The sequence below is a fragment of the Rutilus rutilus genome, assembly GCF_951802725.1.
Source record: "Rutilus rutilus genome assembly, chromosome: 16".
NCBI classification, from domain to species: domain Eukaryota; kingdom Metazoa; phylum Chordata; class Actinopteri; order Cypriniformes; family Leuciscidae; genus Rutilus; species Rutilus rutilus.
This window is the reverse complement of record NC_140224.1, coordinates 19,808,125-19,930,020: the sequence shown is the minus strand read 5'-3', so window position 1 is coordinate 19,930,020 and position 121,896 is coordinate 19,808,125. Positions and strand designations below refer to the sequence as shown.

The following is a 121,896-nucleotide window of genomic DNA, read 5'->3' as shown; positions in this document are numbered from 1 at the left end:
GAACTAACCCTTTTTTTTAAACAAATTATTAAAAAATTACTAAATTATTTATTTTATACTGGTATTTGCTTTATTTCCAATACCACTCAAGAAGGTCTCTGTCTTGATAGTAACTTGTCCTGATTGTCAATTCATTTGTATCCGTATGAAACGAACACATTCTAACACACAGTAGGCTACTATTAATTGTGCAGTGTCCGTTTGTCAGTATGTTCTTACCACCGTTGGGGAGGTGTCAAAGTTCTGCCAGGCTCAGCAATACGCTTGGTTGGGCTGCTCCAGGCATCAGTTTTCTCTGCAGTGACTCTGGTGAAAAGCCAAGTTCTGATCATGATCCTGTTAAACCTCTGATCCAGTCCAACGGCACACCACGTTTAGTTACATAAAACAACATTATAGCCTAATATTTTTTCTTCTATTTATAGCTATATAATTATCGTATAATATAATTACAGTATTCTAGTTTTATTTCTTCTGTTTATATCATTATATTTGTAGGCTATACATTTGAAAATAATGAATAGTTTGACAATGATGACCATTGAGTAAACTGGCAAAAGCTAACACAAAAGCTATTGTCGCCTGCTTATAAGCTTTTAATGCAGCACTGGCTGTTTTGATTTCCATTTTACTGCAGATGGCACCTGACCCCTTACAGCGACCTATAAAACTAATCTTAATCTCATTTAACTTCATCTTGTCCACATCCGTAGTTAAAGAACATGTAAGCATAGGGGACACCGGAAAGTGTTCAGATTAAAATTAGTTGAACCTATTAGAAATGAGCAGAGGTGCAATCATACAAATTGTATAAGTAGGCTATCTATAAAATATATATATATATATAAAAAAAAACACTTACAGTCAAAAACTAATTTTTGTTAAAAACGAATGCGTTTATGGATTTTAAATAACAGAACAGGCATCAGCCATCCTCATTATTGTTTTAATTTGCAATATAATTTGTAATTTTATAATATAATATAATATAAAATATAATTTATTCTATCCCCTAACCCTAAATACAACCCACACAGAAAACTTTCTGCATTTTTACATTTTCTAAAAAAAACACATAATTTAGTATGATTTATAAGCTGGTTTCCACAGGGGGACAAAACTTTTTTTTTGTGGTTGTAACAATGCCACTTTTTGTAGCCCATATGAAAATTAATTACACAGTTTAAGGACAATTTTTTTAATTCACCTAGGCCTACTTTATACAAGCAATTTATGTGCACATATTATATCAACATGACAGATGTTAAAACTATAAATACAATTTATAACTTAAAGGTTATAGAGTAGTATATTAGGCTACACAAATCCCCAAGTAATAGGCTACTCAAATAATCCATGTTAAACAGACTTATAATCAAGGCCTTCATCTTTGCTACTGGCCACCGATTAAAGAGGACTTTTGGAGAGATATGTGCCCTTTGTTAAGAAACTCTCACGCTAACTTGTTGGATTAAAGCTGCTTGATTTTTTTTTTTTTTTAAGAAGGTTGTTTTATAGCTACACGGGCCAGTGACGTTAATACTACAGCCAATCCGATTCCTCCAATCGCTGAAGTTCATTTGTTGACTGTGTCGCTCTTCTTGTCAGCAGCACCAGCGCTTGAAGCGCGGAGTCAGTAGTTCAAAGGGCAGGGGATCATTAATAATATCCACCGATGGAAATCTTTTACTCGGTATGTGTAGTTTAAGGTAAGTTTTGCGATTCATCACAATACGTTCTTCTTATACAGATTATTAAACCTCTCCGCGCGCCTGTTACATCACTACAAAATGCTTCATCTGATCGCCGGACTCATATGCGTCTATGCACTGACGTGTGTAAAAAATGTCTATGGACAAAATGAAAAAGGCGAGCGTTTTCTATGCACTGCAGTCCCCATTGACAAGGATACAAGTTGCCCCGTGCAGTCTCTGCCTTTTCAAAGCTCATCGGTCCAAGAGGAGGAACTGAGAAACACGGTCATGCAACTTCGCGAGATCATTTTACAGCAGAAGGAGACAATTGTCAATCAGTTAGGAACAATTAAAGAGTTGACGTCTAAACTGTCACGATGCGAGTCTGACTCTGAAACATTTAGGAAAATTAATAAGGACACAATGGATGATGTGCCTAAAGATCCAAATGACACCATTGACGTTCTTGGAAAAACCATGCAGGGTCTGAAGGATCGACTGGAAAACCTAGAGGTAAGAGAGTCATATATAAGTTTAAGTAACATATTAAATTTGACGCTTTGCCGTGTTCTATATGTGTAAGCAACGAGATTAAATGACTTAAAGCAGTTGTGCTGGATGTTTCTCTGCCACGACTATTTTGGTAATTATGTGGAGGCGTTGAAGATTTACAGGGATTATCTCATTAGTTAGTACGCATCTATCCCTTAACCACAAACGGCAAAGTTACTTATGATGCCCCACGCGACAAAATGTCTGGAACGTGTCAATGCCACTTAAATGTTAGGTGTTAATCTGACTGTGTGAAATGATGGAGCTAACCCTAACTCGATATTTTTTTCCACATGAAGTGGTCTTATCTGGCACTGAATGAGTTTTTTGTCAACAAACTACAGTTTTGGGGGAAGTTAATTTAGTTAGTTTGTGTTTTAGGGTTAATTGCTTAATCAAATATTGTACCTATGAAGCCATTTTTGATAAAAGGCAGAAATGAGCAAAACTATGTATTCCATTTCCATTTACTTACACTGAAAAAATGGTAACCTACTTATGGTTACATCTCAGTTAACTGGTTTTATTCAAGTTATCAAGTTAAAACTATTATTTAAGATCACTGTACCAACATATAATTAAATGAACCAATATTAATTTATATAAATATCAACAAAACTAATTAAATCAGGTAGAAATAGCCTAGCGGTAACACTTTAGTTAGGGTCCAATTCTCACTATTAACCAGTTGCTTATTATTACTAGTGTATTGGCTGTTTAGTAATTATAAAGCACATATTAATGCCTTATTCTGCATGACCATATTCTACATCCCTATTCCTACCCAATACCTAAACTTAACAACTACCTTACTAACTATTAATAAGCAGTAATTAGAAGTTTATTGAGGCAAAAGTCGTAGTTAATAGTTAGTTATAGTGAGAATTTTACCCTAATCTGAAGTGTGACCGAAATAGCTCTTCAAAGTAACAATTGCAGGACAGGTTAGATCTTTTTACAGTGTCCCTGTGTCACTAAAAATATCCAAAACCATACAGATATATCCTCACGACACCTAGCAATTCATTTTTGTCCAATTTGTCTACGTGTTTTTATTGTTTTATTTATCCTACATGGTGTATCTTCAAGAAGGCATTTACAGAGATGCAAAAAATGTGATGGTTTGGCCATGAAAGCATCTTCTTTCTGTTTTTAAAAAATATGAAAAGAGGAATAATAGGTAAAAACATTTTTAATTATCATGAGCATTTAATTCATTTTAAGAAACAAAAAATTAGTGAGATTACAAAGCAGAGTATGACTTTTTTTCCAAGAATGACATTGATTTCTTTGACTTCCTCGAATCAGCATCATTTAAAGAAGATGCTTGAAACCTAAATTTGATTTGTGAATGGAAAAACATGATCATTTTTTCATTTTCTTCATAACTTGGTCCTGGACATAAAATATTATATTGATGTAAAAAAAAAAAAAGAAAAAAAAAGAAAGAATAATGCGTACAAAAAAAGAAAGAAAATGAACTGGATTATGTACAAAAGAGTTTTACTTCCTTGTATTGTTCTTAGTTCTGAATGGAATAGGTTCTATCAAGCAAAGAGAAAGCCTTTGTATAATTCTGTATAATTGTACAGAATACAGAAATAGAAATACAGAAATGTATAATAGGAATCCAATGCTTGTCGTTTTTTGTCTTTTCTTTCCAAAGCAACAGCAAATGCGAGCCAATATCTCTGGTGTCTCTTTCCCTAATGAGCTGAGAAATCTTCTGCAGCGTAGACTGGGGGACTTAGAGAATCAACTGCTGAAGAAGGTCAATGAGCTCGAGGATGAGAAGTCCCAGCTATACAATGAGACAGTCGCTCATCGCCAGCGCACGGACAATACCCTCAACTCTCTCATGAACAGGATCTCTGAACTGGAGAAAGGTTTGCACAAAACACTCCAACGTTCTCTACTCATTCTTATTTCCAAAGGATAAGAGACTGGAAAGTGTTGTAACATTTTATTTCAAATGTTATGCTTCAAAAATGTCTAAAATTCAAGCCTGATAGCCTTGTGGGCAGCGGTCCGACATATAGAGACATACAGTATATCCGGCGACCTGAGTTCTATCCAGGCTCGAGGTCCTTTGCCGATCGCGTTCCTCTTTCTCCACCCCATGCTTTTCTGCCTAATCTCTACACTGTTCTATCCTACAAAATATATATATCCGATATACAGTAGTCAACATTTGAAGTGGATCAAAACCTTTTATCAAAGTTATACATGAATTTTGAACAATACCCGTTCTTGTCTTATAGGAACTCCACTTCAAATGTTGGCTACTGTATATTACCATATTCATCTGGTATAGTGATACAGTTCGCTTCTTTATTTCCTCTATATTAAAATCATTTTTCTTAATGTTTGATTTGAAAGAGTTTGGGCCGAGGGGTAATCAGGTTGTTTTGTGGTCAGTCAGCATATTTCTGCATTATTCCAGAGATGATGCAATAGTAAATCACTCTTTTTGGCTTTTAGGAGGAGCTGGATTCAAATCACCCGAGAATTTCAAAATCTCTCTTCCTCTTCGCACAAATTACCTTTTTGGGCAAGTAAAGAAAAGCCTACCAGAAATGTACGCCTTCACTGTCTGCATGTGGCTCAAGTCCGGTTCGAGCCCGGGCATTGGAACCCCGTTTTCTTACGGAGTGCCTGGACAGGCAAATGAGATCGTATTGATCGAATGGGGCCATAATCCCATAGAACTGCTCATCAATGACAAGGTAAAGGAATGACGTATTAAGAAAAGAAAGCTTGGCATCGAATGTTATGAGGACACTGATGTTCAGTAATCTGTAATTGCAGATTATTAGTCATCATTTAATCATCAGCATAGATAAGTGCATAAGAAAATGTATATTTACTAAAAATAGAAATGTCTTTCTTACTTTTTTACAATCAGTTCACTGAAAAATGTATATCTTGTTATCATTTGCTCATTCATCTTTTTTTTCTTTTTTCTGTGACACACAAAAGATTTGGTGAAAGTGGATGGTGATTTATATCGCCAAGCTCCAAAAAAAGAAAAAAACATATAATAAAAGTTGTTATTCTGAAGCCATGTGAGCTTAGTTTGAAAAACAGATTAAATTAAAATAATTTTTCACTGTTATAATCTCTCAAATCCCATTCCCAATTGTGTAAAAAAAAAAGTACTGTCTAGATGTGTTGCATGAGGTGGAGCCACGTGACTTGGAAACAAGACAAGGAAAGTTTAAAAAACACTACTGCAAATGCGATTTGAGAGGAAGATTATCCGTGTACAATGACTTAAAGGGATAGTTCAGCTAAAAATGAAAATTCTGTCATCATTTACTTACTCTCTTGGCATTCCAACTCTATATGACTGACCTTCTTCTGTAAAACATAAAAGAAAAAATCTCTCTCTCTCTTTTTTTTTTACGTTTAAAAACCTTGGTCTGGTTACATGGCAACATGGTCTGGTTTTGCGTTCTACAGAAGAATGACTTAAGGGTAGTAAATGATGAAAGAACTATCCTTTTACATTTCAGTCTGTTTGTCTTAAAAAGCAATTGTACAGCTTCATATGACTACTTTTGTTGCTTGACAGTGTAAATCACCATCCATTTTCCTTGTGTGGAAAACAGAAACATAAGATCTCACTTTGTGCTTCACAAAAGATTTGATAATTGATACACTATTAATATTGATAACCTTTTTTTTAATACCTCCTGTTGTCAAATAGGTGGTGCAACTACCTCTATCACTGAGTGATGGGCGGTGGCACCATGTCTGCATCACTTGGACTACCAGGGATGGGCTTTGGGAAGCCTACCAGGATGGCCAAAGATTGGGTTCAGGAGACAATCTGGCCCCCTGGCACCCTATCAAGCCTGGAGGAGTCCTCATCCTGGGCCAAGAGCAGGTGAGAACATAAGCAGAGCTGATGCAGCAGTTCCCAGACCCAGCCGGGCTGTAGCTGTAATATTATGCCATCCCTGCACAATAGTGTTACTGACTCATGAACTTTACATTTTAAATAAAACTTGACCTCAGGCAGCAAACAATGTCATAGAGTTAGCATGCACATGCTCTAAGAGTGAATAAAAGGGGATATTGTTGTTGTCTTAACGAGGCCTGTCGTTTATGGCCTCAACAGGATGTAGTAGGGGGGCGTTTTGATGCCACCCAGGCCTTTGTGGGGGAGCTGAGCCACTTTAACATCTGGGATCGGGTCCTGCGCTCCACGGATATCATCGCCATGTCAAACTGCTCATCCTACACGCCTGGGAATGTGGTGGCCTGGACCGACAGTAACATCGAGGTGTTCGGAGGAGCCTCAAAGTGGCCGCTGGAGCTATGTGAAGACCGGCTGTTTGACAATTAAAAGTGTTTGTGGATATTTGTGAGCAATATGATATCCTTTTCATCCTCAAAAAGATTTTTCTTCATCACTCAAACAAAAAGGAGCTAATAGTTCTAAGAATAATCAACAATATATTCAAATATTTTTGGAGAGATTGCAACATACAGATAAAGATTCAGTTCATATATTCAGTTGACAAATTTGTCATTACAGAAAGTATTGTATCAGATGGTACTACCATGGCACTCTGATAAATACCATGTAAATGAATGATCATCATGTTTATGAACCATGTATTTACATGATACTCCATGGTACATTATCATGTCACCTTGTTGGTTTACAGAAAAGCAGACACACATGCTTATCCTGTTAGAATATAGCTGCGTTAAGCCGTTTCACGTTTCATCACTAAGTTTTGGATTTGAAGAACAAGGTCACGTATTAGAAGATCTTGTGCTTTACACACAAAGAAATTTAGACTTTGGTGAGGGAGACCACATTTGAGATTACTTTTACAATTAGCCTGTTTAGCATTAGCACACACCATCAGAGCAAATAATGTGGTTAAAGCACCATCAATCTTTTTTAAATCTGTGATAGGTTCTTATAAATACATATTTATTTAAAAATATTTAGAATCAACTCTTTTTAGAGTCTAAAGCCCATCTCCATTTTCGCTGAGTGAATTACCCATCGTCCAAAGAAGATTATAAATGCTTTAACACTGTCAGATATTTTGAAGACAATGAATGAACTGTGAATTATGTTGCAAGGTCTGTTTCTTTGAATGTATTATCATATTTTTATACCCTGCTTTTATATCAGATATGTCATTTAGTGTTGTTTTGTTTATGCAATGTCAAGATACACATATTTTGTTTAATGAAAAGCCTTTTTTGTTTACTGTGCCAATTATTCAAGGTTTGCTTGACACTGCTAACCTGTAATTGCCAATGAAAAATAAAATAGCGTTGAAATCTTTTTGTTCTTCTGCTATATTTTCTATTGTGGTTTAAACACCAATAAATACATATAATATTGTAATAGGCAGCAATTTTCTATACAACAGACATTGTTCATTAGCCCTGCTTGTTTGTGGCAGTGGTCAATTTGTTTTGACCAAATTTACCCAAATATACTGTAGAAATGTATGCAATGAGAATCAAACCTCTGCAGATATAGCTGTGGTTGAGGTCAAAAAGTGGAAGGAAAGCATGTAATCACACCGTTCTGATGGACAGGTGGCTCAGAGGGCATTAGCCTGTCTTAAGGGATAAGATCAGTCCCAAGCCAAAGCTTGTGTCACAGAGGGACATTTCACAAGACTGGACAAACAAAACTATTTAAAAAAAGAAAATGACCTTTAGAGAGGTGGACATAACATTAAAAGTTAATGGGTGGTGTAAGAGGTCAGCGCATACGGTTTTTATCCGGGGATATTGAGAAGGTCTCTGGGTTCTAGAAAGAAAACCGCTGCATCTCTGTGACCTTCACCTATAGGGAGAGAAAATCTCCAGCTTCCTCACAGCTCTCATCCCTGAGATGATTAACACTTTAAATAATTCTGTTTACTCATGCTCTGCCAAATGCATTTCAGTCACACATCAACATTATGAGCTTTGAAGGGAAGTAGATAACGGATTATACTACTGGCTGCGTGATTTATCATTTGCAAAACAGCATTAATCTGAATAAGGAAGAGTGACATATTTAGTATTTGTTTAGAATTATAAACACATAATTGGATCATTTAAAGCATTACCGCTAAAAGCATTATAATAATAATTTCAAAGGATTGTGATTGCTTTTTTTTTTTTTTCATGAGAGGCACAGTTTGTGGTTGTCACTATTAGATTTTTTAATAACATAAAGGTGGACACTGTGTTTATTGAATTTTCTAAATTTAATTATTGGGTTTTATGTGAAAATACTGATGAGGTCTCAAAGGCGTAGCTGTTTAAAATCTATTTAAAATGTAAAATTCGTAAAATGTCATCCATTTTTAATAATACAAAACATATATGTTAGAAGCACCTTGATTAAAAATAAATTCATTCTCTGAGTAAAAATAAAAAAAAGAAGTAAAATTATGACACATCAAAGGTTTGAATTAATTGATGACTTTATTATCTCCAATAGCTAGATCTAAAGCATTCCACAACGGTCTCATTTCCTAAAATACAGCACGCCTCAAGATAACTACACTCTTGTTCAGACATTTTTTTTAAAGAAATTAATACTTATTTTCAGAAAAGATGCATTCAATTTATCAAAAGTGAAAGACATTTATTAATGCGACAAATTTTTTAACATTTTAAATAAATAGTCTTCTTTGTAACTCTCTATTAATCAAACAATCCTGCAAAAATTCAACAAATTTGAACTCTTTTGAAAAAGAAAATGTTTCTTGATCACCACAGCAGAATCATGTCTGAAGGCTCACGTGACACTAAAGACTGAAGGAAGAATGGCTTCTGAAAACTGAGCTTTGCCATCACAGAAATAAATTACGTTTTAAAATATTGAAAGGTTATTTAAAATAGTAAATTACTTTTACTGTATTTTTGTATTCAAATAAATAAATGATTGCTTTCACTGTATTACTGTTTTTACGGTATTACAGTTTTCCAATAAATAAAGCCTTTGTGAACATAATAGACTTCTTTCAATATAAAAAAAAAAATCTTACTGACCCTAACATTTTGAACCGTAGAGCAAGTTATGATAAATCAGTGTGGTTGTACAGGTTGTACTAATTGGTCGATTGTGTCCCCGTGAAAAAAAAAAAAAAACCTAGTAAAGAAACATTTTCAAGTCCTTCCACATACATGACTCCCGTTACACTTCCAAGGGCAAGAATAATGCCTCGGCTACTTTTGAGCTGAAGGGCACAGTTATTACTAGACGTATGATGCATTGCTCATCTGTAGCCTTTAACCTACAGAGATATTGTGCAGTCCCTTGTGGAGCTGTAATTCTTGTCTTCCTGGTACCACACAGTGCAGATGGCAAATGTCATTGATCATCACAGCAGGAATATACAGGTCAGACTCATTCATTCCAGCAGAAAAAGCTCTAGGTCTTATACAAGGAAACTCTCACTCATAGAAATATGATGTACCTCTAACCTTATGTACTTTCCTACTTTAAAAGGTTCATCACCAATGTCAACATCCATTAGGATCTTGAGGAGTCTTGCATTAACAAATGGAACCTTCATGAAGTGCAACTTTGAAACCTACTCAAGCATGAACTAAAAGAGCAGAGAAAACAGGAAGGATAATTAGTGTGTTCACGTCGACACAGAAGAGTGATTCAGATGAGCAAAATGAAAAGCTTTCATGAGTTCTGTTTTGGGTTATTCATAGGATCTTAGCTTCAAATGTAAATAGATTGACAATGTAGCAAAATAATGAAATTCATACAATGAAAGATGGATCAAAAGGAAAGGTAATTTAGTTTGGGGCGGTCACAGTGAGACTAACAGGGTTGGGTGTTGTGGGAAGCCCCAGGCTGATGAAGAAGGGCAGGGCTTCATTTGTCTTAGAAGCAGGAGAATTGCCCTATAAAGGGATGGTTGCATCCTTGACACGCAGCTCGATGTCTGTGAAGGAGAGATAATTCCTATCTGCCACCTGAAGACAGACAAAAAGAAAAATGACAATTATTATATTTGCTAGCAACACCTAAATACATCTACTCTCAGATCATATATAATCTGATATAAAAATCGCATAATTACAAACTGTCACTCTGCTGTTTTGGCTGTGCTCACCTGTCACTTTTTATTTCCTGACCTGCATAACAAAAACCTTCATTGGAAAAGTATACTAAATGTAAATAAATTGAGGACAAAATATGATAATATTTTTTTAAATATGAAAATATGATTCTGAACAGTGTGAAATAGGTTTTTTTTTCCTGGCCAGTTGCATGAACTATGTGTCTTACATTCTTAAAAATATGGCAACAATGGTTCCACAAACAACCTTTAATATCCATGGAACCTTTCCATTGGATTCTATTATGGAAAGAGGTACTTTATTAAAATGGTCTTTACACTAAGAAAACAACAATTCTCTTAAAAACTGTTCACCGAAAGGTTCTTTGGGGAACCCAAAAAGGTTCTTGTATGGTATTTCTGGAAAAAAACAAAAACACTTTTGGAACTTTTATTTTTTAAGAGTGTGTAAGAACTAGTCTGAATAACTAGCAGTTAGTCAAGGGGTAATCAGTCTTAATTATTTCTTAACACTTATTTTAACCAATTAAGTAAATGATCTCTAACTAATAGAGAAATGATAATAAAAAAACAACAACTATTTCATCTAACTGTTAAAACTAAATTAATTTATAAATGTTTTAAAAAAAATTTTTTTCTAATTTAAAAATAATATTTTAACTCAAAGCTTATTTTTAAGAGAATACATTATACAACTTCACCCCCACAAAAGGAAGAAAGAAGCATGGACTAGTTACTTGAAGGATAATTTAGCATCCTCTAACAAAGGCTTAAATACTTTCTGGTGTATGTCAACCTCTAGTGGACAAACCTGACTCTACACAAAAAAGTGCAAAAAATATGAACATCTTCACATTATTCTCTGTTCTTGATCTCTTTCCTGATGTTATTCACTCACCAGTGCCTTAGACATGAGGGATTGCTGCCGTGGACGACACACTGACACAGAGATGAATATGAGGGTAGCAACAATCACTGCAGCGCAGGGCAAAATGAAGAGAAGACTCACAGCTGAGGGGAAAATAAATTTACATGTGAGATTGAATGTATAACAGAAAAATAGCAAACAATATATGCGGGAAATGGGACTGGACGGCCGAGTCACAGCCCATTCAGCCAACAGCAAAATCAAACGTGATAACACTTGAATACAGCGAATAGTCAAATAACCAAGAAGCTAATATTTTGTAACTTACATTTTAGACACAATATTGCCAGTTACGTTGTATGTGCTGTACTAAGTTCCAAACAAAGTTAAAGAATTTGACACAGTCAATATGTTTCCAACCAACAAAAGTGTTTCATTATTGAATAAACTGGGTTTTTTGAACAAATCAGTTGATTAATGATTCAATGATCCAATCACTACTGGAGGTTCATTCACTGACTTGTGACTACAATACCAGCTGACCTCTGCAGATCCATTGGCTACATCTGAAAACTTAAGCAGCTGACATTTTGGGCAAATTCCAAACGGAAGTGAGCATCCCCATGCCCTACTCCCTTTGAAGGGCAGAGCCCTTGAATTGGGGACTTTGGAGTGAGCACGGCACTTGCGTGCCATTATGTAGCCGTTTGGAACGCACTTGGGGAAGGAAGCAATGAAAGACAATAAAATGTTCTCATTATCCTAACCTGGGATGTTCCCATGACAACGCAACATGGCGTCCATCAGCTGTTCTCACGACAGAAATGTCTTATTATTGCTGCCGCACATATGTCCTGAACCGAAACGCCCTTAAATAATGCCCATGAGGTAGCCATACCTCTGGTAGAATGAGCCCATAGCCCTTCCGGAGGACAGAGACCCATGCCATTATAACCCAATATAATACAAAGACAGGGCACAAGCAATGAAGCCGCTCATCTTTTGATGAGGAAGAAGGCTGCGGATGGAAAGCCAGTAAATCCACCTGTTTACAGGGGAGAGCTGACTCGCTTACTTTAGGCACAAATGCTGGATTAGTTGTAAGAATCACCCTCGAATAATCCATAGCAAACCGCATGCAGGAGTTATGAACCGACAAAGCATAAATTTCACTAACCCGCTTTGTGGTCAAAAGAGCCAAAAATAAAGCAGTCTTTAGCAAAAGGAGCTTTAAATCAATACTATCTATAGGTTTAAAAGGGGGTTGAGATTGTGCATTAAGGACCCCAGACAGGTTCCATAGCGGAATCAATGGCTTTGAAACCCTGTGCAAACGGCGCGCACCTCTCATAAACCTGCATACGAGCGGGTGTTGACCTATGTTATTCCTGTCAATCCCCACATGACACGCAGAAATTGCGGCAAGATAAACCCTCATCCAAAAGTTCCAGATAACTTCCAGAGAACAGAGAAAAGGGACAATGTGCCTGTGGGCGCACCATTGCTCAAACACATTCCATTTCCGATCATATGCAGGGTACGCTCTCGTATTCTGAATAGTCTGAATCGCCCTCACAAGCAAACCCGTAACACTCAACTTTAACCTACCACGGGCCATTATCACCCCGCGCGCTGGAGAGAAGAGGTCAGTGCTGGTCGCATAGGAGTTGAATTCTCCGTACTATCTCCGTCAGCCACAACTTGCCAGTTCGGGGAGATTGGTATGACTGAGTGACCGCATTTCCTTTCTCTTTTTAGTGTTGGTACGATCAGACTTTGGAGGAAACAGTAGTCCATTTGGCTCCGTTTGGCCAGAGCATCCACACCCATTGGCGAACTGTCTCTCTCTCTGCCAGAGAGAAGAATAGAGGGCAATGAGCATTTTCGTGCAAGGCGAAGAGATCTACGGCAGCTCAGTCGAACCTCTCCCACAACTGGCTCACTACCTGAGGGTGGAGAGTCCACTCTCCATACAGGGGGTTTCCCCTGGACAGGAGATCCACCCCCACATTCATTATTCTCGGGACATGCGTTGCCCGTAATGAAAAAAAAATGCTTCATGCCCCACACAATCAGCTTTCGTGCCAGACTGAGAAGCTGAGAAGAACTTGTGCCTTCCTGGTGATTTATGTATGCCACCGCCGCTGTGTTCTGATCAAAATGTGGGGGTTCCTTCAGGAACTGCACAAAATGTTTCAATTCCAGAAACACTGTTAACAATTCTAGGAAGTTTATGTGTGCGAGACAGGCCATTTCTCTTTCGCTATTCTGCCCTTGCACACTGCACCTCAACCTGTGAGTGACGCATCCGTTGTAACCACCTTCCTCAGAGAAACTGACCCCAACAGAGTCCCTGAGTCACCTGTGATCCCTCCAGTGACAGAGAGCGGGCATGCAGAGTGGCGTCACTATCACTTTGCGGTTGAGCTGGAGTTTTGGACACAAGTGCTGCACCACTGTCCAGTGCTGAAACTCTCTCATTCGCAACAGTCCCAATGGAATAACCAAGACAGTGGAGGCCATCAGTCCTAGTAGACATAAACATAGTCTGAATGGGACCTTCTTCCCTTTCTGAAAAAGGGATAAACAGCTGCGAATTGTCCTGATGTGCTCCTCTGACAGAAACGCTTGAAACAGGTCTGAGTTCAGTCTGAGTCCCAGGTAGATTATCTCTTGAGTGGGCACCAAGAATCTCTTCGTCTCGTTTATTTTGAACCCTAAGTTCTCTAAAAGAGACACAAGCATTTCTGTGTCTATCTCTCCCTCTCTCTGCCTGCTGCCGTGACGGAGCGCACAGCAGTAGATTGTCCAAATATGCTGACACTTCTCAGGAGTGTGAGCGCTGCTTCCACACACTTGCTGAACACCCTCGGAGCTAATGACAGCTCGAAGGGAACTTTCAAAACTTCGTAGGCTGTGCCCTCATAGGCAAACCTGAGGAATTTTTTGTGTGCCAGGTAGATTGCCTATGTGAAAATATGCATCCTTCAGATCGACTGTCGTAAGCCAGTCTTTGGGACAAGTAAATTGTGATAACATCTTTAACGTCAACATTTTGAACTTGTATTTTCTGAGGTGTTTGTTGAGGTTCCGTGAATCCAGAATGGGACGGAGACCCCCTCCTCTTTTGGGAATGACAAAGTAACGGGAGTAAAATGATGGCTGTCCTCTGGCAGCACAATGCAAATTGCTCTTTTGCTCAATAAGAGGCCATTTCTTCCTCTAAAATCTGAACTGACTCCCCCTTCTGCTGCTGACACTAACACACTGTTGGGTTGAAAAGTAGTGGTTTTACAGCAACTGCAGACAATAACCCCATTTTATTGTGGATAAAGCCCAAGGGTGTATTGTACATGCACGCCAACTCTCCACGTGAGCAGTGAGCAGTTCGCTGCAGCTATCGCTCAATGATTTGTAAAAAATTTCCATTATAACATTTATTTAAATATCTTCTAACTGTTACTTTTAAATGGAGTGCAATGCTGAGTAATTGAGGTGTAATGCAGTTGTACTCCGGGCGACAAGTTCGAGTCCTGGCTTGAGGACCTTTTGTGATCCGATAAATAAATGTTTAATTATCTTCTAATTAAAACAATAATACTAAATAAACATTTAAATAGACATATCAAGTAGTAGAAAATGTATTGACATCTTAGTTGATTACAGGCTAGAGCTGGTTTGGTTTCTAAGAGACGGCAAAACTCTGTTTGATTTGCAATCGTGCTGTGCTTATTCCATTAATTCCTGTATCATATCGTAAAAGGTTTAAAACATTTAAATAGTCATATCAAGTAGCAGAGCGTGCACGACTCAGTATCTTAGAAGACATCACTCTTGATAGAGAGCTGGTTTGGTTTCTGAGAGACGGAGACTCGAGACGTTTGATTTGTGATCGTGGTGTGCTTATTCCAGTCATTTGTGTATCATATCGTACAAGGCTTAAATAATTTAAATCAAATAATAGAACATGTGTATAATGAAGTATTTGAGTTGATATTACTCTTGCCAAGCTCTGATTTCTGAGAGATGCATGTTTACACAGCAATGCGGCTTTGATTTGCACTCGTTTCATTCATTGTGTTAACTCTCACTCATTGACTTCACACTCATTACTGCATAGAGATTTTAGATGTTTATGTAGGCTATAATATTGAGCTACTGCTATCCCGTCTCACCCGTTATCCAGTAAACAAGAGCAGTGACTGTGTCAGCCTCAGCTAAAAAAACCTTACATTTACACACAAACTGACCAGCAACTGCAACTTTCAGATGCAATCTTTATTTTTTTAGCTCAATTGTCACATAATGGAAAACACAAGGTTGTGGGACATCAAAGGCAGCGAAGGATACATCTATGCTGCCTTCAAAAATGAAGGTATCTCAGGAGACAAGAAGTTAAGCTAACATTGGATACGGAATGCAATGCAGTCTCTGGACTTGGAATGCAATCTCCGAAAGCAGCATTTTTAAGTTTTCGGACACAGCCATTGTGGCATTAATAGTGTTGCACTTAGAAACACATAATTCTGAGTCCGAGGACGAAGCTCAGAGTAGAACATCAAGGGTTGTCATCTCCTAATAATGGTAATTATGACATGGCGTGAATGCAGCATGTCTTAACGATGCAATGTCACCATGAAATCAAAATTATTATTTTTTTTAGAATAGAATAGAATAGAATATTGCAGTGGTCACGTTCTACGAGGAAGTGACTGCGTTTTACAAGTCAGAATCTCGTAATTACGGTTATTCCGACATAGCGTGAACGCACCTAGATCCCCACAACTGATACATAACGTGACAGTCTGTCTGGAATATGCAAACACAGATAAGCTTAGTGACACAAACAGTAAAAAGTCCCAGTGCTGCTGGAATGCTGCTCGACCAATCAGATTCGATGTCTGGAACTAAGATGTTGTTTCTATGTTGTTTTAGAGATAATTAATGCTTGCCAATTTAAAAGGAGAGTTCACCCTAAAAATTATTTACTCTCCCTGGTGTTGTTCCATTACTGTATGCCCTTCTTTCTTTTATGGACCACAAAAATAAAAATATAACTGTCCATATAATGACAGTGAAAAGACAGTGAAAAGTATCACAGAATGATATGTGACGTGCCTTATATTTATATTTCGGGGCAGTTTTAGCCTAAAGGTTAGAGAGTCAGACTTGTAATCTTGTAACCTGTAAAGTCACAGGTTCGATTCGCAATACCATTAGGAAACAACTGTGGTATACCTTTGAGCAAGGCACCTAACCCCCCACTACTCACTGCTCCTAATATGTGTGGATGAACTTTGATAGGTTAAATTCAAATTCTGAGTATGGGTTATCATACTTGTCACTTCACTTCACTATTCCAAGTGTTCTGAGGGTATGCAATAGGGATTAGTGAAAAACAAACCGAAATATTGGACTATAAATATTGGATACTTTTTGTGGGTGGGATTTCTAGGCATTTACTAAACCTTATCGTATACCCCCAGAACACTTGGAATATAAGGCATGTGTCGCATGGGATCATTCTGTGATACTTTTGCTTCTTTTTTAAAAAAATCTTGGTGCTGGTCGCTATTCATCGCTAATCGCAAGCAAGACAAAAAAAATTCTCCTTTTGTGGTCGATAAAAGAAAGAAGAGCATACGGCATTAGAACAACACCAGGGAGAGTAAATGATTACTTAATATTCAGGCTATCATTTTAATTTTCAACATGTTAAAAAGTCATAAAGCTTTCTTGAAAACATGAATGTCATTGTGCTGTAATATTGGGTAATTCAGACTTCTCTATGCTGAAGATGAATGAATCATGAATGGACAATCAGTGGCCTAAAGGTATATGCTGGAGACCATGCTGTTGTGCGTCAAATGTGGTCAGACACCGTATCTGGATGCAAACTGATTTTCAACGGTCATGCTCATTCACGTGGCTAAGCTTTCCATTTATTAAAAGGGACAGGTCACCCAAAATTGTTTGATAGTGTCTCTGGTCCTCATTCACTTTCACTGAATGCAAAAGAAAAGCTTGGACATTATGCTTAATCATATTGTGTTCCACAAGTCACAGAGGTTTGGAATGACATAAGAATTTGGAATTTTCATTTGTGCCACAATATGTTCCACTTATGCCACTCTAAAAACAAGGATTTCCACTTATAGGAATTACTCACTACTTATAGTGACTCACTACTTATAGTTTCCAGTTGATTAAAAATTTGTTGTAGAGAATTGTACTATACTTACGGCTGCTCTGGACATAGATGTCGTAGGATGTCTGGAGGTTGCTGATATTATTCCTCACACTCAGGTCTAAGCAATATGTTCCTACTGATGTGAAGGTGTAGTTCAGATTGAATATGTTCCCGTAGAGCCTGACTAAATTGCAGGAAGCTGGACTAGGAGTTTGGCAATCAGACAAAACTCTCCAGCACATCCAAACAGGAGGACTATACACACATCACATGTGATGGAAAAAAATAATGGCATTTTTTAAAGGATGAATTTAGAATTAAAACACTATATGAAGAAATCAATTGACTTTCCAAATATTTTTTGTTAAACTTTGTTGAGGTACATTTTTACCTTCCTCCAACAAGAAAGGACAGACTGCTGCTTTCGTCCACGTTATAAATGAAAGGTCCTCTCAATTCAATGCTCCTTATGGCATCTGAAAAACAAAAGAATCTTCGACATGTTAACACCACTGGTAATATATAAATAGTCAAATCAGAACATTGATGATAAGCGATAATGACTACGCGCCCACCTAACACAGTCAAATCTACAGAGTACAGCCCAGTCATTCTGGAATGTTGGGGGTTATTGGTTCCAATGCTCAATTTAAACGTGTAGTTCCCTGGTAAGGTGTAGTAATACTTCAGAAAAGGCGCAGAGCCTTTACGCACTTCCCTAAAAAACAAAGACAACTGTAAAGAAAACCATTTTATAGTTTCAATAAATGGATGATCAAATAAAAATTACCCATTGCCCAAGTCCCATGTGTATATAAATGTGACAGAGTGCAGGTTATGTCTCGGGTCAGACAGCTCAAATGAAACCATGGTGGGTATGCAAGATGCCAGCTTCCCACTATCCCGCAAGTATGTTGAATTCCCTTCCATTTGATGAAAAATGATCTTTCCTTTGACATTTCCTATGGTGAAAAAGAAACTATGTATCATCAAAACCTACACCAGTGAAAACCAAGTCAAAATGGACAAGAGGACTAATCAGCTTACCAGATAACTGATGGGATAACTCTTCGGGTATCCCAAAAGCAAGAGAGGAAATCAGTGAGAGAAAAGTGTGAACCAGAACACTCCGGATCCTGATGGAAATCAGTTCACAGTTTGAAATAAACATTCAACATAAAAACTAAATGATTAGACAACAAACTTAGAGAAATATATGTTTATATCTATCATTTAAGAACTATAATATTTACCAGTTCATGTGGCCTCCAAATCTGTACAGCTTGTGACTTGTGAGAGTATGACTGAGACTTTCAAGCTTTTATGTCTTTCTGGCTGTTTGGCAAAGGCTTGAAATCATATTCGCGTGTTGAATCCTTATGCTTATTTGAATAAAGATGTGCGTTGTGCTGCCAAAGAGAACATAATTCATGCAGAAACGTGACGAATTCACAAGGCCATTCCTCTGGATGGATTTCTAGAGAACGTGCAAAAGTCTCTATATTATCCCAAATCTTTAAAATGATGTAGTAGTGACAAGGGCTAGTAGGCCGAGTCACACCTTTCACTATGTATTTCTCAGGTAGGCCAAATATAGTAGCCTACAACACAAACGTCCACAAAGCGGCGCTGTAAAAACTGAAATGTTTATCACAGATTCTATCTGTCACAGAAATTAGCTTAAATGACTCAAATATCAAGATTTTAAGAGTTTTTGGTTTTGTTCAATCCACAAACGAAAACGGACAGTCTGCATAATATAGGCTAGGCCAAAATAATATAGACCTAATGATAAAGACTTTCCATGTATTACACTATTTCGCCTTTGACTGAACAACTTTACTACTATTAATGTAGGCTATATTGTATATTTTTTCTTTTTAAAATCCGTACTTTGGAAATTAAGTGTGTAGGCTAATTGTAAAAGTGTTAATGTGTGTGTGTGTTAAAAAAAAAAAAAAGAAAGGTGAAAAGAATATACAAAAGCAACAAGCAACAACAATGAGAAACAAAAATAAAACCGAAAAAAAAAGGATAGATAATTAGACATTTCTGTTTGATCTTAGAAATATATGACGTCACGGATCCCACCTTTCCACGTGTGGCATGAGGTCGCGCGGAAAGGTTTCATCCTCCTTCGATACATCAGTGCAGTATCGTGTTCTCCTCAAGAGCGCCCGAGCGCTCTGTTCTCTTCTCTGCCGCTTCACACGCGTTAACAGGTGGGACGAAAACACAGATTTACGATTTGAACGGGGAAAGTTAAAACAAACACATTGTCACCAAGGACGTTTGAGGAATACCTGCTAAAATGTCTCGAGCCCCGGAGGAGGTGAACAAACTCACCGAGAGCACATATAAGGTAAAAGTCGGTTTAAATTGCGTGTATGTATCATATTTGTCACTGACCACCTGTTATTAAACCCAGTAGGCTACATTCAACCTTTTGAAAGTTGTGTTGCTAAGTTAAATAATGAAGTGCTATTTTATGGCACTCTTACATTTTTGTCATCAAGGTACGTCTAAGTTGTGCAATGAGTCATGAGTGCATTTAAAAGTGCTTCAGTTGGGTTTCTGGGTTGAGTTAAGAAACCTGTTTGTGCTGGACTGTTTCTGTTTTTGCATACTTTACTGTTCATTGTTTTGCCAAGGGTGTGTTCCTGGGAATGAGCAGAGGAACTGACTAGAATTACATTACAGAAGGGCATTTCAATAGAGACACAGAGATAGGCAGGACTTTGATCTCACAGGCAATATAATTATAATTATAAGTCAATGTTTAAACAATGCTATATTTAACTACAGTAGAGGTATTTTTAGAAGGTAAAGTTACTGTAAATCTCTTTTATTGCTTGGACAATAAAATGTGGTTAACATTGAATGGGAAAAATGTGTATTTTTGAAATGTGGAAAAAGGGATAGTTCACCCAAATATGAAAATGTTGTAATTTATATACCATCATTATGTTCCTAACCTGTAACCCCACTGACTTCTATCAAAAAAAACAAAAAAAAACCAGACATTTTTTTTATATTTTTGCCCAGTTGTAGGCACATTCATTTGAGTCAGTTTTTGAAGATCTTAAGTTTCATTCAGCAGCAAGCTGTTTTCCATGTAACTTTGAAACATGAGCTTTGTTCTGCTCTTCCAGAATGTGATGGAGCAGTTCAACCCAGGACTGCGGAATCTGGTCAACCTGGGAAAGAGCTATGAGAAATCAGTGACAGGTAATCACATCACTTAGTTTACATAATAATAAATATGCACCATACTTAGCCATTTTCTGCTCAACTGCTCAAATAAACTCAATATTTCTCCAAAAATTGTTGTGATACACGCAGCTTGGATTTCAGTTCCTTTTAATCAATATGAGTTATTCACTCTCCTGCAGCAATGACCTTTGCTGGAAAGGCATATTTCGATGCAGTCTCAAAGATTGGGGAAAATGCTGCCGTATCACCGGTTTCTAGGGAACTGGGTAAGTATTACTTTTTAAATCATCACCCAGAGGTCCTAATCTGGTCTTCGCCTAAATGGATGTGCTCTGTGCACAGAGCGGCTTAACATTTCCTTGTAGAATGTAGATGATTCATTGCACTCAACATGTCTTTGAATATCCAATGGCAGTTATTTCCTCATTTTGTCAAAAGGTAGTTCTACGTTTGCATCTGCTTTAAGCCGCAGACAGGTTTGGTTCTTGTTGACTTTTTGTGACTCAGCATCAGTTTAATTCATATTGTCTGGAAATAATGACAGAGCTTTACTGTGATTCATAAACTACCATCTGTTTCATGCCAAGTTTTCATACTCACCACCACTGCAGGTTTGGGTTTTTTTGTGCAAATTACAAAGATTAATGGCTTTGCCTTCACATTCATCTTTTAATTTGCTAAAAAAAATTGTACACAATGTCTTTATTGCAAATACATTTTTAGGGATGCACGATATATCGGCCACCATATCGGTATCTGCCGATATATGTTCGGTATGTTTTCATTTTATCGTTATCGGCTCACAGGTATATTAAAGCTGATAAATAATGGATTAGCCTATTTCCTTCAGCTGACAACCCTTCAGATGCTCACTGTTCACCATGGTGGTTTTGTATTGCTTGAAATATGATTGGAATCACAAGAAGTTGTGGTGTAGTGTTGGGTTGGCTGGGACCACAAGCAGCTCTGTCTTCGCAAGGTTAAGTTGAAGGTGGTGGTCCTTCGTCCAGCCAGAAATGTCTGTCAGGCAGGCTGAGATGTGAGCAGTTACCGTCGGATCATCAGGCTGGAATGAGAGGTAGAGTTGTGTGTCATCAGTGTAGCAGTGATAGGAAAAGCCAAGTTTCTGAATCACAGATCCTAGTGATGTCATGTAGATGGAGAAGAGAACTGGTCCAAGCACTGAGCCCTGTGGCACCCCAGTAGCTAGGTGTTGGGTCTTAGATACCTCACCCCTCCACGACACCCTAAAGGACCTACCTGAGAGGTAAGGCTTGAACCATTGGAGTGCGGTTCCCTAGATGCCCTTCGTCTTTAGGATTGACAGGAGGATCTGGTGGTTAACTGTGTCAAAGGTACTCTTTACACTCTTCGGGCTTTTTTAACTGTATAAGTACAGTTAACATGTGCAGTGTAAGTCTGTCATATAGGCTACATACAATTATAATGAGAACATCATTATAATTGTGTGCTTGGGACATTTTAACGGTGAGACTTTTGTTTTTGCAATCAGGCTCTCAAAAATTATATAAAAACTCGAGTTTACATTTATTGGCCAATATATCGGTTATCGGCTTTCAAAAATAAAGAAGTATCAGTATCGGCCCAAATTTTTATATCTGTGCATCCCTAACTTTTCTACTTACTGTAAATGAGGTTTTGCTCTTCAGTTATGTGTGCTTTTGTGAATGACTGAGCTCCTTTGGCTTTGTCGTTCCCTGTTCTGGCTGGAATCCCTTTCAAACGGCTCGGATGACCACCAGACAGTGTGAATTCTCTGCACATGCCGGCAGCAAACACACAAAGCAAACAGTTACTCTTTGAGACTTTGTCTGCAAACCTTTCCGCCCCCTAACCCCTTCCAAAAAGCATCATAGCTCAAATATTCCAAAGGAACATGCAAATTCAAAGTGCTTTCCATCTATATTAACATTTAGTGCAGACTGCACTAAATGTTAATATAGATGGAAAGCACTTTGAGTTTGCATGTTCAACATCTAATGCTGTAGTGATTACTGGTGCTGCCTTCTATGTCAACCTGTTGCGTATATGGAATGCATTGCTTGTGATTGCTTGTGGCACCTGATTGACACAGGGATTCGATTAAGTGAGCATTGTGTCAACATCAACACACCTGCAAGAAAGTTCCAGAATAGTTCCAAATAAATGTAGGTTAACACAATTGAATTAATGACTAATTAATTAAACTTAATTAGAACTCTAGACTGCATGTCTGGGCCACACGTGTCATCAAATGAAGCTATATAATGAATAACCATTGTAACTCTCCATTTAGTTCTTAAACAGTGATCTAGGGAATTTTAACATCCAATTGAGGCTGTATGACTGGAATGTAAGAAGTGCTCAGTTTAGTCACCCTCCCTTTTTCTCTTGCCATGAACGTTCAACTGCAAGAGTGCTTTTGTTTTAACAAAACAAGTTCCTTAGTGTCAAGATGTGTGTGACAGACATTATCTCACTGCACAAATACAAACCAGAATGTGGTTGGTAAGATCATAGTGAATTTCTAACTTGTCAAAAACTGTTTGGTTTAGGTGCTTGATGATGTGAACTTGAACATGTTTTGTTTTTGGCTGTATTTAGTGAGAATAGGTCTATTTATCAACACCTAGAGCATTGTACTAGCGATTTGAGATCTCTACAGTGGTTGGCAATAGAATACCGCTGTCGCACATTAATGCCTTTTAAACTCTTTCAGCCTTCTCAAAAAGCATTAAGGCATTAATCCATTGTCTGGATTTTTCCTCTAACTCTCCCTCTAATGTAGTTTAAATATTTATTTTTCTGTTAGTCACTTGCTTCTAGTAGTTTTCATATGAACTCTAGGAAAGCACTTAGACATTAGAGGACAACAAACACAACCAGTTGCCATAAATGAGATGATATTTAGGGTTGCGAAGTAACAGAAGTAGTGAGTGACAGATCTTTTTTTCTCCATATTAAATTCAAATTCAAAGAACTTTATTTATCCGTTAGGAACTTCATTCGTGTTGAGCATCAATGCATGTACGGTTCCACAAACATTGTGACGTACATTAGAGTGAAATGGATTATCGAAAGAAACAGGGGGCAGGGCCTTCAATCTACCGGTGATTGGATGGAGTCTGGCATACACCACCAGAGAGTGGTGTATATATTATATATTTCACAATAAGATGAATAACATGCTTAATAACATCTCTTTTTTTTAAAGAGAGAATTTGACATCTCATGCTACCTTTATAAAAACTAGATGAAAATGTTTGGTAGGGACAATTTGGGAAGAGATCCAGTCAGACCTGATATCCTGCGTTTGTGTTAGATGCGCACATTTGAATTGTAACGTTCTGATCTACCTGGCAGGACATACCTGTACATGAGTTGGCATGCACTTGATGCATGCAGATGGGCAGTAGCTTAAATTGCATGTATTTGAAATGCGTATTTAATTACTTTTGAGTATTATGTAATTTGTAATTAAATACACAAAAATGCAAGAAAATCACGTGACACATCATATTGACCCTGTTAACATTTCCGGGTTTCTCAGAAGTGGAAGTCGTCATAGTTGGGTAAACCTCTATAGCAGTGAATGAGATGCTACATTAAATATATTTTTTTGTGTTTACATTTGCTCAAATAGCAAAAGAAAAATGCACAAGTAGCTTCAACGCGCTCTGCAAATGATCGGAAATGGAATGTGTTTGAGCGATGACGCGCACACAGACACATCGTCCCTTTTCTCTGTTCTGTTGCGGATGTGTTATTCTTTCTGCAGGAGCTTTTAGACAAGGGCAGATTCTTTTCTACAATAAAGGGTTATCTTGCCGCGATTTCTGCGTGCCATGTGGGGATTGACAGAAATACTCTTGTATGCAGGTATATGAGAGGTATGCAGCGTTTGAACAGGGTTTCAAAGCCACTGATTCCACGCTGGGGTCTGTCTGTGGTCCTTAATGCACTATCTCAGTCGACTAAATAACTAGCTTCTGGCAGACGGTCATACGCAATTCGACTTGCGCCAAAAGAGTAACACTTGACGATGTATGAAGTAGGATGTAGGAGTAGCCTGAGCTTTGACGCCTCTCGCAGTTCAAACAAACAGGGCTGGTCAACCGTGTTCATCATTACGTTGTGCGTCAAGTTCAAGGGTTACTCTTTTGGCGTAAATCGATGCGTAGGTAGGAAGGTATAATTTTAGTCGATAAAGTTTTAAATATGGATATTTTTCTTACACAAACGTATCGCTTCACTTCATAAGGCCTTTATTAACCCCTGTAGACGCGTGGAGCACTTTAATCATGAATGGATATGCTTTCATGGACTTCCAAAGACATACACCCATTCACTCCCATTATAAAGCTTGGAAAAGCCAGGATATTTTTTAACGAACTCCGATTGTATTCGTCTGAAAGAAGAATGTCAAATACACCTAGGATGGCTTCAGAGTGAGTAAATCATGGGCTAATTAAAATTTTTGGGTGAACTATCCCTTTAAATCAATGTAAAGCCGCCTTTCCACTGCACATGACATTCGGACTCTCAGAATTTGCTACCTAGTGGCAGACTGGCAGTTGTAATGATCTTTTATTATGACAGTATGCGGCAACATGTACGTTAAAATCGCATCAACACTAAACGTTGATATTCCGATATTCTATACTCTTACATGTAAGGAATGGAACAGATGGAACTGGATAATATTCTGATTGTTCCAATCCAATCTGACTTCTGACCTATAATGCTGCCTGAATCACTATCATACACTGTTCGTTCGTTGGCCAGAGGAGAACTGGCCCCCCAACTGAGCCTGGTTTCTCCCCTTTCTGTCATCTGATGGAGTTTTGGTTTCTTTGCACTGCCGCCTTTGTCGCCTTTTTTCACCTTTGTTGCCATTGGCTTTTGGCTTGTTTAGTTTAATATTAAACAATATTATTGATCTGCATGCATTGACACCATTATATGAGAATGGATGGATGTGTCATAAAACGTTCAAAAACGTCTGGGAGAAAGATAAGAGCAGACATATGGATAGATGGATCTGAATAAGAGTGACGACGCAAAAGAGCGCTCTATTCGGTAAGGTTTTCTTTGCCCACACACCCAAAGCATGCAGCCATGGACATAAATCTGTACAGCACGCGAGTACTGAACTGAGCTCTCTTTCGCGTCTAAATGGACAAATACACACAATTATGTCTAAATGTCCTGTTTTGGAGAGTATTCACGTAAACACAGTCGGTTATGTCTCTACAGAACGTAAACGGTTGTGAGAAGAATATCACATGTGCATCAGTGCAATTGGATCCGCATGTCATTGGACATGATCTGGTGTCTTAAAGAGACATTGCGTAATAAACCTAATGCCGTCTCCCCTTAATATTAATAAAAAACAAAAGTAAAAGAGAAAAGGATTCACTGCTCTTTTATAGCTTTAATAAGGATTAATTATATTTAATTTATACAAATATGTCTGCCTGAAAGAATAAAGAATGATGTATGCAAGTTGTTATAAAGAATGCATATATCATTCATTGAAAAGAAGACCATGTTCTACTTTAGGAGAAGTGGTTTTATTTAATTTTAAGATATTTGTTTGTCACAGTAGTTAAATCTGTGTCTATATTGCATGTTCAAACTTTAAAATCATTCATATTAACAGGTTAAAAGATGTTTTCTCCTGGAGTATGGGTTTGGAAATTCTAAATTAATGTATTACAATTTAACCAAACCCATTCGATTTTAGTCGACTAAATCTACTGTAGATTAAGTCGACTAAAATCTTATGATATTTCGTCGATTAAAACTAGACTGAAACTAAAACAATTCAGATGACTAAAATATGACTAAAACTAAATGGCATTTTAGTCAAAAGACTATGACTAAAACTAAATCTAAATTTGCTGTCAAAATTAACAGCATCTTGACTGGCATCTATGCTTGTATTAGTCTCTCTGTTTATCCCAAGGTTTACTGTACTCAGCCGGATTCAGGCCGAATCCAGATCAGATGAAGGACCTGCTCCTAGACACGACCATAACACAGCCCTGAAATGTCAGCAGAGACCGTGTCAACTAGATTATCCCCTCTGAAGGCCTCATCGACACAACAAAAGTTTTTTTTTTTCTCTGTACAGATGAAAACGTTATCAAAATTATTCCCGTTCACACAGTTCTGCGTAAACGACTACATATTGATTCTGAAATATCTGAAACGCGTCCAATGTTCATTTTCCACAGAAAAGATACACGCTAGATACCAGCTGCGCTTTCTCTCTCTCTCATTTAATTTGGTCCTGATTAATATTTTCGTGTTACAGGGCTCAAAGTGGCATAATTTTAGTCATTCCCACAGATTTTGATCTCACACCTAAAGTGTGCGCACATAAAGCCTCCTCTCAGTACTAAACTGAGTTATTTTTGTTGTTTTGTTGAGTTCTCATTGCTTACTTCACTTAAACGGTCAAATACACACAAAATAATGTAAAAATGGTGAGTATTCATGTAAACACAGTCCTTTATGTTTTAAGTGAATCTAAAACATTCACTTCATCGACACGACAAAAGTTTTTTTTTTTCACGAGAAACGTTTTTTTCTCTGTACAGATGAAAACGTTATCAAAATGATTCCCGTTCACACAGTTCTGCGGAAACGACTAAAAACGCTGTATTATGCATGCCAGACAAGTAATTGCCTTGGCAATGTCACTTTGTAAAGAAAGACTACGCCCACAATGACATACACATTTAAACTCGCATGCCCATATGGACTAAACGCGTAATTCGCATGTGCATGCCATCAGCGTTTTAAAGTTTACATGGGTGTAACAGTTTATGACGTATCGCTTATAATGGTATCGCTTTTAAAACTCGTTTTCAAAAACTTGCACTTCAAAGTTTGCATTCTCAGGCCACCAAAACGCAGTTGTGGTGTAAATGAACAGCCAGAACACATTTAAAAGTTTTCCGTTTTCAGTTGAAAACAGTGTTGTGTAAGCGGCCCCTAAGTTACAAGTAATTTTTTACAACAGAAATTAATCATTTAAAGGGTTAGTTCACCCAAAAATGAAAATGATGTCATTAATGACTCACTCTCATGACGTTCCAAGCCCGTAAGACCTCCGTCCATCTTCGGAACACAGTTTAAGATATTTTAGATTCAGTCCGAGAGCTTTCAAGCTAGACAATGACTTTCTTCTAGACCTGGTGCACAGACAAAACAATCTTTCTATTATCCTATTATCCTATTATCACTGTAAAGCTGCTTTGAAACAATCTGTATTGTATAAAATGCTATATAAAGCTGACTTGACTTGACTTGTTGCCCAGATAGCTAGTGTGCAATCTCCTGGTGACATGATGGAAAATCCTTGAGATGGCCAGGTCCGGTCAATGGATCCAATCACATCACAGCATAAAATGGAGGAGGGAGCAGTTATCGGTTCGGAATACCAATATTTGATGCAATTATCCATTGTAGACAACCCACTATTGTACACAGGGCTTGACATTAACACCCGCCAAATGCGGGTGGATTTCACCAGTGGCGTGTAAATGTAGTCATTCCTACTAGCCACTTTGGCGGGTTGAATTTTATATATAATATTTACATTTTTCAATTGTCTTTTTAAAAGGCATCTAAAATAATAAACTAAATGCAATGTTGTACATTTACATTTATTCATTTAGCAGACTGTTTTATCCAAAGCGACTTTTGTAGTGTTAAAAATATAAATTTTCCGATACATATTGATTCTGAAATATCTGAAACGCGTCCAATACTCATTTTCCACAGAAAAGATACACGCTAGATACCAGCTGCGCTTTCTCTCTCTCTCTCATTTAATTTGCTCCTGATTCATATTTTCGTGTTACAGGGCTCAAAGTGGCATAATTTTACTCATTCCCACAGATTTTGATCTCACACCTAAAGTGTGCGCACATAAAGCCTCCTCTCAGTACTAAACTAAGTTATTTTTGTTGTTTTGTTGAGTTCTCATTGCTTACTTCACTTAAACGGTCAAATACACACAAAATAATGTACAAATGGTGAGTATTCATGTAAACACAGTCCTTTATGTTTTAAGTGAATCTAAACAGTTGAGAAAGAAAACACATGTGTAACTATAATGGATCAGTGCATCAGGTCTTAAAGTGACAGCAGCCTAATATACCTGCTGCCAAAATATGAGATGATATAAAAAATATCTATATGGCAATTTTTCCCCATGGTATCGATGTCAAAATTGTTGCCAGTGAAAATACTTAGTGGCTAACTTTGGAAAACCACTAGCCACAGTGGGTGATGAGCAAAAAAGTTCATGTCAAGCCCTTATTGTAAATAATCTGAAATCAACATGATGCGTCGTTCAAATCCCATTTTATCTGTAATATGACATATTTGTGAAATGGGATAATCATTGTAAAGAATTGCAGGATGGGAACTGATTTGATCAAGAAAAAAGCCGGGGAGGCAGAAATTACATTTAAAAGGGGTACATTTTGATTTCTGTTGCATTACAGATTTTCATTTAGCTTTAATACATTTAAAAGTTGATTATACTGATAATAATTCTCCATTTAGACTTTCCATTGGCAGGGATGCCCTGTAACCTCTGTAAGGTTGAGTACCTTTTTGCTACATCTCTGGGGTTGTGAAAACACAGAGCAGGTGCTGACACTCTCAGCACAAAGACTGCATTTACTGACTCACTCCACTGACCTTACCATGCTAATGATGCTTTTATAACTGCTAGATGAGTTATAATGATGCAGCTCACCTCAGTTTGTTTGTTCTGGGGTTTGTTTTATGAGCAACACTAATGGAGCCCTAGCAAGATGAAATGATACTGATCATACAGAGTAGGAGAGACGCATGCTAAAGGTGTAGTCATAAAATAATGTAATGTAAATGTAAAGAGAAGTTCAAGTCTAAAATACAACTTGATACCTCTCTGAAGGCAACTTTGAACTGTTTATCCAGTTGAAATGGAAACAAAACTCTGAAATGTAAAAAATCTGTAATGTAGCAATAATGTTTCATTTTTCTTCTCAGGCGTGGTGTTGATGGAGATTTCAGAAGTGCACAAGAAGGTCCAACTGGAGTTGGAGGAGTCTGTAAGTATGCATGTTTCTTCATGTGGTTTATGATCTTGATACATCACTTTTTTTCTCTTATTCCTCTCCAACTCCAGAAGCTGAAGAACACATGAAGAGTTCAGATGCAAAAGCCTCTAAGTGCCATCTGAAATTTTCTTCTAGAATGATCATTTTTATCAAGCTCGTATATTTAAGTTCAGAGTAATTTCACTTAAATGACAATTCATAGGTAATTGTCATTGCCATTTAAGTGAAATTAATGAACTTAAATATACGAGCTTGATAAAAATGATCATTCTAGAAGAAAATTTCAGATGGCACTTAGAGGCTTTTGCATCTGAACTCTTCACATATTCTGGATATTCCACTAGTTAAAATGATTTTTCTTTAAAAAAAATGTAGCATACCCATGATTCTTCATATTGTGTGTTGCCTTCATCAATGACTGCTTGGAGCCTTTTGTGGTTTTTCAACAGGATAATTTTTGTAAATTCAGAATTATTATTATATTGCCTTGTGGAATGTATACACTACTGTTCAAAAGTTTGGGGTCAATAAGATCTTATTAATACTTTTGTTCAACAAGGATTCATTAAATGAGTGTAAAGACATTTATAATGTCACAAAAGTTTTGTTTTTCTATTCATCAAAGAATCCTGAAAAAATTTATCACCTGTATAACACTGATGATAGTAAATGTTTCTTGAGCACTAAATCAGCATATTATAATGATTTCTAAAGGATTATGTGACACTGAAGACTGGAGTTATGGCTGCTGAAAATACAGCTTTGCCATCACAGGAATAAAATACATTATATAATATATTAAATAAAAACAGGAATTTAAAATCAATTAATTGTAGGGCTGTAATAAAAAAACGAAATACAATTTTTATGAAAGGCATCTTCAAGTGTTAAAACCTACGAGCAGAACTGTAGCAGGCAATGCTATTGGAGGAAACCTTTAGGGCATGATGAGCTTTGTGAATTTGTAACTTCAAACATTTTTGTAGTCACATGATTTGACATTATAAATCATACAGTCATATTTTGCCTTAGGGATAGTGTGTGCTGAACTTACCTGTGGTATGTGACTGTATTGAGGGCTGCTGACCCTTTGCTCTCCCTTTGCATTTCTTCCTCCAAAACCTTTTTTTATCAAATGATCTTAGGTATTCAAACTCACAGCGTTATGAATATTTAACCACTGAAGCTGATAAGATAACCCTTTTTGTTCGAATTCTCTACAGTCATGTTATCATAGTATTGGAATGATTTCATGCAATTTCACTGATATTGGTTTTTTTTTTTTTTTGCTGTGTGATGATGATTTATTGCCATTAACCTTGTTGTTACAGTTCATGAAGTTCCACAGAGAGCTCATTGCTGAACTTGAAAAGAAAACTGATATGGATATCAAGTACATGAACGTGAGTATTGTGTGTTTTTCTCCTCGTCATACTTCCCATATTGCACTTACCTGCACTTACCACAATATTGTGGTATTACATTCCCTCTAGGCCACATTCAAGAGATACCAGTCAGAACACAAATTTAAGCAAGACTTCTTGGACAAATCACAGGCTGACCTGAAGAAACTGCGCCGGAAAAGTCAAGGGAAGCATTTGTCCAAGTATGAGATCAAAGAAAATGAGGTAAGCATTTATTGTATTTTTGCTATGAAATCTATCTATCTGGCAGTCTTTTCTCTGTCTGATCATACAACAAAGCTGTTCCTTTTGTAGTCCTAATATATGGATGAGAATTAACATTTTTGAGCCATGGTTTCCCTCTGGGTTTTTAGGCTAGTGGCAACAATCTATGATTAATAATGTCTGTGATTTAATATTACCTGAATAGGCATGCTCTCGAAAAAAATCAATCATTAATTTTGCAGCTACTGTGCCATTACTGTGTAACGAAAAAGAAAAATGTTATGCGGGGACTTGGTTATGCATCGATTGTTGATTGGATTTTGAGATGTGGGCGTTGCACTCAAAAGTGGAGGCAGATGAATGTGAGTTTGCAGGGGCAGGGTTTAAGTGGACTAAATTATACTTAAAGTCCTACATACTTAAAGTCACCAGATAGAAGGTCCAGTTATGTCATTTTGAATAAACATTATTAGGTACAGTATTTTTTTTTTTTTTTTTTTATGAAAGGCATGCATGAATGATTTGTTCACAATATCTAAAATATGCATTTAGAAAAAAGATGCAATTTTACTTAAACCAGTCAACCATTTAGTCTTTATTGCAACATTTTAACAAAACAAAAGCAAACAAACAAAAAACAGTGGCTTCAAAAAATATATATATATTTTGGAGGGCAAAATGTAAAAATATTTTCAAGTAGTATTCATTTCAGACAATATTTTACTTATAAATCTAAAATCTAAAAGCCAAAAGGAAGTTCTCAAGGGAACCAATGACAAAGGGCTGGCTGTACATGACAAAGGGAACGGCTCTATTCAATTCAGTTTCTGACTCAATATCAGGAACATGATTTGACACTTAATACAATCTACTTGGGTGGGCTCTATTAATTAGCAGTTTTAATAGCTCACCATTGTGTTCCTCCTATCAAAGCCATACTGTTTCTTTGAACGGTTAGCAATGGAAACCTTTTTTTTTTTATGTAATGTGTTTGCTTCTAAGTGTCTTTTTTGACAGATGTCTGAAGGAAAATTGAACTGAGCTGCTGCTGAGTGTAACAAAGCATCACCCACAATCATGTAAATTGTTTTATCTGAGTTAAACATTAGCAGTAAAATGCTTTTTAGTCACAATAAATCTGAAACTTGAATTGCCATTGTTAATACAGTATCAAACTTAAAGCTCAGACATTTGGTGTGGTTGCACTTCGGGCAACCAGAGTTTGAGTCCTGACTTGAGGTCCTCTCCTGGTCCAATTCCACTCTCCCGTGATTTCCTTTCTGTCCTCCTACTGTCCTATATTACATAAAAGCAAAAAATCTTTTTGTGTGGGGGCAGTACATATTTAAAAACTTGTATCATGCAAGTCATGCAAGTATGTACATCATGAGTTGATGAAATGTCATTCACCTCAGTAGTGACTAGAATCTTATCCAAAAACATGTTAGATCATGTCCCTGACAAAAACCAACCGAATCATAATTTCAGATAGCGATGAAGTCATTATCATACATTCATATTGCACTCAGAGACAATACTTGTTGTGTGGGACTTGCGTGTCCAGGCATGATCTGCGAACGATTCTGAAAACAACTCCAAGGAAACAAGCAACGTTCACGGTCACTATGACAACTTGCACAGAACTACTGCATAATAGCGAGGGGATTCCTGTGAAGAAGAACAGAGCTCTGTTTCTAGTGTCATTTTCACAGGTCTGCTGGGTAACAGCTCTGTTCTATAAAAGCAGAGACCCATCAGTCTGGAAAAAGAGTTACTCACAAGAAAATGACAGCATTAGCATGAGGTGTTGACTGTGTGGACTTCTTAAATATGTTGATGTATCTCATTTTGTTAAATGTGGTGTTTTGTTTGTATTTCTCAATGCAATCTGTCCCAAAAAGGTGTATTTCAAGCAAGAAATCAAGTATATCTGTCCCACTCTAGCTGACTACTATGTGTGTATCATGGGATGCAGTCATATCGTATGATTGATTTCATCTCTAGTGTATGGAGACCATCTCATCCCGGCAGACAGACATGCAGAGCTTTATTGCTGAAGGATGTAAGGAGGCTCTGATGGAAGAGAAAAGGAGGTTCTGTTTCCTAGTGGACAAACACTGTGCCTTCTCCTATCAGCTAGCAGCCTTCCATGACAAGGTGACCCACTGAAAATATTCAGCTTTTTAGAGTCAAATTTTAAACTTGCTAATTTTCCAGTTAATATTGTTGTTAGACTTTGGGAACAACAAGAAATGAAAATGGTACAGAGTTTTGGTTTAGTACAATAGTTTTAATGCCTTTTAAAAAGACGATACATTTAAAAAAATTTATAAAATGTAATTCATTCTTGTGATGCAAAGCTGATTTTTCAGCAGCCATTACTCCAGTCTTCCGTGTCACATGATCCTTCAGAAATCATTCGAATATGCTGATTTGGAGAAAAAAAATCGAATCCATGACCCTTTTTTTTTCGGGATTATTTGATGAATAGAAAGTTGATGAAAAGAACAGAATTAATTTGAAATAGAAATCTTTTGTAACATTATAAATGCCTTACCTGTAAGTTTAAACAAAAACCCCCAAAAAACATACTGACCCTAACATTTTGAACGGTAGTGTACCTTGTTTGCATTTCTTTCTTCAAACTGTATGTGCACTTGCACCCACAGGCCAAGGAGATACTGACCGTCAAACTGCCCAGCTGGCAAGATAAGTGTAGCGATGTCACCGGGGTACCAGACACAGTGATATCCATGATTGAGGGTCTGCGGACTTCAATGTCAGTCATACCCGAGTCCTCGCCTACATTGGAACACAGTGAGAGGGTTAGTCTAATGTTAGAACATGGTGTACCACCATTAAATTTACTTATGACTGCTTAAGTGCTATTTTTTTGTTTGTTTGTTTGTTTGTTTGAGAGCCACATAGCATTCACGTTTAAGCCAGAACATCAACGCGTTGAGTTGTTAACTTTTATTGAAAAAAGGCATACTGAAATTTTTTTCCTCCTCAGACCAATTCCAGTTTGATTGTTCCGCCCCCAGCCCCTTCACTCAAAGCCCACACAAGCCCACTGGCCAGCATGTTCTCCCAGGACATTCCCAAAATCCCCATCTCATCAGAGCAGTACTCAGGCAAGCTGACGGCTCCCTCGCACTTCGATCTAATCAGACTTCATCACTTCTGCTCTCAACAATCAAGTGCAGTAGTCTTTGTGTTGATGAGGCAGTCCTTGAAACATCGCTGTGATTACTAATTTAGTTGATTACTGCCTCTAAATATCTTTAGTTAATGTCACTTAAGTTGTGCTTGCTTTGAAATCAACAGATCTAGACAGTCTAGATGGAAACAGCCTTTCTAGGTCTACGTCTGTGTCTAGCGGGATTGATGTGGCCAAGAAGAACAGGGTGCAAACTATCTTCCCCCACACAGCGGGAAATAACGAGACCCTGCTGAGCTTTGATGATGGAGACATCATCACGCTGCTTATCCAAGACGAGCGAGATGGATGGCTATATGGAGAACTAGAACATACTGGACAGTAAGTGCTAAAAAAGACATTCATTCAATTCAAAATTGCTTTTCATCCTTTAAAGGATACTACTCACCCTCATGATGTTCCAAACCTAAATGACTTGTGTAGAAAACAAAAAAAAGTTTCCATGGACTTTAAATAGGAACAAACAAGTTAAAACATTCTTTAAAATATCTTTTCTGTTCTGCTAAATAAGTAAGTCATATACAGTGTTTCCCCTAGGATTTTTAGGATTGGTAGACCCCCGAAACTACTAGTGTCGCAGAGCGGGCATGTTATAAACACGTGGTGTTGTTAGGCAGTTGTTTGTATCGGTGCATTTCTAGAGTGAGCTGAAATGAGCTGAAATTTGGTCAATAAATATAAACAACATTTTTTTACACAACGAAATGAAATGGGTTTTTTTTTCACACAAATTCTGTCGTGGTGTTTTTCTGGTAATCAAATGAAGACATAAAACATTAATTTAATTTCTTTTAATCATGAAATTAAACAAATGTTTTTCAAACAACTTGAGCACAATGAGCTTTACTGTTAAAATTAAAACATGGAAGAAAACTTGGGATTACTCCTTAAAGGGTTAGTTCACTCAAAAATGAAAATTATGTCATTAATGACTCACCCTCATGTCGTTCCAAGCCCGTAAGACCTCCGTTCATCTTCGGAACACAGTTTAAGATATTTTAGATTTAGTCCGAGAGCTTTCTGTCCCTCCATTGAAAATGTATGTACGGTATACTGTCCATGTCCAGAAAGGTAATAAAGACATCATCAAAGTAGTCCATGTGACATCAGTGGGTTAGTTCGAATTTTTTGAAGCATCGAAAATACATTTTGGTCCAAAAATAACAAAAACTACCACTTTATTCAGCATTGTATTCTCTTCAGGGTCTGTTGTCAATCCGCGTTCACGACTCCGCAGTGACGCTGCTGACGTAAGACGCTGCTGACGTAAGAGGCTGATGACATGCACACTTACGCACCATTTAAAAAAATATAGCAATACCAAAATACAAACAATGTAGAATAGCTTGAATACAGCATGCGTCTCCCTCAGACTGTAAACGAAGCTCGGGCGCACCAGATAACACGTCAGCAGCATCTTACGTCAGCAGCGTCACTTCTGAGTCGTGAACGCGGATTGACAACAGACCCGGAAGAGAATACAATGCTGAATAAAGTCGTAGTTTTTGTTATTTTTGGACCAAAATGTATTTTCGATGCTTCAAAAAATTCTAACTAACCCACTGATGTCACATAGACTACTTTGATGATGTCTTTATTACTTTTCTGGACATGGACAGTATACCGTACACACATTTTCAATGGAGGGACAGAAAGCTCTCGGACTAAATCTAAAATATCTTAAACTGTGTTCCGAAGATGAACGGAGGTCTTACGGGCTTGGAACGACATGAAGGTGAGTCATTAATGACATAATTTTCATTTTTGGGTGAACTAACCCTATAATTTTTATATTAGTGTTAGTATTATTATTACACTGAGACATATCTAAATTCTAATGTACAACAGTAATATATTTCTGTCAAGGTAAACCGAACTTTTATTTTGACAGGTTGCTGTGAAGACCTTTTGAGTTTCTGTGTGTTTATAGCATGACCATAGTCTTTCTCAAATGAAGCGGTTAAGTGCTCACAAAGTGACTTTCAGAGTGGATCTAGAGTCTGGAGATAAAGTTCAAGCATTCGTGTCCTCATATAGGCAAAAAACAGTGCGACGCGCTTCAGTGTGTGTGTGTGAATGAAACTGCGCGTTGTCCCCTCAAAATAATGGTAGGGGAAACACTGATATAGGTTTGGAACAATATGAGGCTCATTAAAGACACTGCAACTTTTCATTTATATTTCCTTTGTCCATGGTACCCCTTTGGCACTTGGATGATAGCAACATTAGCTTTTCTGAGCTGTAAATACTGGCTCCATGATTCTGTTTGTCAGATTTACTCTCCTAATTTGCACAATTTGCTAAGGCATGTCAAACATGTTCGAGATGCTTACATAAGTCATCACGAGGGATCAAGCATGCTGGTGTAAACCTTTGCAGTGCAGTAGGTTTATTGGCAAAAGTGGTTCCTTCAGTTAGACATGATGAGGGGCATTCATTCTCCTCTTATCACAGTCTTTTATTTCCAAATGAAAGTTTTCTTGACCTGGCAATGTGCTTCCAATTTGGCTGGTGTAACAAGGGGGCGAGCTGACATTTGACCTGACACGTTTAGAGCGAGTTTGAGTAAAGAATTTTTTGTAAATGAGAATGTAGATTCTCGCTTAGCGAGATATGGCACAGACAAGAGTTGATTTAAGCTTTTCAGTTTTGGCATGAAACTTCAAATGAATTGAGTTTTGTTTTCACATTTAGTAGTTTTTAAAGTCTGCATGAAATCAAAATGGACTCTATTTAGTTTGTCAGCGAATATTACTAGTCTTGAAGAATTATTTCATAGAAGTTAATCCACAGAAAAATGTGCCACACAGCTCTGCTTTATCATAAAAACTCAGCAAAAGAATATTGATTTCTTGATGCACATCATTTATAAAGTTCTAAATTTATGTTTAACTGTTCTTTAGGGTGAAGCTGATTTTTGATTAGATTAGTTAATCTGTCTGATTGTTTTTCTTTGCCTTTTTGAAAACGACAGTTGTTGCAATTTGATTGGGTGATGCTTGTGGCTTATTAAAAACATCATTTTAAAACTAACAGGTGAATCTGTTTGTTATATCAATATTTACATTCAATCATTTATTCATAGCGACATACAAACCAAAGCAAAATGATCCTACTGCAGTGAAAGCATCAGTGTCTGTGCTTTGTGTGGTCTTACACTTGTTTATTTTGTATAATTTAATGAGCAGCTCTGTTATCCCTGACCAGATCTGCCATTTCAGAGGTCTGAGGTCCACAGATTTTCTCTCACTACCCATTATGCTGTCACCACTATTTTGAGAGTTAAAAATGTCTTAATGCACTGATGCACTCTTGAAGGCTCAGTTCAAAGTTATCCACAGCTGGCGGTGTGACAGTTCCTAAGCAACCAAAACCAAATGAACTCTTCATACTACATGGTGTTCCGCTGTACATTTGTACCACTACAGTGGTTTCTGATTAGTCATACAACGGCAGAGAACAAAAAATTGTCTTAATGCATATGGAAATGGAGCTGGCACCCATTTTTGATAGAAAATCATGATGCACATTATGGATATTTTTTGCTTTCAATTGCAGGCGGGGCTGGTTTCCCTCATCTTATTGCCGAACGTACAACGAGCCAGTAATCGCAAACAGGTGAGTCTGCTCTTTCTTTCATTTGAGAGCAAAAATGATGGGATTTTCAACTGAAAATAATGCTTATCTAACCATTAACAAATGAACAAATCAATTTATGTACTTTGTTCAGCAGAGTCGACAGTGTGACTGATCTTCCAGAGCAGCCGGAGGAAGACGAGGAGGTGGAGGAACCCGTGCTGCTGCCCCCGCCTGACTACAGTGACTCATCTAGGGACAGACCCATCAAGCACTCCACCCCCTCTCCACAGAACACGGTAAACACAGTGCGGTGGCAAATAGGAATGCCGAGAGCAAAGTTAGTTTGAAAAGGAGCCATTTTCTGGAAAGAGAGACATATGAGCATCTTATCCTTTTGTGGATGAAATAAAGAAGGCAAAGTCATTCTGGGAGGTTGTCACCTGATTGAGTCAGGTTTTCTTCTAGGGCAAAAATGAAACATCTTTGTTGATTCTGGAACAACTTCCCAATCAACAAATAAGATTTAAGGGGCAAGTTTACAGTTTGTCAGGTTGAGGCTTATGGCTTATGGGGCTTCTAAATCAGTGTTATTCACCCTTTAGGGAAAGGTTATGGGTAGGGTTTGGTTTAGGGATAGGGTTAGGACAACATTTTCGGACAGGAATGTTGTTCCAGGATTAACAAAATATGTTGATCCAGGAACATGTCTGTTTTGGCAAAATCACGGTAACCGGTTTTTGTTCTCACAGTCATGTTTTTCAAGCAGAACAACTGTTTTTAACATTGATAAGAAAGGATCATGTGACACTGGCAAAATGGCTACTGAAAATTAAGCATTGCCATCACAGGAATAAATTACATTTTAAAATGAATTAAAAAACATTTATTTTTGTAAGTACTACTGTATTGAACTGTACAACATATGGGGCCTGTTTACACCTGTTCACTTTATGCATTTTTACTGATCGGATAACCATCAAATTTGTTAAAACTGTTCCATTTACAATTGGCTACATTAATGTGTCTCTGCAAAATGAATATAAATCCGATCTTCAAGACGAAAGCAACAGATATGCGCTGCATTTTATTTATCATCAGCTAATTTAAAGCTCAAAGACCGCAATAGGAGAGAGAGCAGCGCTAACACTAGTATGATAATTTAGTCTAAGTTAGTTTGATTTAGTCACACTATTAATGAAGATCACTGCGTGTTGAGTTTCAGGATGCAACGCCGAACTTAATTTTTTCGGCAATTTATTTGCGTTTAATTTTATTTTTTCATTTTGGGAGGAGTAAAACCAGATGCATTTACACTTGCCCAGTTTCATTTGGAATGCGTCTCAAACCACCTCCGTAAGTGGTTTGAATGATCGATTTAAATCACTCTCAAATACGTTTCGGAGGGCATTTACACCTGGTCTTTTCACGATTGGATAGCTGTGCAATCAGAGAAAACGCATGAAGTGACCAGGTGTAAACATGCCCATAAAAGTTTGTGACACTGACCATGTGAACTCTTCGTACAAACAGTCAGATGTTCTTCCATTGAAGCTCAAGATACTCTTTGGATCATCTCATCATGCTGAAGAACATGGTTATATATGGCAAAATTAAAGCAAAATTGCTTAAAACAAATTTTAAGATATTCAGAAATGCATGTACAATTTTCAAATTAAACTTTTCTATAAAAATTTTGCTGCTAATATAATTTGTAAAGAAAAAATCGATTCAATTTACAATGCAAATATATGCAAGTATTTTCTCTAGTAGTTTATTTTGGACCCCACTGTATTTGTTCAGTTATACAATAAGCTTTAAATTGTACAAATTAGATCTACATAAGTTACAAGTTACTTATAAGACCTGCAATAATGTAACCTTTGTTCTTTGCCAGGGGGCCTAGGGAGTGGTACATGAATGCTCTGCATTTCTACCATTATGAAAAATAAAAAGACATCTGAAAAATGCTCCCTACCTGGTTTTCTCATTGTGAGGGAGAGTGGAGACTATTGCACTATATTAACTGATGGCAAACTGTATGTGAGTATCTGGCTCATACAAAATGTGCAGAGCAGTGGGTCCCCAGGACCAGGATTGAAAACCACTCCTCTACTTCATTTTACTTTTTGCTGTGGAACACTATAGGATATTCTTTTTAAGGATTTTCGTTCAACTTTCCATAAAACAAAAATTCTGTCAATCTGTTCCCTAAAACCATGGTATGACTTCAAATTAAATGGGACTTTTTTTTCCTTTTTTTTTTTTTTTTTTTTTTTTTTTGAAGTTTGACAGCCTATAGACCCCTTCAATGTAAACATCGAAAGCCTAGGTTGGGTGCGCGCGCAGCATGGGGTCAGAAAACTGGCGCGGCTAATAGACCGGCATATTGTGTCAAGGTATGCACTGACTTTGCCACCACAGGAACGGGAACAGTACCATAATAAACTTGTTTTAGCTAATGGCGATTGTATTGCCTGATCCTGAGCTCCTAACAGGACTCTCTGTGTGAAAGGGGCATTAGATTAAACTTGAAAGTCTGGATTGCATGAACAGTTTTCTGCACACTAGCCTATAACGTTAAGCTATGCATGTTAATAGTTTTGTAAATGTCATGGACCTGTGTCATGTAGACTGATTTAATAGTTAGGTGAAGTTTGATGTGTTGATTGTGTCATTTAACAGAATTAGCAGATAGCAGTATCTATCTGAACAGATTTCGTGTATTTTTTTTTAAAACGGATGAGATCCTACAGGAATCCTGAAAAACTTGACTCCACAACTGGTGCGATTTTCAGAGTTCACCGCGCAACAAGTAGGCTTTTTTTTTTTTCCTTGACGAGAAATTCTCTGGTTAACACACAATTCACTTGGGTGGAATGAACTTTCTGACCCCGACCTGCGCACTTCGAACTGCGAATTTTCCTGTGACGTCAACCGTGAAGGGGTCTATAGTCACTGTAACTGTTGTTGTTGTTTGGAAAAATGAATCCTATGGACTGGAGTACTTTTATGGTGGGTTTTTTTTTGGTGGGGGCGGGGGGGGGTGGGTTGGTTAGGGGGGGTTGTTTAGCTTGACAGCCTGTTGTCGCTTTGTTGTTGTTCAGAAAAATGACATTGGAATGACATGAATGAGTAAATTGTGACATAATGTTCATTTTTGAGTGAACTACTCTGTTAATATGGAATAAGGCCTGCCTTGATCAAAACTCGTCAGTTATGTACTCGTTATGTGCATCTTCCCTGACTGTTTACAGTTCATTGTCTCTTAAAGTAGTTTTGATTAGATTGTCAACACCAAGGCAGAGAAAGGAAGCATTTCAAGATTATCAAGATTCCTGATATGATGAGGTCATAGGACACATTGATTGTTCCAGGTACTTAGTCGGCTGGTGAAACAACAGAATTACGTGTTGACGTCCTAATCGAACCAGTCTGACAGGGAACATCAACTCTGCTCTTGCATGTTCTAAAGAATGGAAGCACCGTTTACGCTAATCACTTTTTATTCTTATTTCTGTGTTTGCAACAGGTGTCTTTGCCAAATGGTAACTCGGTGCCTCCGTTCCTTGGGTGAGTGTCTTATAACAGAATTAATTCCCCATATTACTACAGTGCTCTAGAATTTAACGCATTCTCTGCAATCACAATGCTTGTTTTCCTCCTCAGGGGTGGGAATCCATTTAACACGGTCAGACTACGACCCACCATCACAAATGACAGATCTGCACCGATCATATGATAATAGTTCATTCAGCCCCTGCCCCGATGTGAAGTTGTGTCTATACTGATGCATTGCAGATATGGCAGAAGAACCAAATGAAAGGATTCTGTTACAGCATCAATTTTAATCCTTAAATTTTCTAAAAATACAAACCAGCATATTTACAGGAGGCATTATTTATAAGAATTTTAGACTTTGATTAAATTATTATTTTAAATTGTATCTGGATTCATACACTTGTGTTTCCAAGAAAACGCACAGCACCAAACAGACTCTTAAATAGATATTTTCTGACCATATTGGTCCTGTGTCTGGGGACTTGTGAAGGTAAACCGAAATCCCAAATGTATATTTTTTTAAGTATTGGAGCCCCTAATTAGAAACAGGACACATGCCCAAATCATATTTCATTTCAAAATCCAGTGAAGTAGTGTTAGATTTGCCAGAACTTGCCAAATTGTTCTGGTTGGAATTGATTAATTTTAGCCTGTTTTTGTTATACAATATCATGATTTCATTGTTTTAAAATTCTGATATGTTCCTTATCCTTCACACCTTTTCCACGTTCAAAAGAGAAAAATGTAAAGACACTTAGTTAAATAGTTTATTCCTCATGTTAAAGATTAGTGCAATGTGTGGTGATAACATTCCTACTAGCTGCACAGCTGATTGTTGGCTTATAGGCTCAAACTTGAGCATTTTTCACCATGGAATAGAAATGCTTTGGTCCTAACTAAATAAATACAGATTTTTTGTTTATTTATAAAAAAAATAAAAAATTATTGTAAGGTCATGTACCATGTTATGCCTTTGCAAGCATGTTTTTATGTAGGGGAAATAGTTTTTTTTCAGACCTTTTTCTTTTTTGTGTTGCGATTATTGATTCATTGCCCCATCTCCTGTCATACCATATTACTCAGAAATAAAGATATATGCATATATGTATGAAAATGCCTTGGATTTTTATTACAGCTCTACAGTATTGGCTACAGTGGCTACTTTCCAAAGCACTGTTCACCTTGTAAAACTTAGAGGTGTTTTTATGATGGTCTGAATCTGTCATAAATTGGTTTATATGAGGTGTGTGTATCCTGCAAGGATAAGGTGACCATATAACATGGCAGAACAGTAATTTAATTTTGCCCTTTTCCTTCAGTGCTGTAGTCAAGGCTGAGACTAAAGAGTACAGCCACATTTGTGTTGGATGTTTCTGTTAATCAGACCTTCACCTATATATACACACACACACACACACACACACACACACACACACACACAATAACAATATATATATATTTATTCAGATTTTAACTCTAGGATATATGTGTGTGTGTGTGTGTGTATATGTATGTATAATATATATATATATATATATATATATATATATATATATATATATATAATATTATATTTAAGGCCTAATATATCACTGCGCACCAACCTATAGTTACTTTTGTTGCCTCGCAACATTCTGTTGTGACAGGGACTATATATCTTCTAAGTACGTGTTTACATGTAGAGGTTTATTGGGTGGGAAAGCGAAACAATGTGAATGTTGTACGCTTTGAGGGAACCACAGTAACAACTTTAACCATCCCATCATCTTTGAACATGAGTTAATGGCATCCCCTGCCGGGCCAATAAGCCAGTGCAACACAACACAATTCTTACCACTTCCTGTTTGGGATCACTGAGTCTACACATCGGGCAAATCACAAACCGATTTTGCAAAGCAGAATGGTCTCAAAATGACAACATAAGCACAGTGCTTACACCCTGACACAGATAAGGTATGTAACGTTACGCTGGACAGCAGCTGATATACTGTCACTACACTGTGAATGCAAAACTAGTGTTAGGATATGTACATTTCCTATTCTAATGTATGAACCTGTCACTGCAGAAGACAGGCAGGTGCAGTCATTCTTTTTAATATGTTTCTCTTCTGACTGTATCCTAGTCGTATTCTTGTTTTTCCCCCATATAATATGTTGCTGTGAAGTAACGTTACTCTACATGTTTATCTCTTACGTGCTGTCATTGCTAGCTAGCGTGCTAGTAACCGGTATTACGTTAACGTTACCTGCATCAACAAACAAGCGCTCAACAACATGCGCTCTCAATATCTTATTGTTCCTTATTAGATAATTTGATAAAACCATTTTTTTAACATATTGAACTAAACTAACAAATAAAGTACAAAAATACAATGGTTTTACCATTTTTTACATGGTAACGTTACCATTATTAATTCAATTATTACTATAGGATCTGTCAAATTACTACTTGCTCAGTTACAGTTTTACAGAATGACTGTATTTTTTGAAGTACCTTGTAGTGCTATGTTGATGTAGTAATTGAATATGGCAATCATTCAGTTCCATGGTATTACAATATAATACTATAACATGCTTAACATGGTACCACCACATTGTCTTGTAAGATTGGTCTGTGATTTAATTCGAGATTTATGGAATTTATTGTGTATTTTGGGGATCTTGGGTTTCATTTATAGCTTAGGAGGCAACAAAATAACAGTGTTCAACAGGTCTCCTTCAGTGTTTTGGCAGCTTGCTGATCAGTAATGAGAATCAGCAGATTGCAGATCTGCTTTCAAAGCAGAGGAAAGAGTAGGGAGAAAATTCTGCTTAATTTGAGAGTAATTAACTTAGAGCCCTTGTTTCATTCTAAACACTTTTTGTAGCCACAAACTGATGCTGAGGCGTTTGTTTATCTGCAGATCTCTTTCTCTTGTCTGTTGCAGGGGGTGCATCATGCCGAGCTCCCTCCTGTGGGCTGTTGATGTGTACGGGAGGGTTTATTGCCTTTCCACAGCTGGACAGCAGTGGGAACATTGCCGCGATGCCCACTTGGAGTTCAAGCGCATCACAGCTGTGCAGCAGTGCTGCTGGAGCATCGCATGTGACAACAACATCTACCTGAATGTCCATGCCAGTGATGTGCCGACCCGCTACCAAGAGGAGACGTATGAAAACCAGGTGTGCTCAATAGCAATATACAGACTGACATGTAGGTCAATATATATATACATATACACACACATACTACCATTCAAAAGTTTGGGGTCAGTAAGAGTTTTAAAAATGTTTTATGAAAGAAGTCCCAAAGGCTGCATTTATTTGATCAGAAATACAGGAAAAATTGTAATATTGTGAAATTCCTCAGAAATTATTCTAATCATTCTGATTTGGTGCTCAAGAAACATTGAAAACAGTTGTGCTGCCTAATAATTTTGTAGAAACTTTAGGAAACTTTGATGACTAGAAAGTTCAAAAGAAAAGCATTTATTTGAAGTAGAAATCTTTTGTAACATTTCTAATGTTTTTGCTGTCACTTTTTTGACCAGTGTCCTTACTGAATAAAAGTATATGTTGAAAAAATATATACATATTTTGTAAATATTACGATTTGTTCACTCACATTTATTCAAGGTATGTGAAAATGTTGTTACTTTTTATTTGATGTTTACGCCACATTACAGTCGTTAAGTCATTCAATTGAAAAATGTTTCTCGAAACCAACATGAATACAAAGAGTATATTCTTTGAACTTTGGGTAACACTTTATTTTACGGTGTCCTTGTTACATATGTTACATGTACTTACCGTAGGTGTAGTAATAACAGTAAATTATGCATAATTACATGCAACTAACCCTCAACCAAATCCTAATCCTACCCTAACCCTATAGTAAGTACATGGAGTTACTTAATATTACTCAGTACTTAAATATATTAAGTGTAACCGAACTTTGCACGTTTTAAACTACACTTTTTATTTGTCATTGACCCTAGAGCACCTGATAGTGAATAAGACTCACTGTGTTTCCTGTTCCCTCTCAGAGGTGGAACCCTGTGGATGGCTTCTCGGACCGGCTGTTGCCCAGTGACCGCTGGCAGTGGAGTGATGTCACAGGGCTGAAGCACCAGCCTCTGGGTGACTTTCAGTTGCCCTCTGACAACTGGGAGTGGGAGGCGGACTGGTACGTGGATGAAAACTTTGGAGGAGAGACCACTGAAAAAGGGGTCAGTATTGATGCCTTTAAGAGGGTTTTGGGGTCAATATATATATATATATATATATATATATATATATAATATTATTATTATTATTATTATTCATTTAGTGCTATTATGTTCAGCAGAGTGACTAAACTTCTCACCACTGTCTTCCCCCTTGTCGATTTAATTTAATTTATGAAGAAAATGCATACATAAGTATATATATATATATATATTTTTTTTTTATTATTATTATTTTTTTTTTATTTTTTTATTACAAATGTGGTATTCTTACAAAGAGTATGCAAATCACACATACAGACAAACAAAATGATTTTTTGAAAATGGCTTGGAGTGTTTTAGGGTAGTCAGTCAGTTCTTGAAAATATTTTTTCTTTCTTTTCCTCCTTTTTCCCCTCCCTTTCTTTTTTCATCTTCCTTTTTTACTTTTTCTTTCTTTTCCTCTCCTTCCTTTTCCTATTGCTTCTCCTTTTTCTTTTCCCCGTCCTTTTTCCTTTTCTTTCTTTTCTTTTTTCTTCTTTATTGATGCTTTAAACATGATTGGATAGCCAATATATATATTATACAATATATAGTCAAAGCGATATCTAACATAAAAGGTTTTGTTTACATTATATATGTTTGTGTATATATATTGTTATATTTATATTATATATTATATATATGTGTGTGTGTGTGTGTGTGTGTGTGTGTGTGTGTGTATACTGCACACACACATATATATATACATATATATATATATATATATATATATATATATATATATATATATATATATATGAAGAGTTCAGATGCAAAAGCCTCTAAGTGCCATCTGAAATTTTCTTCTAGAATGATCATTTTTATCAAGCTCGTATATTTAAGTTCAGTAATTTCACTTAAATGACAATTAATAGGTCATTTTCATTGCTATTTAAGCGAAATTACTGAACTTAAATATACGAGCTTGATAAAAATGATCATTCAAGAAGAAAATTTCAGATGGCACTTAGAGGCTTTTGCATCTGAACTCTTCATATATACTTTTATATAATTTATTCAAACATAAAGTATATAAATATATATGTGTATATACAGAATATACACACACTCATATATATATATATATATACACATACACACACACACACACACATACATATATATATATATATATATATATACACACACACACATATATAATGTAAACAAAATCTTTTTTGTTAGATGTAATTAATCGCTTTGACAGCACTAAAATGAATGTATTAAAATTGTCTAAAAAACATGCACGTTATTTTACTTGCTGAACAACTTCAGGTAGTCTCAGGTTTGGTACCACGATGTGCATGACAGCTTTCACTGTGTTTCGAACTAAACTGGCAGTCTGAAAGAGAGCTCTCACTTGCTTAAACCATAACTGATCTTCTGTGTGTTTTCAGGGATGGACATATGCCATTGATTTTCCAGCCACTTATACAAAAGACAAAAAGTGGAACTCTTGCGTGCGTCGCCGCAGATGGATACGATACAGAAGGTACAAGGCACAGGAAACATGGGTCAAGGTGTGTACCAGTACAAAGAGCAATTATATATCTTATCTTCATTGGCTGTCTTTAACGTTGATGAAAAACTTGTCTCTATGTGTCTGTGAATTTTATATGTGAGAGCAGATCCCCTCGGTGCAGACGGAGTCTCTTCCTGACCCGTTTAATGACATCACTTGTGGTGGTTGGGAGATCACCGAGGAGCCCAGAGGGTGTTTGGCACTGTGGGCGGTCTCTCTGCAGGGAAAGGTCAGAACTCAGTTCATTCCAGGCTTACATACTGTGCCATGTCCAACAACACCCTGTGCACCTGTAATTTTTGTTTTGTACATTCGAGCAGGTGTGGTTCCGGTGTGACATCAACCACCATAATCCTGAGGGCTCCTTTTGGGAGGAGGTGCCCGTACCAGGGGAGGTGGTGCAGATCAGCTGTGGGCCGGGTGACCTGGTGTGGGCCGTCCAGTGGGAGGGTAATCTGATGGTCAGAGAGGGCATCGGCAGAGATTGTCTCAATGGTGAGTGCTGTGGTGCAGTATATTCACTTTTGCCAAGTTACTATTTGTAACCTTAATAAATGTTTTTGAGTAGATAAAGTATTTCTATCCCCTGTCTATATTTAATAATATTATAATCAAAGGGTCATCATGGGTCACAGTGGAGTCGCCAAGCCCTGAAGCGGGAGCCGTACACGTAGCTGTTGGTGTGAATGTAGTGTGGGCTGTCACTAAAGATCATAAAGTAAGTCCTATTTTAATTTATTATAGTTACACTTGCACATGGAGTTGGGTCCAAAATCTGAGACCACTAGTAAAACTGCTTCGTTTTTTCCTACTTAGTTATTTTTTTAGTATTATAAAAAGTATATTATTCATTCATATTGTGTTATCCATACTAGAAATTTAGCAAAATCTTAAATATTAGATATCAAGATTAAATATCTAGAGTGACAGTAAATACATTTATACGAAATGTTACGAAAGGTCAAATAAATGCTGTTCTTTTCAATTGTTTTATCCACCAAAGAATCCTGAAATAAAAATCACTGTTTCCACAGAAATATTTCAGCATTGATGATAATGAGGTTTCTCATGATTTCTGATGGATCATGTGACACTGAAGACTGCAGATATAGTTCCTGAAAAAATTGCTTTGCCATTACAGGAATAAATACATTTTTAAATGCATATAAAAATAGAAACATTTGTAATAATATTTCACTATATTAGTGTTTTTGCTGTATTTTTGATCAAATAAATGCAGCCGAGACTTCTCACCAACCCCAAATTTTGAACTGGTTTGGACATATTTTTTTGTTTTGATTATTTATTTTGTTGTTACTTAGCTTGTTTTTCCTCATCTTCTCATTTCTAATAGGTCTGGTTTAGACGGGGTGTGAATTCCCATAATCCTTGTGGCTCTGGTTGGATAGGTATGGTTGGAGAGATGGTCATGATCAACGTGGGTCTCAATGACCAGGTCAGAGATTAGTAATGTTCTGTCTATGGTTTACCTCATTAATTCCTGACTCTAATGTACTTTTTCCATTGAATAAGCATATGGGTGGTTCACCCTTAAAGGGGTCATGACATGGATTTTTTTTATTAGTGCCCATGCCCTCAGGGCAAACGGCTTAATTGTTTTCCTAAGGTAAAAAAAAAATATTTGCAAAATTTCAGGCACTTTTAGGGCCCTTAACATGCTCAACTCTTGAAACTTTGCACACACATTGGAATCATCTGTCATTATTTATCTGAAGTTTTTTATAAAAAAAATTTTTTATTAAACTAATTATATAAAAATATATTGTCAGTGCACTACAAATAATCTGGTTCAATGCCTTTATTTTTGTCATTAAAAGTGATAGAAACAGATCCTAGTTTAATAAAAATATTTTTTTTAAACTTAAAGATAAAATAAAGAGATAAATACTTATGAACTTACACAATTTTGAGCTGCAAAAGATAACTTCACACGCATTTGAAAGTGACCTGTATAACATCCTATGACATGAAATTCATCTAAACGTAAGTGATGTCATGGATGTGGCTGTTGTAGTTTATGGTCAAAGTGGCACCAGCTGCTGCAGTAAATGTGGCATATTCAAACAATTTTGAGGTAGTCCTTTTACCCGCTTTAGATGCACATTGCCCGTTGTCAGCTATATATATGTATATATTATGCAGAATTATTTTTGTATTATTTTCAACCCTCATTCTGAGCATCTGAAAAGATCCGTTTTTAAGGGGCGACTCCTTTTAAAGTCCCCCTGTAGCCCGTAATTGTATCCCTTAAAACTCATATTTGATCACCAAAATGACATATTTAACGTTGACGTGATTGGTTACAAGGTAGTTTGTGACTTCAGAAACACCAGTGATTTCAAACCTCTTTTTTGAGACTGTCTTTGGTTCACTGCAGTTTTAAGGAGAAAATACTCAGCATTCGTGTTGACTTGTGCATTTGTACATGGTTTGTCTTAAAACATATTAAAAACACCACATAGACATATAAACATCATTAAAAGCTTGATCCACAGAGGGACTTTAAGTCTTGTTATGATTGGTTAACGTCATTGCATAGGAAACAGTATCAATGCCCACTCGCTACTGCACATGAGTACGTTTTTATCCATATAAAACCATAATTTACACATAAACCATTATGAATAATTTACTTATGGTTTGTGATGCAGCTGCTGTCAGATCCAGTACAATTGGCTGCTTAATTTTTCAACAAATATTTCTATTTTGTCTCGTTTACTAAACAAAAATCTCTGAACAAACATATAATACTCCGATGCGATCCAGGACGCCATTAAAATCAAACATCCACTTGTTTTCAACGCTGGGATCCTTCTGAAGTCTATACAGAGACACAAACGGGCGGTTTAAACTGGACGTGTCAAAACGAACGTTCTTTCACTCATCCATTTGTCAGTGGGAGAGGCATACGGTGCATCAATGTCTTGCACTGGAGTTTTGAGCTATGAAACCTGCAGGATGTTTTAATGGTACAAAGACTAAGGCAAATTGGGTTCATGTCATGAAAAATCTTAGCCAGAAAATAACAGAATAAAAAACTTTCATATGGATCAATGTATTGAATATGTGTTTCTAGTGAGAATTATAAGTGTTGAACCCATTTCAGCAGTTATTACACTGAGATCTCTGAAGGCCGATGTGTCTCTGTGTTCAGGTGTGGGGTATTGGTTTTGAAGACCGGGCGGTGTATTTCCGTCAGGGTGTGACTGCCAGCGAGCTGAGCGGGAAGGCCTGGAAGGTTGTATCTGTACCCAGAGATAGTGACCGTTCCCATTCAAGCGCCAGCGCTAGCAGCCTTCAGAGGTTAGTTAGCTTCAGTCTTTTGCCTGTGTAGAATAGATATGTGTATAATGTGCAAAATGTGTTGCATTTAAAAAAAGTCACCACCAGGTGGTGTAAATCATTCAAGGAGGACTATTTGCAGTTAGTACACTTTGCAGTTTGCTTGCTTTCTTTAAAACAGTACTGCACACACTTAAGCACTGACCAGCCTTTATCTCTGAAAATAACAATGAACTGACACATTTCTTGAGAAAGATGTTTCTTTTTGGTCTTTTACCACCAAAAGTGGACTTCGGTAATGCAACTACAGTCCAATAATTCAGTAATTAAAAAAGACAATGCATTAAGTATGCATTGTCATACAGTATGTGACAGAAATGTTTCACTAAATGTTATGTATTCTTTTTTAAATAGCAATGTATTGTCATATGTGACAGAAATAATATTAATATTTCAGGTCAGGTATTCTTTTTTTAAATAGAAAATAATATTTATATTTTTTCATTAAATGATAGGTATTTTTAAAGCGGTATAATGACAGTTTTCCCATTGAGTTCTTATTAGAGGGGCTGGAAAGATTTATTTATTTATTTATTAAGAAGGATTCGATCATTTCATTAGATGTTCTCTGGACTCTAAACTGGATTGATGGATATTGAAAAGGGCTTTGGCATCACAGGTTAAAATGTACAATTATTTGAATGCTTTTGACTATTTTTGTATCAGTTATATAAACGTGTCTCAGTGATTCCAAACTTATGGTACTGTACATGTTAACATTCTGTGTCACTATACCTCGCAGCGCTGGTTGTTTCTTTGGTGGTGAGGTGCGTTTGGAGTCCCAGGCATCAGTGTTGAGTGATGCGGACCCTGAGACTGAAAAAGCTGTGGGTGGAGTTGTCCCAACTCCTGAAATGGGAGACAGCCCTAAACCACGCATCCCCAAAGTGACCAGTGACAGCTTCATCTCTGAGCTTGTGTCTGATCGTGAAGGCCAGATCAGTCGTCGTGACGTCCCCCCAGCTGGCCCATCTATTCCCGAGGAGGATCACCCAGAAAAAGAGGTGGAGGACAGGGCTTCCCCAGCCCAGGTTCTGTCTCCTAGCCAATCAGGTGGGCTGAACCCTCAATGGAGCAATGTGGACCTGGAGGAAGCCCAGACGCACCTCTCACCTGGACCTGGAGTAGACGCAGCTGATACCTGCAGCCTGTCCTCTGTAGCAACCTATAACTTGGCCCTAGAGGAGCCTTATGGGCCAGATGAGCATCCAAAATGGGCCTGGGTCAGTGGCGGGGGATGTTTGGTCGACTGTCACTTACAGCTCAACTGGTTCCACTCATCTACATCCACAGGTCAGCTTGGTCATTTGTGTATAATCTGTGTAATGGAATTGGATGATTCACTTTGTCCCTGACCGTGTCAAATGTGATTGTCTCCTCAGCCCTGAACTCCTCCATGCAGGCCATGTCTCTCTCCATCACACCTGCTCAAACTGCAGCATGGCGTAAACAGATATTCGAGCAGCTCAGCGAGCGCTCCAAGAGAGAAATGGAGAATTTCATGCATTATGAGCAGGCCATTGAACAGGTAGTGCTCACACACCAAACGGTTCACCTCATCTGATCTTTGCATCAATACTAACCAGTTTTGTCATGTACCTTTTCTTGATTATATCCAGACCGTCATTGATATAGCAAAAGTAAGTGCTCCGAGAGTTAGTCGGAAATCGGAATAGTAAAAATAGTTGATAGTCATAGCAGTCAGTTACTGTCACAGTGGCCCACAGCTAGGTAGAACTGAATAGTTACCCCTAGAAAATGTATCATTTGATAATTCACCCTGATTCCTGTCCTTTCTAGTCTGTGTGGGTGAAGAAAGGCACCATGCAGTGGTGGCGAGACTGGAAGCCTCATAAATGGGTGGATGTTCAGTTTGCATTGGAGCAGTTCTCTGGAGCAGAGGGCAACAAGGATGGAATTCTGTTTATCTACTACACCTTTAATGATGAGAAGAAGGTAATCTTACATACAGGAGAAGACACTTATGGAATAAAAATCCATGTTTATTCATTTTGATGGCATTTATTCTGACTAAAAGATCTATTTTAGCACATAGTTATTTAAAATGTACATATGCTTTTTCTCTTCTGAGAAAACATACTAAAAAAATATTAATGCCACAAAGGTACAAGCCCTTGATATGTCCCACCCATTTCCCGTTTCAATGGGAAATATACCACTGTTCAAAAATGTGGGGTTTTAGTTTGATATTTTATACTAAACACTTTTATTCAGTAAGGATGCATTAAACAAGTGGTTCTCAAGTTTTTTGGTCACACCCCCCTATAAACTTTTTAAAAACGACAAATTTCTAACTAACTTCACTAAAAATCATATGGAATATACCGGAAATATTTTTTATTATTAAAAAAAGCCTGCAATAGTTTCACTTTGTAATGTTGTTGGATCATTGAAAAATAGAACAGTAATAAAGAATAATAGATCAGAACATAACAAATCATTATTTCAGTGATGCTTTAGATCAGGGGTGTCCAAACTCAGTCCTGGAGGGCCACTGTCCTGCAGAGTTTAGCTCCAACCCCAATTAAACACACCGGTCTGATTATCTGGTTCAGGTGTGTTTAATTGGGGTTGGAGCTAAACTCTGCAGGACAGTGGCCCTCCAGGACTGAGTTTGGACACCCCTACTTTAGATGAACAATATATAATCAGTGGCTGCAGTGAGCTCTTCTGACGCCGCCTCATTCTTGTACGTCTTCCGTCCGCTGAAGAGGTGCTTATGGCGAGGAGCTTCTATGTCGAGCTTGCTCAGACGGTGACAAGTCAACGGTCTGAAGAAGAACAATTCAGTGGAATTTGCGTTCGTGCCGCTTTATAAAGCCAGAGTTCCAACCGCTATTCACGCACTTTTTCTGTTTATTTATTTATTCTGCTGATCTCCTGCAGTACTTCACTTCTTTCGAAAACATTAAAGAATCTTACCAACCTCAAACCTTTGAACAGTGGTGCATCTACACAGGAAAGATAGCTGTGCTTGTAAAGTGATTTCATGTAGTATAGATTGTCACATTTGATCAATTCAACCTCTATTTTGCTTTGATTCTTTGTCCAGTATCTCCACGTGTTCATAAACGAAGTGACAATCCTGGTGCCAGTATTGAATGACTCCAAACACACATTTGCTATCTATACAGCAGAGCGAACCAAACAGAGATGGCCCATCCGCCTGGCTGCTGCCACAGAGCTGGAGATGTATGACTGGGTGAGGAGAGAGCATGAATCATTGGAAAAATGTAATTCCAACAACTTGTGATTTCCTTGCTGTTTGACTGACAGTTTGTTCATCCTATCAGCTGGCTCTGCTCAGTGTGTCCTGCTGTGACTCTAGAGGTGTTCAGGGCCCTCCCTCGAAACAAGCCATGTGGTCAGTCACCTGTAAAGGTGACATCTTTGTGAGCGAACCAACGAAAGACCTAGAGGCATCTCCCTACCCTACACCATGTGATCAGATGTAAGAATCAAATGATGGATTGATTTTATGTGAAGAAGTGTATATGCGAGATTCTTCAAATAGGGGACCACATCTGTATGTTTTTTTGTTTTTTTTTTAACAAACTTCCTACTTTTAAGTATTATAATAGCTTTAAACTTAATTTAATAAAAGTCTTCAAATGTTCCATTGCCAGAATTGAATATTTTGGGCTTGTCTCCAATGTAAACTTTTAACTATTTATCTATCTAAGAAATGTTAAAATCAAGCAAATCTCTAATGCATTTTTTCCTAAGAATATTGTCACTAATACTGCTGTTATTACCAGCACACCAAGCCAAATTTATGACAAATGGAAAAAATAAATCGTAATAATTACCATCATACAACATCAGAAATCCACATCATCACCTTATACCAAAATGCACTTAGAGTTTGACAAAAAGCCATTTGCTAAATGTTGAACATAGATGAAACATATTTTGAAGATGTCAAAAGAGAATTAATCATACACTACCATTCAAAAGTTTGGGATCTGTGAGATGTTTTTAAAGTCTCTTATGCTCACCAGTTATGCATTTACAATTTAAAAGATTTTTATATTAATATATATATATCTTAAAACGTTATCTATTCCTGTGATGGCAAAGCTGAATTTTCAGCATCATTATTCCAGTCTTTAGTGTCACATGATCCTTCAGAAATCAATTTGTCTATTTGGTGCTCATGAAACGCTTCTTATCAGTTCATTCTTATCAAAAATATTTTTTTCAGTATTATTTGATGAATAGAAAGTTAAAAAGCATTTATTTTAAGTAGAAATCCTTTGTCACAATGTAAAAGTCTGACACTGAACTTAATTTAATGCATCCTTACCGAATAAAAGTGTTAATTGCTTTAAAAAAAAAAATCGTACTAACCCCAAACTTTTGAACAATAGTGTATATTCATCAACCTGATACGTTTGTCCATTGTCTCGCTGTTACCATATTACAGCAATGAATTCATGAATAGGCAAAAAAGACTGCTCTCAGAAAAAAAAGGAAATCAAAATCTTTGTTATCATGGACAGGTTCTGGCGTCAAGTCGGAGGACATTTGCGTGTTATTGAGTCCAACAGTCTTGGTGTGGTGTGGGGGATCGGCTATGACCACACCGCCTGGGTCCACACAGGAGGCTATGGAGGAGGCTTCTTTCAGGGTAAATGCATCACTTCTCTTTCTAAACCAATCATTTTTCGTGTATTTTAGTAATATTACATGTTTATCTCACACATACAGGTTTGACAAGCAGCACAGATAACATCTACACACAGACTGACATGAAGAGTGTTTACATCTATGAGAACCAGCGCTGGAATCCTGTCTCTGGTTACACTAACAGGTTAATATAGACTAGAGCATGTTTGTAATCCAGAAATGTTCAGTATGCTCACTGCTGTGCCTCACTGTTTCTCCTCCAGGGGTCTCCCTACTGACCGTTACATGTGGAGCGATGCCTCCGGTCTGAAGGAGTGCACTAAAAACAACACTAAACCACCCTCCCCCCACTGGACTTGGGTTTGTGCCATTATCCATTTTCTCCCAATACATAAATAAGTTGTCATTGAAATTGACAAGGAATGTTGTCTGGTTGCTTTATAGCAGCAAATGTTTGTATGTGTTGATACTTTTCAGGTGTCAGACTGGACTGTTGACTATGCTGTGGCAGGAGGGACAGACAGAGAGGGCTGGCAGTATGCAGCTGACTTTCCTGCGTAAGTTATGTTGGCCATAAGCATTGCTGGTCTCTTTTATTACCTAGGCTTGTAAACGCAGCAGGTTTAGTATTACCACGTGTGAGAGCGAGCTAACTCCTTTTGTTTTTTGTTTTTTTTGTGTGAATGTAACATTCGCCGTTCTAGGTCATACCACGGAAATAAAACGTTGAAGGACTTTGTTCGCCGCAGGCGTTGGGCAAGGTATGTAGCGCTGTTTAAGTGAATGTTTAAAATTGACCTAAAACAGAAGTCGCGATAGTCTTTTCTTCCCTACTGTGATGTACTGTATATCCGAGTGAAATGGCTTCACGAACAAGAAAAAATGTAGGGTGGAACTTGATTGGATTGTTTGAGCATTGTGATTTGCTATTGCTGTGACATCATGTGAGTGACAGGTTGTCCCGCCCTCATGCCAGTGAACGCATCATCAGAGAAGAGAAAAGATGTGATCGCAGGAAGTTATTTTGACTAAAGATTACGTGGGCACATGAATAAAAAATATATATATTATGTGCATGGATAAATCATTTATAATAAATATTGCAATATTCCATTAAAAAACAAGATTTGTCTATTTAGATTTTTTAGTCAGCTCTCTCCAGCTCTGTTTATCATGGTATCTATTGTCCTTAGTGTTGGGAATTTTATCTATTTATTTTTTTATGTATCGATTTAAATGTCTTACATAGTTTTTTGTTAATTGTGCAACTTTTGTTATTTACTTGAGTACTGTAAGTGAAGGATTTTTATGACATACGATTCTGTTAAAGGCTTTTGAACATCTGCGTTTTGCCTGTGCAGTACCAGCGTACTAAAATTTGGAAGAATTAATTTAGTTATTCTTTAGTAAAAATGTTATATAATAAGTGGTAAAAAAGAAACAGACAATAAAAACAAAAATCAAGAAAAGCAAATCAAAAATAGTGTTGTTTTAGTATTCTGTTTAGTAGAATTACATTTATTTGGGATTGGTGATTTTCCTCAAAATGACTCAAATAACTTTTTTAATCGTTAAATTTGATTCTCTTGTCTGTATACACAGTGGATGAATGGCTTTACACATCACTGATAAAAAGGTGGTGACTGGAACTTTTCAAAAGTGGGGAAGCTATAATCAATGGCAAAATATGTTCTCTGATTTATCTTGGTGTCTTCACTATTGCTTTAAAGCTCGAGTTTAGGTTAGGTAATAAATGGTAAAAAAAAAAAGGGAAAAAAAAGACCATGAAAACATTTAAAAATGTAACCAAAATTAGCATTGCTTTAGTATTTCAGTTTAGTAGCATATAATGAAACATTTATTCAGGCTTGGTGCACTTCCTCAAAATTACTAAAAGATCGTTTTTTTGTAATCGTAAGGGAACAATTTTTGTCTTGGTTAAATTCAATTCCCGTCTGCAAATTTCATAACTTCTTCTTTCACCTTAGAAAGTGTAAACTCACAACAACCGGCCCCTGGCAGGAAGTCCCGCCTATAGCGTTGAGTGACATAACAATCCTGCCTTGTGGGCCGAAGAGCACAGTGGAACAGGTGCCATTATGGGCCATCAGCAACAAAGGAGACGTCTTATGCCGCTTGGGTGTCACCTCACTGACACCTGGGGTAAGAGCCAAGTTCCTGATTTTCTAGACAACCGCTATTTGGTTTAGCATTTGGTTTAATGTTGTACAAATACTGGACAAACTTATTTAGCATTATCACTGTGAGAGGTTTCCTGGAATGATGTAATCCTGTCTCATGATGTGGCTTGCTCGCAGGGGTCCTCATGGTTGCATGTGGGAACTGACCAGCCTTTCAAGTCGATTTCCATAGGTGGCGTTCACCAGGTTTGGGCCATCGCTAAGGATGGCTCTGCGTTCTATAGGGGCTCTGTGTCCGCTCAGAACCTGGCAGGTGAGGGAATAACCTATCACAAACCCCATGAATATGCAGCAGTGTACAACATTTTAATGCAAGTCATTCCTGTCATGCTGATTTCACAGCATTGCCTGTGGTATTTCTGCAGCAGCATTAGAAAGGTTTGATCTGTTTACAGGAGATTGCTGGTACCACATCCCCTCTCCAACCGGACAGAAGCTTAAACAGGTGTCAGTGGGCAGGACGTCTGTATACACAGTGGATGAAAATGGTACACCTATACACATCATACTGATAAAAAGGTGTTAATACTATAGTGGCGACTGGAATATAGTGGTAACACTTTATCATAAAAGTATTTCTAATGTGTTAATTATGCCTTTTAATGCACCTTATAATGCATTGTATGGTCTATGAATATATCCCAATGTCTATCTTAAAATATTTCAGTGCCATTGTTTTGTTTCTAAGGCACGTTTATAAAAGCTACTTAAATGTCCTGGTTAAACTAAGGCCTAATCCTGGCTTAATCTAAGCCCTGTCTGTGAAGCCAGGCTTTTAATACTTATCTATTTACACCTTTAGAGAATATTATGCATTAAAACACGAACAATCAATGTAACAAGGAAACTTTGGTTAAGTTATATATATATATATATATATATATATAGATATATATGATAGATATACATAATGAATACCTTTATTATGCATTATACATAAAGGCTTTATATATGTATATGAATAGATTGATAGATATAAATGAGTCCTTGCCAAAAAAAAAAAAAATATATATATATATATATATATATACACACACTGTCAGGCTTCCTGGGTGGGATGAAGTAGGAGGCGAACTCGAAGATGAAGTATTCCAAGGTTTTAATTCTCAAGTATAACAGATACACAAAAAACAGGGAGCGTGTGCTCAGAACAGGAACCTAACATTAAACATTGACCGACAAGTGATGAGTGAACAGAAGGAACTTAAATACACAGACAGATGAACACAAGACAGGTGATGCAGATGATGATGATGACGAACAGGCGGGTAATGAAGGGAGTGAGAACAGGTGTGGAAACAAGGAGGATTCTGGGAACTGTAGTGCAGACAGGACGATGACAGACGGTGAATGTGACATTACTCCCCCCTCCCGGTAGGCGCGTCCTCGCGCCGTAGAAAGACCAAAGGGGTGGGAGGGTGGGCGCCCTGGAGGCTGACGGGGAAGACAAGGCAAGGGAGACAAGGCAGGAAGCCTCCAGGGCGGAGCAGACTGTGGGTGTGGTCACGGTGGAGCAGGCTGTGGGCGTGGCCAGGACAGAGACGACCCCTCGGGCGGCCACGGCGGTGAGGACCCTTCGGGTGGCCACGGCGGAGAGGACCCTTCGGGTGGCCAGGGCGGTGATGTCCCCTCAGGCGACCACGGCAGTGAGGACCCTTCGGGTGGCCATGGCGGTCCGGACCCTTCGGGTGGCCAAGGCGGTGCGGACCCTTCGGGTGGCCATGGCGGAGAAGACCCTTCGGGTGGCCATGGCGGAGAAGACCCTTCGGGTGGCCATGGCGGAGAAGACCCTTCGGGTGGCCATGGCGGAGAAGACCCTTCGGGTGGCCATGGCGGAGAAGACCCTTCAGGTGGCCACGGCGGTGAAGACCCTTCAGGTGGCCACGGCGGTGAAGACCCTTCAGGTGGCCACGGCGGAGAAGACCCTTCAGGTGGCCATGGCGGAGAAGACCCTTCAGGTGGCCACGGCGGTGAAGACCCTTCAGGTGGCCATGGTGGTGAAGACCCTTCAGGTGGCCATGGTGGTGAAGACCCTTCAGGTGGCCATGGCGGAGCCCTATGGCCCCCCCCCAAAAAATACTTGGGAAAAGTCCCGGGTACTAGAGAGGGCTCGGTGCTGGGCAGATCCAGCGACGAGGGCTCGGTGCTGGGCAGATCCAGCGACGAGGGCTCGGTGCTGGGCAGATCCAGCGACGAAGAGGGCTCTGAGCTGGGCGGAACCAGCGGCAAAGAGGGCTCTGAGCTGGGCGGGACCAGCGGCGAAGAGGGCTCTGAGCTGGGCGGGACCAGCGGCGAAGAGGGCTCTGAGCTGGGCGGGACCAGCGGCGAAGAAGGCTCTGAGCTGGGCGGAACCAGCGGCGAAGAGGGCTCTGAGCTGGGCGGGACCAGCGGCGAAGAGGGTTCTGAGCTGGGCGGGACCAGCGGCGAAGAGGGTTCTGAGCTGGGCGGGACCAGCGGCGAAGAGGGCTCTGAGCTGGGCGGGACCAGCGGCGAAGGGGGCTCTGAGCTGGGCGGGACCAGCGGCGAAGGGGGCTCTGAGCTGGGCGGGACCAGCGGCGAAGGGGGCTCTGAGCTGGGCAGGACCAGCGGCGAAGAGGGCTCTGAGCTGGGCGGGACCAGCGGCGAAGAGGGCTCTGAGCTGGGCGGAACCAGCGGCGAAGAGGGCTCTGAGCTGGGCGGAACCAGCGGCGAAGAGGGCTCTGAGCTGGGCGGAACCAGCTGCGAAGAGGGCTCTGAGCTGGGTGGAACCAGCGGCGAAGAGGGCTCTGAGCTGGGCGGAACCAGCGGCGAAGAGGGCTCTGAGCTGGGCGGAACCAGCGGCGAAGAGGGCTCTGAGCTGGGCGGAACCAGCGGCGAAGAGGGCTCTGAGCTGGGCGGAACCAGCGGCGAAGAGGGCTCTGAGCTGGGCGGAACCAGCGGCGAAGAGGGCTCTGAGCTGGGCGGAACCAGCGGCAAAGAGGGCTCTGAGCTGGGCGGAACCAGCGGTGAAGGCTTTGAGCTGGACGGAACCAGCGGTGAAGGGAGCTTCAGGGTCGACGGAATAAAAGAAAACAAAAGCTCTGCGGGCATGACGCTGTCTGTCACAGGCGCAGCAGGCATAACGCTCACAGTCTCAGGGGCGGCGGGCATGACGCATACTGCCTTGGCTTCGGCAGATCTGGCGTGAAGTGCAGGCTCGGCTGGACTGGCGTGAAGTGCAGGCTCGGCTGGACTGGCGTGAAGTGCAGGCTCGGCTGGACTGGCGTGAAGTGCAGGCTCGGCTGGACCGGCGTGTTCAATGGCTTTTCTGACTGACATGAAGGCTGGGTCGAACATCTTCAAAGCCAGGTCTGCACTGTTCGACACCAGCTTACGAGCTCGGGGCCAGAGGATCCCCGCAATCAATCTCCCCATATTCTCTTTATTTTTTAGGTCGGTCAATCTGTCAGGCTTCCTGGGTGGGATGAAGTAGGAGGCGAACTCGAAGATGAAGTATTCCAAGGTTTTAATTCTCAAGTATAACAGATACACAAAAAACAGGGAGCGTGTGCTCAGAACAGGAACCTAACATTAAACATTGATCGACAAGTGATGAGTGAACAGAAGGAACTTAAATACACAGACAGATGAACACAAGACAGGTGATGCAGATGATGATGATGACGAACAGGCGGGTAATGAAGGGAGTGAGAACAGGTGTGGAAACAAGGAGGATTCTGGGAACTGTAGTGCAGACAGGACGATGACAGACGGTGAATGTGACACACACACCTTTTTTTTTTTTTTTTTAGCAAGGACTCATTTATAATGTTACAAAAGATTTATATTTCAAATAAATGCTGTTCATTTGAATGTTCTATTCATCAAAGAATCTTGAAAGAATTGTATCATGGTTTCTATGAAAAAAATATTTTTTAATTAAATTAAATTAAATTTAAATTTAAATATATATTAATATAAATAGACTTCTTTAAATAAGTAATATTTCACATTATTACTGTTTTTACTGGGTTTTTTTCATCAAAATTAATGTAGCCTTTTTGAGCTTTTTTTTTTTTTAAATGGACTTTTAAATAGTAATGCATATAGTTATTATGATAATATAATATAATACTGAAAATAATAGGACATAGATACACATAAATAATCATCATTGCCAAAAATAAATAAAAAAAATAATAATAATCTAGAAGAATCCATGCTTACTGTGCAGTCTAAAGCAAATTGGCAGTGCTATACATGATCTTTATTTAAAACTGTCAAATAAAAATGGCAATAATTGCTATAGTAGTTATTATATGTGTGGTTTTGTATGAGCAGGTAACCTGTGGTACAGACATGGTGTGACCCCCAGTTACCCTCAGGGCTCATCATGGGAGCACATCTCCAATAACGTGCGCAAAGTGTCCGTTGGACCTCTGGACCAGGTCTAGACCATTTCCTTGTAACTAGTTGTTGCAGCCTAACTATTCTAGGTTTTCTGCTCTGCTAAATGCCAGATGTGTGTGTCTTTCCTAAGGTGTGGATTATTGCGGATAAAGTGCAGGGCAGTCACAGTTTGAGCTGTGGCACTGTGTGTCGCCGGCTGGGGGTGCTGCCGATGGAACCAAAGGGACACTCGTGGGATTATGGCATTGGGGTGAGCACTGCTGATGTCATGTTTATGTTCAGTACAGAACGGATAGAAAATAAGAAATGATCTGTTTCTATCAGGGTGGATGGGATCACATAACAGTCAGAGGAAATGCCATGGAGGCACCTCGTATCCTGATGCCATCCCTGACTGACAGTGGAAGCAACCGAACGGCAACACGCAGTCCACTGCAAACCAGTGACCGGCCAGAGATGAACGGAACCCCAGTGGGCTGTTAGTCAAACAGCTGAGCTCTTCATGCTAACCGTCTCTACTGTAGCCATAAATTGTTTCCTTACTGTAGCGCTTCTGTTGTATAGAGTGGAGTTAATCATTTGCACTCAAAAGAAAATCATTCGTCTCAAGTTCCCGCACATGTAGATGACTGTGTATTTTGAATTCACATTCCCCAGTTAGCTTGAGCAATTTGTTTTTCTTGTTTTGGGGGCTCTCTTGGATAATGAGGCCACTTCCAGTAATGCCCTCTCCTTTTTAAAACTCCCATCATTCGTCATTAGGTTTTATTACATGGCACTTTTGGTTAGATCACATCAAGAATGCCCATTAGCTTTTATTTTTTTAATTCTTTATTTGAAATACAAAAATGTCACAGTGTAAGCTGCTGAAGGTCATCTACAAGCATTTTATATTGAACATCACACACAAAACAGTTTTAAACAAACAGCTGCGTCTGGGATTTTGCAGCTCGGCTCCAGTGTCGTAAAAAATTCTGTAATACTTTCATCAGCTGCTTGTATCAGGTTATTGGTTATTTATGGTTCTTACTCAAAGCTGAGACAGCACAAGTGATACTGTACACATACACCACATTTCCAAAGTTCGGGGTCAGTAAGAATTATTTTGGGGGAAATAAATATATGCTTTTATTCAGCAGGGATGCATTAAATTGGCCAAAAGAGAGAGTAAAGATTTCTATTTCAAATAAATTAATTTCTATTTCTTTCTCTTCATCAAAGAATCCTGCAAGAAATATGTTTCAGGGTTTCTACAAAACATTAAAGCAGCACAACATTGATAATATGAAACCATGTCACTTGAGCACCAAATCAGCATATTAAGAATGATTTCTGAAAGATCTTGTGACACTGAAGACTGGATCTGAAGGCTGCTTCATTTTCACCATCACAGGAATAAATTACATTTGAAAATATATTAAAATAGAAAACAAATTCTACCCACCCCAAAGTTTTGAATGGTAGTGCAAGTTCGGACACTTTAGCTGTATTTAGTTTTGGCTTGGCAATGTGAAGTCCATTTTGTGAATCGTTTCTTTTCTCAGGATGTCTGCATATTTCATTTATGTGGTATAATTCTGTTAAAAAGGCAGCACAAATTTCAGAAAGTAACAGTATTTATACTAAATCTTTCCAAATGGTTTTTATCAGGATGAATAGTTAGTTTTATTCCAATTCTGCTGTTATGTTGTATATGTAGATGTATAAATTTTGATTATTTATGAGTAATAATGGTCCTAATGTGAAACTGCGTCAATTGTGTGACATCCTTTATGGGCATTATTTAAGGTTGCTTCTGTACATATAAAGAAATGATATGCAGACATGAGAGAAACTGCTGGAAAAAGAAAATGATAATATAGTTTTAAATGATTAAATGTAGACAAATAACAGGGTAAGGACAGTGGAGTCCTCTCGGTGTCATATGTGCATGGTTTGTGTCCTCTCAATAAATATGAAATCTGTTCCACAGCTTTGCATTTTTAATATGAAAAGCTTACCCTTTTAAAAGGATAGTTCACCCAAAAATGAAAATTATGTCATCTGTTTCAAAGCTATTTTGCAGAACACAAAAGAAGATATTTGTCCACACAATGAAAATCAGGGGGTCCGGTGTTGTTTTGGACCCCATTCAGTTTCACTATGGACATCTTTTGTGTCATTTTGGGTGAACTACATTAAGAACCAGTAGATTATGTGTCTTCATAATGACTCCAAAGAGTCACTAGCTAACAATAAAGCTAGATCACATTGTTTGTGGGTAACATGTTGTTATAAACTCTGCATATTGTATACATAAACGAGTCTATTTATGGGCCAGCTTTAGCTTGTAAACTCGAATGGACCTTTTCGTGAGTCTAAAGAGCTGGTATTCATCATCATTCATGTAGCGTGCACAAATTTACACCTGTCATTTAGTGCTCACTGAGTCTGTTCTGTGGCAAGTGTGTGTTAGCTGCCCTGACTGAAGCTGTGGATTTGGCTCAGATAGTTGGACAGGTCTTCCTCTCCCTCCTCTTGTAGATGCTGCTGATAGCACTGGAGGATCCGGGAGGCGTTAGTCTCCATGTGACTCTCGGCGTGAGGCATGCAGGCATTCGACATGCCCAAGATAATGGTGGTTAAGGCCTTGATGTAATTCTTGGCTAGCGTGAGAGTCTCGATCTTGGAAAGTTTCTTATCTGTTTTGACATGAGGAATGGTCTCCCGTAGGGCCTGAAAGGCGTTGTTGAGTTTGTGCATCCTCTGCCTCTCTCTCTCGTTACTCTCCAGTCTGCGGACGTTGCGTTCCTTAGCGTTGCTGTGCTGCCGCCTGCGGCGCGTGCCCACGCGGGTACGACCATGCCCCTCGTCCCTCAACGTTCTCCACGTCCCACCCAGCCTCACGGACGCCTCTGAACCCTCCTGCTCGCTGGAACCTGGCTCTGTTTCCAGCGTAAAGTCTGGGTCGTCCTGCTCTTCCCAAGACTGCCTGCCCCGCTTTGACCCCTTTCCTTTGGACTTCATGCTTGACTCCCCCACACCCTGGTGTAGGCCCTAGAATATTATAATTCACATTTGATTTGAGGAAATGAACATGCTAAAAAAATCAAATCATATATCAGAATAAATGGCTTTAATAATGTGGACACTGAAAATGATATGCTGCTGCTAGACTATATGAAGAATAATGTCTCGAGTGCTCTCTGTATACTTGATAAGCTTAAAATGGTTTTAGCATGAGATTTGAAGACATACTTTAGGATAATGTGTAATATTTATCCCTATTGGTAGCATATCATTCATACCAGCTCTGTTCAATAGTTAAAAAATATAAATTGAAAATGAAATTGATCATATTAAGCCATGCTGGTATACTAGATTCATCAAGTGTACAACATCATCGTCACTACACGTTGTCGCTGCTGTTATAAGCTGTCAATCATTCATCCCTGCTTTCGGGTGGAGGAAAAAAGTTTTGCTTACCTCAAAATAAATTTCCACCAAACTCGAGATGATGTTTGCGCGATAAGAGGCTTGCGAAGAGCGATAATACGTTGACGTGAAGCGCTGTTGTCGTCCTGGCAGCCGCAGTCAGAATGAAATGATAACGGTCACGCGCTCTACCTGTTGCTGCTCGATGTCCACGTAGCGCTTTTGTGGCCAATCAAAGGAGGGATCTGTTTCTTCTCGAGTCACCCATGAGCTGGCACAAGCATCGGAAGTAGCGATCTGAAACTGAGTTCACGCTTTCAGATGATGATAAAAGCGGTCTGTGATACTGCAGGTGCTATATGCACTGCATGCTTTTATTTTAAAGCCAATGCAAATCACATACTCTGGTGCATTGCATTAGGAGACTTTCTATTTATAAACATTAATCCGTTTATTTAGCTTATATTATGATATTATTTTGCAAGAAAGAAATATGCAGACATTGCAATGGTGTGTTTCCTGCACATGATTGAATTGATAGGTTTGACTATTTCCATGGCACTTTATCAAGTTAAAACACAGTATAATATTTGCCTAGACCTTTGCATGTCAAACGGGCCTTGCATAGCCTACATATCATTAGGCACTTTCAGAGCTTTATTTTACTGCAATGTCTTCTTGTGCTATTTGGAGACTATTAATATTATTATATCATTGTACTTTTCTTGTATTTATTTCCCTTTTTGACATCAGGATCTTCACATCCAGTATAGGTTTATGCATTATTTTATTCAATTCAATTATTCTAAACCAAGGGAACATATATTACAGGAGTTGCTTGTACTTTTCTTTTTTTTTTATTGGCAGAAAAATTATAGATTATAAATTGATTTGATTAATCTTACTTATCTCTCTCTCTCTCTCTCTCTCTCTCTCTCTCTCTCTCTCTGTATATATATATATATATATAATTGTTTTTTTTTTTTTTTTAGGATAATAACAAGAAATAAACTGGTGTAAAGCGCCAGAACCATGGTTGTTTAAAGAACTAAATGTTTGAAAATAAAAAGTCCTTTGTGAAACTTATAAACTCTTCTAATTGGAACCTTTATTTGTACAAGTGTAGATGTGTGCGGAGAACCACCCTTTTCACAAACTGTAGCATCAGACAGATCAAACACAGACTTGTTTATTTTGTACCTGAGTACAGCAAACCTGTTCTAAGTGCATCAGCATTAAGATCAGTCCATTTTGCTCTTATTCAAATCATAGATTGTGTTTTTAATTGTGTTTCCAGAGTTTCACGAAGCACAAATAGAAACCAGGCACCATTTTGATTATAGGATATGGACTTGTTGATCTTGTCACATAATATAAAGACATTCTAAACATATTACACGTGGTGTGGAGCAAACAGGACATTCTCACAGTTTCTGGGAACAAGTACATTTGACACCTGTTTAACTCACAGCAGCTATCAGCTCAAATGATCCCTCCCCCACATCACTGATGGCCTTGGTCAAGCAGCGTTTGGACACAGGCTGCAAGACTGACTCCCTGCTTCGCTCTAAGGGCTCAATGCCGAGGCTATGGAAACAGTTTCTATCCCAACCCTCAGTTTATTTAGTGTGGAACCTCCGGTATACACCACTTACACTGATAACAATCTGCCTGTAAGCGAAGAGCTTAGGAGACAGCCTCATACAAAACCATGCTCACAAAAAGGCATAAAAACTAGGCTATATAAACACAACTAAAGAACACCTGAACATTCACTCATGCAAATCCACCCAGGTATTCACTTCAGTAGTAGGTTGGTTTATCAGCACTTGGTAGTACTGATATATATACCGCAACTTGTATAGTTTACAACTGTACACCATTGTGTTATATTTCAAGATAACTCTTTGATTTGCATACTCCACACAGAGGTAACTTTAAAGTCCTGCTCACATTTCCCTTGAGTAAATAAGTCACTCATTAGCGACCACATGCTAAGCGCTACATTCTAGTCAGGGGAGCTTGTGAGATGTAAATGACAAATGAAAACATTGTCAAAAACCTAATGGGGTGTTTGATGAGAACTTAAGGTGATAAGGAACCATGTACACAAACTATTTTGATTAGTAAACAAATGTTTCATTGCTCAACCAAGGCCCAAAGCTTACAGCTGGCTGACTTCAAGGCTAAATGTAATAATAGCTGTTTAAACATGGAGGCTTTCTCTGCTGCTCTGCACACCTGATGTTTCTTCACACAGAACAGTGTTTAAATGAAGCCAAATGTACATTTTTCCTCTGAATGAATGCTGATTTGAAGGGTTAGATGATGTTAGATCTGAAAACTACTGATTAATTAAAGGGACCCTTCATCAAAATGAAAGCTCTGTCATTTACTCACCCTCATGTTGTTTTCTTCTACTCGTAGATCACAAAAGGAGATATTTAGCTGAATGTTCACATTGCTCTTTATCATATAACAAAAATGAATGGTAATTATTGAATGTAAAATGGCAAAACATAACATTAAAATAGGCTATATTACAAATAGATATCTGTGAGGAAAAAAAGACCAAAAGACTTGGTCACCATTCACATTCATTGTATTGAAAAGAGCAACGTGAACATTCATCCTATACCGTATCTACTGCATCACATGAGTTCGGAACAACACGAGGGTGAGCACATAAGACAGAATTTTAATTTTTGGTGTGAACTATTCCAAAAAAATATCTGGCGTGCTTCATCTAATTGTGCTAATAATGCTCTTTGTTTTGCTTCTTCACAATTCCCTTACTATTAAAAAAACAGACCAGCTAGTTTCAGTGCTTAAACACATTTTTGATACCCTAATCTCCTCTGAAATGTGAGCAAATAGATCGATTTTTTTTATCTATCACCCATTGATGTCATACTGCCACTTATGTCATCACACGTGATCTGACTGGCCAGAATAGCAGCCAGGAACCAACGCATTACAGCCTGACTCACGCAGCATCATAAAAGGGTAGATTGGGGGACAAGTCAGTTTTTCCATGACCCAAAAGCCGGTCAGACAAGAGAGGGGGAAAAGTACAGCCTGTTATGTCCGTTTTTGGCTTGAGCAGATGCTAAGGAAATGCTGCATCAGTCCACATCTTTATAATGCACATCTATCTATCTATCTATCTATCTATCTATCTATCTATCTATCTATCTATCTATCTATCTATCTATCTATCTATCTATCTATCTTAGTATATAATTAATAAATAATAAATCATATTAGTATATATTATTTCTTAAATAATTTAATAACAAAGCAAATAATGCTTTAATAAATTATTTTCACTTTTCCGATAAAAATAGTTTCAACTGTAATATGAACTATTTAGCTTATGACATTTTGCAGACCATGCAAACCATTAATAACCACTAATAATGAATCATAATAAACCATGCCTTTGAGAGAAAAGCTGGTAAACACTGACTAATCCTGCAGCTGTAAGGGGATGCCTCACAGCTTCAGAAGGCATGAATTTGTGCAGTAGGTGTCTCCACCTGCTTTGTAGAGTTGGTTGTTTTCTTGTTAACGTGGATGGTGTCAAAACAGGAAATATTGTCTTCAGCTGTACACGCGCTAGCCTCTGTGCATTACTTGGTAGCGGTAAATATTTGTATAGCAACACAAGATCTTCTGTTAAGACGCTTCTTTTCACAGGAAACCTGTAAAACCACTTCTTGATCTATCGTTCAACACACTGTTGGAACCAAACAGGCTTTACACAATTTTCCTAAAGTTCAGTTGTAAGTGGTGCTCAGTGGAAAATAATATTAACGTGTGTTGGTTTCCGCTTCGTCTTTGACATGAACGTCTGAATTCAAATGTATAGTGCATCTGATCTGAGGTTAATATGGGTAACTTGCTTCTTTGAGAGGAGAGGAGGTGTTGGTCTGTAGGAGGAGCATCAAGCCGTATGTCCTCCTGACACAGAGGGAAACTGAAAATGGCTAATGTTTTAGCTGGGATGCTACTAAATGATGCCTCAGTGTAGAGGGTGTAACAAATTCGAAACCGGATTTCTTCTCAATTTGAATTACTGAGAAGGAACAATGTTTTCAATTAGAGCAGTCATTAGCACACTCTGGTTTCAGAGACTTTAGATTTTGGATTTGCTTGTTAAACCTATAAAATAACTTATTATTAACTTACTTAATATTAGAACTATTAGGAAATATTAGGACTTAAAGGTCTGTCGAGAAAATATTTATAAAAATGACTATTAAAATGATTAGAGAACAAACTATGTGTGCATTTTGTGAATTTGTGAGTTTATTTGTATACAATACATCTCTTTTTCCTATTTTCGTGTCTCATGCCTCAGCCAATCAAACCAATATCAAACTAAATGAAGTTATAAAATAACAAATCTGAAGCGGTTTGGGATTAAGCTACTTAGCGAGTCTTATTTTTATTCATACTATCAATTAGGGATGCACGATATATCGGCCACCATATCGGTATTGGCCGATATATGTTCATTTTTAATGTTCTCTTAATTGGCCTGATAAGAAAATGAGGCCAATATCTTAAAGCCGATAAATAATTGATTATTTCCTTCAGCTGAGACACTTCAGATGCTCACTGTTCACCATGATGGTTTTGAATTGCTTGAAATATGATTAAAATCACTTCAAAAAGGAAAATACAGTTTAGTGAAAGTCTTTCATAAAGGCTACATACAATTATAATGAGAACATTATAATTGTGTGCTTGAGACATGGCTTTTAATGGTGAGACTTTTGTTTTTGTAATCAGGCTCTCAAAAATGTAATAAAAATTTGAATTTAGATTGGTCGGCCAATATATCGGTTATCGGCTTTCAAATATAAAGAATTATCGGTTATCGGTATCGGCCAAAGTTTTCATATCAGTGCATCCCTACTATCAATCGTTTTAGCTTGAACGTGAAAAAAATATAATCTCAAAAAAGGCCATTTTAATAATATCAATAAAATATGCTGAATTATATCCAGTTTAATATGAATCAAAAGCAGTACATTTATGGTTTGGTGTCTATACTTGAGCCTCACTGGGCTGTTGAGGTAAGTGACACAAGCTTTGGAAACACTGATTCCCACCATACATCAGTTTTATTAGGAAGTTGATTCGGTAAGCATGAAAAACAAGGGAAGATCAGAATCCTCAGGTAAACCTTTTTTACGGATGGCTGAACATCCATGCAATCATGTGAAATGCATCAATTATTTTCTCTTGGCTTCTTACTGCAGTGCTTGAATAAATATCGAAGCCATGCATCAGCGAATGCGCAATAGGAAACATTTCCCCGCCGCTGTCACTAGGCAACCTTGAAACGGATGACTCAGAGAGCTGACTCAATAGGTACTGTGACGAAGTCAATCAAGAAACACACACACTCATACACTCACCATCTGTATGCATAGAGGAAATCTCTCAGTTGAGGTAGAGAACTAATCCCTGCTTCTTTACCTACTGGCTAAACACCTCTGTGTTGATATCTTCTGACAGCCTCCACCTAGCCTTCTCCACACCCTGTAAATAAATACAAACATGCACTTACTCCAACACTTTGTTGAAACAATTACTTTGCAAATAAACATCCTACATTAATTAGGTAAGCATTTTAGCTCATTTAATAACGATGTATATCGCCTCATCATCAGCATGCAGTTAAAGAATTGCAGAAATGCATAGATCATTTTCATTGCAAGTTTTGTTTGTAAATGACTGAAATCAAACTATTATTTTCTATGTAGATGTTAAATAAAATGTATTTTCCCCAAAAAACTTTGAGGGTGGCTAACCCTGCAGACTAGCATTTCATGTTTTATTCTACGATATAAAATACATAAATTTCACCATGTCACCATGAAACCAAAATTAATATAATTATTTTTTAATGGAATATTGCAGTATTTAGGCCTATTATAAATTATTTATTTTATAATAATTCACGTGCCCTCTCAATATTTAATCAAAATAACTTCTCCTTTCACTTGCAGCAATATCTATTCTCTTCTCTGATGACGTGTTTACAGACGTGAGAGCTCTCTCACATGATGTCACAGCAATAGAGTGCAACAGTGCCCACTTTTTCAGCGCCATTGGTTCCGGGAGTATGTTTTGTTTTCCATTAATTTCTCCCATAGGGATTTCAAAAAAGTCTTCATTAAAGTGTAATAAGCCATGAAGCAAACCAATCAGCTATGAGGTGAATCATAACATAACAAACAAAAAAGTTATTTAAAAAAAAAAATCTGAACAAAAAATACAAGACTAGCTGTGTGGCTTTAGTGATGGAAACAGCATCGTGAACAGCATAATCGGATGAAAAATTGTTGATTATATATATATATACTGTATATAAAATAATATATTTGAGGTTTTATTGCAATAAATGCATATTCAAATGTTTAAGTATTTTGAGAGCGTAGGGAAACCAACTTGATTACGTCATTTACAGTGCTTCACGGGAGTGGGCGGAGCTAAAGAGTTCTTTTGCCTCGTTTTGCTTGTTTCGACTCTCTGATTGGTGGAATTTTCGATACAGGTAATGTTGTTTTTCACCATGAATTCCACTGTTATTAAGTTAACACTACAACTAAGTTTAAATAATGCAGGCTAAAGGCTTCAACAACCCCATAGCTCACAGTAAGGCTGTTTTTAAATGTTTATAAGTTATCGTTGAAAATCAATTTCCCTGTGAAGAAAATGAATAGACTTTTTACTTCCAGAACCCAATTGTTGCACTCTGTAGCAAACCACAACTATCCAAGCAATTCATGATTGACAAAATCAAGTCCCACCCTACATCTTTTCTTGTTTGAGAAGCCGTTTGGACATGCACACACAATAGGGAAGAAAAGACTAGGCTATTGCAACTTCTGTTTCATGTTTCTTTTATTTTGTCTTGAAAAAGGTGGTTTAGTAAGTGACTATACTGAGGTTGAAGGGGACAAATGTCAAGTTATATTTCTTTGTAAATATTATCATGATTAAGAATTACCAAAATGAATCATAAACTTCTGCAATAACCCAAAAGCTGTAGGAAAAATCTTGCAGGAATTTTGTCGAAGGAACAAAGGTGGTGCTAACTTCCCTGCTGAAGAGTTATTATGCAAATTATCTTCTTAACCTGTTTTTGAGACCCTGCTGAGTGTTATTAAAGGTACAATATGTAAGAATTTTGTAATAAAAGATCCAAAAATCACTTGCACAGTGTGATATATTTCCTGCAGTTGTGTACTTACAATATCCCAAAGAAGTTCCCAAAGATTTTTAATTTCAGAGAAATTCCAATTTTAGATAATGGCTCGTGCCTAGTCATTGTCGCCTGTCAATGACGTAATATCCGCGTTATCCCTGGTTTTTGCTCGTACTGCCAGTACTGCCAGAGAATGTCTAATAAGGCGAGAAGTTTCACTCTCAGTACACTTCCGGCTTCTGAACTGGTTGCAGTTCCACTCTGATTCCACATGAGGGCGCTCACAGGACGAGTGCAGAATGAATGGAGGTCAATGGCGCTATACCAACCAAAATCCACTTTTCTCAGGATATAATTTTTTGTCTAGTAATTTGAATGTTGTATTCGAAAGGAGATGCAAAGAAATTACACATTGCCGGGTGTTAGATTTTTTAGAGTCACTTATTTGCTTAAAAAAATGTTTTAAAGTGTCAATGACGTCATACACATCGTACGACCAGAGATACTGCTTTACGGCAATCCTTCAGTCACTCTGGTGCTTTCGCGCTCTGCACTTTCTTTTCTCTCAAGGCATCGACAACACAGCTGACACAGGTAAATACACGTGCTAGAAGAGTTTTTGTTTTGTTTGTTTCTGGTCCCGCTTCGGATGCCACGATGCCATCAAGCGGTATCTCTGGTCTTAATCAGTCCTTCACTGACCAATCAGCGTTCATTAGCAGAATGCTAGCGTGTTATGGTCAACAACAACTCAACCTGTAAGAAATCGAAAGGACATAAGTACTCGTTCATTCAACTTTCGACCTATAACCTATGTTGTACTTGCAAAATCTACACTCAAATCTGAGATTTCTCAACGGCAATCGGGTGAAAGAGACACATTTAGCCGTCTAGCCCTATAGACTCCCATTCATTTTGCACTCATGGTGATCGCCCCCAGTGGAACTCTGGTGGAACTACAACCAAAATTCGGTACAATTAGACTTAATAGGGAGTGGGCAGGCTCTCCGTAGACGGGCTCTGGTACTGCCATAATAACCATGGCGACAGACGTGGACAACTGCGTAACTTACGTCTAGCGGCACGCTCACAATGTTGTTGTTTCATTAAAACATAATGGACCATGGCAAACAGACTTTGCGACTAAAGGAGAACTAAAACGAGCATCAATATCAGCGTGGCATTTTTGAGATGCCGAGAGCTCCATGTCCGCGACCACGTTACCTCACAAGTTTCATTCGTCTAATAAACTGACCTGTATGAGTAGTAATACAGCACTTACAGGTAGTTCGGCAGAATGAAATGTCCTTATTCCTTTATATCCGCGGGACTTGCGTGTGTCGCTGATATCTGTCTCTCATTAGCAATCACGGCCTGCTTCATACCACAGTCATGTTAAAGGGATACTCCACTTTTTTTGGAAATAGGCTCATTTTACAACTCCCCCAGAGTTAAACAGTTGAGTTTTAGCATTTTGGAATCCATTCAGCCGATCTCCGGGTCTGGGGGTCCCACTTTTAGCATAGCTTAGCATAATGAATTGAACCAGACAAGACCATTAGTATCTCTCTCAAAAATATGAACAAAGAGTTTTACTCATTCCTGCATAATAATCAAGAAACTTTGCTGCAGTACCATGAGTCCAGCAGGCGTAATGATATGACGCAGCGCCTGATAATAGTCCCCAGCTCGGTAGCCTATTATCAGGCGGCATGCGCTGCGTCATATCATTCCGCCTGCTGGACTCATGGTACGGCAGCAAAGTTTCTTGATTATTACGCAGGAATGAGAGTATAGTTCCTAGCCATATCAGCCCAGAAAATTGCAACTTTACCTTTTCCGTCGGTCTTAGTACACGATGTAACTACAGAAGAGTAAAGTTTTAAATAGGAAAAATATCGAAACTCTTTGTTCATTTTTTTTGAGAGAGATGCTAATGGTCTTGTCCGGTTCAATTCATTATGCTAAGCTATGCTAAAAGTGGGACCCCCAGACCTGGAGATCGGCTGAATGGATTCGAAAACGGTAAAACTCAACTGTTTAACTCTGGGGGAGTTGTAAAATGAGCCTATTTCCAAAAAAAGTGGAGTATCCCTTTAAAAACATCAATGTATTCACTCATCCATAAACATTATTAGATAAATCCGCATGACGACAAGTTCCATAATTCCGCTCATCAACCTACGCCTTTGAGGTTAGCCTTAGAGGTTAGCGACCCCTAGTGGCGAATTTTTTTTACATATTGTAGCTTTAAAGGGTTCAACCCAAAATTAAAATGATGTCATTAATTACTCACCCTCATGTCGTTCCAAACTTTCGTTCATTTTCGGAATACGAATGATGAAATGTTGATGAAATCTGCGAGATTTCTGTCCCTCAATAGATAGCTACACAACTGACACTTTGACGCTTCAAAAAGTTCATAAAGTGATCGTAAAACTAATCCATATTAATTGAGCGGCTTAGTCCACATTTTCTGAAGAGACGCGATCGCCTTATATGATGACCAGATTGAATTTAGGCTTTTATTCACATGTAAACGGAAGCTCAATCATGTTTGCTTGACGTGCGAGAACCAATGAGATTCATTCTCGTGTTATGCAGCACGTTTGAGCTTCCGCAAGAACCAATGAGGTTTGTTCTCACGCGTCAAGCAGGTTCGGTTGAGCTTCTGTTAGCCTAATGTTTGCTGATTAATTCTTTTTTGAATAAAATAATAAAAAAATCTGTTCATCATATAAAGCGATCAAGTCTCTTCAGAAATTTTTGACTAAACTAATTAAACTAAATTATATGGATTCGTTTTACGATCTCTTTATGAACTCTTTGAAACATCAAAGTGTCAGTGTCAGATGTCAAAGATGTCAAAACATCTTCTCAGTTCTCGCGCATGCTTTGTGGCGCTCTCATGAACTCACTTCAGAGGCCCACACAGAAGAAAATAAATAGTTGAATAAAGTCGTTATTTTATTTTATTTGTTGCGCACAAAAAGTATTCTAGTCGCTTGAAAAGCTTAAGGTTGAGCCACTGTAGTCACTTGGACTATTTTAACGATGTTTTTACTAACTATTCTTGGCCGTCAGATGCAATTACCTAACAGCCTATGAAGGAGTGAGCCAGCTCTCAGATTTCATCAAAAAAAGATTTAATTGTGTTCCGAAGATGAACGAAAGTCTTATAGGGTTGGAACAACATGAGGGTGAGTAGCCTAATTACTGACAGAATATTCATTTTTAGGTGAACTAACCCTTTAATTAGAGTAGTGTATCCTTATCATGGGCATTTTATAATTTTTGACTTTTCATTGACAGTAAAATCTCTCTTTTTTTGACCAATTTTACCTGTAGAAAAAAAATGTCTAATACATCTGAATAGCCTATAAGGCGTTTTTCACTTTCCCTCATTAACAGTTACAATCCTAATAGTAATTGTTAAGACTGATGCGGTTTGGAATTGGTAAATTGTGTTTGGAAAATATATATGATCAGAATATGGACTTGCCTAATAATTAATAGTAGTGTAGAAGTTTTTTGGTCCACCTCCAGTAAGCAGGAAACACTAAACAGCAATCAGTGGCTAAACAAAATAACAGCATTTGCTCAAACGAAGTTCCACAAAGACTCCAGATTCACCTCATGACTTTCATGCATGTAACAAATACAGATCAGGTCCTGGAATTGGGCGTGGCGTCCTCTGCTGGACATTATAGAAAACACAACCTCAATTTGAACTTAAGTACACCCAGTGGCCTTATCATGAACACAACTTTTCCTTAAACACAATCTTATGAAGAATACTAATTTAGCTTTCTCTATGATGTTTTTGTGTATTTTTGTGCATTTTTAAATATATAAGAAGACTTTATTTATATAAATAATATATTTCAGAGTCAGTAAAGTTATGTTGTAAGGCATTACAATGTGCCTTGCAGAACAGAACACAATTGCCTAATATGTCACCCATTTATTGTTGCCCAGATAGCAACATAGTGTCGGCCCAGATCCGGCCCACATCTGGTACGCTTTGAATCCACATGTACCAGATGTTGCCCGGATCTGGGCAGACACTATGTTGCTGTCTGGGTGTATACTAATAAGAGTGGAATATTTAGATTATACAGATTCAAGACATGAATTTAGCCTAATACCACACATTCTAAGGCATCTTTGCACTGCAGATCAGGACGAGGGAAGCTCCATCTCTGAGGACACATGCACAGGATGCCCAAGGTGCTCCTCTGGCAACAAAATCACTGATGCTGGAGTTTTACTCAACACACTCATTCAGCATCAGGATATTGTTCCCAGCTGGTAACAGATACACGCATGCACACACTTCCATCAGGCCCGAGCGTGGGGAGGAGCAAACATCCAGCTGGTAGTTCAATCAGATGCGTGACAAGAAGGTACAGTGAGCCTCGGGTTTCTTCACCGGGAGTTTCGTACTTGTCATAGTTTTGCTCCAAGCTTCTGAAACTAAAGAAGACCCCACAGCTACCATTAAAATGAGCAGCTGAAAGTGCTGAGGTAGAGAGAGAGGGCCACTATCGGAGCAGATTAGTATGGTATATTTCAATGTTTATATGTTTCTAATGAGGAAAATAACCAGGATGTTTTTTTGAAAAGAGACTATGACCAGTGCTGTGAATCAAAACATCATGCTACCTCATGAAACTTTTATAAAATATAAAATATCATGAATACCAGTACAGTTCTGACACTAAAGTTTTTAGATAAATCCCTTGGGATCATGTTTCACTCTCAGAAAAAGAGCTTCCGTGTCTCAGCCTTATAAATCGCTGAGGGGGAATGTGCTCATCCCGAAAGAAGTTGCACTATGGTAATGGATCTTGTAGGGGTCCCGAAGCCTATAGCACACCAAAAAGGGAGGAGGTTCACTATTTTAAGTGAGTTTGTGCTGATCTTCCCACCAATTGAGTGGTAACACTTCACAAAAAAAGGGGCCCAGAACCTCACGCTATCCTTTTACACGCGGAGAGCAGAATCATCATATCCCTCAAACAGATGATAAGTGACACCGAACAATCCATGAGAGCTGTGTAATTGGATACCTTTGGGCTTATTCTGAGCATGCAAATCAGAGCCAGTGGCGCTGGGAGTTACATGCCCCACTACAACATCAACTCTATTCGTCTGGTGCCCCGTTGCATTCTGGGTAGGGACAAAAATGAAATGTCAGCCTTGGCTGCCGTAACCTTTTTTGGAAAAGTTGGGAAGTGCCTCGTACAGCAGCTCTGGTGTACAGACGGTCTGAATAGTGAGAGTAATTCAAGATGGATTTGTAAACACAAATATATTATCACCTTCTGCTTAAATTAAAACGGTGCTTTACATTGCTTCATTCATTTATGTGTTTATAACTCGGCCCAGTGACCTGCCAATAACATTTCAAGCTTTTATCAATTTAAATCTCACTATAATCATTTTCTTTTCTCAGTTTCAGCTATGTAAACTTTGAATACCCCTACATTATTTTATAATTAATGTTAAAAATGATATTTTTAGTAGGATTATATATATTGGTTAAAAATAAAACGATTTCAATTGTATCAATATTTTATATGCTATAATATACAATTATTGGTTACACTTTAGTTTAAGGTGTCTTAGTTACAATGTAATTATTCATTTAAGTACTGTGTAACTAAGTGTGTGTATTTACGCTTAATTGACTGTTATTAATATAGTTAGTATGTAACAGGCACTGTACAATAAAGTGTTACCCATTTTAAAGTAAATAATAAAATTGTATTAATATTTTAAGTTTAATCTGCGGCAGACTGATATACTATTATAATTTCTGTTAAAAAAATTATATTTTCTGTTTTCATTTTATTTAAAGTTTTCATTACATTTTTGGTAATTTGTTGAGGTTCGCCTTTTTTTTTTTACTTTTTTTTTTACATAAAACCATAAAATAAACAGCACGTAACTAAAACCATAAAATAAACATTAAACTGAAATTAAATAAATAAATAAACCTTAACTTTTTTGATTTCAACAAGTTAACTAAATAAACATTATAAACATAAAACTGTATATAGTTTTATGTTTATAATGTTTATTTAGTTAACTTGATGAAATCAAAAAAGTTAAGGTTTATTTATTTATTTAATTTCAGTTTAATGTTTATTTTATGGTTTTAGTTACCAATAATAGGCTACCCCTGATCTGAGGCTGGGCTGATTTGGCTTTGGGTGCGAACTACTGAACAGAATTAGAGTGGCAGGAAGTTGACTGTTAGCCATATTAGCGAGAGAGGCCAGTTGAGGCTAATTCCACTTAACTATTTACAGTCCACTTGGTATGACATGAGGATGCAAAAGGATGAACATGTTATCTGACATAATGTTATCAAAACACCAAACTTTATATATTCTCTATAATAAAGTTGGACTCTGTTGATGAAAACACTGTAAAACAATGACAGTAGCCTAATGCTACATAATTTGCAATATGTTTCCTATCTTATCTCGATAAAGACAAACATCAGCTTGAAGGAGATGATAAAACTAAAAAAAACAAAACAAAACGTGCAATGAAAAACACCTGCAATAGTTTCACTTTGTAATGTCATTATTTCATATAACAATAAGAGAGAATCATAATACAGAACTGAACTTTTAATTTAAATAAACAAAAATATTTAAATATATCAGTGATGCTTTGGATGAACAATAGGCTATATAAATGCGCATATGTATGACTGCTTTTGACAGCGCCTCACATCACGAGCTCAGATTCTTGTTCGTCTTCTCACCGGAACTTGCTTGCGCGTTCGCTTGTGATTCGGTCCATTCTATAGGCTTGTTCCAATGGTAACAAGTCAACGGTCTGAAGAACAACGATTCAGTGTAATTGCCGCTCAATGCCGCTTATCACGCACTTGAACGCCGGTGCAACGGCTGGTTTTTGTTTTGTTTTTTGCTGATCTCCCGTGCCCCCCATATGCAGTATCCTTGCGCCACACCAGGGGGCGCGCCCCAAACTTTGAGAACCACCGCTCTAGTGAATCCTGAGGTGAAGTGTCTTCATGTTTGGCTCAAAGGTTTCCATTAAACCTCAGTTTTTTTGTCACATTGACAGTGGATTGAGGATACAGGCTATTTTAGATTATTATTTAGCTATAAAGAATATTGCCTAGTGATCTGGTGAGATTTTGAGAATTAAATGGAATGAAGTATTATTTTAGCGATATGCCAAAATACTCATTTGAAGTGAGCATCAAGTAGTAGATGATTATATTTTATTAGAGAGTTAGATTGGCAATCAGATCAAGAACCATATTAGTTTTTACAAGGAACGTATCAAAGTGTAGCACTCCTTATTCTCAGTTGTCTGCTTTACATCCTTAACCTAATCCTGTACGGATGCTATATAAGGCCAGGGATGTTCAGTAGATTTTGCTGTATGCTGTGTCACTATAATTTAAAAATAAAAAAAGCTCTGTCAGTCTCGGCAGCCTGCCTGCCTTTGCTCTGTAGTCATGGATCAGGTTTAGGGTACTGTGAGTGCGAGGACATACTATAGAGACATTTTTTTTTATATATATATATAGGCCTTAAATCAGTTTTTTAGAAAGACTTATACAAGATGTGCATATGTTGAGCCGCCTTTATGCACAAGAAATTAGATAAGAGGAGGGTAAATACAGAGAACCATCTGCTAAACAAATGAGTTATTTTGGAAGGCATCCAGAAATTCTTTAAACAGTCTGGATCCAACTTTATCTTGTGAGTTTCATTAAGAACTTTCAGTTCTCACATTACTACATGATGCTGATCAGATCATTAGTTTCATGTAGTTTATGAACTGAAATGAGATTAAAAGCAATACAAATATTTTTGGTCCGTTTCTCTAAACTAAAGTCCATATTAATTTTCATGTAATTCAGTTTTTTAAACATATTATTTGAATTAAAGATTAAAAAATAATTATTTGACAAACTTTTATGGCAAGTCTGATATTGGGTTTAAAGTGTTGAATCACACATATGCAACCTTTGCACTATAAACTGTAACACTAGCATGTTTACTTACATGGGACCCCTTGCCTTGTATTTACCCCTCTTTACTCTGTTTACAAGATAGAGTTGATGTTAAGTAAAAAGCCACCTGTTTTAAGTCTGGCAGACGTCTCACTCACTGGATCACTGAGCAACTGCCACATGAGATCTGTACCAGGCTGAGAACATGTACGTGATCTCAAAATAGAGAAAGGAAAAAACTTTTACGATATAAAATGCTATAATAATGCGATGCCAGGTTTGTATCCAGTGTCATGGCTGTGTACTGCTATTCTGCTAAGTGTGAAGTCCATCCAAGAGATACTGTCATACTCATAAAAACAAGAGCCAGGCCTGTGCCGGCTCAGGGAAACCCCAAAGGTACTGTACAAGCAGAGGGACAGTCACCAAGTCGTTGTGCAACTGGCATTCCCTGCTCCTGTTGCATGCCTGACTACATTTCGGTCCAAAACTCATTGAATGAAAGACAGGCCTACTACTTGGGACTGTAAGACTGACCGCAGGAATGATCAAATGTGTGGCTATGCACATGCACATTGAGCTTTAGCGCATTTCACAGTTAGCGCTATGCTAAGCACTGTAGCATTCTTTGCATGATTAAAAACAAAACTGTCAATGGAGAGCATTCAACCAAGAAAGGCTGGTGTGATTTTACACACAAACATCCATTCCCATAATGCGACGTGAATGCAGTCTGTTTGGTGAGCCTAAAAGGAGACAAACATTGTTCATATTTAAGTAAGTTTAAGTAAGTCACAGCCCGCAAAAACCGGACGAAAAGGCCTATTTTTGCATGTCAGCGTGGCATTGGGAAAGACCTGGAGCTCCTGGGGGGCTTTTCTAATTTTCAGCGCCGCGAAATCAACTGCTCACAGGCTTTGTTGGAGATGACATGAGATCCAAGAGTCCAACTCTGGCATGGCACATGAGTGGCATTACTCAACTGATCCAACTTTTGGTGATCTCATTGTGGAGGTCCAGGACTCTCTCTGGCCTCTTGCCACTTTTTACAGGTCCCCAAGGGGCACATCAACGATCAGCACAAGGGGAATTCGCAGCCTGGCAAGATAGGCTGCTCAATTAGCACCTTCATGTATTTCGCAGACGTGGAATTGGAGTGGTCTATGGCTACATCCCTCACGTGCAGGGGGAATCGTGGGACAGGTGTTGCGTAAGGCCTCATTTCATCAGCGTGTAAATCAGGCTGTGAGGAAGAATGCCCTTCACTGGCTACGTATTCACTTTAAGGTATTACTTCTAACGTTTAAGGCATTAAATGGTTAATGGCATTAAATGAAATGAAGGCATATCTGTCTGATCTACTTTACTCTTACCGCCCTGCCCGGTCCCTTAGATCAGCTGAACTTGGTTTATTGTCCATCCCTCGTTTCCGGTTGTCTACTGTAGGTGGAAGGTCATTTAGTGTTAATGTTCCTAAATGATGGAATTCACTACCCCTTACACTTCGTAATATCTCATCTGTGGCTATATTCAAGACTCAGCTAAAATATGTTATATATTTATATTTAATATTAATATATTTTGGATAATGTGACTATATGTGTCCTTATGTGATTGTAATGTATGTGCGGGTGTGTAAATGTATTGTAATGTACAATGTAAAGCGACCTTGAGCTACGGAAAGGCGCTATATAAATAAACCTTTTTCTTCTTCTTCTTCTTCTTCCAAAAGTGCTCTAAACATGTTTGTTTTGTGTGTGCCTTCAGATTTACGGCTAATGATGTGATCTGGGCCGAGGTCACTTCAGGGTGTCCTACATGCACACACAAACATTCCAACTACACACACTTGGTGTTGAGTGATTAATGTCGGGGAAGAGGAGGGGCGGGAACTGAAACTGAGGCGGCCGTCTTGGCTAAATCTGAGAGTCCCATCGGCATGCTTCCATCACAGCTGGTCAGCTGGAAATAGATATAGATGCAACTAAACCCGAGAGACAGGGAACAGCACAATCTCTCTCTGCCCTCGTTTATTAAAGACATGATCAGCTTTAATTAGGGACAGCTTTTGAAAGGCATTCCCATCATGAGAATCTCTTATTGTAATTGTTTAATGTCCACGGTGCTGTTGGCAGATCGAGAACAACTGATGATACACAGAGCTAGTTGTAAATCTGTCAAGAGAGGCTTAGAGAGAAATCTCAGTCTGTTACTGAGAACCTTGGCTTGGAAAAAAGCATCTCAAAATAAAACAGGCCGTGTTCCAGACATGTAATGATTTAAATACAGTAATTGCAACACATTGCTCACTTATCAACTTATTAATCATTTATTTTAACTACCCCCTGGCTGAAAAATGTAACAAGTATTTATGAAAATAACCACAGGAATGAATGCATGGGTAACTGATGAATAAAGTGCATATTTCAACATCAAGATTTAAAAGGGGTAACATTGGGTTAATTGGTAACATTTGTTAACATGAACTAACAATGTGCAATGTATTCTTACAGCATTTATAACCTTTGTTAATCTTAGTTATTAAAATGTTCATGTTAGTTCACAGTACATGAACTAATGTTAATATTACTTTTGGTCTTAAAAACTCCATTAATAAATGTTGAGATTACATTATCTATTAATAAATGCTGTAGAAGTATTGTTCATTGTTAGTTCATGTTAACTAAATAAATGTGTTAAAAATAAAAGTGTTATTTCTCACACACACAAAAAAAAAAACAGCCATCACTTACTAACCCTCATGTCTTTCCAAACCTGTATGACCTTATGACCTTATTTCTTCTTTATTGTTCTTATTTCGAGTACATGATAACAGAATTTTCATTTCGTTTTTTTAACAGCGTGCATCCATCATCGTTATTTTGCCTTTTTAAATGGTCCTTCTGTGTGACATACATTTTTAAAAGTACAAATATTACATAAAAGCTCATAAAATATGATATGCATGCAAAATAATTATAAAAGAAATTGCTGTTTTAAATCACATAGCATGACATTTTCCCCAGAAATACCTACACTCTAAAACTGTACTTTTAGGGGCACAACAGCTTGTCACTGGGGCAATACCCTCAAACTGAAATTGTTATACCTTATTTTCCCCCAAAAGTTTAATTGTACTGTAGTGCTTTAAGGATGCATACTATGCATACATTACTACTACGGGTATAATATGCACATTAGGGGTAGATAAGGTACAAAGTCATCCCTTTTTGGGTAAGCTGTTGTACCACTAAGGCAAAAACAAACAAACATCTGAGCTCAACATGTTCAGTTGCTAAAAATAGCTGTCATACATTCAGTCATGGAAAGATGCAATTAACACTCATCAATAATGAACAACCACTATTAAGTTTGGTTTGTCCACTCACACTAGCACATTAACTTGTCATTAAATATACAGTGCTATGCATAAGTTTAGGCAACCATGCTAAAGTTGACTAAAAAGAGGAATAAAAAATCATATTTTGCAAATTTAACTTAATGCCTTATTTTAAAAAATTAGGAAAAATCCAACCTTTAAGGACACCAATTTTCTTTGTGAATGAATAATGTATCGTAAATAAATAAATGTTCTTCCTTAAAAAACAGGGTGCATAAGTTTGGGCACCACTATGTTAAATTCCCATAGAGGCAGGCAGATTTTTATTTTTAAGTATTTTTTTTTTTTTTTTTTAGGATACTATGCATCCTGATAAAGTTCCCTTGGCCTTTGGAATTAAAATAGCCCCACATCATCACATAGCCTTCACCATACCTAGAGATTGGCATGATTTTATTTCAGTTAGCCTAATAGCTAGTTTGATTTGCATTGAGAGATGATCTTATGGAAAGTACTCCATGCCAATCTCTAGGTATGGTGAAGGCTATGTGATGATGTGGGGCTATTTTAATTCCAAAGGCCAAGGGAACTTTATCAGGATGCATAGTATCCTAAAAAAAAAAAAAAAAAAAATACTTAAAAATAAAAATCTGCCTGCCTCTATGGGAATTTAACATAGTGGTGCCCAAACTTATGCACCCTGTTTTTTAAGGAAGAACATTTATTTATTTACGATACATTATTCATTCACAAAGAAAATTGGTGTCCTTAAAGGTTGGATTTTTCCTAATTTTTTAAAATAAGGCATTAAGTTAAATTTGCAAAATATGATTTTTTATTCCTCTTTTTAGTCAACTTTAGCATGGTTGCCTAAACTTATGCATAGCACTGTAGATGTTACATAGTCATTAACACTGTTCTTAAAACAATAAAGACTCAAAGAGAAGCAAAAGAATTCATATTTCATTCGGTTTTGTTAAATTGTACAGATTTAAATCAATATTATGCCAAATAATGTTATATTCTAAATCACCTTCACTCACCAGGTCAAATCTTTTCTCTGTCCATTTAAAAAGCATTTAATGTGATATGGCTCCGAACGCTCTTGATGCACCTGATGTAATGTATAAGCAAGGACAAAGAAAAAAGGTGTTATTGAGAATATGAAAAGTCCAGCCCCGATCCCCCACAAATCCCTGTCATTCAGGAAACATGGCCTTCCTGCAAACAAGAGGTAGTATGGAACGGGACAAGGCCTCAAGGGCAGGTAGTGGGCTGGAAGGATGTTTTTGTCATTGCTTTGGCCCCTGGTTGGCAACACACACACGCAGGCAGACGTCCATCCTCAGGAAAAGAGCCTGTGGAGGAAGTGAAGCTGACGTCACATCAGCGCACTGTAGTGCACGTGCACAAAGACAAAGCTAACTGTAGAGTCGCGTAAACACACGAAAACAGCTGGACTTTGTCTTATTGTGTTTTAACACTGTGATCGAGCCTTAGACCTTTGATCTGTGTGGAAAATAAACACATTTCTCTGCTCAAAATTCTCCGTATATGGCCGCTGCCTTTAAATCATATTGTGTAGGCACATGTCCAATAATGACAGTGAAGCAATAACAGGATGCTTGCAAAGATATTCGTTTCAAGTGAACGAACCAATTATAACCTGCTGATATTAAGCGACACATCACATCTAATATAAATCATTCGTTTTTTTTTTAGTTTGAGTTTGTTTGTTTAATTCAGTAGATTGTGAGGTGCTTTACTCGAGTAACTATTGCAATGGCTTGTCCTTCTGTGTCCTGGACAGGTCAGGTGGTGTAAAGGACACAGCTGCAGATGACATACAAACACTGGTGGTTTTTGACATAGGGACGTTCAGACTGCAGGCTTTGCTGTTATAATCAGCAAAGACATGAGTACAGGCCTCAGAAATTAATCTGATCCTTCGGGAAATGGCCACCACAGACGTCTTGGCTACCTCTGATATTTCAACTGCCATTAATGCATGTAAAGGTAGTGTATGAATGATGTTCCACTGAAAAATACTTAAGATTCAGCTCTGTGAATTTGTTTGAATTTAACATTGCATAAGATTTCCTTATTGCAAAGTTGTTTGTTTTTAGTCAGAATTTTTCTGCACTGATATTCAGCCTTTATGACTCCCACAGCAAAGGATTCTTTCAGCCCAAAGACATTTTTTGCAACAGTATACTGTAAAAAAAAAATTGTATTTTTTCCCGGCAGCTAGGGTGCCAGAGAAAAAACGTAAAATAAACATATTGTAAAAATACAATAATTTTCTGTTAATAAAATACAGTTTTACTAATTTTACATAAAATCTTGCTTCCTCTTTAGCTTTTGAATGTTTAATGAAGGATCATATTTACTTGTATAAAAACAATAAAATGATCTATAAAGGTTAAACACTGCTAAACAAATAACCAGTCTCTTAATCGCAAAATAATATTTATTCTTAGTTTTTATTTAATAAACAGTATAACAGTTTTAAAACTAGCAATACTTACTATACTATACTTAATATAACAATACAACAATTTGTTACAACAACAAAAAAATACACAGTTGAATAATAATTAAACAGTCTGCCTTCAAAACCTGACCACTGGTCGACAGATGAATTACAAGGAGTCATAAAAACAAACATTTAAACTAAGCAAGAAAGAGTGAGTGTTTTCAAAGTATGCGTGACACTGATGAAAATCTCTGTGCAAGTGAATGGAGGGAGATTGGACTCACAATGTATGCCTTCTATTCATAGTCTGTAATTTTGGTTCAGAGAGAAAGAACCTTTCGAACAAACACAGGACAGGTCAAACTCAGGGTTGAAGCAAAACTCTGCAGGACAGTGGCCCTCCAGTTAAACACACCTGAACCAGCTAATCAATGTCTTCAGGGTTGCTAAAAACTTCCAGGCAGGTGTGTTGGAGCTGGTTGGAGCTACAGTAAGTACAGTAAAAAAATACAGTAAAAACAGTAAAAATATCAGAATAGTGGAAATTGGCACAAAGCATGTTTGTGGGGGGAGTTTTCAAGAGAGACCGTGTATGCAAGAGGATGTTATGAGTGAGTGGTAGTGTGTATGCAACAGGGGCTACACTAATCCAGATAGCCTACTGAAAATGCTTTTTTTTTTTTTTTTCATTCAGTGTGAACGATAAACTTTTGGAAAATGCTGGAACAATAGTGTGGTCTGAGAACATCTTAAAATTAAAACAATGTTTTCAAATGTGTCTGGATTAATGTAGATGTAGCTAGAGAGTTTCATTACTGTTTTGATCTATGAAATTAACTGCTGGTTTCGTACCTCTTCAAGAACTCCAGCGTTGCTCCTTGGCCTGCTGGGTACGAGATGTTCAGGCAGTTGTAGGCAAACTCAACAGCATCACTGAAAGTGGTGCTGTGGCTATTACCAATGATTTGGCCCTTCCTGTTATTCATATACACAAGAGAAGGGATCTGTACATTGTTGTGACAAACAAAACGTAAAAAACTCATTCCAGCAATTATATTATATTTAAATGGTGCAGCTCTCACCTTTTCACGCCTTTAATATCAAGAGCCTGTGTATCGTGAGATGCGGAGCACAACAACGGAGTCTGAAGTAGCTAGCTGTTCACTTAAAAGTATAGTGGAGGATTTTCCTGAATTTTAGAAAAGAACCGCCCTCTCCACTTTTTGAAAAAATGCACATGCGCAACACTCTACCTACTCCCGAGAGGGAACGCCTATTAAACGTGTGCAGGAGAGAGCATGCACGAGCCTAGTGCGTGACTTGTGCCAGGGCTAGCATCGCTAATCATAGCTTACATTAACTTTTACTAGCAGTGATTTTAAATGGATTTCTCCAAATAGCATGCCAAACTTTACCTGTCGAGTAGAAACTTCGTGACTGAGGCATCTGTGCTTTTAGTGCACGCCAGCGTGTGAAATATTATCCCAAAAACACTCTGGTCTTGTTTCTTTCTTGAAACAAGAAGGCCTTTCTCTTCTTGTCATACAATTCGTAGACACTTTCTCTTGCGACCCTCAGACATTTTGAAAAAACCCGGTGAGAACGGCGAGCTTCAATGAATGGCTGAAACCGTAGCTCACCACACATACACCTGAAAGTGCGTATGCGCAGAAAGCGAAAACTACCTAGGGACGAGCACGTACGGCGGCCTTACGTAAACATATCACCAGAATGATTGACAACTAGGAGGACCAATAGTCTTGATGATCCACCCGGAAAAAGAAAATCCTCCACTATACCTTTAAAAGATCTTGCTCTCCAATTTCAAAACGGTTTTCACGGGATGAATTTTGAGTTCGTAAGCTTTCGAATGATACCTAATCTATGATGATTACTAAAATATGTGATATGAAAAAAAAGCCAATAAAAAAAAAGAGCGCCAATCGTCCCGCTAGCAGGACGTGACAGTTAATTAAACCTGTTTTTCTCAAAATTCCGTTCCTGAAAATCATAGCAATCAGCCGACTTCAGATATTGTTACCGACAAACGATGAAAGAAATAAAAACAGATTTGGAAAGGGCTTGAAACCAGCTTTAATATGGTATCAAAATCTGTAGGCCTAATAGGTAAAATTTCATCATGTGATGCATCACATATAGCACGTTAGTTGGCTAGAAAAAAAGAGCTATATTTAGCTAAATATGTGTACTATTACATATAATATTTTAACTATATCAAATAAAGTTATTATAATAAAAAAACTAGTTATTTTTAACCTTAAATAATACTACCAGCTGATAGGGCTCTCTGTATGTTTACAGCTGTCATGGTGGGTAGCAGGAAGGCAGACGGAGACAAGGATATATTTCCAAAAACGAAGATTTAATGTAATTAAACACAGGACAGCAGAACAGGTAGCAACACACACTAAATGTAACGGAGATCGGACAATGACTGACTAAACAGATGGAACTTAAATACAAACACAGATGACACTGATTAACAGAACACAGGTGATACAGATGACGATGATTGACTAAACAGGTGATTCAACTCAACTGATAATGACAGTAACCATAGACACATAGACACATAGAAACAGGAACCAATCAAAACACAAACTGAAAGTCCAAACAAGCACTGACACGTGACAGTACTCCCCCGGAGGCGTCCTGGAGTCTTACCCCGTGTTTCCACCAACTGCGGAAGGGCTGCGGATCGGCTCCGCTGTGTGTCGGCTCCGTGCTCAGTCGTCCTTCAATACCCACCAGGTCCGGATTTGTTGCGGAATGGCTGCGGCCATGACTGACAGCTGAAGTCACGAGGACACACGACATCTCGCAAATTCACGTATGATCGCGCGATATAAGTGCTGAATTGCTGCGGAGCTCTCCGGCATCCGGCAAAAATATAAGCTCTCCGTATCTGCTCCGGAGGGCTGCGGATCGCCGGAGTCGGAACGCATTCAGTGAAAATACACACATTGACTTTAATGGAAACCTATTGACTCCACCGCCGTTCCGGAGCGGATCCGCAGCCGTTCCGCAGTTGGTGGAAATTAGGGGTTAATCCAGAGGGTGAGCAGGGTATGTAGACTCCAGGGCGGTGCCGACCGCTCAGGAGACCAGGGCGGAGCAGGGCGGAGCAGGCCGTGCAGGTGGCCAGGGCGGAGCTAATGGTGGGAGGAGCCAAGGAGGAGACAGGAAGGACTTGGAGCAGGAGGGGCAAGTAGGAATCCAGACTGCAGCCAGGTAGGCAGCCCATGGTAGAACCGATGAAGGGAGGAGCCTTGGTGGAGAAAGGGCTGACGACTCCAGGGGGCCGACTGATGGAGGCGGAGCAGGAGGAAGTGGAGACCAGGGTGTAGACAGAGAGCCGACGAGCCAAGGCGATGCTGAGGATCTGGAGGGACATGGCGATGCCGACGGCTCTGGCGACCGAGGCGCAGGCGGGGATCCAGAAGCCCACGGTAGAGCCGGAGTGACAGAGGACCAAGGTGGAGCTGGAGGGAGTGAGGAGCCTGACAGAGCTAGAGGGACGAAGGGATGAGGCAAAGCCAGAGGAGTGTAGTCCCGAGGCGAGGGCAGGCCGACGAACGACCAAGGCGAAGCCGGAGGGACGAAGGAGCCCGGCGGAGCTGGTGGACTGATGGGCCACGGTGAAGATGAGAGAGGTTGGAGCCAAGGTAGAGTTAATGGACCGACAGGCTGAGGTAGAGTCCTGGTCATGGAGGCCGGAGGCGGAGACCGGGGATCCACCGACCATGACAGAACTGGAGACTGGCAGACCCGCGGCGACCCCACATCACTGATGATGGAATAAGGGTGAGCTGAGGGGCTGACAGGAAGCAGCAGAGGCGTGGAGGAGATTATGATAGGAGGAGGTGAAAGAGTGATGCTGGGTGGTAGTTCAGGAACAGGCTCAGGAACAGGCTCAGGAACCATCTCAGGCTCAGGTTCTGGAACAGATTCAGGCTTGGGAACAGACTCAGGAACAGATACAGGCTCAGGAACAGATACAGGCTCTGAAGTGGCAGCGGCCATCCTGGCTGAGGACTCAGGCGGCGAGGCGGCGGCCATTTTTGCCGAGGGCTCAGGCGGCGAGGCGGCAGCCATCTTTGCTGAGGGCTCGACAGGCATGACGTGATGACATTCTGGCTTGATAGGCATGACGTGAAGAAGCTCTAGAAGGGTGGTCTCGGCGGGACGAGACTCTGGAAGGGTGGAAACTTTATATTCTTCAAAATATCCTCTTTTGTGCTCAGCAGAAGAAATAAATTTATACAGGTTTGGAACAACTTGGAGGGTGAGATGATGACACAATTTTCATTTTTGGGTGAACTATCCCTTTAATAGTCCTAAGACTTCATTTTCAATACCACCGATAACTGAAATGCATGAAAGTAGCACTGTTTTTAGTTACCTGGATGAGCGCACTTATATACAGTGTTGTCATGGACGAAAGCGAAAATGAGAAAATATTATGATTAACCAATCAGAATCAAGAGCCGTGTAATAATTACATTTTTATCAAATTAATTAACTAAAAAACAAAGACATTTCAATTCAATTTCAATTTGTATTCCTATATTGTGACTCAGGTCACTTTCCAGGTTGTTTCTACTGAACTTCTCAAAAGGGGCTTGTGTGCTTACAGCAGCTTAAACCAAGGCCTTCCTCATGGCTGGAGACACGGATGGGGATGGGAGGATCAGTTTGGAAGGTTGGTATCTATCCTCAGATACTTTATAAATATGACATGTAATGTGTGGGCTAAATGTTAGCGATTAATCTACATCTCCTATACCTTCTTCACCTTTCTTGTAGAATTTTCAGCCCTTGTTAATGCTTCCTGAGACCAGCTGTGACGGTCAAACATGAGCAAAGAAAAAAAGCTGCATTTTTCCACTGGGATCTTGTCAGTATAGCAGTTTTCAAAGATGATTTGTGCAGGCTTGTCTTGTATGTTTTACTGTACTGTTATTGTTTGAGCTTGGAATTTCTACAAGAAAATGTAGCCTAATACAAAATAAACATGTTCAAACAATATTTCTTGCATAGTTATTGTGTATTTGTTGTAAATAAGTCATCTTGAATATTCACTGAACAAAATTATAGACGCAACACTTTTGTTTTTGGCCCCATTTTTCATGAGCTGAACTCAAAGATCTAAGACTTTTTCTATGTACACAAAAGGCCTATTTCTCTCAAATATTGTTCACAAATCTGTCTAAATCTGTGTTAGTGACCACTTCTCCTTTGCAGAGATAATCCATCCACCTCATGGTGTGGCATATCAAGATTAGATTAGACAGCATGTTTATTGCACAGGTGTGCCTTAAAGGCACAGGCCACTCTAAAATGTGCAGTTTTATCACACAGCACAATGCCACAGATGTCGCAAGTTTTGAGGGAGCGTGCAATTGGCATGCTGACTGCAGGAATTTCCACCAGAGCTGTTGCCCGTGAATTGAATGTTCATTTCTCTACCATAAGCTGTCTCCAAAGTCGTTTCAGAGAATTTGGCAGTACATCCAACCGGCCTCACAACCGCAGACCACGTGTAACCACACCAGCCCAGGACCTCCACATCCAGCATCTTCACCTCCAAGATCGTCTGAGACCAGCCACCCGGACAGCTGCTGCAACAATCGGTTTGCATAACCAAAGAATTTCTGCACAAACTGTCAGAAACCGTCTTAGGGAAGCTCATCTGCATGCTCGTCGTCCTCATTGGGGTCTCGACCTGAATGCAGTTCGTCATCGTAACCGACTTCAGTGGGCAAATGCTCACATTCGATGGTGTTTGGCACTTTGGAGAGGTGTTCTCATCACAGATGAATCCCGGTTTTCACTGTACTGGGCAGATGGCAGACAGCGTGTATGGCATCGTGTGGGGGAGCGGTTTGCTGATGTCAATGTTGTGGATCGAGTGGCCCATGGTGGCGGTGGGGTTATGGTATGGACAGGCGTATGTTATGGACAACAAATACAGGTGCATTTTATTGATGGCATTTTGAATGCACAGAGATACCGTGACGAGATCCTGAGGCCCATTTTTGTGCCATTCATCCACGACCATCACCTCATGTTGCAGCATGATAATGCACGGCCCCATGTTGCAAGGATCTGTACACAATTCCTGGAAGCTGAAAACATCCCAGTTCTTACATGGCCAGCATACTCACCGGACCTGTCACCCATTGAGCATGTTTGGGATGCTCTGGATCGACGTATATGACAGCGTGTTCCAGGTCCTGCCAATATCCAGCAACTTCCCACAGCCATTGAAGAGGAGTGGACCAACATTCCACAGGCCACCATCAACAACCTGATCAACTCTATGCGAAGGAGATGTGTTGCACTGTGTGAGGCAAATGGTGGTCACACCAGATACTGACTGATTCAGCACATGAGTTCAGCACATGAAAAATGGGGGCAAAAACAAAAGTGTTGCGGTTATAATTTTGTTCAGTGTATGTCTAGCCTATAAAGAGAATTCTTCAGAAGTGATTTTGCATGCTGGTGACAAACATTTAGTAACTAAAAATTAATTTTTAATCTTTGATTAGAATATTTTTTATCATTCAAACTAAAATAGTTTTGTTGCAGCTGTTGAGTAAACAAGCGAACACAATAAAAAATCACAATGACATGTAAAGTACAATATTTGTAATCACTGGAGTAGCAAGTTTGTCTTGTTTTGCATAATTCTGTGCATTGGTTATCAGTGTTGAATACACATAAAACCTTAAGTGTTTTATCATATTTGAAAGTAATCTGACACTCTGAAATGTTTGCTTCTGTCCAATCCCCCAGCTGTCCCAGAATCTGCAAAGCATCATCTTGCATGTAGAATATAAATATAGTAAAGAGACTGTAAATGGGTCACCCCCCCACCCACCCTTCCCAAGAAAAAAAAAAAAAAGCATTAAAAATTATTCTTACATATTTCCCTGCAGGGTGAAACATATCTGGAAGGAATAATAATGGAATTAAATAAAAAATGCACCGAATAAAAACACAAAATGAGAACAACACATATAAAAGAATAAATAATTAAATCCTAATGTAGGCTACTGAACTTTATAAACAAATAAATAGATAGATAGCAAAATAGTAATTTAATTTTATCCAGCAGGAACTTATGTGCCTCTTTCTAAAGGAATTTTCTATTAGACCGACTGAAGTGGTTCCCAATTAAAGTGGTTGGAAAGTAATATTTGAATATGAGAATTTTTTTAATATGAGAATTACAGCACTAAATGGCATTGCCCAAATGCAAACACTGATGTGCGCTAGGAGGTCCCTTCTATACTTCCCATAAGGAATCAGAGCATCGCCGTTTGAAAGGATAAAAATAGAGCTATAATGACTAGTGGACACATTTTTTTCGAAACCTTACCCAACAGAAGCAAATGGTGTCCGTTACAACCCCAGTGACAAACGTATAAAAGCCGGGCCCATGGGTGCCATGGGTAGTCGTCGAACATCTGTGGAACAGTTGTCAGCTCAGCGCAAAGGTGAGTTTACCGGATGATAGGCCATGAGGATCATACACCAGGGCTCGGTGAATTGCTCTAATCACCATGGAATATGATTAACGAAAAATGGAGGAACAAAAATGAGGATGTAAAAGGACTTGCAGCAGGACTGAAAACGCGATGATACACCACTCTCTTTACTTAACCAAACCAAGGACCTGCTATACTTTCTGAGATTTTGGATGAGCTTGCAATTATCCATTTTTTTTTTATCCAATTATCCAATTATCTGGCATTGTCGCATGACCTAACAGAGATCATATTTTGACTGTAGGAAGAAGTTTAACTGTAATGGGAGAATTGAAGGTTAATTTGTGTTTTGGTGGCTTTGTGGGGGGTTTTTTTTAGGAATAAAGGGGCTACATGTTCATTTTTCATAATTGGTTTTTCAGATTTTACAAAATTGAGTGTCGAATACCTTGCATCTTAATTTATCATCATCTTATGTGGGTCTTATTTCCAGAAAAATCAAAATGGCATTTGCTGGTATTCTCAAGGACGATGATGTGGCTGCAGCCCTTAAGGATTGCGCTGGTAAGATACATCTGCTATAACTCTCCACAGAAAAACAATAGACTATTGATAAATTCGCTGATTTTTAATGTGTTTTCATGTGTAATCCCAGCTGCTGACTCTTTCAACTACAAGACCTTCTTCGCCAAGGTTGGCCTGAGCGCAAAGACCCCCGACGACATCAAGAAGGCCTTCTACATCATCGACCAGGACAAGAGCGGCTTCATTGAGGAGGATGAGCTCAAGTAAGTCCAGTCTTAAATCATTTTCATAATAAACTGACCTGGTGTCTACTGGTTCAAACCCTGGAACAATGCTTGAGGTTGATTGTTTGTTTGTGCCCTTCAGACTGTTCCTGCAGAACTTCTCCGCTGGCGCCAGAGCGCTCAGTGATGCAGAGACAAAGGCCTTCCTGAAAGCTGGAGATGCTGATGGTGATGGCATGATTGGAGTTGATGGTAAGCCTGGGTTACTTAATCTCATATTCATAATTTTTTTATGACTTTACAGTACTGAGGTGTCAAAGCATTATACGACATGATTAAACCTATGAATTCCAATGAAGCTTAAAAAAATCTTTGTTACAGAACATCTTTTTCCATCTTACATTTTTAGCTCTTGACTTTGTTGCTAGTTTTAAATTTAAAGCAGGCCTGCTACAGTATATGCGGCTAACCAACTAGATAAACCAATAATAGACCTGCAGTAAAACTTCAACTATTTAGTTCTGTAATAATCTCATATACATTTTGGATGATATTGGTTTAGTTAGAAGGTTGTACCTCTAAGCTTTAAGCGGTTCTTACTGATATGAATGAGATGTTAAAATTATCAATTTCAGACTGTAATTGTTATCTTTATCATTTCTTTCCACAGAGTTTGCTTTGCTTGTAAAGGCCTAAGCATTCATTGACCCTTGTCTTTGGAACCAGAGCTCTGCTTACCTATCATCTTTTTTATATTTATTTATGAACTCCTCCTTGCAAAGAACGCACGCTCAATGTCTTGAAAAGCTATTTATAATTAATATTGTTTCATTGCATTGTATTGTTTCTGTAAAAACCTACTGTGTGCAAGCTTACAACCTCTTTTGCACTAAGGAAATAAAAATACATTTGATGTAAAACAACATTCTTGGCTCAATATCTCTGAATTTCGCATGTGGGAAGAAATCCTTTTTTAATTTTATTTTAAGAGTTAAAACTGTTACTATGAAAAGATAAAAGTGTCTATGGACAATGGTTCATTGGCACAACCGATACATGTAAGAAGCACAGGCATTAACATTTTAGCAAGCAGTGTGAATGAGTAGGCCTATAGGCATTTAGTTGAAATGACAGAGGAATTAGCAGTTTTTGAATGTAAACAGGGAATGGCTAAGTGTGACTCCTGTCTAACACATTCAGGAAGTGAGCTAATGAGCCTTGCGCAGTCATCACTTACAGCTCTCAGTGACTGAGTGAGAGTGTCACTTTATACTCAGATCCCAAAGGCATATCACACACGACACAACATGACTGAAGCAAAGGAGGAGAATCTCACTTTCTCTTTTTGAGTGTACTTTTAACACCACAGTTCTGTATAATTGTTATACTATACTAATTAAAATATTTGCCTCTCTTTGCCAAAGAAAGAAAGTTATAGTTTATCCTCTAATCTAACCTACATCAATATGCACACTTCTTTTCTGAATCAGATCTTATAGAAAAAGTAGGCTAAGTAATAATTCTGAATTCAAACTATATATAGTAGTGTTACTAATATTTTCTAAAAATCTTTTTAGTCTTTAAAGGTGCAGTAGGCTACCTATATGTAATATTGACATCTAGCGGTTGAAATGGGTAGCCTACTGCAGTACAAATTCTAAATATTGGAGAGGGTTGTTTCTCCCACCCCCTTCTCATCAGACACGACGCTCACGCAGGTTGCCTTTTTGAGGTTTGACAACACGCAACATGAATGAGCAGGCATGTGCACAGGTAGGGCTCAACCTGTGCAGAGCACATGCCCTTTTTGCCTTACACTCCGAAGTGCCCTTTTTTTGGCTGTGGTGTTTTTTTTTATTCGTCAAAAAATAAATGCTATTGGTCAACCTTTACGTCTGTCTGTCTGTTTTACAAATATTTAGCCAATGAAAGTTATTAAAAATAGCTTGTGACTAAATCTTGTTGGATTCTCAAACTGTAAGTAATCCTCATAACTCCACCCCTCTGGAGTTCCGCAGCAGCGCAGACTGAGAGCAGCTGAACAAATTTGTTATGAGGATTACTAACAGTTTGAGGATCCAACAAGATTTAGTCGCAAGCTATTTCAAGATTTAGTCACAAGCTATTTTCATTGTCTAAATATTTGTAAAACAGACAGACAGACGTAAAGGGTGACCAAGAAAAAATGAAAATTAAGCGTAGCGTCAGTTCTGGCAGGTCACGTTAGTCAAGCTTGCATCAGCTGACTCTCAGCTGATCCACATCTACCTATAGGAATACGACGCCCATCACCGTATACATAAGCTCCTTCAGTATTATCAGCAGCTATCGCGTTTCTCAGGAGCTAATTACCCTCCTCCATCCCCAGCTCCTCCTCTCACCCAGTCAGGATTTGGCATTCTGATTCCCCTGGAATCAAATATATCTGCAAACATTCATGTTGGTTCTGTTCTGTTTACCACAAGGGGGGTTATTGCTGCTCTCCCTGCTCTCATTCATGCTAGGCTGCATGGATGCGCAGGGAGTTCTCGCCCAGAACGGAACCATACCGCCAATCCAAACTGTATGCTAATTGTCAATCGTACTTGAGGGTAGTGGTCCTGACAGAAATCGTGTTTAAATAAGTACAGCATTATCTTTACGCAAGAAACACTATGTCTATTAAGGCTCATATTTTATTTGAGTTCGGAGACATGTGGGACCGGAGAGAGAAGGCTAGCATTTGCAATGGTTCTTGAATTTAAACATTCAAGAGATGCGAAAGAGAACTCGCGCAAAAAAAGATTTGTGTGCGAGTGTGAGCCTAATATTCCTGCTGCCACTTTAAGACATAATGCACAGATTCAGTACACTGATACTGCACACATGCATTGTCTTTCTCAACCGTATAAGTTCACTTAAGGCATAACAGGCTATGTCTGCTATAGGATACTCATCAAGACAGACATGTTGACAATTTTTGTGTGAATTTGTCCATTCCAGCACAAGACTTGAAAGTGAACTCAATATTTGTGCACTGTCTGAGACGTACCGAACCGTGAAAAAAAAAACGAACAGTGGGAGGGCTTTTTTCATTTTCAGCACATGCCCATCAAAAGGTCTGTGCACCGCCCTGTGAACGAGCTTAATGGACAACGGAAGGCAACAAGCGCTTACACTGTAAGTTGATGAGTTGATTCATCCGCATTTTAATATACCTCTGGACATAGAACTTTTTAGATGGATGCCCGAGGCTTAGGTCGGGTAGAATCTGCGATCTCTGACCTAGTTTGTTTGCTGGCTGCAATACACTGTGTTTTCTGCCAGCTGGCAACTCGAGGTGTCGAAATGAAGTTTTATGTAACAAAGTTCGGGAGGAGCATGTTCAGGTAATCATCCAATCAGCACAAGAAGAAGCCAGTATAAATACCTCCTGTCTCATGACAAATTTCTCAGCATCCCGCCACCACCCCATCACCTCACACTCGGCTGGGTCTGCTCATAGATACCTATGATCTATACATTCATAGGGGGGAGTACTCTGGGGTCGGGCCGAATTCCGAGCTCGGAGCCCTCCCCCCGGACAGCAAGCCAAATATGCATTATAATATTACATCAGATTTCATTAACATGTGAACTCGTGAAATACTATTGGTATATTGGCAGCAGGCGGGATCACAGACCAAAACAAAAACGGACATTCCGACACGGAAACACATATGTGACCCTGGACCACAAAACCATTCATAAGTGGCACGGGTATATTTGTGGCAATGGCTCAAAATTAACAATTTTTCTTTTATGCCAAAAATCATTAGAAAATTAAGTAAAGATCATATTCCATGAAGATATTTTGTAAATTTCTTACCATAAACATATGAAACAATTATTTTTGTGAGTGAATGCAGCAAAATCGCGAACATAAATGGACAACTTTAAAGGGCATTTTCTCAATGTTTAGATTTCAGATTATGTATACATCTCATTTAAAAAAATTTACCCTTGTGACTGGTTTTGTGGTCCAGGGTCACATATTTCAAAGTAGAATAACTGGCTGTAGCATTGTTTTCAGAGAAACAAGTATGTGAACTTAGAATGTTTCCTAAATAGCAAACATATTATGGCATTTTTGTGCTTAAGGGCGCTTTCACACTTGGTTCGATTGCCTGTTCGAACCCGAGTTCGATTGCTCCTCCCTCCCCCTGCCCCTGCCTTCAATGAGAATGTGAGTGCTCACATCAGGCTTGCACTATCGTCCTGTTTGTGTAGCCACAGTCATCCCTGGGTGCTTCAGCACCAGAGAGAGCAGTTTTTCCTGAAAGAGCATACAAGGTTTGACACTGCGTCTTTTTCAAGACGTCATTCAAACCGTGTGTTTCTGGATGCAGTCGTTTCCTATCCTCATGTGACGGCCACGATCACTGTTTCACATGCCTGGGCTTAAGTGTGCTAAAACTGTGCTCGTGGGTGGCTTATGTTCTCTCTGAAAGCATGACCACGTCGGCACATTGTTCGTCTTGCCTTTCTCATTAAGGTTTAAGTGATTAGCGTGCCGTGTGCCTTCAAGCTGCCGGCTTGGAACCCAGCGTGCGTCGTTCGGCGCTCTAGATGTGTGGTCGAGACTCAAGTGCCTCAACGAGGTGGAGTCCCCTCGTCTATGCCTCAATCTAGCTCTTCTTCTGGTGCTCCAGAAAAGGGCTATTTCTGCGTATAGCCAGGGTGACCTGCCGATCGGTGGAGTCAGGTTAGTGTTGCACACTCAGACCCCACTTCGGGCCGCTATGCCATCCAAGTTGGGTCCCTGCATTCCGCCGCGCTGCTCCACCTCGGGTGCGTCTGTGTCTGTGCCGTTGGTCCCGCTTGTACGGTGTCTGGAAGCCTGGCTAGCACTTCCCAGCCCGTCTCGCTGGCTCATCCGTACCATCAGACTCGGCTATGCGATTCAGTTGGCCCGGCCTTCACCGGGCAGAGATTGCAGTCCTACTGGCGAAGGACACAATCGAGCCAGTCCCTCCAGCCGATATGAAGACCGGCTTCTACAGCCCGTACTTCATTGTACCGAAGAAAAGCGGTGGGTTACGACCTATCTTGGACCTGCATGTCCTGAACCGGTCCCTTCACTGGTTACCGTTCAAGATGCTTACGCAGAAACGCATTTTCAAATGCATCCGTCCCCAAGATTGGTTTGCAGCGGCGCATACTTTCATGTCTCGATTCTCCCTCGACACATACCGTTTCTTCGCTTTGCGTTCGAGGGACGGGCATATCAGTACAAAGTCTTACCCTTCGGGCTGGCCCTGTCGCCCTGTGTCTTCACGAAAGTCGCGGAGGCGGCCATTGCTCCCATGTGCGAGCATGGTGTTCATATTCTCAACTACCTCAACGACTGGCTTATCCTCGCAGTAAGAGAGAGCAGTTGTGCGAACACAGGGGCACAGGGGCATGGTGCTCAGTCACCTCAGGGCTTCGGGTCGACTGGAAAAAGAGCAAACTCACCCCCGGGCAGAGGATATTTTTTCTCGATATGGAGTTAGACTCGATCAACATGACAGCGCACCTCACCGAGGCCTGTGTCCAGTCAGTGTTGAACTGTGTGAGCTCGCTCAGACGCAGGACAGCGGCACCACTGAAATTGTTTCAGAGGCTCCTGGAGCATATGGCATCTGCAGCCGTGGTAACGCCGCTCGGATTGCTTCATATGAGGCCGCACCAAAACTGGCTCCATGATCGAGCCCCGAGATGGGCGTGGCAGAGCAGCTCGTGCCGGGTCCAAGTGACCACACACTGTCACCAAACTCTCAGCTTGTGGTCAGACCCTTCATTCCTGCGGGCAGGTGTTCCCCTAGAACAAGTGTCCAGGCATTCTGTGGTCTCCATGGATGCCTCTGCCACCGGCTGGGGGGAAACGTACAACGGGCATGCAGCTTCAGGTCTGTGGACGGGGCCTCAACTGCATTGGCACATCAACTGCCTCGAGTTGTTAGCAGTACATCTTGTGCTGAGCCGCTTCAAAACGGCGCTACTAGGCAAGCATGCACTGGTCCGTACGGACAGCACTGCAACCGTTGCGTACATCAACCGCCAAGGTGGTCTACGCTCCCGCCGCATGTCACAAATCGCCCGCCGTCTCATCCTCTGGAGTCGCTTCGTGCCATTTACATTCCGGGCCTGCTCAACCCAGCAGCCGACGAGCTCTCACGGCAGCACGTGCTGCCGGGAGAATGCCGACTCCATCCCCAGGTGGTCCAGCTGATTTTCAGGCGCTTCGGGACCACACAGGTAGATCTGTTTGCCGCCCCGGACACGTCTCACTGCCAGTTATTGTATTCCCTGACCGAGGGGACCCTCGGCACGGATGCTCTGGCACACAGCTGGCACCGGAGCCTACGCAAGTATGTGTTTCCCCCATTGAGCCTTCTTGCACAGACCTTGTGCAAAGTCAGGGAGGACGAGGAACAGGTCTTGCTTGTTACGCCGTATTAGCCCAACTGGACCTGGTTCCTGGAACTAGTGCTCCTCGAGACAGCTCCTCCCTCGCTCATTCCTCGTCCGGACCTTTGGAAACTCCATGTCTGGTCCCTGGATGGGACGCGGAGGTACCCCTAGCGGTAATTGACACCATCACTTCCGCTAAAGCTCCCTCCAGGAGGTGCCTCTATGTGTTGAAGTGGAACCTGACAGCGGGCACCTCGCTGACAGACATCTGTAGACCTGCGGGCTGTGCGACACCTAACACGTTCGCTAGGTGTTATAACCTATGTGTTGAGATGGTTTCTTCCTGTGTGCTCGCTTCAACCAGCCGGTAACACCGAAGTTCCCGCTCTAGTGTCGGCTTGCTGCGCCACTCCCTTCCACTGGAACGGATACGTGTGCTTTTTGCTCCAGTTGAGTTCCCCACTCAGGCGAACCCTGTGAGTTCCTCCGCACCCCTTTGGCAGTCGGACGTTGCGGAGCGTCCGACGCCAGGCCTAGTGCTCGTATGCTTGTATAACTTGTGCTAGACTGGGTTCCATATGTAGTGATCCCTGCGGCGATCCCATATGCATATTCTTCCACGACCAGCTCCCTGCGGTGAGCCTGTGTCTTTCCCTTGGCAGAGTCCGCTCTGCCGTCATTGTCCGGTGCTGCCTCCCCCTTCTCAGGCTGGAGCCACCCCAGTGACATTCCATATGTTGTACTGCCCCTTCGGCCAGTCCATATGTGTATTCTCCACATGGTACCCCCCTTCGGACAGGATGTGGCTTCCGCAGCGTCCCTCTCCCCTGAAAAGGCACGCTTTCCCAGCGTTATCCAAAAGTTCCACTGTGTGGGGTATAACGGAACAGCAGTTCGAACTCCTCTACGCAGGCCTTCCGCCCCAGCAAGTTGGGGATCTGACAGTCTTTCCATGGGATCCCAAATACGTCGTCACGTCAACGTTACGTCGAACGTGAGCGACTGAAAGGGACCGTCTCGGTTACTAATGTAACCCTCGTTCCCTGAAGGAAGGAACGGGAGACGTAACGTCCCGTCGCCATGGTTGCTGACCATCGCTGTACGGCCGAACACTTCTCGGCTCCTCAGTGTAAGACAATATGCGACGCACCTGCTGCTCGTTATTGCGCTGCAAGCAGAGCAGCTGATGCAATTATCGCATGCCAATGTGCATTGGCTCGTTTTAATACTCTCGAAGTAGATTGGCCTCTCAAGGCAATCCCAATTATGTCGTCTCCCGTTCCCTCCTTTAGGGAACGAGGGTTACATTAGTAACCGAGACATTATATTTTGACTTGTGTACTTGCAGTATCCCCCATGTTTCAAACAAAGTTTAAATTCAGAGTAATCAGCTATTTTTACAAGTGTAACATTTCAAGTGGCTAATCACAAAGAGATTTATTTGTAGTAAAAGCAATATAGCATTTGCTCTTCCATGCAATATGCCTATATTTTAAAATTAATTGCATGCCATTTAGCAACTCATCCCGCATATATTAATACGATATTCTAATGTCAATCTAGCTTACTGCAATGTGCAGCAAGTAGAGCAATGTAAATATTTTTTAACACACTCAATGTATTTTTTGTATGATTGTTTTGATCATGTAATTTTAATTAGTAACTGTATGAGTAGTGATATTTCATTAGAAATAAATAAAATAATGTGAAATTTAGAAATAAGTGATGAACGTAGCTGATTGATTTTAGGATTTAGGATCCGACTTGGGATAGCCTAAGTAGATGGCTTATGGACGTTTTCTACAAAAACTGAAACATGTAATTATCACAACAGCAAAAAATGATATAATCATCTTTATTGTCGAACAAATGTTTTTGCATATTATAGTCTTAATAAAATCAAATAGCCTAACATCAATAAAAAGTCTCTCTCACATTTTTATCATAGGCCTGCTTCAGTCAATAGCTGTAGGCCTATGTTTTATGACTTTAAAATCAAACGTGACGCTGTTAAGAGGTGCTCAGAGAAGCATACGGTAGACGCTTGAGAAATGCGAACCGAAAGCTGAAATCACTGATCAACGATGATCTGTGAGTTTGCATCTACCATACATTTCCAAAGCACATAGTATCGACCGAAAATACTATGATGGCCACCTCATCCGTCAGTTATGGTGCATTTGTGATTCATGCGCTTCCTGACTCCAAAGCTTGTGAGATGATTTGCTATTTACACGACTGTACAGCGAACTTGGTTTAGTTCTCAGAGGCAAAATGACCTTCCATGTTATCTTGTTATCATGTTCTCTTCCATGTATCTTTTCCATGTTGAGTTTTTGTCCTAACCAGCCGCGACTGCGACACGCAACGATTCTATTTTAGAAACGGTTTCTATTTTTTCTGCGACGTCGCGGCTGGAACAACAAACACAAAGTGTGGCAATGATAATCTAGGTACTGTTTATGTGCTTTATTTAATGTTAAAAGCATGCCATGTGACTTTGAATATCATTTAGTGCTCCCAGTCATAACTGTAAAAGCAACAATGGATAATTCACCTCAGATCTTGCATGAAACAAGAACGTTCAAACTGTGATGACACGAGTGTATTCATTGACAAAGATTGTTTTAGTAACTCAGTAGCCTATGTATTTTTAATAATGTTTAAATGGTGTAATATTTGTGAATTTGATTATGTAGCCTACTTATCCATTTTCTTGCGAGTGCCGTCAAGATTACTGTCTGGTGCTGTGCACTTGCCGCGAGACTCCGCCCACACGCTGTTCTGATTGGCTGTGCGTTTTGATTGATTTTGAGGCATCTCGCAGTCGCGTCGCGTCTACTGTGGACAAACAAATTATTTGTCGCTGGAATTTTATCGCATCGCGTCTGGTTAGGGCAAGGTGTAACTCTTGCCCTTGATTTTCAGAATATCTAAGTTACTACAGAGGGCTTTCGTCCTCGTATATTATGTTGGCATCGTATATTATTAGCCGGCGCGATATTAAGGACTTATACGTAGCCTACATTTCAAGCATCTTCATTTAAGAGCATATAAATAGAATACCCTGACTACTGGACAAATTTTTCAACCAACTGCCCCCCATGCGGTGTCCATTACATTATGCCTTTTCTCCTATTTCGGTTGAGTAGTAGTATATAAGGTGGAAGCCATGGAGTTGTTGATCACTGCAGGAACCAGTTTCATCTTTGCGAATCCAAACCCTAAAGACAACTAGAGGTGAGTGAGTGTCTTCTCAGGTCACAATATCTTGCAACGGGCAACAACGGCCATACGACTACGGGCTGATCCGGAGAGGATGGGTTGACTTATTAAATCTCGGCCACATGGAGTGGGAATAATTTTGTCTTGGAGTTCGGACGTGTTTAGATTTATTCTCTTTATTTCTGTTTAATCGGTTTGATGGGTGAGATTTATAATGTATTATTCTAAGACTATTTCATTTTATTTATCCATGGCACATGCATTTTGTTTCGTTTTTTTATGGAGCCCAATGTTATCCAATGGCTTGTTTGCATTAAGTAAATGATTTTATTTTATTTAAATTTTTCTTTTTTGTTGGGCAATTGATTTTTTTGGGAACACTTTACAATAAGGTCTCATGTGTTAATGCATTAACTAACATTAACTAACAGAGAGCAATAACCTTTGTTAACGTTAGTTAATAAAATATTTGTGTTCATGTTAGTTGACAGTGCATTAACTAATGTTAAAGATACAACTTTGGATCTTAAAATGTCTTAGAAAATGTTGAGATTAACATTAACTAAGATTAATAAATGCTGTAGAAGTATTGTTAATTCTTTTTTGGTTCATGTTAAGTAATGTTAACTAAATGAAACCTTATTATAAAGTGTTACCATTTTTTAATAAAGAAAGTTGGCCAAAGGAGTGTAAAATACATTTTAAAAGTTAAAGGGATAGTTCACCCAAAAATGAAAATTCTGTCAGTAATCACTCACCCTCACGTTGTTCCAACCCCGTAAGGCTTTCGTTCATCTTCAGAACACAAATTAAGATATTTCTGATGAAATCTGAGAGCTGTCTCACTCCTCCATATAGCCTAGGCTTCTAAGGGATCGAAACTTGCCGGCTCAGAAAAGTTATTAAAGACATCGTTAAAATAGTCCAAGTGACTACAGTGGCTCAACCACAAATTTATCAAGCGACGAGAATACTTTTTGTGGGCAAAAAACAACAAAAATAACGACTTTTATTCAACTATTCATTTTCGTCTGTGTGGGCCTGAATGAATTAACGTAGCGCGTCTGGGTTGTATGTCACCATGTAGGCTCACTATTGGCCGACGCTGGTCATGTGTGTGATGCGTGTGACGTAGAACACAACACAGTTGAGCCACTGTAGTCACATGGACTATTTTAACAATGTCTTTAATAACTTTTATTAAAGCTGGCAAGTTTCGATCCCGTAGAAGCCCATGAAGGAGTGAGACAGCTCTCAGATTTCATCAAAAATATCTTAATTTGTGTTCCGAAGATGAACGAAAGCCTTACGTTGGAACAACATGAGGGTGAGTGATTACTGACAGAATTTTCATTTTTGGGTGAACTATCCCTTTAAGGAATCTTACACTGGTTCAAACTGAATGTGTATGATTTATATTGAAGTGTTTGGGACATGGCTTTTAATGGTAAGCTTTTTGTTTTTGTAATCAGGCTCTCAAAGTATATCAAAATTTGAATTTAGATTTATCGGCCAATATATCGGTTGTCCTCTTTCAAATGTAAAGAATTATCGATTACTGGTATCGGCCAAAATTTTCATATCGGTGCATCCCTAATCATTTCACACTATAGTGTTAAAGACATATGCAATGACTGCCGTTGATCATTTGCCAAGAATATATGGGAGCAAATAGTTTCTGATGACCTGGGTGTCTGGAGTAGGCTTATTATAAGGCTGAAATTATACCTATAAAAATGTAAAATATACATAATCTAATTAATTTATCCAAGTAAAATTAAACCCTCTGCCCTTTTTTTAGGCTAATCATGGCATTCGCTGGTATTCTGTCTGATGCTGACGTCACTGCAGCCCTGCAGGCCTGTCAAGGTAACCTGCATGTTTCTGGACCGTCCTACAGACCCACAACCTAAAGCGAAAACATCAATTTCATGTCGTCCCAAACCCACTTGACTTTCTTTTTTGCGTGGAACAAAAGGCAGAATGTTAGGCACTGAAAGTCTCAGTCACTATTCATTTTCATGAATGGACAAAGACTAAGACTGTCATTCTGCCTAACATCCCCTTCTGTGCTCCACGGAAGAAAGTTGTGTGGATTTGAAACAACATGAGGGTGTGTAAATGATGACAGTATTTTCATTTCAAGTTGTAAATATAATTTGTTAGAGCTTGTCATGTATTTTAAGACCCTTAAATCAAATGTTATTCTAAGTCCTACATGTAGGCCATTTATCTCCACCATCATGCTAAGAAACCTGATTAAATTACCTTCCAGCTGCTGACTCCTTCAACTACAAGACCTTCTTCGCCAAGGTTGGCTTGACTGCAAAGACCCCCGACGACATCAAGAAGGCCTTCTACATCATCGACCAGGACAAGAGCGGCTTCATTGAGGAGGATGAGCTCAAGTAAGTCCAGTCTTAAATCATTTTCATAATAAACTGACCTGGTGTCTACTGGTTCAAACCCTGGAACAATGCTTGAGGTTGATTGTTTGTTTGTGCCCTTCAGACTGTTCCTGCAGAACTTCTCCGCTGGCGCCAGAGCGCTCAGTGATGCAGAGACAAAGGCCTTCCTGAAAGCTGGAGATGCTGATGGTGATGGCATGATTGGAGTTGATGGTGAGGAATTTACTCCTTGTTGAATATATAAAAACATAATTGCTCAAATATAATACCAGCCACTCTACATTGTCTTCTGATTATTTGTTTCTGCTTAATTTTACAGAGTTTGCCGCCTTGGTCAAGGCATAAATGGCACCTGACCAACATCTTGCTGACAACCAGTATCGTAGCCTGAGATCGCCACTTTTTTATCTTGGTGGCTGATTTTTATACAGAATTCTGACTGTTCACTCCCATGCTGCACTCCGTCAACTGACTGTCAACGCCACAAGGTCTTTTGCATTATAGATATGAACGTTGGTTCCTGGAAAATCTTTGATCCCGTTTTTGGGAAAGGAAAATGAGAAAATAAATGCTATTTTTCAATTTTGAGTCTTGTCTTTTTTTGTTTGAATATATTACAATATAATGCAGCAAGAATTACATCAAAGACTAATTTGCCACTGGTTCCCTCAAGATTTTTCCCATACCTTGAGGATACTTGAAAATTGTTCTTTACAACGTGAGCTACATACACTCGCACCCCAAACGTTCTTATTTAGTTACTTATTAGAAACATACGTTTCAAAGTATGGATTTTTTTATATGGGTGTGTAATAATTTACATTGTAGAGCAAAACGTTCAAGTATTGTCAAGTTGTGTTTACCACAGACTTTATTTCACTCATAAATTGAAAAACACCATTATAAAACCCCATAGGAAAATTTCGAGGGAACCTTCGATGTTCTGATGTCATCCCTACAGCGCTCTATTCACTGCCATTGTAGCTTAGCTTAGCGATTATAAGAGGTGCACATCTGCAATGGCTTTGTGGGGATCAGACAAACAAAAGGATGGATTTGTAAATACTATAGAGTATAAAGATTTAGTACTGTGTAGCATATTTTAAAGATGGCATGAAACAGAAGTTGCGGTAGTCTTTTCTTACCTATGGTGACTTATATCCGAATGAAACAGCTTCGCAAACAAGAAAAAATGTTAGGCGGGACTTGATTTTGTCCATCATGAATTCAGTGGATCATTGGATCATTGTGGTTTGCTATAACTGTTATCTCATGTATAGAATTGAATAGAATTTGATTGAAGATCAGAGGGCACATGAATAAAAAAAAAAAAGTGCACAGATAAAGCATTTATAATAAATACTGCTATATTCCTTAAAAAATAAGAATTGTCTATTTTGATTTGGTGACTTTCAAAAGCATGCACTGTGTGAACCGAACTACTCATATGGTAGTACAATGTGGCCGCCATTAGGTGGTGTCTGGTGCCACATTTTATATTCCTTACACACGCCAGAGCCTCACTACTGTATAAACTTTTTTACTTATTTTAACACCAAAGTGATCTAAGGCAAAAAGTGTGCAGTTTATTTAGGATTTGTTTTTTTTACATTTGTAATTTGATTCATTTTTAATATTTCATTAATGCCAACTGCAGACTCAACAAAACACAGCAGAGGGCATGTTGGCTGTACTGTACCAACAAATTAGAGAATGTAAATGGATAGATCTCTATACCGTAACACTACCAGTCAGTTCAGTGCATTAGAGTGTATTGGTTTGTTGGCTCGGTGGCTCCAATGTCTTGTCTTCCCATTTCCATGTCAGGCCATAGTCACTTTGTAATGGCATTTTTTCCTCACTTTCCAGTAGATTATCTACCCAATTATCATAAAACATCTTCATGCAAAAAAGCAAGAAGCACTTTTTTATATCTGATGCATTACATTCAAATATGTATATAGTGTGGTGGATTTTGACACAGATTTTTTTATATGTACACTACTCAGTTCTCACATAATAAGATTCAGTAAGTTGTCAATTAGCCTATCTTTGCTGTACATATACTTTTTACTTTGAATTCTAACAGATTTTCCTGAACAGCAAACGACTTTGTCTGTAAGATCAATCATTACTCTGGCGGATGTCAGTCAGATTAGTGAAAAAGTAAGAGAAAAGTGTCAAGTTGCATGAGTAGATGATTAGTCTCAGTGTCTACCTAAGTGGATTGGACTCCTGACTACTCATTTAAAGCTTAGACAAAATTAATCTCATTAAATGTAAAGCTACATTTAAGTCGCCAAACGAACCTGGCAATAAATCAAGCATAAGAATCTGAGTGATAAGTGTGAAACAGCAAAACATCAGCATCAAATACTGTATCTTACAGTATTGTTATTAATTAACTGGTAGCAAAAAGTAGGTGATTATGTTAACTAAATCTTGTGAAACAGATCAAGGGTGATTCACATAACAGAGGTCAAACAGTTCATAAGCTATGCCTGTGCATATGGGTCATTCCTAGGGGCGACCTTTTTCATTTTTCAAGTTAAAAAAATGAACATTCTGTATTTAAGTGTAAATAAATCACATTCACCATCTCAGGCTTAATGTGAAAATTGTAAAATATGTTGTTGTGATATTTAACAGCTTAACAGTGGAATGCTGATAATTTATACACAAATCCAGTGTTCAATACTTGTATTTTTTACAGTACAAAATTATAACAGGGTTGACTATATGAAGTCCTCCATTAATGAAAAACCGAACTTACTATAACAGGTGTTCCAGTAGCTCAACAGTGCTATAGCAACACCAAAGTGATGGGTTTGAAACCCAGGGAATGCATGTTTGTGTACCACGATTCCAATATATGTCACTGTAAAGTTTAAAAATGGCAAAATGATAAAAGACACTTAATTGAGAAAGAATGAGGAAGTCATTATGACAGTTTTTATTTATCATTATTAATGTGACTGTACATAATTTGAATGATATCATGATAACCAGGGTGACAGATATGTCCATTATACATATAGCATACGCAAGTGAATATACATTTTATTTAGCTATATGAATGTAAATGTGTTTACAAAAAATGTCTAACATACAGCAAAAGATGTAAACATTTAATTAACATTGACATTGTTTACATATTTTAATGTCTTTATACATTTTAGGTCCAGTATAAATATTAAAAACATATATAGGCTATATATATATATATATATATATATATATAACCTAATATAATCTATTTATATATTTAATTTTTATTAATTCAATTATTTGTATTTATTTATTTATTTGCGTGTGTGTATGTCCAATGAGAATGATACGTAATATGTCGACAGAAAAAGTCACAGCAAAAGTGGGATAAGAGTAACAGACACACACACACACACGCACGCACGCGCGCGCGCGCGGAGCGTTTCTTTCCAAGTATGCACTATTAGGGCGAAGTGCAAGTGTGTGCATTCGGTCTGAGGCTCATTTAAATAGTAAAGGATAATTAGTTAGGCAAGAAATTCAAGTCGAGCAGTGCAACACGAATTTGATACACGGACAGGTAACCCAAGTATCTCTCATTGTCCGTCCCATTAGCATATACATATATATATAAGTTGTCAGTGGATGAGAGGCGCTATCACACACAGCCTTACCTCTGGATCAGCGCGAGGAGAAGCCTTCACAGGTCAGATGCTGCTTTCCGCTTACCATCAAATAGCACATAGAAACGGACCATATGTTTATGTTTGTTTATATGGTTTTTATTATTATTTTATTTTATTTTTTACTTATTTCATGTAAAGTTTAAAGTGATATATTTCAGCAAATGGATGAGATTTACAGAAAGTAGACTACAATAAATAGGATATTGTCGTGTAATGGGCATTTAGACAAAATATTTTAGAAAGTGAATGATGATGATTTTAAAATGTTACAAATATTTGCCCTTTATGTTTCTTGGCTCTTATTTCTATCCATTTTGAATAAGTGAATTCTTTAAATTCTATTTAATTTATGTGTGTGTGTGTGTGTGTGTTTATAAACTGTACAATTATATAAATATAATTAAATTAGTAATAAATTCATAAAGAGTACAAAATATATATAAGAATAATAGGCAAATACTTTTTTTTTCTCTCTCTCCAACAGTTTGAATATGTCACTTACTTCCATCCTCTCGGCTGAAGCCATTGAAAATGCTGTCAAAGACTGCCAAGGTATGGCAAAGATGAACCAAATGCACTGAATAATGTAATAATCATAATAATAAGACCAACAATCAAATAAATTGTTGAGATGATCACATATGCTTTTCTCCAACAGCTCCAGACTCCTTTTGTTATAAAAAGTTCTTCCAACTTTGTGGCCTGAGTCAGAAAAGTCCCCAAGAGGTGAAGGATGTCTTCCGCATCATAGATGAGGATAACAGTGGATTTATTGAGGAGGCTGAGCTCAAGTATGTCATTTTGGCTGGTACTGAATTCATGTGTATAGCTATGCAAAGCCATAGACAATGTTGTTGCTATTTTATGCTACTCGAGACACCGTTTTATCGCTTCAATATGCTCCCTCGTTGTTCAGTGTGATCAGAGAAAGCACTTTTAATGCTAAAAAATAATATGCTCGCAATAGACGTGCATAAAGAGAATTACTTTCGTTTAAGCTTTACATTAAGTGACCATGTCTTACCTGATAATACCAGAGTTCCATTTAAACTAAGTCCTTTTCTAATGTAATCCATGGAGATGCTGTCATTATGTGTTTTTTTCTGTCCCTGCTTTATGTGATTTATCTGCATTATGTAATGACATCAGCAGAACACGAACTCAGGGCTAGAGGGATGACATTCACAGCGGTCCTTTGAGGCTTTCATTTTTAGCTCACATTTTAGCCAGAAAAGGTGAAAGAGATCATATTTAATCATTTGACAGATGAGTTAAGCTATGTGACTGCATAAATGCTAGAATGCAGAGCTGCCTGCAGAAGAGTCAGAGTTCAGTGACTACATGTATCACTTTGTTCTTCTCATAAATGGATTTGTGTACATCAGGTTCTTTCTCCAACGATTTTTCCCGGGGGCACGAACCCTGACAGAAAAGGAGATCAAGAGCCTCCTTACAGCTGCAGATGATGATAGCGACGGCAAGATTGGAGTAGACGGTATTGTTTTCTCATAGATTGTTTCTTTGATTTAATTTGCTTTATGCATCTACATGTTTTACCATTTTGAATGCACTTTAAAATGATGGAAAAAGAAAAAGTGAGTATTTTTATTTTACATTGCATCTGTTTCCGTTCTATTATATCCTTTGCTTGACGTCTATTATGTCATTTCTCAGATCATTACTGCGGCAGCAAGATTGAATAACTGTCTTAGATCATGGAAACTTTAGTGAAAAACAATCTAGCACTGCATTGCATAAGAGGATCAAAGATCAGGGTCACCTCCAATTATTATTTCAAGCCTGAGTAGCGGTCATACACGGTCTGAGACAATACAAAGTCTGAAAGCAGCATTGCAAATTATTTATTTGCATTGCAAATTACTGAGAAAGAGAGTTCAGAGTAAAATATTCTTCTTGTTTTAGCTTTATTCATTAATTAGTGTTCATATCACCTCTTTAGATCATGCTGAAACTAGGGACACATGCAGATTTAGTTTGGAATTTCCCTGTTAAATCAGTCTATTATAATACCATTGTCTAATTAAACTCAAGTAATTGTCTAAATCTAAATCCTGATGTTCCTCCTCCTCTACAGAGTTCCAGACTATGGTGTTATCTTGAAAGATGACTGGAGCCCTCAGCTATAAGCACTGCAGCCTCATCTTTCATTTGACTTTTTACACTTAATTTCTTTTCAAAAATAAAAATCAGCACATAAAATAAATGTACTTGACTTTTGCATACGTGTGTCTGTTTTGTTGTCCGATTCACCCCAAATGACCAATGACAAACCTGTTCAGGGAAAATAAAATAAAGTCACTAAACTAATGCATCTTGTTTACTGTGTTTTAAATCTGCTTATTTAAGATATACTTATGTTGTGGATTCTGTGATATTCACGTACAAGTTAACTTTTCGATACAAGATAACCATCAGCATGTGACTGTGCATGAACTCTGTGAGACATTTATCATGTTAAGCTTTGACCGACAGTTTATTCATCTGTGCACTACGCATAAGCACAAAACAAAGAAAATGCACTTTTACTTTTGTAATATACACGGTGCATCTGAAAAAAAGTGAGCTCTATTACATCAAATAGAACTTATCAACCTTATAACTAATTGGTACAAACAACCAGGTAAAATCATTCTTGATAGTCTCCTTGAGTCAGATCATTTCAGAAAGCAAGTTTAGCCTTACACGTTTCAGCATTGCTATTTTGGAATTATATGACAATTATATGCCTACAGTGGTGTATAGAGATTTGGGCCGTGAAAGATTGCTGTTTAAAAATATGAATGATTGTTGTTAGTACAGTATACTAACAATGTTTCAATGTCCTCAGTAGGTAAAATCCAAAAGAAGGCTTCTTGACTTACTTCAGATTGTTACGCTGTTATGATGTTCTCAGCAAACCTTTGACTTGTAATAAAATAAAACAATAAAACAGAATAAATTAATATTCAATCATTTGTGAACAGAACTCGCAATCTGGTTCTACAAGTGTGGATGGAGATGGTATAGCATCTTATCTATAAGTTATATAATTTGGTCCAATACAAGATACACATACAATACTATATAGTTCACTCCAAAAGATAAACCTTTAAATCCTAGATGTAACCAAAGGCGTAAAACGAGGGAGTTCAAATGTAAAGCAGACTAAGTAGGCACAAAAGGTACAGACGTTGAGAGCAGGTGTAAGTTTCAGTGAAGAGGGCCTCTCAATACTGAATGACAAGGATATCCCACTCAGGTTACCGCTTAGCCCATTAGAACAATGGAATTGAAAATGGTGCATCAATCCTAGCTTCTGATTATCCCCTTTCTGCACTGCAGCCAGAGACCAAAATGAACCGGGCAAACATGTGGCTTAATAGCATCAGCGTGCACTGAAATAATCCCACTCTGCTTGGCCCTACATGTAAGATTTAACGAACAACTAATGGGAGAGCTTATACAGCAATTATACTACAAAGCTTATGCATATTATTCAGAGGTCACATGTTTAAATATAACATTTAAAAGCCAATATCTGTAACCACTGGACTGGTGTGTTATACTGAACCAACACGCAAAACTTTTGCTGAGGTACTGTAATTGGGGGTACATTTTAAAAAGAAAACAATTCTTTCACAGTAAAAGTATGACTATTGGTTTCAGGTTATACACTCACCTAAAGGATTATTAGGAACACCTGTTCAATTTCTCATTAATGTAATTATCTAATCAACCAATCACATGGCAGTTGCTTCAATGCATTTAGGGGTGTGGTCCTGGTCAAGACAATCTCCTGGACTCCAAACTGAATGTCAGAATGGGAAAGAAAGGTGATTTAAGCAATTTTGAGCGTGGCATGGTTGTTGGTGCCAGACGGGCCGGTCTGAGTATTTCACAATCTGCTCAGTTACTGGGATTTTCACGCACAACCATTTCTAGGGTTTACAAAGAATGGTGTGAAAAGGGAAAACATCCAGTATGCGGCAGTCCTGTGGGCGAAAATGCCTTGTTGATGCTAGAGGTCAGAGGAGAATGGGCCGACTGATTCAAGCTGATAGAAGAGCAACTTTGACTGAAATAACCACTCGTTACAATCGAGGTATGCAGCAAAGCATTTGTGAAGCCACAACACGCACAACCTTGAGGCGGATGGGCTACAACAGCAGAAGACCCCACCGGGTACCACTCATCTCCACTACAAATAGGAAAAAGAGGCTACAATTTGCACGAGCTCACCAAAATTGGACAGTTGAAGACTGGAAAAATGTTGCCTGGTCTGATGAGTCTCAATTTCTGTTGAGACATTCAGATGGTAGAGTCAGAATTTGGCGTAAACAGAATGAGAACATGGATCCATCATGCCTTGTTACCACTGTGCAGGCTGGTGGTGGTGGTGTAATGGTGTGGGGGATGTTTTCTTGGCACACTTTAGGCCCCTTAGTGCCAATTGGGCATCGTTTAAATGCCACGGCCTACCTGAGCATTGTTTCTGACCATGTCCATCCCTTTATGACCACCATGTACCCATCCTCTGATGGCTACTTCCAGCAGGATAATGCACCATGTGACAAAGCTCGAATCATTTCAAATTGGTTTCTTGAACATGACAATGAGTTCACTGTACTAAAATGGCCCCCACAGTCACCAGATCTCAACCCAATAGAGCATCTTTGGGATGTGGTGGAACAGGAGCTTCGTGCCCTGGATGTGCATCCCACAAATCTCCATCAACTGCAAGATGCTATCCTATCAATATGGGCCAACATTTCTAAAGAATGCTTTCAGCACCTTGTTGAATCAATGCCACGTAGAATTAAGGCAGTTCTGAAGGCGAAAGGGGGTCAAACACAGTATTAGTATGGTGTTCCTAATAATCCTTTAGGTGAGTGTATATTTAATATATAATGTAGTGTGTAACATATCTTAGTCTTAATCGGTAAACACCATTTTGATGTTACAATGGAAAGGATGATAAAGGATACATACCATGTATGCCACTAAACAATCTGATTACACATTGCTACACTTCAAGTACATGTATTTAATAGTTCTTTTGTCTATTCAGCTATACAGTATGTACACAATATAAGTCAATTCAGAGTGCACATGTTGGCACAGGTCACTGAATGTTGATATCAACAACTGATAAACAATCTGAGAGGGAGAGAACGAAGAGTATGTGTAAGGATGAGGAACACCAGAGTATTTTCCCTTTGCTTGGCAAGAGACAACATTGTCTGTGATGTGGACAGAGTCTTCAGTCCGAACCCAACATGAAGACGTGATGCTGAGGCAGAATGAATGACTTTCACAATCACTGACTTTGATTTTGCAGTTGCACAACTTTTTTGAGTGTACTGTAACATGCTTTTCATTTAGAGTTTTCTTTGATCTTTTGGCCTTTTGCAGTTGAACTACTGTATTTTTACAGTGCTCACAGTTTTTTCCAATTGCTAACACACAATTTTGCAAACTAGGCCGGTTTTATCAAAATTACTACAAAATACAAAATACAAAACCACACACCCAAACTGCAAAATACCTATATCCTGCAAAATGAAGCACTGCAATCAAAACTACATATAGCATTATCAAAATCAAACTTTTGCACGAAATGGCACACACTTCATTCATTTTACCAGATTTTTGTCTAACCAACGACACACTGTTGAGCATAATGAAAAGCACTCTCATCTTTAGTATGCTTTGCCATAATATTACAGTTTTTCTCGATTGTTTACACACATTTTCTGGTACTTGAGACACAATGACCACAACATGTAACTCATTCACCAACCCCCTGAACCAATTCTGCTAAACTACAAGCACAATTCCTGCTTTACACTCAAATTGCAGTTCTAAAATACACTTTTTTCAAAACACTACAAACAATTCTCTGCTTTTGGCACAATTTTCATGCAGAAAATCTCTTGTTTTCACAAGGAACACACTGCCATTCAAATATGCACACTGACTCATCACATGGGCAAACACCAGTCACACAGTTTTACAATTAGCAATCAGAGCTTTAGCATAAAAGAGCAACAGGTGAGCTCTTGAATGGAGCAATGGATGCCAACATTGGATTTTTTTTTTTTTTTTTACTGTAACTGTATACAGTAAATTCTTCTGTTGTTTTGTATGTAGACCACTGTATGTACAACTTTGTGTTGGTTGGGATGTACACTGTGTACATTGTTTTTGTGGGGAAAATAAAATATATTTGTTACCGTGTATTTGTGTGTTCTGAGTATAAAAACAATATTCTCAAATATTTTACAACACACTTATGTATGTACTGTCTGTAGTAAGTGTAACACTGAACAAAAAAAGGCCTAAGTCATTATGATGAATGGAGAAGAAGTGTTTTCCATTCATCATAGTGTTTTACATTGAGCACATCAGTGTTCAACTGGTTCTTATAAATGTCTATTCATATGATGGTTTGTGTGTGTCATTTGAAAACAAAATACCATTTTGAGAGGAAATAACATTGTTTTGAATGTAACGTTTCATTTTGCAGGAGAATTGAGGCGTTTTGCCCATTGTGTGTGTTTTTTTGGATTTGTGTGTAGAGTTCTGAGAATATGAGGCATGCTTTCAGAAAATGTGTGTAAACAATCGAAAAAAACTGTAAAATAGTTCAAATTAGACAATTCTTCAGATTGTTCACATGCACAGAAATATTTGCAGATACACACACATGCTGTTTTTTTTTTCACCAAACAAGTCAGTGCAACATATGCACAGCAGATATATTTACATTAGACTGAACAAAAATATGCTCACAAAAAACAGTAAACTGATTTTTTTTTTTTTTACAATTAACCATTGAGGTGTTTGGCCAGGTGGCACATGTATTGGCCATTTAGCTCATGTAGCTTCATTTTGAATGACAGTGTTTTGAAATGGCAAACATGCGACTTTATGTCAGATTGTTGTGTCTTATGCAGAGAACCGTGTTCAGTGCATTTAAAAAAGTGCCATTTTCAATTGCAAAATGAGTGTAAAACAGAAAATGTGTTTAGACTTTTGGAGACTTGAGAAGAGGTTTTGCTCTCTGTGTGTCAGTTTAAATAATTGTGCTGTGCATGTCATTTTAGTGTGTTAGCAATTGGAAAAAACTGTAACATACAGACATACAATACAATACAGTACATATACAATATACTCACTTTACTAAGTTGCAATTACTATACTTTTTTTTTTTTTTACTGTATATAGCATGCATTCTTGTCTAAATACTAGATGTAATCAAAGCCTTAAAACAAGGGAGTTCAAATGTAAAGCAGACTAAGTATAGACACAAAATGTTCAGACATTGAGAGCAGGTGTAAGTTTCAGTGAAGAGGGATATAGTAATTCTTGTCTGTAACTACATGCTCTGGATGCTGTGTTCTCCATTTTTATGTGGTGTCTAATAAATGATTATTGGTTGGACAATGAAACTGAAATACTGGCTAATATAATGTTGTAATATAGTGTTGGCCAATCTTACTGTAACTGATTTTCCATTCCATCAGTAAGAACAGGGTGTGAAGGCTGCATTAGCAGAGCAATGGCACAGCTGTAAGATATTGCAATCCACACAACATAATTAGAAATATAAGAATTCAAAAGAGGAAAAAATTGTTGGTGTACGTCTCTGGCTCATCTGTGACCAGGACAGCAAGTCTTTGTGGTGTAGCGAGAGAGCTATGGTATCCAGGGTAATGTCGGTTTACCACCATGTAAGACGAACCTATTCAACCTATTCAGTAATTGTCATAACCAACTTATTGGTGCTCTGGAAGAGGAATGGCTCAAAATCCCTCTCAACAGCGTCTGTACATCCTAACCCTACCCTAAACCTAACTATCACAGAAAACGTTTTGCATTTTTACATAAAAAAACTAAAACATAATTTTGCATGATTTAAAGGTTCCTTTTCAGCCAGTCATGTTCGACGTTACGTCAGAACTGAACTGACAAATTGGGATCTCACCTGAGAGCCCAGTCACCTTCGAGTGGTAACAGACCAAGCCAATGCACATTGGAGAGTGAGATATGCATTGCAAGTCGCTCCCCCGCTTTCGGGTATATAAGGCAGCGTGCGAATCGCATTAAAGGCCCTTGCACACTGAGTCCGAAATTCGCGTCCGAAATTTTCGCACGTTAAAAAATAAATACGACCTCACGTTATGTCAATCACACTTGTACACTGCCTCCGAAACTTTCGTCCGTCAAAAAAAAAATCGAATCAGGTTCGATTTTCTGCGTTTTTCGCATCCGTAGCAAGCATTTTGAATGGTGTTTTGACAGTTCAGAGCCACCGAAATCACGAAAGCGAAAAAACGCATGCGATACTTTCGGACTCAGTGTGCAAGGGCCTTGAGTCTTCGCTTCAGAAGCTGAGCGGATGTTTGTCTTCACTCTGCTCTCAATCGTTGTTCAGTGTGTCTACGGAACAAGAGGGAAGCCTGTTTATGTGTTCCAGCAGAGGTCGCGGTTGCTGAGTGTGAGCGCGGTCAAATGCAGCGGCTGTTCACCTGAGCGCTTCAACACCGAAAGAGCAACTTCTCTAAAAGAGTAAACACGGGTGTGACGCTGCATCTTTTTAAAGATGTCATTCAACCTGTGTGCTTCTGGATGCGGTCGTTTCCTGGCCCCGTCTGGCGGCCACAATCTCTGCTTGATGTGTCTGGGCCGGAAGCACGCTGAGGTGGCCCAGTATTTATGGAGTTACCGAAGAGGCCAGAAGGTAGAGGATAGCGGAGCATCTAACAAAAAACATTTATCTTTCTCATTTTCAGCTCAGATAAATTGAGCCAGAAATGCCTCTCCATAGCCCCCAGGGCTGCCATAGAATGACTGATGGCTGTGGCCGTCTCCTTGACGGCCCGGAGAGACAAATCTGTGGCCTGGCGCAACTCTTTGACTCTTTTGACTTACCCTCATTCAGGTCTCGAAGCAGGTCGGCCTGGTACACCTGCAAAAGAAACATAGTATGCAGGTATGCCTGACCTGCTGCAAAAGGGTTTCTTCCACAATCTCGACACCTCAGTGTGGAGATCGAGAAGAAATGGTAGGCCTGCCTCTCGGTCGGCCAGTTTTTAACTGACATGTAAGTGACTTTTTCATTTAACATGACCCCGGCACGGGATAGCAGCTACACCGGACTAACACCCAAAGAAAGAGAGCACTAGATCCAGTGGGTGAGGACAGAGAAAAGGCTGTAGATCCATTTGTGATCCCCACAATCTAAACGAGGCCCACGAGCTTGGGCACTCTCTTCGAAGATTTGCGAATGCAGTGATAGCTGCTCAGTGAACACAGTCAGCCCCCTCGAGAGCTGACTGTGCATGCTCCACTCCCAAACAAACAATGCACAAATCATGTGTATATCTCATTAGTGATTATAATCAAGGTATTAATCGATATTTTTCCTTCTAAATATCAAATGAGTTGAATGACTTCTCTAGGCTTATGAGATTTTACTTTGTTATAGAAGTTACCAGTGTGATTACTGAAATGTTCTTTTCATGTATTCTCTAATGTCTGTATTAAACATCTGAGAGGTGACTGAAGCTGATGTCAGGAATGCAGTAACAATGCTTGCTCATTTAGCTGGGCTTCCAGAAATGAAGTATGGACTTCTTTAACATGTGTCAATACATCCATCTGCTTTTCTAGGGTACCCTGACAACGATGGTCATTGAAATCTATAGTTTAAGGGACCATTTCTCAGTTAAAGCCTTACTTTCCATTTTGACTGAAGTGTCCATTGCCTTGAGAGAAAGAACGTAGTATCTTGATGTTTTGAGACGACTCTCCTGTTTATAGTTAGAGCCAGGCCAAATCCAACCTTTGAAAAGCTGTGTGTCGGTGTGTGTGTTAGTCTTCTTGGTTACAGGTTAAGGAACCACTGGCATTATTGTAGATTGACTGAGTTGTTGTTCGGGACATGCTGGCGCCCAGCAACCCAGATGTAGTGCCTAACTTCAGGGTCCGAGTGTCAGCTGCATAATCGATGGAGATATGCTTCAGTCTATCTGTATATGTGTGGAAAATTACTATGTTTTTCTATTTCTTAGCCAATGAGAATCATTCAATCTGAAGCAAGGACGTAGCTTAGACCTTGGTGAAGGGAATAATTGCTGTAATCTTTGTAACTGTAAGTGGGGCGGCCTACGAACACCATTGAGTCTTGAAGCTGACTTCTGCTGATGAAACTGCAAACTATATTCAGTAAAACTTTTATTTAATTTATTATAATTCTGACTCTTGTCTTACAGTAATGAATCATTTCTGGTTCTGGGTCTTTGACTGTAAATCCCCTTACAATGCTGATTCAATTCCACATGAATGTATTTTAGATATGTGGCTGGGTTTAACCTGAGAAAAGTAAGAAGAAGAGGGAGAAATATAATTGGCCACAGAGCTATTTTGAATGTCCTGGGCCAACATAGAGGTAACATCACAATGGCCCTCATTTATCAAAAGTGCGTACACCAAATTTCCAGCGTACACCTGGCGTACACCCAAAACCACGGTGACTTTGAGATTTATCAATATGGACGTTGGCGTACGGCACGCTCAAATCCTACGCCAGCTCAGGAGGTGGTGTACGCACGTTTCGAGTGCGGGAATGCGCAGAAAAACAATTTCTAAAACCACACAACGCACTGACAAACTAAAAGATATGATATATTATGACCCACTGTAAAAAACAACAACAACATAATTATAAACTTATAAGTGTTTATTTTTGTGCAACATGGACTTCAATGTTTAATTTGTGTGACTTTACCAAAGCATTTGAATTGTAGGCATATGTATTCCTTAAGTTGCGAGCCTGTGCGCTTTACCTGACGTTTCAAGCCTTGTTTATACTTTCGCCTGGCTCCGCAGCGCGAGTCTCCGCAGACTGCGCGCGCAGCTCCCCAAACGGACGAGGCGTTTATATTCGACGCGCTCGCCGTTGCACTATTCTTTGAAACGATGGTTAGGCCAGGGTTAGGCCCGGCAGGTGTGCACGGGGTTTAGTAATGAAAGGCTTTCAATGACCAAAAAAAAAAAAAAATTCAGACTGACAAAATAATAAAAATGACATTCTTCTTCTTTTAAATAATAATAATAATAATAATAATAATACTAATAATAATAATAATAACGACATTCTTCTTCTAAATAACAATAAGCGTCATTAATAATAAAAATCTAGAAATCAATTTTGTTTCTTTCCACTTCCCTGGTTTCGCTTTCTCTTTCTCAAAGAAGTTTCTCTTCTTTGCCGTCTTCCGTGTGTCCATGGCGTAAAATGAGGGCGTGGGGGGAGCGGAGACTTGAATATATAGGGGCGTGTTATTCTAATGACGCTCGTTTTCAGCCGCGGCATTTATCAAGGGCAGGTATTGCGTACACCTGGATTTCAA

General features: G+C 38.8%; 8 protein-coding genes across 10 annotated transcripts; 6 read left to right on the top strand and 2 right to left on the bottom strand.

Annotated features, from left to right (window-relative positions):
* Positions 1 to 1,629: 1,629 nt before the first annotated feature.
* On the top strand, positions 1,630 to 6,726 carry nptx2b (neuronal pentraxin IIb). Its single transcript, XM_084434959.1, has 5 exons — positions 1,630 to 2,207; positions 3,913 to 4,132; positions 4,728 to 4,972; positions 5,956 to 6,135; positions 6,370 to 6,726. Exons 1-5 carry the CDS (start codon positions 1,791 to 1,793, stop codon positions 6,595 to 6,597), a joined length of 1,290 nt encoding a protein of 429 aa, XP_084291085.1. The 5' UTR covers positions 1,630 to 1,790; the 3' UTR covers positions 6,598 to 6,726.
* A 1,960-nt stretch (positions 6,727 to 8,686) lies between these two features.
* tmem130 (transmembrane protein 130) lies at positions 8,687 to 18,999 on the bottom strand. The gene is made up of 8 exons (XM_084435043.1): positions 18,633 to 18,999; positions 18,427 to 18,515; positions 18,170 to 18,341; positions 17,955 to 18,097; positions 17,771 to 17,855; positions 17,432 to 17,634; positions 11,220 to 11,332; positions 8,687 to 10,214 (listed from the first exon to the last, which is right to left on the bottom strand). Exons 1-8 carry the CDS (start codon positions 18,638 to 18,640, stop codon positions 10,143 to 10,145), a joined length of 885 nt encoding a protein of 294 aa, XP_084291169.1. The 5' UTR covers positions 18,641 to 18,999; the 3' UTR covers positions 8,687 to 10,142.
* A 527-nt stretch (positions 19,000 to 19,526) lies between these two features.
* On the top strand, positions 19,527 to 42,812 carry baiap2l1a (BAR/IMD domain containing adaptor protein 2 like 1a). Of its 2 annotated transcripts, none has more exons than XM_084435042.1 (14): positions 19,527 to 19,741; positions 20,532 to 20,607; positions 20,772 to 20,858; positions 29,647 to 29,708; positions 31,049 to 31,120; positions 31,211 to 31,345; positions 33,350 to 33,502; positions 34,015 to 34,170; positions 34,359 to 34,479; positions 34,673 to 34,886; positions 38,124 to 38,183; positions 38,299 to 38,440; positions 41,674 to 41,714; positions 41,811 to 42,812. In XM_084435042.1, exons 1-14 carry the CDS (start codon positions 19,691 to 19,693, stop codon positions 41,881 to 41,883), a joined length of 1,443 nt encoding a protein of 480 aa, XP_084291168.1. In that variant the 5' UTR covers positions 19,527 to 19,690; the 3' UTR covers positions 41,884 to 42,812. The 2 variants fall into 2 exon arrangements, with proteins under 2 accessions (XP_084291168.1, XP_084291167.1); XM_084435041.1 differs by having other exon boundaries at positions 38,296 to 38,440.
* Positions 42,813 to 43,534: 722 nt separating this feature from the next.
* On the top strand, positions 43,535 to 63,997 carry tecpr1a (tectonin beta-propeller repeat containing 1a). 2 transcript variants are annotated; one of them, XM_084433590.1, is made up of 25 exons: positions 43,535 to 43,655; positions 44,630 to 44,864; positions 45,728 to 45,910; positions 47,326 to 47,448; positions 47,557 to 47,679; positions 47,771 to 47,945; positions 48,068 to 48,168; positions 48,805 to 48,906; positions 50,626 to 50,774; positions 51,556 to 52,106; positions 52,196 to 52,341; positions 52,614 to 52,769; positions 53,887 to 54,036; positions 54,128 to 54,285; positions 55,337 to 55,464; positions 55,545 to 55,647; positions 55,727 to 55,823; positions 55,941 to 56,020; positions 56,168 to 56,224; positions 57,452 to 57,626; positions 57,782 to 57,917; positions 58,060 to 58,152; positions 61,964 to 62,070; positions 62,163 to 62,282; positions 62,357 to 63,997. In XM_084433590.1, the coding sequence occupies exons 2-25, from the start codon at positions 44,640 to 44,642 to the stop codon at positions 62,513 to 62,515; spliced, it is 3,597 nt and encodes a 1,198-aa protein (XP_084289716.1). In that variant the 5' UTR covers positions 43,535 to 43,655; positions 44,630 to 44,639; the 3' UTR covers positions 62,516 to 63,997. The 2 variants fall into 2 exon arrangements, with proteins under 2 accessions (XP_084289716.1, XP_084289717.1); XM_084433591.1 differs by having other exon boundaries at positions 43,537 to 43,655; positions 44,606 to 44,864.
* Positions 63,976 to 65,624, bottom strand: bhlha15 (basic helix-loop-helix family, member a15). The gene is made up of 2 exons (XM_084433592.1): positions 65,498 to 65,624; positions 63,976 to 65,068 (listed from the first exon to the last, which is right to left on the bottom strand). The coding sequence occupies exon 2, from the start codon at positions 65,036 to 65,038 to the stop codon at positions 64,484 to 64,486; it is 555 nt and encodes a 184-aa protein (XP_084289718.1). The 5' UTR covers positions 65,039 to 65,068; positions 65,498 to 65,624; the 3' UTR covers positions 63,976 to 64,483.
* A 28,324-nt stretch (positions 65,625 to 93,948) lies between these two features.
* Positions 93,949 to 95,683, top strand: LOC311305696 (parvalbumin-2). Its single transcript, XM_084433505.1, has 5 exons — positions 93,949 to 94,018; positions 94,503 to 94,573; positions 94,665 to 94,797; positions 94,901 to 95,010; positions 95,429 to 95,683. Exons 2-5 carry the CDS (start codon positions 94,513 to 94,515, stop codon positions 95,452 to 95,454), a joined length of 330 nt encoding a protein of 109 aa, XP_084289631.1. The 5' UTR covers positions 93,949 to 94,018; positions 94,503 to 94,512; the 3' UTR covers positions 95,455 to 95,683.
* An 8,307-nt stretch (positions 95,684 to 103,990) lies between these two features.
* Positions 103,991 to 107,387, top strand: pvalb3 (parvalbumin 3). The gene is made up of 5 exons (XM_084434280.1): positions 103,991 to 104,412; positions 106,199 to 106,266; positions 106,673 to 106,805; positions 106,909 to 107,018; positions 107,125 to 107,387. Exons 2-5 carry the CDS (start codon positions 106,206 to 106,208, stop codon positions 107,148 to 107,150), a joined length of 330 nt encoding a protein of 109 aa, XP_084290406.1. The 5' UTR covers positions 103,991 to 104,412; positions 106,199 to 106,205; the 3' UTR covers positions 107,151 to 107,387.
* Positions 107,388 to 110,195: 2,808 nt separating this feature from the next.
* On the top strand, positions 110,196 to 112,805 carry pvalb9 (parvalbumin 9). Its single transcript, XM_084435247.1, has 5 exons — positions 110,196 to 110,499; positions 110,964 to 111,031; positions 111,138 to 111,270; positions 111,865 to 111,974; positions 112,575 to 112,805. Exons 2-5 carry the CDS (start codon positions 110,971 to 110,973, stop codon positions 112,598 to 112,600), a joined length of 330 nt encoding a protein of 109 aa, XP_084291373.1. The 5' UTR covers positions 110,196 to 110,499; positions 110,964 to 110,970; the 3' UTR covers positions 112,601 to 112,805.
* The last annotated feature ends 9,091 nt before the right edge of the window (positions 112,806 to 121,896 follow it).

Bases quoted from the DNA above. Each gene is read 5' to 3' on its own strand.
- nptx2b (XM_084434959.1), top strand. From the start codon at position 1,791: ATGCTTCATCTGATCGCCGGACTCATATGCGTCTATGCACTGACGTGT. The intron at 2,208-3,912 runs GTAAGAGAGTCA...TTCTTTCCAAAG, and splicing joins ATCGACTGGAAAACCTAGAG to CAACAGCAAATGCGAGCCAA. The intron at 4,133-4,727 runs GTTTGCACAAAA...TTTGGCTTTTAG, and splicing joins GATCTCTGAACTGGAGAAAG to GAGGAGCTGGATTCAAATCA.
- tmem130 (XM_084435043.1), bottom strand. The intron at 18,098-18,169 runs GTAATTTTTATT...TTTGTTTTTTAG, and splicing joins ACATGGGACTTGGGCAATGG to GGAAGTGCGTAAAGGCTCTG. The intron at 10,215-11,219 runs GTGAGTGAATAA...GTCTGTCTTCAG, and splicing joins CCCTCATGTCTAAGGCACTG to GTGGCAGATAGGAATTATCT.
- baiap2l1a (XM_084435041.1), top strand. From the start codon at position 19,691: ATGTCTCGAGCCCCGGAGGAGGTGAACAAACTCACCGAGAGCACATAT. The intron at 20,859-29,646 runs GTAAGTATTACT...TTTTCTTCTCAG, and splicing joins ACCGGTTTCTAGGGAACTGG to GCGTGGTGTTGATGGAGATT. The intron at 38,441-41,673 runs GTAAACACAGTG...TGTTTGCAACAG, and splicing joins CCCCCTCTCCACAGAACACG to GTGTCTTTGCCAAATGGTAA.
- tecpr1a (XM_084433590.1), top strand. From the start codon at position 44,640: ATGCCGAGCTCCCTCCTGTGGGCTGTTGATGTGTACGGGAGGGTTTAT. The intron at 47,680-47,770 runs GTCAGAACTCAG...ACATTCGAGCAG, and splicing joins CGGTCTCTCTGCAGGGAAAG to GTGTGGTTCCGGTGTGACAT. The intron at 55,648-55,726 runs GTTAATATAGAC...TTTCTCCTCCAG, and splicing joins GTCTCTGGTTACACTAACAG to GGGTCTCCCTACTGACCGTT.
- bhlha15 (XM_084433592.1), bottom strand. From the start codon at position 65,038: ATGAAGTCCAAAGGAAAGGGGTCAAAGCGGGGCAGGCAGTCTTGGGAA.
- LOC311305696 (XM_084433505.1), top strand. From the start codon at position 94,513: ATGGCATTTGCTGGTATTCTCAAGGACGATGATGTGGCTGCAGCCCTT. The intron at 94,798-94,900 runs GTAAGTCCAGTC...TGTGCCCTTCAG, and splicing joins ATTGAGGAGGATGAGCTCAA to ACTGTTCCTGCAGAACTTCT. The intron at 95,011-95,428 runs GTAAGCCTGGGT...TTCTTTCCACAG, and splicing joins TGGCATGATTGGAGTTGATG to AGTTTGCTTTGCTTGTAAAG.
- pvalb3 (XM_084434280.1), top strand. From the start codon at position 106,206: ATGGCATTCGCTGGTATTCTGTCTGATGCTGACGTCACTGCAGCCCTG. The intron at 106,806-106,908 runs GTAAGTCCAGTC...TGTGCCCTTCAG, and splicing joins ATTGAGGAGGATGAGCTCAA to ACTGTTCCTGCAGAACTTCT. The intron at 107,019-107,124 runs GTGAGGAATTTA...TTAATTTTACAG, and splicing joins TGGCATGATTGGAGTTGATG to AGTTTGCCGCCTTGGTCAAG.
- pvalb9 (XM_084435247.1), top strand. From the start codon at position 110,971: ATGTCACTTACTTCCATCCTCTCGGCTGAAGCCATTGAAAATGCTGTC. The intron at 111,032-111,137 runs GTATGGCAAAGA...TTTCTCCAACAG, and splicing joins TGCTGTCAAAGACTGCCAAG to CTCCAGACTCCTTTTGTTAT. The intron at 111,975-112,574 runs GTATTGTTTTCT...CCTCCTCTACAG, and splicing joins CGGCAAGATTGGAGTAGACG to AGTTCCAGACTATGGTGTTA.